The following is a 104116-nucleotide window of genomic DNA, read 5'->3' as shown; positions in this document are numbered from 1 at the left end:
GACTCAATTAGAATAATACACGATAATATTTCACACTCTCATGGTTTTAGGTCACCCGAATCTGCTTCTCCTTTAGAATAATATACACCATTGTGATTGAGTGAGTGAGGATTTAGAAAGACCGAAAACTCCAATCGCGAATCAACTTGCAATGACTGGAGGTTAGTGTTAATCAATCCATTCTTCGCTTTCGCATAACTTTGATAGCTTTTACATTTGGTATCAAAGTCATATACCCCTGCCTTGGTTGTTTTGCATATTCAAAATTTTGTTTTGGACATGGATGTTGTGTGTTTGATCCTTTTTTAATCAAAATCGAATATGAAAAATTATTTTCTATGTTTTCTGCATATAAAAACATCCTTTTTCATGTTTAATGGAGACTGGAAATATTAAAATTTTGAAATTGGGTGCGCGGGTCGTAATTGGGTCAAGCTGACCTGGCTAGAGGTTGAAGACAACAAAAAATGCAAGCTTTTTGTTCTTTTTTGTGTGTTTTCTGAGTTTCTGAATATATGAACATATAGTTTTGTACGTGCAACAATATTGTTCCGAAGATGGCCTAGTGGTAAGCAGCATGTTGCTCTTCGTAGAGGTTACAGGTTTGAAACTCATCTTGACACTTTTGTTCAAATGTTTTTCGTCCCTAATAAATCCAAAACAAATTTAGTCTTGTGAGGGTTCGAACCCAAAACCTTGGAATGGTAAACTAAAGTGACTGCCATTTAACCAAATTCTTATCTCTATTATTTTGAAAACTATATATATCCTTCCTTGTGAATATTTAGCATGATATTATTAGTTTTTATGCCTAATATCTTTGATATTAATGCTAATATCTGCCATTTTAGAGAGAGAGAAACTAATGTTTGGTAATGAATATAATTTTAATAAATTAGAGAGTAGCCACAGCACATTTAATTGATTAAAATTATATATATAGTTTTTAAGTCACATTGAAAAAATATTAATTGTAATTAATTATATGTGATGTGATAAAATCTACCCACAAGAATTTTATTGCATTTGTACAATTAATTAGGATGAAATATTGAATTATATTTCTTAATCTACCCACATGAATTAAGAAAAGGAACATAATTTGATAGTTTTATCATAAAAATGTATAATGAGTCTAATTGAATAAGACTTTAACCCACAGACAAGTTTTATGTCACTAGATTAATGAATTAAAACATATTTACATTAGTAAAACATGATATTTATTTTATCCTCAAATTATGATAAGCATGTGGTATTTTGAACTTTGCAGTTTCTCAATCTGTGAATATTTTTAATATTAAATGTGGTATTCCCGAGTTACGGGGTGACAATTATAAGATCTGGAATGAAAGAATTCTTCTTTATTTGAGCTAGATGGATATTGACTATGCTATTAGGAAGGACGAACCACCGACAATTACTGAGACCAGCACTCTAGATGCACAATTGATCTTTATGAAAAGCGGGAGATGTCTAATCATCTTTCCCTAACTTTTATAAAGACCAACATTTCTACTAGTATTTAGGGTTCTATCGATCAACATAATAAAGTCAAGGATTTATTAAAGGTCATTGATGAGCAATTTACTACTTCTAATAAATCTCTTGCCAGCACCCTTATAATGCAGTTTTCATCCATGAAGTTCACTGGAATTAGAGGAATGCATGATCACATCATGCGCATAAGGGATATAGTGGCTTAGTTGAAAGCTTTGGAGGTTATCATGTCAGATTTCTTCTTGGTACACTACATTTTATGCACCTTGCCTCATGAATATGTCTCCTTTAAGATCTCTTATAACACTCATAAGGATAAGTGGAATTGTTGACCATGTGTGCTCAAGAAGAGGAAAGGTTACTGATGGAAGAAGGGGAGAGGGTGAACTTGCCACTTTTGCGAAAAGCAAAAAGAATCAAGTTAATCACAAGGGTGTTCAGCCGGATATAAAGAAGGAGTCAAAGTGTTTCTTTTGTAAAAAGAAAGGACACATGAAGAAAAACTGCCTAAAATTCAAGACTTGGCTGGACAAGAAGGGTAGTCTCTTTGCTTTTGTTTGTTATGAATATAATATGGTTGATATTAATTATGACACATGGTGGATTAATTTTGGTTCTACAATCCATGTTTGTAATACCTTGCATAACTAGGTTATGCAAAACTCAAGGAGGCTAGTGGGAAGTGAGCGATGCATCTACACAGGGAGTAGGATGAGTTCATATGTGGAGGCTGTTGGGACGTGCAGTTTAACTTTAAGTAGTGACTTTGTTTTAAATTTAGAGAAGACATTTTATGTTCCTAGTTTTTCTAAGAATTTGATTTCAATTTCAAGACTTGCACCTTTGGATTTTTTTCTTTAATTTTTCGGGCTCTGATACCAAATGTAAAAGCTATCAAAGCTATGCAGAAGCGAAGAATGGATTGATTAACACTAACCTCAAACCATTGCAAGTTGATTCGTGATCAGAGTTTTCAGTTTTTTCAAATCCTTACTCACTCAATCACGATGATGTGTATTGTTGTGTATTATTCTAAAGGAGGAGCAGATTTGGGTGACTTAAAATTATGAGAGTGTGAAATATTTATAGAGCTCTTTCTATCATTGATTTAGAATAAAAACCACCTCTGCGTGGAACAAACGGATGCAGATAATGAAGTTATGCGATCACACAATATCCCTACAAAATTGAAACTACGAACAAAAGTTGGTTGCTAACACCTTTGACAAACATTCATCATAAACACTAACAGAAAGAGAATAAAAAAGCTACTAAAACCGACAAAAGCTACTAAAATTAAATAAAAGCAATTCCCATGCCATCAACCAGTAAGTTCCCGCATGCAATGCTTATAGCAGCTTAAACATGGTACAGGAAGTAACTTTCTAAATTGTTATATTGGCATGATTAGTAAATAATATTTAAAATGATAATAAAGTGGTTGGTCGTTAATTTAGTTCTAAAACTATACCTTAATCAAGTGTCACATAATCGGTATTAAATTATAGTTGCACTTCATACTTTTAATTAATTTAACCATTATTTTGCAAATGCTCGCTTTATGGTGCTCCTGTTCTACTTACGGGGTCTGGGTTGGCAGTACCAATCAAGGCACAGAATGTGTCGTTTGCAAACACTGTAGCATGCAACCTAACAGATAAGATATACGAAATGGGTAGACCATTAAAGTGGGCATGTTAATTCGCTATCAGAAGGCGAAAGATCGAAAGTATAATGTTGTGCATTAATTGGGTGTAAGCAAATATTTCTGTGGTGTTGGTGCACATGAAAGAAATTAAAATCCTCCGTAGCAAACCTGATTTAGGCATTGAATAGCTTATGTTTGTCAGTTTGTGTGGCTCTATGTTATATCGATTGGGATATAGATGGGGCACGTGTTTCTGCATCTGTGTCGTTTATTTATATCTCGCAATGTTGAATCTCAGATAGATAGGACAGCAATAATGTCTCCAAGTGCAGGAGAAATTAATTCTTATATACTCCCACTGCATTAAGCCTAACAAGTGTTTACTTTATCCTACTCTGTTATTTAGATTTTTAAATTTTAAATTCAACATATGATAATTCTAGTGAAATGACTCTTGATATTAATTCCAATCAACAGGTAACTTTTTCTCCTACTACAATTATAGGTGGGTATGCACATTAGTTTGCCTCGCTGTGCACATTCCTTGTTATTTGTTGATGAAGTTCTTATTTTTCTCTCTAATTATTAATATGGGAGGCAAATTTCTATTCCAATCAATACAAGAAAGAAAAAAGGAAAAATTACTTTACACGCAGCACTCTACGATCCAATGACGATTTGCTCCATCAGCTTCTAAAGACACAAGGAACTGAAAATTCAAAAGACACTTTATTAAGATTATATAGCTCTTTACACGTACGCCAACAAAAATAGATGAGGGACTTTTTCATGAGCTCAATTATTGGACATCTCTAACAGCAAATTTGGTCATCGTCTATTAGTAGCTTGTGTTTTGGTACAACTTAACCTACGTAAGGGGAGAGTCAGCAAAATTAAGAATGTGAATGATGCCATAATATTGTTTATATGCATGATTGAACGCGATCCAAAAGATGATACACATTCCTAATTATTTCAATTTTTTAAAACTATTTTGTTGGTTTTATATAATTTAAATTTTGTTGGTCCTCTATAACCAATAATTGTCACTTCATGATTAAAATCCAATTCGCACATTAATCAGATGTGGAGAACAATTATCAGATCAATCAACTTTTATCGGTAACAAATTACTCGCATGCATTTGAGGGCTTTAAGCCCCGTTGAATGTTTATATCTATAATACTTGCATTTGAAATTTTGAACTCTTATTTAACGTCCAATAATTCTAAGCGATAGTAATATTATTTTTGAGGATCCAGACATTAGACAACGATAGAAACGATGTTTTAACAAGATCACTTATTCGCTTCGTCCTAATTTTAGGACATTAATTTGCCACTAAAAAATATACATCTTAATTATCCAATGTCTCTGCCACGTCGCACATGATATTAAAAACTTAAATTAAAAAAAAATTGTTTAACTAATAAAAGTAAATTACTTAATTCACCTGTAGGGCTTATTTTAAATTGTAGTTTTACGTGATCAATACTGTATAATAACGCTATAAGCTGCTTCTATAAAAATTTAGGAGAAAACTTAGATATAATAGTAGTTATTTTATATTTTTTTAATTAAAATTATTATTTTTATATTCAATACAATAAATTGATATTAAAGTTTAATGTTGTTCGTCAAGGTGAAGTTTTTATTTTAATTAAAATTAGATATTTGTTTTTCTGTCCTCAATCCATGGCAAATTAGAAATATATAGGCTTCAACATAATGAGCCCAGCTTAATCACAAAGGCCTCGACTGTAGTGGGCTGAGCCTTGTTCAGCAAATACACTAATAAAATCTTTTAGCTTAATTGACTGGAAAACAAAGCATAGTAGTCTGAAGAAACACAAGAACAAGAAAAACAAAAACATTTTCGAATTGAAGGAAATTCGAGATAAAAAGACTAGAAGGAAAAAAAGAATTATTAGGGCTTGTCTTCTCCATTTAAGTAATCTTAAAGGGCAACTTTAGTTAAAGTCATAAATGTATCTGGATTCTGAATAATTATTGAAAAAATATATAAAATTTGAATTTTTTTTTTTTGTTTTATTTGTTTACAATAATGATTTTTGAAGGAAAAAAAAGGTTACCCCCTTTGTTTCCTGAATATATTTTTAAAATGCAAGTATGTAAAAAAGATAAATAAAATAAAAATAGTTATATACATACTACAGAGTATCAACTTTCAATTATTCAAATAATAGAACTGATTTATTTAATTCATGTCTTGTTCCATTGTTCACAATATGCACCTATGGATACCTACAAGGTTATTTGCTAGCTAAGTTGCTAGCAAGCTATATATCTAGCTGGTTTATCATCACTCATCCTCAATCCAAGGACTTTGCTTGGGACTCCCATTATTCCTGAGGGCCTTCCAAACAACACTGTTGCACATGAATCCAGATCCAAAAGCTATTTGGCATATTCGATCACCCCTTTTAATCCTTGAGTTCAACTCAAGGTATGCCAGTTCATACCATATGCTGCTGCTAGATGTGTTACCAAATCTTTTCAATGTCTTCCTTGATGCTTCCATGTACTCCTCTGTGAGCTCCAAATTCTTCTGAATCTCATCCAGCACTTTCTTGCTTGTTGCCAGGAAACACATGTGCTCAAATGCCAGCTTGTAATCAGGAATGTATGGCTTTGTTTTCCTTTTCTTGAAGATCAAATTGGTGAAGAAGTGAAGTTGTTCTGAAACTGGTAGCACTAGTGGGCCTAGTGTGGTAATATTGGCCTTTAGCGCATGGCCTCCAACCTCAATCACATCTTTGCTCACTGCAAGTCCTTTTCTCCCTTCACTATCTTCCTTTTGATGTATGCTTTTGTAGCTTCTATTGTCCATTCCTATGTGAGTTCGGACCAGCTGCAACATGCATTGGTCATAGCTCAATGCAATAAGATATATATCCTAAAATTGATCTCATTGGAAATTAAACAAAAGGGAGGGATGACATAGCTAAATGTCTCAAGTGAGAAAGTGAAGTTCTGTCTAGTTTTTATTTAAATTAAAGTATTTATTAATAAATCAAATAAAAATATATTTTTACTTTCTTAATATACACATTTCATCACTTTAGAAGAGTCCAATTTGATAGAGAAAGATACCTGTTTGATTTCATACTTGGCGCGCCACCTATCTAGGTGGAAATTTGACAGCATGATGGCTGCAGCACCCATTCTGAAGAAGCAATTGGGAAGTAGCAAGTCAATGTCATTGCCACCATACCATGTGTGGCTCACAGCTTCTGTGTTAACTACAAGTGCATAAGTTCTTGGATAGGCATCAAGAAGGTCTTTGGCAAGATCAATGGCTGTGATTCCAGCAGCACAACCCATCCCACCAAGGTTAAAGCTGTGAATGTCATGCCTAAGCTTGAAATGGTTGATTATCATTGATGAGAGTGATGGGGTGGTGTTTAGTATTCCACAGTTTACTATGAGGATTTTGATATCCTTTGGTTTTACTTTTGTGGCAGCAAGAAGGTCCTTAACTGCACCAAACATCACCATTGACACCTCTTCTCTTCCGTCATTCAGTGAGGTTCTTTGACCAGGGCGAAAAACTCCTTTTGGCATGTAAGTCTCATCGCCTATGCCAGATTTCTTGAGAACTCGTGCTTGAAACTCAATGGCAGCATCATTGAAATTCCCAGACTTTTTTGCTAATTCAACGAACTCTGCCTTAGAGATCTGCATTAAATAGTTGCATTAAATATATGCAAAAGCATTGAATATACATAGCCACTAATTGGTGAGTGACTTGAAGAATGAGAACTAGTGAACAAGAAGTTTGTCATTTACCTTATATTCATTTGGAGGGCGAAAACATGAAAAATCAAGCAAATAAATGGACCGTGGTGTCAAATCAATATAAAGATATAACATTAAACTCAAAAGTGCTGTTATAAATAGAGCCTCAATGAGGTTATATTTCTCACAAAGGTCTTCCCAAGTGAACTTTCCAATATGAGTAATCAAGGCTGCAAGTAGAGGTGGGGCCAGCAACAAGTACAACCGATGGCTGATGAGGTAACCATAACCCAATTTCACATATTTTAGATTAACTGAACTAAGGAAATCTGGCAGTCTAGGCCTTACTCTCACAGAGAAAGAAAGAGAACCAGCATTTGGGCCAGAGTTTTCAACACCCCTTTGAACAATCTCTGTAGAAAATTCCTCACTTTCTTTTGACATGGGGGAAGAATTATATGTCACAATAAACTATGTTGATTCAAGAAAGAAATAGGAAAATATAAAAGCAAATATATGGAAGAATTTAGTTAGCTAAATTTGAGAAGTGATAAAGTGAAATAGCATACATTTGGAAAATATTGGAAGGCAAAGAAGCTTGATGGGATATAAATATATAGGGGTTAGTGTTCTGTCTCAGCAACCTTAGTTGGAGAAACATTGGCACTTGGCATGGTAAATGATGCTAAGGATTTTACGGAGAATGCAAACAGAATAGGTACATTGTGCATGAATGCGCTTGAGCAGCAGGTTTACAGCACCATTGAAATTGTATGCAAGAGGAACATGTTTTTTTTTCATCCTCTTGTTTAACAATTAAAATTCAGCTAAACAATTTGGAAGCAATTGAACCGGTTCTCATTATGCAGAAAAAATATAGTCTCATAAAAGGCACTGCTCCATAGTGCACACGTACATTTGTCAAGTACAATAGCTAACAAGTTTTTACAAAAACTTCACAAAAAAAAATGTTATGTAACTGAGTAACGAAAGTTGATTAACATGTAGCTAAAAAACGATTTTTTCTCAAAAAAAAATTTCAGCTCAAAAAATGTCATCCAGTTTCAAGGATCATATTTAAGACCTTGGGTATATGATTATGAGGTAAATGAAGAATTGAATAATTTAAAATGAAAATATTTTAGACATTAAGTTAGTACTATAAAAGTGTGGGACAATTCAAAATAGAGCAAAACATGATTTAGATGTTAAGTTAATAACGTGGCCGCTGGTGAAGGATTTAAATAAATTAATATAGTTTCTTTCTTGTGATGACATGCATAGTTAACTAACTAAAAAGGTTTAGTCTTTTAATTTTAATCTAATCCTCCCTTCAAAAATCTTAAAAAATAATTGAGTATCATCCATGTTAAAGCCACTAAATACATAGTTTTGATAAATAATTAAATACTTAATTTTTATTCTTATCAAAGATACATATATACTCATACTTGTTATAAACATATCAAACAAGAGAAATGTTAATAACATAGTTTTTAATATACTCTTTATTATTAGTTAAAATTTACTAAAATCTATAAAAATTATATTGGTTTTAATTTTTTTTTTTTATTCTTGAATTAATGTTTCTCTTGTATTTTTTGTAGTTTTTAATAAATTTTAAGAAATAATAGATAATGTATTGGAGAAAATGTGTTGCTTGTATGCATCTTCAAATAAATTTAAGCGGTATATAAGGTACATGTGATGTAGGACTGATGATAGAGCTGACGTCTTGATGATATTTCCCTTAGGATTTGTATAATATGACAAGAAAAATGAAAGATGAAATTGGAACTGTGACGTAGATTTCGTGCTGTCGTTGTAAGATATTAGTAATTGAACGTTGTTTTATGACTATTACCATCACTCACTCACTCACAGGAAAAAGAAGGAAGGAGATAGGAAGTATTGAAACTTACTAGGAAAGAATTAGAGTCATTTTTATTTCTTTCTTAAAACAGATTTAATTTTTAAAAATAAAATGTAGTCTTTTTAAAATATTTAATAAAATTAACAAATCAAAATGTAAATGCTTTATTTAATGATAAGATAGGCTGCCCAGGTACAAATACGATACGATATATAATACAAATTTTTTTTAAAATGTTAAAATTGGGGTACAACAATATATATTAACTAAAATATACTTATATTTATGTATGCATATTGAATATTATGTCACATTCATCAAATCTTAGTCAAATAAATTCAATATGACACACATACGTGCATATGGGATGGAGTATGGGGTTATCTGTACTCCGAGGAAGAAAATAAGATGAATTTCTACAGTTTATTTTATTTTTAAAAATTAATAGAAATGAATCAGCGGTGAATTTTGATAGAAAATTTGTGTCGGCGCAAACTTAAAAAACACGTAGTCTTCTAGTTATATAACATTGTGCATAACTAATTTTGCGTAGGTGGATACCAAAGGCAGGGACTGATGATAACAAGGAAATAAAGAGCATTTAAGAAAACCAAGTTAACCCTATTCCTAAGGTCTAGATGCATTGCTTTTCCGCCCTTTGTTTACCTTTTTCTTTCTGCTTTTTGAGTTCCATTTGTCCAAAACCAATACCAATTCAATGAGTTTGGATTGTTATTTACCAAAGCACATGGACCACATCACCTTCATTTATTTTATTCCTCCTGTATTAGTATATGTGTATATCTTTACAAAGCCAATGCTGTACCGTAAGAACAAACAATAATTTACTCATCTTTTTCTATGAACAAAATTAGTGAGCAGTGTTAATCGTACAAATTAATACAATATTTTGTCACAAACACTCAATAAACATTTGATTTGTAAGAGTTTGTAAACGAAATCGTTTAAATTCAGCCACTAGCAGTCTTTTTAAGTATCATAGAAGTATCACCCCATCATACATTACCAAAATAAAAAAAGAATATTAGTTGTGGAAATAAAAAAAGATAGAGATTTATTCTTTTCTGGTACAGGACCACTATGTGTGGAAATTTTGGCCATTCAACACACAAAACTAAGTATGTTGCAGCTGCACTACTTATCCACTTGATTTGGTGGAAACCAAGCTATAACATGAGGCGTGATTTTTGACATCTCATAATTTAAGTCCGTGGTTTCACTATGCTCTTCTGATATAGTGGGCCATGAAAACATTAAACGTGTAATCTTTGATTTTTGATCTAGTGTTTCATTAGAAAAAGGAGAAAATAAAGTAGCAAATTGTTTGTGGGTGGACTGCTGTCTCAGAATTATGCACCAAGAACCAGCTAGCAGGGTACTATACTGTTGTATTGAACCACTAGACCATGGATATTGACGAGTTAATGCACCAAGCACCACCCTGTTGACAGTGACTAATCTCTCCATTCTTGTGATTTGAGTTCTCAGCCTACAAGTGGAAATGCCAAGTTGAATGGTCACTAGGTTTCTTGGTGATGTCATATACCTTTGCTTATTAGGTGCAGACTCCGCATCTGTTGCCAAATTTCCCACCTAACTATAATTATATGGTGGAAAAAATCAATGTGCTAATATTGTTTACTTACGTTAACCAAAAAGCCAAAATGTTTTAATGATGGAAGTTTGAAAATTAACAGGTGGATTCCTTATATAATGGTGTCATGAATTATAAAAGCATGATTTATTTTGGTTTGGCCTAGATCTGTGTCAAAGTAGAGAAACTTACACAATAGAGGCAATCAAGCATATTTTATCAAAAACACTTATGAGTGTTAACATTGAAATTTATCGTTATTACCATTCATGCTAATATGGTAAATGCTGTACAATAAAAAATTCATTACTATGAAATTGGATTTCAAAGTGTAAAAAAATCACATTTACCAAACCAATCGGATAAGATGGTAATGAATTTGCTAGATACTAGATGTGCTTTGGCCTCGCACTCAGCCCCCAGTAGCTCCAAATCTAACTATTTCCAGCAAAAGAATCCAATGTTTGTAACAGCCATGAGCTAACCAATAAATCCCATTTTGTCATTAATGACACGGATTCATTCACCGACCCTCAACAAGAGATGTGGACGAAGTGAGAGACATTGAGGAAGAGTGACGAATATCTTGAAAAGTAGGGTGCGATGCAAAGCTAAAATACTGAGAATACTGAGACAAAAAATCCCTTGATTTCAACTGTTGAAGCAAATATGTATCCATATTCTCAATTTCTGATTCCTTTCCTTCATTGTTCCCCTCTAAAACATTCACCACTTGTCTCATTGTTGGCCTAGCCTTTGGTTCAGGATAAGCACACAACAAACCCAAGTGTAGTACCCTCTCCATTTCTTGCACATTAAACTTTCCTTTAGCCCTTAGTCTTTCATCAAGTGCACACACAAGCTGCCCTTGTACCATTAGGTTCCAAACCCACTCTACCAAAGGTGGCTTACCTTCTACTAAAGGTCTCCTTCCACACATGACCTCTAAAATCAAGATCCCAAACATGTAAACATCTGTTTGAGTGGAAGCTGTTCCAGTCCTAATCACTTCAGGAGCCATGTATCCCACTGTTCCAACCAATTTGGTGGTGCTAGCAACTTGACCGTGGCTTTGCATTCTGGCTAACCCAAAATCTCCAAGCCTTCCATTCATATCCTTATCCAATGAGACATTGCTGGCCTTGATGTCCCTATGCACTACTTTGGCTTCCCACCCCTCGTGCAAATACAAAACCGCAAAAGCCACATCTTTGATAATCTTTATTCTATTTTCATAACTTAACATCTTCCTCTCATCACAATCAAATACCCTCTTGTCTAAGCTCCCATTTTCCATATAGTCATAAACTAACAAGAAATTCCCAACATCTTTTTTGCACCATCCTCTCAACCCCACCAAATTTCTCTGCTTCAATCTTCCAAGACTTGAAATTTCTGCAAGAAATTCTCGCATACCATCATTTTCATGAGAAATGTGCTTCACAGCAATCTCTACACCTCCTCTTAAAACACCCTTGTAAACCTTCCCATTTCCACCAACCCCAATCACATTTTCCTCAGAGAACCTTTTTGTTGCTGCCTCTATTTCTTCATATGCCATTCTGTGTGGCCAATACTCCAATTCCCATTCCTCCTTTTCCTCTCTCTTCCTTGCTCTCCTTCGATTCCTTTGGATAAAAAACAGTGCCAACAAAACCAAGAAACAAACAACCAAAAAAACTCCAATTGTAAATCCTGCAACAAACCCCTTTGAGTGAAAAATTGAATCTTTTGGAAGAACAAAAGAGGGTAACCCAATAGTAACAAGCTCATCACTCAATGAAAAATTCTTATTGCTAAAACTCCAACCCAAAATCTTGTGGCTTTCTACTAATTGACCAGTAGCACTAGTAAACCCAACAAACATTTCATCTTCGAAAACTTGAGACAAGTTAACAGAAACATTCAATAAAGGTCTACTAGGCCTTTTCATACCCACCGGTGCCATGGTAACATTGATCAAGGAATCTTCATAGTCGATCCAAACTTGGTAATTTTCACCACTGTTAAGTGACAACTCCTGAAAAGACTTGTCACCTTGGTTTTTCCAATACCCAGCATCATGGGAAACATAGGACTTGAGAGAGTTTATGTCAATCCCAACATGGTTGGCGTTGATGTCATCAAACTCTTGGTTCATGAACACATCAAACTCAACACCAAACACATGGTTGCTGGCATTTCCATTGTTGGTGAGGTTAAAGAGACCAAGGTGTTGAGCAGAACTTGTGCCATTGATGCCTGTCACTGGAGTGAAGATGAAAACTAAGCCATGCCCTGGAAGAATGTCTTTGAAAGGTGCCATGGAAAAGATGAAAGAGGTGGAAAAAGGGTACACGTAGGAAGATTTTGGTTGCTTTGTGGGAATTTTTTCACGAAACAGGGCACGACCAATAGAGAAAGTTTGGTGATGGGTGAGGGTAAGAATTCGTGAATCGATGGTGGCATTGCCAAAGAGGGACACGTGAGAGGAGTTGAATCCGTTGAAGACAAAATCTATGGCAGATGTTGGGTCGAAAAGGAAGAGAATTGAAAGAAGGAATGGTAGAAGAGGGTAAGTGTGCTTGTGTCTGATCATTTTTGAAACAGAGAAGAAGCAGAGAAGAAACAGAGAGGGGTGTGTCAGAAAAGATGAAAGAATTAAAAGCAAGCAAGTGAAGGATGAAGCCTTGAGACTGTGGGAAAACTTGGTATTTTGGATAAACTATGGGGCCATTTGAAATTTCTTTAGTCAACCATTTGAAGCCATCCCCTGCCATTTTGTAAGGAATTATGATATTTTGTGTTGACAAGAAGAACAAAAAAACTGAACTCTCTGCTGCTAAGATTGAATTATTGATACATACTTAATATATATCAATTTTTGACTGTAATTATCATTGAAAGTAGACAGGATCAATTAAAAGACAACCATATACGATTACTTTATGCCAATGTCATTGTCATGACTCATGAGAAGAGGCTGTTGAAAGAGAGTTTTAATTTAAAATAAATTGAAATTATTTATTTTTAATTAAATGTATTATAAATTAATGATTAGGAATTTACATAGAGGAGGAATTGCTAGTCTTTACTAGATAATTTCATTTCCAAACTTAACCATTAGATCAAACATTATTTCTGTGAATTATATTGTAAAATTTTATATTGGTTTAAAATTATTTAATAAATCATTAATATTTATTAAAATACGTGCATATATATGTGCGTGAAAATTAAAGTATTTTGACTACCTATCATTTCCTTTTTACAAAACATCACACAAATATCTTTAATGATATATAATTATAATTAAATTAATAAAATTAATTTTATATTATCAATTCATCATCATTTATACATAAAGAAAAAGTTAATTTAAAACGTATTTTAGATCAATTTTATTACCTAAATTATATATATTGTCTTTGTACATGTACCCATCTTAAAAATTATCTCAACGCATAAAAAAAAGTACAATTTAAAAAAAAATAGGTGTTAAATGAGTCTTAATATTCATGAAATGGTTATAAATTAAAATTATCTATAAAAATATGATAATTTTACCGCATGGTTCCATAGTTAATCCATCAACTATCAACTTATGATACATGACTCAGCTATGGTAAAAGTAACGAACTATTTTCACACTAAAAATAAAAAAGTCAATAGTGGGGAAGGACAAGCAAAAATATCTGTACTTGTCAATGACTTGTACGGAATGTGAAGGCACGTGGTGTGTTCCCTGTTTCGTTGTCGTTGATACCCTAATCGATCGACATATATATATAAAAGAAAACACTCTAATATATATTGCTTTAAATAAATTATTATTAATTAAAAGTGATGTAAAAGTTATTTTTAATTTAATAAATTTTACTTATATTTATAATTTTTGATAAATTGTAGCAAATAAATAAAAATACGTTAAAAAAAACTATTTTTAATATTCATAATCGTTTGTAAGCACATGGCGGTGGGTTCGCTTTCGTTCATTTTTGGTACACAATCTCATGTGTTGTCTAATTATAATATTTATTTGGGATTAAGATATAATAACATATAGATAACCTGTTTTAGATTGATTTGGAGTAGGAATAACTTGATCTGGGTATTAATTAATTAAAAGAAAAGCAAATTGACAAGACAACTAGCACAACACAATTTGACTGTGTTTTACTCTTTCAAAACCTAATGAATTTAAAAGATTTGGGATATTTTATAAGAATAAATATGTATAAATATTATTTTTTCATGATGAAACTCTTTTTTATATAGATAGGGAAATTTGATTTTGTTTTGTCATTAAGAAATTTCTATGCATAAGGTTTTTTTTTTTTCAAATAATGATAAATGATTAAGGGAGCAATTGTTCTGAATTAAACGTAATCGTACGCGACCAACATCGAACGTCATTTGGTCAAACTTACACACTGCTATTATCAATTTCTTGCATTCATTCTCTTTTGGAGAAAAATAATATATATTTTTCGTCCTCTTTGACCTTCATTGGTAAAAGTTCCTTTTTTCATTCATAGAAATTCAAAATTTCCAAGGAAAATTATTTTATTCATGCCAATTTTGCAGTACCTAGAACGTACTTTTAAAACAATTGTATACTTTTAATTTTTAAAATTTATATTAATATAAGTGGAAATGCTATACTAATTAGGGAAATTATAATATTTTATTATATTCATTATATTTACATTTAATTTATGAAATTGAGATATTTTAACTTAAGTTGTATATTCACATTAATATAATATTACCTTTCATGTTTTTATTTTAAAAGTAATATTATTAACATGTTAACGTTGTGATCATGTTGTGTATTTTACATAAATTTGTATTACCTTAGCAAACAAGTGTCTGTTTGCAAAAATATAAAATTAATTCCTTCTACCGTGATGTATGCTTTAATGTAAATTTTATTTAAATAGACGTTTTAATTTCATTTAATAATTTTAAGTTATTTGTATTGAAATTAAAGATCTTACCAATAAATACCTTAAAATTTTGATTACAAATAACAAATAATTTCCAATTAATATTACATTAAAAATGATTACCAATACTTTTCTATAATTTTATATAACTAACAATCTAAAAATAATAATTAACATTCTTCCTATCATATAATTATGCCTAACTATTAAATAATCAACTCATAAGCCATTGCATTGAACTCCCAAATCATTATATAATAAAATAATCCGTTGACTTTTTTAATTTGTCCAAGAATGTCAATATTTTGCGCTTCTTTTCTACGATTCGTGTTTGACCTAGTTAAAAAACAGGGTATTAAAATTTAAATTTTAATATATGAGTGGTCCAATCTTCATTCAATGACTCCAGCTTGCTAACTATATAAAATGCACCATTTTTATATGCACTAAATGTTGTTATCAATCCAAACTAGAGTTTTATTTTAGTAATTTATACATAAAAGTTAATATCAAAGGTCAAAATATTGCATTGAAATAAATTTTATATTTTAATTACAATAAAAATAATATTTATGGTATTGCTTATAACTTTTATTCTAATTTTCATTCTGGATGTCTCATAAAGTTATACACAGCACATTTCATGAACCGAAAGAAACTATAATTCATATCTGAAAAAAAAGAAACAGGTCCAAACCAAACTAGTGGGCTTCATCTTGAAATCCAGCCTTAAAATTTTAAGGTGGGTCTAGATAGTTCAATACTGGTCCAATACACTAACACAGTATTTACAGAAAAATTACTTCTTGGCAAAAAATAAAATAAAATAAACAGAAAAATTACTTTTGTACCACCCATTTTTATTAGTTATACTATTTTTTTAAAAAAAGAATGTGTTATTATATTTTAAGAATTAAACTTTAAAAGTTATTTATAAATAACTTATAAAATTTAGTTTTTAAAATATATTTTTTAAAATTAAGATTCTAAAAATAATAAAACCGTGTAAATAAGATAGTGATATAAATAAAAATTTCCTATTATTAAAAAAATTGTTCGCCTGAATTTCCTGTTTATCAAGCCTCTCTTCCTCTAATCAGTTCATGCATATGGGGTATCGTGCGAAGTTGATAACCTTATTTTGATAAATTATATTAAAAGATTTATAAAATAAATAAAAAAATTATAACAATCACAATTTTTTTATAAATTATTTATAAATCTTTTAAAACAAGAGTTTTATGTTTCCAGGATCTTTATTTTTTATTTTTTTTTATGTTTTGTAATAATACTTACAATCATTCATTAAAATAGAAAATTATAATAGAAATATTTTATGATAATAAAATTGCTATTACTTTATGCAAAAATCTAATTTTTTATTAGCAGTTCAAATACATTGATATTCAATTTTATAAGATATGAACATTATTAATTGAAAGAAAGTAAAATTTAATTATTGTCAGGTTGAAGATCAAATTACATATATTTACTAAACCATTAAAAGTTGAGTTATTTATAAATTGAAAAAATACTTAAAATGGCACAAGTTTGATTTAAGAGAGACATGATAATTAAATTAAGAGCTATATTTGTAATTATTATAATTAAAATATTAGACTTAGTCAAAGCACAAATAAAAATAATAACTATCAAACTAAAGAGTCTACCATTTATGTTTTTTTTTTACAAATTGATTTTAAAAAATTATTATTATATTTAATTGTAAAGCTTATAAAAGAACAAATTTCAATTATTATTATATTCAATAGGCCGATATCTTCTTTTTTCATCTTAATATTCTTAAACTTTACAATTTTAAAATAAAGTGATAATATATACTAATAAAACATATCCAGAAACTTTAATTAGTTTTAAATTAGTGAGAAAGATTATTAAAAGAAGAAATATAAATAGTTCATAAACTATGACAAGCAGTGTCATATATTTCCTGTGAGTAACCTCTCATAATTTCTTTAGATTAAATACACTTAAACTTGAAGTTCTTATATAACAAGATACTGAAAATTAAATACATTTTATTAATATAAATAATATTAATCAACTCTTTTAAGTTATCATCTACTGTATAGTTCCATACCTATATGTTTATCTTGTTGAAAATCTGTTAAGAGTCATTTCTTGCTTGTGTTTCATTGTATTAACAATCACTTTCTACGCTTATTAGCACACCAGATGTCACAATCTCAATTATAAGGTCCAATTTTATTCATATTTATCAACTATTTCAAGATTTTTTATGTATTATTAAATGTCTCTTATTTGACATGAGAACATGTCCTAACAAAGATATAACATATCAATAAAAATGTTATGTTATCATGATCAAAATAACCAAAAAGTTAACCAAAATGTTATTAGTAAGAGTGATCAGTAGTGAGTGAGTTTCAGCTTGAAACTGGCTAATCACTGTTAATTAAATCACTTAAAAAGAGGCTCAATTTTGTCCAATTTTTTTTTTTAAATAGTTCATATTTGGGCCTAGTGGGTAGTCCAATAAATTAATTGGTTAGTTTGGTTAGGTTCTATGTTGGATCTTACAAAAAAATTCAATAAAAATTGTTGTTGTTAAACAATTGTTTCTTTCACTTAAGCTTTATATTGGGCCTTATTAAAAACTTGAAAACAAAATCTTATTTTGCTAAAAGAAGTATTTATAACAGCCTTTTTAAGATAAAAAAACATAATTAATATTAAGTTAGTTTTAAATTATTTCATATAATTTTTTTTCCAAACCTTAGTAGAGCAAAAAGATAACAAAGAGAAGAGCAATGCACAAATTAAAGAAAAGAGGAAAAGGTTCAAATTTATTATGTATCTCTCAACTAAAACCTAATGACTGAAACTAAGTTTGAGCATAAATTTAACATACACACATTCGGTGAGTGGCAAGTTCTCACGGTTCTACAATTTTCAATCTGCCACCAACAATCCTTAACCATTTTATCGCAAAAGATTCATTTTACTTACTTAAAAGCCGTTCAAATATGATTTGTTTGGGTGAGTTCTTCAGTTTGATACAGCTCGAAACAGTTTGGTCGGATCTTGTACAGTCCTAGTTGTTGGCATTTTTTCATAGGTTTAAAATATTTAGAATAGATTTGACGCCGCAGCAGAGATACCTATCCTTAAAAAAAATGTTATTGGTGTTTTTTCTTCCTGAACCTAGAATGAATTTGACATTGTAGTTGAGATTTTCAGCCCTAAAGAGTTTCATTGACGTTTTTTAAACCTTCTGAGCAGTACTTGATATCGATGGGACCTGGCATTGATGAACGCAGAACAGTTTTTGCAACAAAAATCGTCATTGATGTTTTTTAAGACTTCCTATATACGTGTAAATGTGTAATTTAGCTGAAAACTCTCCATATTTCTGTACTTAATTAACCAAAACACTATATTTAAATCAATAATCCTTAAAAAATGGATCTTTGTAGAGACTTTTTCTCTTTCACAAACGAAACATAATTAATTAAATTTTAAAAAAATTATTAAAGTGTATGACTATCTTTGATTAGAAAAACAAAAAAATATATTTTGGAAAACTGATTATTAGAGTACATGTTTAATATGCATGATTGTTGAAGTATTTGTGGTAAAAAGGAAGTTAAGAAATTCCCTTGAACTCATTCTCTAATAGACCTTTAGATATTTTGATTTTACGATATTCAATTTGATGAAAAAAGATAATGAAATTAATTAATAATTAAAAATATTTATTTTGAAATGATTCTGGTGTAATGAATGTTTTTAAACAGTGTTAATAAAAATAAATTTTAGATATACTTTATAAAGAATAAATTACACTTTGCTTGTTTGACAATTTTTAAATTACTTTTGTTATCCTCTTATTTTAAAACCAACAATATCCTTCTTTTAGATATGAATATAAATTATATTTTAATTTATTTTAAAATAATTATTTTAATAATAAAAGATGATAAATGATTTTTTTAAAGATATTTCTTTTATAATTTTTAGCATTGCTAGCAATAATTTTAAAATATATTATAATTGGTTTCATATTTTAATAGGTGAAATAACATTTTTAAGACTTTCTTATTTGACTTAAAAATGCCATTTTTTACGGTTATAATATTAAGAATAAATAGACTATCATCGAAGTTCCAAGAAAAGATCATAGAAGGTCCAAATTCAGGATCATCAAAATTTCTAGAACTTGAAGACTATCGAGTATTTGAATTGTGGAAAGACCGAACATTACAAAAACTAGTGGCGAAAACAGAGGCAAATGCTACCTTAGAAGGACAAGATGCATTAATATGTTCTTTAGAAAGTAAGGAAGAATCTTGGGAGTTAGATTCTGGAGCATATTTTCAAGCTACTTTGTAAAGAGAATTCTCTGTCTTAGAAAAATTTACCTAGGTAATCAACAATCTTTTGATATTGTTGGCAAAGGCGTGGTGAAGATTAAGTTGAATGGGTCTATTTGGAAACTGAAAAGTGTCAGACATCTTCCTGATTTGAGAAAAATATTAATCTCAATAGGTCAGATAGCCAGTGAAGTCTATACAACAATCTTCCAAAGTAATAACTGAAAGATTTCAAAAGGTGTAATAAGGATTGCTTGCAGTAATAAGAATGGAACTCTTTACATGATAGTTGAGGGATATCATTTGTTTGCAGTTGCAACAAATAATGAAAATCTTAATCTATGGCTTCAAATACTTGGCCATATGAGTGAGAAAGGGATGAAGGTTATGCACTCAAAGGAAAAATTATCAAGACTTCAATTAGTTGAAATTGACATGTGTGAAGATTGTATATTTGAAAAGAAAAAAATAGTTAGCTTTCAAACAAATAGGTGAACCTTAAAGAAGGAAAAACTTGTACTTGTTCACTATGATATTTAGGGACTAACATTTGTGTCCTCCATTGGTGTAAAACAATACTTCGTGACTTTTATAGATAATCACTCTAGGAAGTTACAAGTTTATTTTTTAAAACACAAGTTACAAGTATTCGAGGCTTTTAAGATATGGAAAGCCATGGTTGAAAATGAGATAAGGTTGAAGATAAAAAAAAAAAAAAACTTAGAACTGACAGTAGTGGTGAATATGAAGACACTAGATTTGAGAAATTTTGCTATGAGCATGGAACTAAGATAGAGAGAATCGTGCCTGAAATACAATGCAATGGTGTAACTGAGCATATGAATCAAACATTGATAGAAAGAGCTAGAAGCATGTATGTACAGTCAGGCCTACCAAAGTAGCTTTGGGCAAAAGCTATCAACAAATCAACTTACTTGATCAGCCACGGTCCATCAGTATCATTACAACATAGAATACCAAAAGATGTATGAAGTTGAAAGGATGTAAACTTAAACATCTTAAAAGTTTTTTATTTGTGTAGCTTATGTGCATATTAGTGTTCAAGGTAGAAATAAACTTGATCCCAAATTAAAGAAGTGCATTTTCATTGGTTATGATGAGGATAAGTTTGGCTATCACCTTTGGGATAATGAAAACAAAAAAGATGATTTGAGGTAGATATGTGATCTTTAATGAAAGAATACTGTATAAGGACAAACATAATATAGACACCTAGGGAGATGGTTCCCATATCCTAATTCTTATTGATATGACAACAATGGTTTTTATTAATTTTGTAACGAGGATTACAATTATTATCCTCCATTGAAACTAAGATCGTCAACACCTTCTCCTCCACCAGCACCGCCCTCGTCGTCAAGAGTTGATTTCCTCAACTTCTTTAAGTCCATGGATAATGAGTACTTGGGTTACCTCAACAAGTTTGGGTTGAGAACGAGTGATCTCGTTTTGAAAGAGGTGAGGGAGAGATAAAGGATCTCAGAACTGGAAGACGTAACAAAGCATGAAATAGTGAAAGAAGTTCCTTGAAAGGAGAAGAAAAAAGTGAGAGAAGAGAAAGAATGTCAAACATATGTAATCTTCTAATCATCTCAATTGAGCACGTACCATATCTAGCACTCCATCAACATATTTTAGAGGTTTTCTTGAGTGATTTGTTTAAGTGAATATTTTTTATTAAGTAGAAATAAAATTTAACGTTTAATTTTTGTGTTAAATAAAGAGAATCTGGATCCATTTTCTATAGCTTCAATGACTTAAAGAAATAATAATTAAATTATTTAAAGTATACTAAAAAATGTTTTCAATAATATCTTAATAAATTTTATTTTTTTTTATTTTATTAAATATAATTGTCTTTGATAAAAAATACAAGTGATGTAAATAAAAATATCTTAACAAATTTTATTATTTTTTGGTTGACAATTACAGTCTTACCTTTTTTTAGTGGAAAGTAAAGGGTCTTGGTATGACTTATTGCAGTCAAATTGTCTTAGGCATTAAATTTTTATCCTACTAAATTTTTTTACATCATTTGAATATGATAGATTTCATTAAAACTCTTTCTGTTGTGTGATCATTAAGTTTTAAAAGTATTTTGCTAATATTTTTTAAAATAAAATTAATGCTTGCATGATCCCGAATAAATGATGATGTATAACGCCACCCCATGAATTCTTTAAGCTGCTATTGTTATTGAGTAAAACCAAATTGAATGATTAGCTTGCCCATTCTGTTTTTAAGCCGATTTCACCGTGTAAGTTTTTGTTATACACAAGGGTTAGTAGTGCCTATAAAGATGTTATTTTCGCCTTAAGTTAGTGGAAGAATTGTGGTGCCAATTGTGTCAGCATTTTGTTGCATTTTCTCATTGTGTCTAGGCTGTTAATGAGTGATATATTGAAGGAAAGGGAAAGAAAATGAAACCATTCTGCATAAGGAAGCAACAATATTGACGATTAGTTTTACCAAATGAGAAAATTACTCTGTATATTCTTAGAAATAAATAGGTGCACTTAAATTGGAAAACAAAAATATGGCGCTAACTATCCCTTCGTGTATAGATCTTGAAAATCATGTTTAAAAGACACACATGAAATCATTTTACATTCATGCTTACAAAATTAGAAAGAAACTCCTTCTACACCCCAAAATAAAAAGCTAAAAATAGAAACCAAATATTAAATTTCCATTTCTTTCTAAAAATACCAAATTATAGTAACTAATTGCAACCCTAAAGATTAATCTTGTACTAATTAGACCTTGATAAAAATATTAAAAATATCTTGTTTTTAAAAGGACAAAAATAAACGCCTGGGGAGAGTAATAAAAAATTCGTGTTTTTCAATGGTTTGTTAGTATGAGAAAGTTATGAAAGAAATAAAATACATTGAACTTTGTGTATAATTCTCTCATATCAAGCGCAAAGAAAATATAAGAGTGAGAAAGAAATAACAATGAATAATTTCCAATAAAATAAAATGCCTTTTTTATACAATATATATGTTATATATATAATAATTTTTCATCCAATTAAAGAAGTGAATATAAAGTTTTTTTTTTCTTTATTTCTATTCTCTTCTACTTTTTTTCCTTCTAATTTTATTCCTTATCCAAACTGACTGTTAAAAATAAGCACAAGGGTTGTAATTTAAGTGATACATTTTTTTTCAAAGATTGTGCTTCTTTATCTTTGATAAAGATTTTATATTTCGAAGACTCCTAATCTTAAAAATCAACTAAACTTTTTCTTTACAATACAAAAGGAAAATATAGCAATCTTCAAGACAGGCAGTGCGCGGCATTGTGTTAAGATCTTCAACAAACTGTCTCTGTTATGATATTAATTATTAATGATAAATTATTATTATGAGATGCTTTTAATTTAATAAATGGGATTAAGCTCTACATTTTTATAATAAATATTGAATTAATGGCGATAGATCATATCTTCCAGATGCCAATTGCCAAATACGGAGGATCGAGTTGGGGTTGCACCGTATTTCTATGTCATGCAAAAGACATCACTGTCTGAAGAGGCAAAAAATTGGGCATATTCATAGCCTAGTCCATCACAAATTTTCACATTTTAAAAAATATTTTTTTCCCAACATTTGGTAAATCCCTTCATATAAATATTCCATGTAAAATAATTTCTACTCTGAGATCATCACTTTTCAGAATCAACGTGTGTGTGTGTGTGTATATATATATATATATATATAATACCACTTGAAATTTGTGTTCCCAGATTTCTTCCAACACCCGGATTTTCTCTGCTAAAAACCCTACACCCTCAATGCATCCCTTGTTTGGAAGAAAGGGCGAATTTTCCTTGGAACCCAAATTTTGTTTCAGTGCGGTATAATCGAATTTCACTTGGTTTTTCTAAAAGCACGAGTTCGATTTGATTTTGCCCTGCTTCTGCCACTTTTTTTTTTTGTTCAAAACAGTGATTGATAGAAATTGAAAAATTGAATTTCCTTGGTGAGTTGGAAGTGAGAGTGGCATTGGTGAAGTTGAATTGGATTGCAGGGAGTGTGGTGTGTGTTGAATGGTTAAAATTGATGAGAGGATGTGAAGGGCATTGAGAGGAGCATGTGAGATAAGATGAGTAGTGGGTCATTGGGCATTCGTTCTGCGAGTTATGGGTGTTTGGAGAAGCAGCTACAGAATGGAGTGTCACCTATTCTAACAGCACGCAAGCCTCCTAAGATGCTGAAGGAGAAAGAGAGGTTATTCCTTTGGATCTGCAAGTTTGCTGGCAGAAAGAAGGTTGGAATGCTCTTTCTCTGTATCATCTCAGCTGCTGTTTTCGTCTGGGTTTTGTACGTTGGAAAAGGTTTCTCAATTTCTCTCACTGTCTTTTCTTAATGTGTTTTAACTTTTTAGTTTTAATTATGTAACTGCAATGTGATTGTGGTGGTGCTTTTGGGGGATTCTGTTACTTTATCAAGTTGCATGGGAGACTTAGGTTTGATTGGTTATAGGATTTATTCGGTTAACCATCAATATTAGGAGTGCATGCCATGTGCCTTGTTGAGAGTGGAGGGATAAATCTTGTTTTCTGATTCTCATGATTTGTACTTTCAATTTTCGTGAAATGGTTTGCTTTCAGGTGAAGATTCACAGGAGGGGAACAGTGTGCATAATAACATTAGTGTTAATGAAAGTGTGTCTATAAGTGATTCTCCATCTGTGATCTCTACCGCAAATATGATGGGATTCACTACAAGTTTGGTACTACCTCCTCCTCCCCCTAGCTATTTTCTTGGTTACACTCTTTCTCCTGGTCATCCATGTAATAGTTTCACACTTCCTCCGCCACCAGCAGATAAAAAGCGTACAGGGCCACGGCGTAAGTTCTAGTTTTACTTATTTTGTTTCTACAGATATCTGTCAGTTTTTCAAGTTAGGGTAGTTCATGAGGATATGGAAGGCATATGAATATTTTTGGTTACTTAATGTTAATGGTATTACTCCTGAATATTTTTGCTTGTTTGTGTTTCAGCTTGCCCAGTATGTTACCTTCCTGTGGATGAAGCCATCGCACTCATGCCAAAGTTTCCATCACCTTCTCCAGTACTTAAGAATTTGACATATATCTATGAGGAAACTCTCAGCAGGGATGGAGAATTTGGTGGTTCAGACTTTGGTGGATATCCTACTTTGAGGCAGAGAAATGAATCTTTTGATATACGAGAGTCAATGAGTGTGCACTGTGGGTATGTTTTGGGTTTTGTTGGATGTTTCCCTTCTGCATATCTATAAGTTCTGAAGAATATTCTTTGTGGTTATAATTTGTTTGTCCCACTAATAAAGGGTATTTCTCCTATCCTTTTTACTCGCATCTGTCCATTCTGCATCTACAATGATGCATGTGTACATCATTCAGATTTGTAAGAGGAACTAAACCTGGCCGCAACACAGGATTTAATATGGATGAAGATGACCTTCTCGAAATGGAGCAGTGTCATGGCATAGTTGTTGCATCAGCTATATTTGGTCTGTGTGATTTGGTTTTTGCTTTCATTTTAGATGTTTAATCTGGTATATTGCTGATGAATTAAATCTGTTCAGGGAATTTTGACGTGATAAATGAGCCAACAAATATATGCGAGTATTCAAAGCAGACTGTATGCTTCCTTATGTTTGTAGATGAAGAAACAGAGAAATATTTGAGGAGCTCTGGCAGGTTGGGAACCAGCAAGAAGATTGGTTTGTGGAGAATTATTGTTGCTCGTAATCTTCCTTACACAGATGCAAGACGCACAGGGAAGGTCAGAATTATATTTCAACAAGTACCATCATGACTGTGAACTGAAATTAGCATATTCGTTGTTAGTCATATTTGTTGCTGATGTTTAAAATAATTGTGCTTTTTCTTTTGTGATCTGATTGTTGCTATGGAAAACTACTATTGCTGGTTTTGATTTCATCTTTCTAATCTACGTTCAAGGATTTTGTGCCATACTGAACGACCCTTGTACACAGGAAGGGAAGGGAAGGGAAGGGAAAGGAAAGGAAAATAAAAATATAAATGAAAGCTGTATCAATAGACCCCGAATTAACTGTAGATCCTCTTGTCTGAGCATTATGCTGATTCTTTTTATTATATAATTTGGGTTTTTGGGTATGAATTAGAATAACAAAAATATCTCACTCAAATACTGTTTTATTTTCTGGATCATGAAGTAGCACTTTTAAGTACTTATAATAAGTTAACTGACTTTTCTACAGATTCCAAAGCTTCTGTTGCATAGAATGGTTCCAAATGCTCGCTACTCTATATGGCTTGATGGAAAGCTTGAGCTTGTCGTTGATCCATATCAAATCCTTGAAAGGTATATTTCTGTGTTGCTCTTTGATACTATATAACAATTCATTTTACATATGAAAATCATGTAAATATCTAATCTCAGTCCTACATTTGTGCACCATCTTATACGAGGTTCACTTATCTATTTAATTCTGCTCTATAAAGATGCAATACACTGCTAATGTGGAATTGAATCATAATGTTTTCTAGTTCAGCCTTAATGACACAACTTACTACCACATATACACTAGGGGATGCAAGCCTTGATATATGCTAGTACCTAGTATTATGCCTCTTGGTTTTACCTAGAAGTTTTTGTGTATTGTTCAGTTTCACTATTGCACTATATTGTATTATGTAGTTGTTGCTCCTTAAATATCTTTCTGGTTCTTTGTCATAACATGGCTTTGAAAATTCTGGATGTCCAGCTATGTGATTTCTTTCCCACACAGGGGGCCTCTTAATCTCTAGAGCACAAAATGCTTCTATATTTGTCTTTTGTTGAGGTGGTTGTTATAGCCTGTAGGTATGGGTTTTAATGAAGATAACTATTAACTGGTCTAACAATAGAGTTTGTTTCCTTTAATATGGTTGCCAAAACTCAAGATGTGGATTTGCCTGTTACAGCATAGCAATGGAAACTGAAGATGACTTAAATAAGAAACTTAATGAACCTTATCCTGGTCCTGGTTTCAGTTTATCCCCCATAAAGGAACAGTAACTCAATTGAGCTGCTACCGAACCATGTTTGAGTCATTTGCAGTCTTCCTTAACTTCCAGGCATTAAAACACCATGTAGACTGCTCAATCTAGAAATCCCCTTCTGGGCTGAAAAACTAAGCTCATCGAAAGACTAGAAGGCCAATACTTCTTGCTAGGTCATCAATACATGCTGTTTAAAAGATTGGATAAAAAAAATATTGATATCTTGTTCTTATTATAAAGTGCTATTTCACCAACTTTAGTACTTATCAGGAGCTAGATAAATTGAGTTTTCACCTTGTAAGAACTTACCCTCTAGGACATATTTTTAAGGATTATAGCTTTAATGTTTCGGGTTTGAAGTACTAGGATCTTGGCATCTTGCCAAGTGCCTACCTCAGCATATTAGAACTATTATTTGGAGGCTGTAAAATTTAATAGTCAGCAGCTTCTTCTGTTGCTTTCTTTTTCATATTTTCCCCTTCTGTTGTATGTTCACTGCCATGTATGTTTGTTTTGCTATTGACTTTATAGATCTTTCTCATCCTCCTGCTCTATGTCAAGTTTTGCTTTCCATTTTGGGTGGCTATCCAACTGACTGCTTGATCAAGACTTCACGTATACTGTATCTTACATGAAAATCAAGTTTGAGTTATTATTGGATTTTCATATATTCATACCTATGTTGACTTTGTACTAGCTTTATTTTACTCGCCTTGGTGGAATCCTTTGGCACCTGAATTACTCTGATCCTTGTTTAGGTTTTTGTGGAGGAAGAATGCAACTTTTGCCATATCCAAACATTACAGACGCTTTGACGTATTTGTTGAGGCCGAGGCAAATAAAGTTGCTGGAAAGTATGATAACACCTCCATTGACTTTCAGATTGAGTTTTACAAGAATGAGGGACTGACTCCATATACAGAGGCCAAACTTCCTCTTATAAGTGGTAAGCTAAATATCCTCTTTCCTTGTAGGATGAGATGCACATTCTTCATTCTTTTTCACTATATTTCTCAACCTTGATGGCTTCCTAAATTGCAGATGTTCCTGAAGGATGTGTAATAGTACGAGAACATGTTCCTATTAGCAACCTCTTTACTTGTCTTTGGTTCAACGAAGTTGACCGATTTACCCCTAGGGACCAGATCAGTTTCTCAACTGTCAGGGATAAACTTTTGTCGAGGGTGGATTTTCATTTTCTCATGTTCTTGGATTGTGAAAGACGCAACTTTGTAGTTCAGGTAATTATTTTTATCGGTTTTTTTAACTTTAGGAACTGAGTTTAAGTATCTAGAAATATATATTTTTTAAAACATAATATTTATTACACTTTTTTAATTTTCAATGTGATAAATGCTTTCTTTTTCATTAAAAATTTATCACTTTTAGTTTCTTATTCTTGGCTTTAAGGGTTGAGGATAATATGTCAATTTTTGGCTTCTTACAGATATAATATGATTAATACAACATATGTTATTGTCACTTTTTACTTCACAAAATTTGGAAACCAAAAACAAAATGAAAGCATATTTCTTGAAAATGAAACCAACTTTATACTACATTGGCATTTGGTTTCATGGTTACACACCCTCACTAAACTGTAATTAAAATACTTTTTTTCTTGCTCACAGAAATATCATAGGGATTTATTAGAGCGCATGGCTGCTCCGGTGACTGTTACTCTCAGTTCACCACCGCCACCTTCTCCTCCCACATTGCTTAAACTCGAAACTTTGCTGGAAAAGGTTGTAATTCCAACAATTAGGAAAGGCCCTGGAAGGCGTGGAAGAGACAAGAGACCGGGTTCAAGGCAGCACCGCAAAGTCGTGGCTGGAAGTAGGGACACAAACATTGAAGCAAATTAAAAAATTTTGTTTGGGTGATTATATGATGATTTCTTTTGTTTTGGCATTCCACCTACACAAATCAAATTTCAGAGCAGAGCTGGAGGAAAACGTTGAAGCTGAGTGTTGTATTTTTTCCACATAGAAGCTCTCATTCTTTTTACTTTCTGCAATTTGTTCAACGCTATTAATTTTTTTGTTGTATATAGAGTAAAATCCTCAATAATTATATCGCAAGGGTTGTCACTTGCCACCAAATTCCTCAGATGTGATAACCCACTGTTGTTCCATTATCATAGGAAAGAAGTGTAGTTCCTCTCAATTTTACTCCATCATAGTCTAATAAAGCGACGAGAAATTATTTGTTTCCTCGTTTTGTCAGTGATTTTACTTGGAATTCTGAATAAAATCTGGACTTTTTAGTAAATCTGATACGAATTAAATTCATAAAACATGTAAAAAATCAACCTTTTTAGGTAACTCGTTTGGCTACTTCCAGTATTAAATATAATTTTTAAACTGGGTTCAGTAATTTGTGAAACGGTACATATTAAAATTTTCTGAATAAATTGAGAAATAATTTGAAATGGCATGAAAGAACGTACGTGTGGAGTGAAGGAGAATAGACAGGCATGTCTTTATCTGTTTGCGTGCCGAGTCGAGTTGGCAGAGGTGATATGAGAGAGAATCTGCAATGTCGGCATTGGGAGAATCGTGCCACGTGTGAGGAGGGTTCCACCGGATCCTTATCCTAGAATCTCTCTCACTTACGTCACTAGAGGAGCATTTTCGTTTTCGAATCTTTGGCTTAATTAATTTACTGGTGTAATTAATTAAATATATGAGTTTTCATAATGGGTGAGTGCGAATGGTGTGTTATTTTTCTGGTGTTTTCCCCGAAGGATGAAGTGTGAGGGTTAGGGTTTACAGAGGTATGAAATGGGATCGTCGTCGGCGTTTTTCGTGATCTGCATACTGCACTCGGTGATTGCGATGACGAGTGGAGCACTGATGATGTTCTACATGAAGGAGGTCTACACTTTTGGCCATGGGGTGCAGACGGCCACCAAGCTTCTTGGATCCACGCCGCACGACCAGCTTCTGATCAAGACCTCCGATTCCTTCTCCGGCTTACTCCTCGTTGCTATCGGTTTCCTTCTATTCATGGTTTCCTTCGTCAGAGACCGTGATTTTCAGGCCTTCTTTGCTAAGGGTTGCACCCTCCTCCACGTCTTCATGGCCATGTGGAGGATCTACTTCGAACGGAAAGTTGAAGATCTTGCCTGGGATTGGCTTCGCCAAACCGTCGGTGATCTTCTCTTGGCACTTTCCTGGGTTTTCTTCCTTGTTTACTCTTGGAGAGAGAAGTACGATTAACTTCCCTCTCTTTCTCTCTCTTTAATTTTATTTTATTTTATTTTTTAAAAAAATTTCTTATTTGGCTTTCAATTTACCCTGTAAAAATCGGATCTCAGTGTTCTCTTTTCAAATCGGTATTTTAGAAATACATTCTGTCTACGTGAATTACCTTTCCCTGCGTTCAATTACACAAAAAATGGGGCATCTTCCGTTATTTGTTATTTTGGGAATGGTACCCGATTATTCGTAAGTTCTTAACTATAGCTCACTGCGGTGTTATTCCTGCGATAATCGAACTTTTGATAGTTTTACATGTAGTTTTGAGCTGAAGGGAATGACATTGACTGTGTAGTTGTTAGTGTATCAAGTTTGAAGATTTTTGTAACCTGCAAAATTGATCAGAAGGTATACATTTGTGTCTGTGGGTTTGGGTGAATAACAGTTGGATGTTTTATTTGTTTATAGATTTTGGAATCACATAAACTAATGTTGCAATTGAGTTTGAAGAATCATCTTCTCATTTCAGTATTTAGAATCTACAAATTCTCTGGATTTAGCTTATGCTTTACTTGTAAAGTGCAATTGATATGTAGATCCGGATGAAGCTATTTGGGTATATATGTTAAGAAATTGCATTTTATTTTACTTGTCTGAACAGTAAAAATAATTCTCAAGAGGCAACTGATTGATCAAGTATTTCACTTGTCCTGTTGTGAAACTAAATTTATCCCTGTCAATCCACAAATGTTTCTGATCTTGCGTAAAAATAATTGTGCATATTTTGGAATTATCGTTACATGACCATCAAATGAATATGAACTAAAATTTATAAGGAGTTTGCCTTGTTTTGGGATAATGGTAATTGGTAATTTCTTGGGATTTTTTATTTTACAATCACTTTCAGCCAATGTCGAACCAAGAGCTCAAAATGCAATTTGAAAATGCTAGAAATGTTCTATATCAGTTATCTCAATTATAATAAACATTTCATATAATTGGTGCTCCTAATGAAGATGACTTGATTCAAGTTGAAGACGATGCTAGTGGTTTTGTTGGTGCCCCTCTAGATGCTGTGGATAATGATGGAGATGAGGATCATATGAAGATGATGATCATGGTTTGAATGATTTGCTGTAGATATCTAGAGTTGGGCTGTTTTCTCTTGGTGTGAGTTCTTTGTGCTGTCAGATTATGTCTTTTATATTCGGAGTTAACGAACAACTTGAGCTTAATTTGTGGTTTTGTGACTTGAGAGTTATATGAGACCTTATATACTTTCATTTCTAAGTTTAGTTAAATGTTCGTATTGACTTAAAGGTTATTTTTCATATCTCTGTTGTTGTATATGCACGAATATGCACGTATACGCTTGAATTCATATTTTACGTGGTATCTTACAATCTATGTTGCTAGCACACAATTTATGCATCCTCCAACCCTGTGATCCTTGGTAGGTTTTCAATTTTGACAACCTTGGTTTCTGAAAGACTGTATATGTCCATATTACATCGACTTCAAAATTGTAAATGCACTTACATGTGGACAATGCATTTGTTTCTTCTCCCCTAGTTTTTCTATCATCCTTCAACATTCCTGCTGTATTTTGAGCTAGAATTAGCCATTGATTAATTTGACATACAAGAGTTTAGTTAATTTATAATCAAATGGAATATTTTTAGCACTATTATGTGGTTACTTTTATCGGATGTGTGGGATTATTTTTATCTGGTTCTGTGGAGTGAAAGGGGTCCAGACATACACACTACAAGAAGGGCAGAAATTTTAGGTGACCTTTCTCCTGCAAGAGTGACTGTCAATACCATTCTCAGGCAGTGACTATGCACAGATGTGAACAACTGTGTATATTATCAATCGTGATGTTCAATTCGATGCAATTTTGCCACTGCCACCATCATTGCAACTAGACATTAACTGTCTGCTTCTAATGCTTGTGGTTGGGATGACCCTCTCCTGATTCCCGTGCTGCAAAATGAGAGGTTTCTCAATTTTAAGTAGGATGTCTGTTTTCAGGGTTTGGGTTTTCATTCCCGTAGTTGATTCAACCTTCGGAGGAAATTCCCTAATTTATTTTACCAATTGGAAACGAGGGTGATTTCAAAAGCATTGGGTCTTGGGTGAAAGGTATTTGTCTCTGCTAAACTCAATCCATAAGCTGATTTGGCTCCCTAGTTGAGAGTTTTTTGTGTTCGCCACTGTTTATCATTATTTGATTATTTACTGCATCTAGAGTTAAAATTTCATGGTTGTTTTTTAATTGTTCACAAATATCTCGTCAATTTCTTTGTCTGCACAAGAAATTTTCCATTGCAACATATATAGCATCTCTCTTCTTTACTTTTTATAATTGATTAATAGAAATATTTTTTTAAGCACATAGTTCGGGTTGAAGAATTAAAAATAGATATGTTCTTTGCAGAGCACAAGGACTTATTATAGTTGGTTAGTAGCAATCTTTAGAGTTGCCTTTGTTAACCTGTGGCCATAATTTTATTCTAAAAGATTTTACAAAAGATGAATTTTCCTTTAGCAGTTTTCCATTATATCATATATAACATATATCTATCTCTCTAATATATCATCTAATATAAATTTTATTAATGAGCATATGTAGATTTGAAGAGTTCTAAATGAAAATATGGTCCGTCTTTTGTCATTCTAGAACCCAAAATATCATTTTTGGCGGGTGATGATTAAAGATATCTTATTTTAAACCTCTCATTGAAATGGTCTTGTACTTCAATATATATGAAATTTTTGCAGTTTTGGTGCCAATAGTAGAACTTGGTAGTGCTAGAACCTGTAATGCATTTTTGTTTAAATAAATTCAAATTTGCATGAGCAAAAATGTAGCTTCGCTCTCTTTCTTCTTCCACTTTTCTCAGTCACTTCTCTCCTTTTCTCTTTTTCTAATGAGTTTTAAAAAAAATTTTAAGTGAATTTTTTAAACTTAAACAAAAATTACGGATTTTGCTTAAGTAAATTTAAATTTGCTTTAAAAAAACAAATACGCTGCAGACTGCATCTCGGATTAAAACTGTAGATAATTCAAATCCTGGTATACTAACAAAAGGGCATGATTCCCTTGAGATTTGTATATTTGCCCAATTCTGGCATTCCTCAAATGAACAAGCACAAAACACCGGGGCTGAAACTAGCTTTGGGGCTGAAACTAGCTTTGAACAACGCTAATCATAGAATGAGAAATGCTAGCAAATACATTATTTATATTCACTATTTTAGTATAGGGAGACAATAAGGAGTTATTTGGAAAATAAGGTTTTGAAGGAGAAAGAAAAAGAAAGGAGTATAAAATTTATATTTTAAATAGATATATTTTAAATTAAAAAATATTTCATCTCTTTGTTTTTTCTTTCAAAAACTTCTTAAACATATGTAAATAAGATGAGTCACACTCCTTACCAAGTGGATCTTATTCCCAATTTAGTTGTCTTACATTATTTTCAGCCAATAACGAACACTCTGGGCTCACCTTTTTTTTTTTCTACATCTTGACGGTGATGCAGATGGTGGAAATACTCATTCAATGGAAACTTTTTACTTGAATAATAATTCAGTCTTCGATTATTCCAATATCTCTACTACACAAGCACATATTTCTGCAACTTCACATTGTGTCTACTAACTCCGTAATTCCATGACCATTCTCATAAATGGGTGCCCCCATAGGTTTTGGGGTGATGACTTTGCTATCATCCAAACTTTCACCCGATGGGATCTTGTGACAACCTACTGTTCGGAGTAAATTTTGCTATACTCTTGCAAGTAACTCTAAGACTAGAGAGTTGGCTATGAGCAACTCATATGGTGGAACGCCAGCACCATAACTCTACATGAATGAAAATAATTTATTTATTGTTATGATAGAAATGAAAAAAAAAATAATTAAAAAAAGAAGTGAAAATTAAAACGATTTAGTTAATGAAAATTTACAAACAAATTAAGAAATTTCTATTATAATATATAAATATAAGATATCACCTAGTGCATTAAAGAAAAGTACATTTTAATGATTCATAACTCATAACAACACATAACTTCCCATTATAACTCATTAAAACAATAATAAACAGTAACAAAATCACGTTGTGTAGGCTTCTCAATATTATAATGTGTAATATTACATAATTCCTTGATCAACTAAGTGAATGTAATTTGTCTTTAACTTTGCTAGCACCAAAAATTTTACTCATTGGGTATCTAATGTTAATTTAACACATTGATGAAATTGTGAATAAAGAATTTGGTAACTATACATAATGTCTATCTATATACTTATGCTATTGGGTACCCCTTTACAAGTAATTCCAGGACCAGAGCTAGCTATAAGCAACTCATATGGTGGAATTCCAGCACCACACCTATTTCTTAGTTTTGAATTTTTGTTTCTCTTCTCAATCTCCTTTTCTATTCTCTTTAGATCTATGGAAAACCTGTAAAATGCTTGTGCGATTTCAGGGTCAGTAGCCCAATTGGACAAGTCCTTCCTCTGCCCTAGGTATTCTTCATCCGGTGAATGCTGAGAGAGTATGTTAATTACTGCAAGAAACTTAGTAGTTTGAAACAAATTTGGTAAGCAAGACAAGAAGTACCCTTCTGGGTCTTTAAAAAATTCTTTGTACTCAGGATCCTCTTCCTTGGGTAACAACTTCCTCATATGTGGAGAGCGCATTGGGACATACCCACCTAAAGGGTATTGTCCAAAATTCACTGCTGAATGTTGAACTGAAGCAACCCATATTAGTGTAGTGAGTACTGAAGTAAGGTCACTTGAAGAGGAGAGTGTTGGCCACCAACTTGCATTTGCATGATTAGCATGACCTACATTTATGGCCTCCCTGTACCATGTTTGGAGCTCATTGTCTGAACATATCATGATTTCATCACGATAGTAGTAGTTCACATAAGTCCTAACCAATTTCTCCAAAGCAAACCATATAAGAAGCCCGTCATTTGCATAAGGATAATCTTCAATTAGTAGTTTTAGCCCATGTGGTTGTGTTGGGTCAGGTTCTGCCAATCCCCTACATAATGATTATTATAACAAGATTATGAGATGGAACTTTCATATATATATATATATATATATATATATATATATATATATATATATATATCATAACTTTTGTCAATTAATCTCTAGGAAAACTATTTGTATATGTGTGTGAATTAACCTTCTAATAAGGTCAGCAGGAAGTGCTTCCATGTCAAAACGCCACCAATCTCTATAGGCAGCTGAGACAATCTCAGTACTGTATTTGGCGGGAGAAAAATCAGATTCAATGATGCCTCCTTCGTTGATGAGAGCCTCACGAGCCAAAGCATTTATTTGCAATGTGTGCTTCAAATGAGGCTTCAAAAGTTTGAAAACAGGATGCATGACACTCAGTTGGCGATGAGCTGCTATGATGAATGGCTCCATGCATGCATGGGTCCTCAGCCTGTTAAATAAACATCAAATGGAGGTCAAAAAATATATGATGAATTGGATAATAGCACATGAAGCATCTAGCTCTAACCAAAATTAATGCCTGATATCATCTCCAAACTTGATTAAAATACTAAAGAGAATTAATTAACCAGCACTAAATTTTCCTTCAAACATTTAATGTATACATTGCATACCAATGATGGACAAGCTGGTGAACCCCGGCATCGTTGGAAGAAACGTTTGCTTTGGCAAGTTGCCACAACCAATAAGACGTGGCATCCAATGGAGGGGTAAGAACCTGTTTGGATGGTTCTCCATGTGAAAGACTTAGCTCGATGGCAATGGGCTTCAAAGTACCTAGTGGTGTTAAGTACAAGATAGTACGGGTTGCATAAGCTTTCCGGTCTTCGTAAGCATTGATGCCATTGAGAAATGGGAGATAAGCGTCATGATAATCCAATATGAATAGCTTCTTTTCTGCTATTGCCTAATCAATTACACAGATTTAAAACAATGTGAAACTCTAATCTCCCAACACACAAAGGAAAGAAATCTTAAAAAAAAATTGATGAAGTTGAGTGTAAGTATAGCAACTGACCACAAAATTGTTCAAATAATTATTAATATTAAAAAAAATTAAAATGCATTAACTTGTGCACCTGTTGTACGGACATTCCGTCCAAATGGCTTATTATGTGCTCTTCTTTGAGAGCAGACTCTTGTGCACCATATATCGAGGGATCCAAATCACTCACTGGTGGAAATGTCTGTCGGAAATTTAGAGAAATATAAAAGACAAATCAGTATATGCATTTGCTAAACTTAATTAATTCAGATAGAGTAAGATTGAATGACATTACTTCCGAATCTTGATTTGATTTTAAATGGTGAATTTATTGTTGAAGAATGATTGAATTTGATAACATTTAAATCAAACATAACAACTTCGGGATATGATTATTGAGCTTGATGAAGTCAGTTTTAATCCTTTTTTAAACGTATGTTAAAGGGTATATATATCATCTTATTATGTATCTTAGAACACACATTAAGAAAATCGTTTAAAAAATTGATTCAAATTTTTATTGTCGTTTATTTAATAAACGTGATAATACAAAATAAACATTGAGTTTTCTGCACTTTTTCTTAATTTTTATAATTACCTCAAGTCTTTTTATGCTTAAAGGGTTGATACCAGCCAATGCCTGACGCCCAAGTTCCTCGTCTCGTATGGCAAAATTACTTCCTGAAATTTCAACCAGCATTTAACTTATTAGAAGATTTTCTTCATGAGTCATGAACGAAAACTTCTTTCCCTTGATTTTTATTATGTTCCCATTCTCCTAGAGAGAATTAGGACTCGATCACAATGGAAACAGTGTCACATTTAGATATTTACAACTAAATTTCAAATTTTATTCCAATAAAATGTACTTAGAATAGAGAGAGTTATATTGATAGTTCTAGCTAGCTTACGTACCACCCATGATGTGTGGAATACTAAATTTGAAATATTCTTCCAATGCATTATGGATCTTGCTCACATCCATTGGTTGAGACGATTTTGTTGTGGTTGCATTTTCGGGTTTCATTTCATCAACGTGCTTTTTCTTGTAGATATTTTCAACATCCGAAAGCTGCTTAAAAGCTCCACACTTGGTAACACAAGTTCTTATGTAGGGAATCAAATTCCGAGTTACCCCTTTTAACCTTTCCACGTCGAAAGCTTCCTTTCTTGCACCTTCGAAGATTTCATCTCTTGGAACATAAGTTCCCATGAATGCATTCACAGGGGACTCATATTTCTTGTCTGTCATATTTTAAAGAATGTGAAAATGTTAATGATTAGACTTTAAAGAATGAGAAACTGTTCATGATTAAATAGAGGATATGTTATGAAATTAATAAATAGTTTTTTTTTTAAAATTTATGGTAAAAATACAGAAAAAACTAGATAGAAATACTTTTTAATAAAAAATTTATTTTGAATTTTTAACTAATATTCTTATGACACTTACTAATATTTTTTTCCTTAGATATATAGTTAAAACATAATAGGTTTTTCATATTGTATACCATTAAAAAGTAGGTATATTATTATCAATATATTTTTTTAAATATAAATTTTAAAATTTTAGTTCATTTGCCCAAGAAAAAATAGTTAGAAATTACATTTAGCTTATGACATATATAAAACATGTCAGGAAAAAGGTACAAATAATTAATGAAAAATAATATATGATTATGGTAACTTTTTCATCTTATTTTAATAATTTTTTTAATATAACTCGTTAAATTTATTTTCAGTTTATTTCAATAAATTTTATTATTAAATTTATGACATAATTTATTCTTTTAAAAAATAAAATTATTAAATATATGCTTAAATAATTAAGTAGTTATCCAAACAGACTATAACTATTTTTTTAATAATAAATGTTAGTAATAATTGTCAATATTCATGTGAAAAAGAAGTAAAATAGCTAATGAAAGAAAATAATTTAAAAGGATCTAAATGCTAGTTTGATTTGCTGTTATGTTGTTTATTTGACTAATGCTTAGTGAAATTAGTTTTTGGGAGAAGAATTTTAATATGATCTATATCATGGACTTATTGAGGTTAGTTAATGAAACTATATATTTTTAATAAATTAACTGTTAGCTAGTAGCACCAGCTTCTTGCATTATATGAAAGTCTATTATCATAAATGTTAATTACGTAGACAATTTTGCATACGGTTTGAAGTAATTATAATTGTGATCTGTAAATAAAATTTTAATTTATTATTGAAAAAGCAAGGATATTTTATTAAAATTAGCTAAATTTAAATATCATTTATGCAAACATTTTTTAATGCAGCAGAATAAATTTCATGTGATGAGAAAAGAAAGATTTTGTTTTTGTTTTTGTTTTGTATTGAAATGTCATTGTTGTTAATTAATGTGACAAAACATATGGACCAGTGGAGGAGAATCAGACAAGGGAGTCGAAATAATTCATCTGTGTGGGGGTAATGTTCTGTGGGAAAATAACATGTTCACGCGTACGTTTCTGGGGGATAGCTAAGTCAAGGGATTAGAGAAAAGAAGAAGAAATAAAAAAGTAAAAGATGTGACAAATCATATAAGCGAAAATAAAAATGAATTTAAGAAAAAAATGAACATGAAAAATATAAAAAGTGTACTACGTAGACCAAATTATTAGTAGAGCAAAACAACTAACCAGTTGATGCAGGAGCACGACCAGTTCGGCAACGTCTAGGACTTGGATACTGTTTGGTCCCTAATATAGGCCTCACGTGTTCCCTTCCTTTATCTGGATTTCCCAAATCATTGTACACATCATAATCATATATTCTATCACTTCCCCTTCTTACTCCTTTTCCATTACCTCTAAGCTCCATTAGTTCTTTTTTCCTTAGTTCTTTCAGACCCGCTGGTGTATGACAAGGTAAACATGCCTGCTAAATTGGATCATGAACAGTGTAAGATAACTCAGGTGGTAAATACCCAACATATATAGTGCCCTTCTTCTTTATATAGATATATGTGTACTATTATGACTTGGTAAATTTTTAGAGAGGTATTTATAAGAAAATGAAATAAAAATATACAGATAAATAAAATTCTTTTCAAGTTAAGATTAACTTATATTTAAAAAAAAATACAATAAACATAGCTAAAACATTAAATGTAAAAGTTGATTTTAATTTATAAAAGTTATTTTATTTATTTATTCTTTTATAAGTACTTTTACATAAATTCACCTAACTAATTATTGGACCTATATTATTACCTCGTTGCTGAAGAAAATTCTCTTCTCTGGATGAACCTTCTCAGGTTGAACCCAAGAATTGCATGAAATTTCCACAACACCTTCAATGGAAAAGCCTTCCAAAAATATCTCTTTGTCGTGTTTGTTTATCACGGTAACAGCTCCTGGGAACCCAAAACTTGAATCTATCTCAAATTCTACTTTGTATGTCGACCTCTCAGCCCCAATCCTGAGGTCTTTCAACCAGTCCAACGCAACTGGATGGCTTAGCTTAGGCTCCATCGTTCCTTCAATTTTATAAGACACTCAAAGAAGTCAATACTAATATATAATTCAAAACCTAACATAGACTAATGAAGTTAATATGCACAATACAACATTAATTGCATTGCGATTCCATCAGATAATAACAAGCATGGTTTTCAATTTGTGCTACGTACGACTATAATAATTTGTTACCTTGTTCATTATATAAAATATTAATATTAATATTCATGTGAAGAAGATTTATTAGTGCTTACTGGGGTCAATTTCAGTGCTAACTAGCTGCATGATCAACCCTCTTTCACGAAGGGCATTGTTGAAAGTATCAAACTGTTGAAACATAACGGCTATCATTTCCTCGTTACTCTTACTATACTTGATAGTTACAGTTCCCGTTATGGTCAAACTCATCGGACTCAGAGTAAAGTCTTTCTTCGACGACTCGTCGTTTATAAAGGGTGATAGTGGGCTAGATTGTTGCAGTATTACCATCTTCAGCTCAGAAAAATTGGGGAGCAAAGAAACTGTCTTGTGCCTCTGAATGCCACAACGTTTAGATTGTGAAGAAAATCGTGAAGCGTCAAAATAAAATGCGTCCACCAAACGTTGTCCCATGATTTCTTTTACCATGGCCATTCTGAGATAAGTGTTTTCCTGTGTAGTCCTTTACGATTGCACTCTACACAAACAGTAATTAAGGATATATAGCAGAAATATGTGTATGTGTGAGTGACTTTACATGTGGTAATATTAAGAACCATATTTATAGCAAGAGAAATATATAAACTGCCAAATTATCAATCCCATGAGGCTATATGTGATTCATATTCAAAATTGTCCTATTATGGAACCATTTGAACATTGTGAATCACATGAAGGGCAATTGCAAGTTCCACCTCAATACATGTCAGCTATATATTTCTCTGATTCCTACCTAATCCTTTTTTGGTTTTTTAGGTGACCTTCTATATAATAAGAAAAATGTTTTTTGGTCTGTGGCTTTAAGGTTATATATAGTACATGAATTAAGAAAAATAATTAATTTACTATTTGTATTCAAATTATTTAGATTTTTTTAATATGCCCTTAACTATCTCACCCAGTTATTGAGATATTTTTTCTCTTTATTTTTGTATGTGTATAGTTGAAGAAATAATAACATTTTAAAAGAATTAATAATATAAAAATAAACAAAAACTCTTCAAAAGTAACAAATTAAAGAAAAACACGGGAAAAAACAAAGCAAATAAGCTCTTGGTGAAAGTTTGGAATGTTGGAATTATGCTAGTATTCTATAGTTATCAAGATAAAGGCAAGTTTAGAATTAAATTACTATATCCATTCATTTTTTACTGTTCATTTAATAACATAAAATTATTTTAATTTATCTATATATTTTATTTTTGTTATAGGCTTATGCTACCTATTAACTCAAATAATAATGAATAATTACTAGCTTAAGAGGGAAAAAAAAAAAGTATCACGACACAAAGATAGAAATACAAGGCTCAAAATTATTTCTTTTATTTTTTTTTTTCCAAATAATTTTCTTTAACGTAGCTCCTTGCATTTCCCCACGGCTGTGTGCCCATGCAATGCATGACACATCAGAACACTTAGCGCATATGAATGTCATAATTACTATAATCAATTTTTTTTTAATTATTGGTTAAATTATATGTAGGTTCCTTTAAATAGAATATACCTCTCAAATATCTGGGGCCATCTATCCTAACAAGATATAACAACCGACAGCAACTTGTTACTGATTAATTAGTAACTATGATTGTGATTGATAACTTTTTTTTTTCACTAAAACTATGTTAGGTCATTTAGGAATAGACCTTGCAATCAAACAAGCACTCTTGAGAAAACATGACTTAAAAAAAAAAAACACAAATATTTTTCATTAGAGATATTTTTATTTGACTCGAATACAACTATTATAATTAACAAAGTTTTTCCATTCGTTTAGATTCAAACATCACCTTATATTTAAAAGCCAAAGCTGCATACGTTAGAAGTGGAGATAACATAAAATAACTCCATTCATTACTGAATAATAATTTTAACAAAAGATTACCTAAGTTAGTCTAGGGAAAGTTATAATAAAAAAAAAGAAAAAAGAGAGAACAAATACATTAGAATAAGAGATGATATAAAATAACTCAACTTATTACCTATCTTAGTTTAGGAAAGGGATAAAATTTAAAAATAAAAAATAAAAACTATAGAAGAAATAAACAAAATTATATACAAGACCTTACTAAGATTTGAAATTGAGATAATTATATTAAACATTAAATTTGTCAAAACTAAATATTTAATTTAAAAAATATATTTTTTATTTGGATATAGTTATTTCATAAATCTCATATGTAAGTGTTGAAAAAAACAAATTTGTTCTTGAGTGAGATAGGCTTATAAGTTGGTTAAAGGAGATAGAAGTTTTATAATCGTCATTATTCTTCTGTAGTTAGAATGCTTAGGCTTAGAGTAACAAAGAACAATGAGTTTATTAAGGGGTTAGTGAATCCATTCAATTTATACCTAGTCAAGATATGTAAAATTTATATGTCACCTCCTTTTAGTTGCAAAATTTAACGATAAATCTTCTATTTAACAACCAGTTTTTTTTTCTATTGTTATTTAATTTGTTTTATTCTAACCCATTTAATTATGGACAACGAAAACTAAAGGCTGATAAACTAACGTACTTCTGCGTGTGTCCTAATTTGTGGTTCGTAGATTACGATGATTTATCAGATTTCGACATTTCGTTTGTTTTCCTTTTTAAAAATAGCTTTTTGTTTTTAAAATATAATATAATATAAATTATATTATATTTTATTTTTATAAATATAAAATTGATTTAAAAAATAAAAGATCTTTTTCATAATTTTGATTTAGTATTTTTATGATATTTTTAAATTTAAAAAATATTAAATACTCTTTCTACATTATACTAAAATATTAAAAAATATTTATATTTTTTAAATATATAAAAAAATAATAATTACAATTATTTCATATATATAAAAACATAAAATACTCCCTATTATCCTCATTAGGTCAAGTAGGGTAGACGCGGTTTGGGCGTACGAACTTCTTGTGGTTGTTATAAGCTTTTCCACTTGCGTCGTAGTGTCGTACTCGCTAGGGGTTCGCCTTAATTTGACACGTTTAAAGTTATTCTAAGTTTAATATTTTTTATAAATATTAAATTATGTTATTCTAACTGCTAAATTAAAGTTTTTCTTAAATATATTAAGTCTATAAAAGTTTAGGTAAATAAAAAACTAAGTAGTAATTATTGAACAATATGATTTTAATGTTTAATACATATTTTTAAAATTACGCATGTTTGATTTATTAAAAATTTAATATGCTTATCAACACCAACATGTAATCTTGTTTAACGGTTTAACGTTTATAAAGTGTTATTCGTCAATATTACAATTTTTAAGTTAAAAATAGTGTTATTATTAAATCAATGTATATTGTATTTTTAATATAAATTAAAACGATGCAATATTGTTATAGAGAAAGTATAATTTAAACATGTAATGTATGAGGGCATGGTGATGGATGTGTGAATGACATTTACGTATATACAATTTTGTTAAAAATGAAAGTGTAATGGGTGATGAACAACGCCAAAGTAATTTAATGTATTTATCTCGTGATACACAAGATGAATAGATGATTCCATTCTATTTGTTTTTTCTTGCCACCTAAGCTGTTAGTGATAACTCCGTTTCCTTTTGGGTGATCAAAGTAGAATTGAAGAAACAATAATAATTTAACTATTTATCAATATAGATCGTTTTAAACACATTAATAATTTATTTTATATATATATATATATACTTTTATTGGTTATGATAATTTAGATATTTATTTTTATATAAAAAGGATAACATGGAATAATTAGTAAGCTTCATGTTTATTTCACGCGTATTATGAATTTTTTAAATATATTTAATATTATTAATAATAAGAGTTTTATTAAATAAAATAACATTCAATAATTTTTTAAATGAATAAAAAATTAAATTAAATAGTCAATATAAGAAAAATTATGTGACATAATAAATAAGAGAATAGGGCATAAAAGCTATTGTTTAAAATAACTTATAAAAACACTTTCATTTAATAATGAAAACTTACATTTAATATATAAATAGAAGTTGATCTCAATGATTAAATGAAAAAATAGAAGTTGGAAAAATTAGGTAAGCATATCAAATTCTTTGGGAGTCCATAAAAGTGTGTAGACTCATGACTTGCTAATTGGAGCCTTAAGAACAGCTATGGGCTTCGAGAGAACATATTCCCCCAGCTTCCCCTGATTATAGATTTATTGTTAACTATTGATGTGTCTTGGGTGCCAAAAAGGGAACGAAAAAAGTTCACCTCCATCTCCATGCCCCCTCCTGTTTTTGGACCCAACATCGCCTATGCATAAGGCTCCCACCTACACCCATTACTTTCCATGGTATTAATTTATGTCGGCAATGTTGATTTCTAGTCAACGTTTTGTTAAAAGTGTACGAATTAACCATTTCTATATATAAAATTTTTTAGGGCATCACGATTAGACCTCAACTTTGATTAGAGATAAAAATAAATCAGGTTAAGTCTTACTTTATTGACCTATATTATAATTATTAAGTCTGAATTTAATTTATTATTTATTAAAAAATTTATTTTTAATTTGACTTGACTTATTTAAATGGTTTAACTTAACTTAAAATCAAGTTTACTATAAAAAAATATCTTAATATTAATAAAAATATAATTATTTTATTATCAAATTAGTTTACATATTTTTAAATTTTTATCTGTATTGTTAATAATTATTAAATAATAATTTTATATAATTTTATAAATTTTTAAAATATTATTTAAGTATTAACTATAAATATCTTTATATTATAAAATTTTTATATTTTTTTTCTTCATTTAATTTTATAAAATTATTAAAATCTTAAAAATTTTAATTATTTTTTATGATAATTATATTTTTTTAAAAAGATCTTATATTTAATAAATAAAATTACATTAAACACATAAAATTGATAACAAAATATAACACTCACAAAATTTGTTGAATCAACTAAAAGAAAATTATTCTATTTAAAAAAAATATCATCATTATAAAAATTATAGATAAAAAAATTATTTATATTATAAAATTTATGGATGCAAAAAAATAACATATAAACATAGTAAAAATTAATAAAATTTATATTTAAATTAAAATAACTTATACTTCTAAACTTTTATCTTAATAAAAAAATATGTGATAAAACATAATATAAAAATTTAAACTCAATACACTATATATATATAATATGACAATAATAATAAATATTAAATTAAAAAATATTTAATTTTATTAATTTTTTTATTTTAAATTAATAAATATATATAAAATTAACTTACACTATAACATTAATATAATATAAAAAATATTACTCATAGAATACATTAAAATATATATTTATATATTATATAAATTGATAAATTAATTAATAATATAAATTTTTATTTACAATTTTTTTGTTTATGTAAATATTTATTAATTATTAAATTTCAAATATATGTTAACTATATTTTTTTAAAAAAAAATTTATCTACATCTATGTCAAAATCATTAAAAATAATTATTTAAAATTTGATATATTTATATTTAGGTGTGTGGTTATATGCTATGGACCTAGTGTTTAAATTTTTTTTATAGTTATCTTACTCAAAAAATTTGTACCAGTAAAAATAAAACACGTAATAAGTTACAAAAAGTTTATATTATTATATATAATTTATTTAAAATTATATTATTTATATTATAAATATATGATTATATATATATATATATATTTTGTATATTAATTTTTTATCATTTTTTTATAAATTTTTAGTTTGAATAAAATATAATTCATATTTAGATAATTTTATTTATTATAAAAAATAATTAAACATAATATATTAATATAATAATTAAAAAATTAATAATTAATAATAATAAAATTAAGAATATAAAAAATATATTAATATAATATTATCATTTCATTGTTAAATTTTATTTCGTTTAATTTTGATTGTGTCTTGTTTCTGTTTAAAGACTTAACTATTTTTTAACTTGTTTAAATGTAACAAATATGATAATTTATTATTAAATAAATTTATTATTTAAAAAGTATAATCGTATATAAATATTTTTAATTTTTAATAGAATATAATTTCTATTTATTATAATTATAAATAAAAAAATTATAACATAATATATTAATTTAATAATAATAGAATTAAGAATATAAAAAATATATTATTAAATAATTTTATTATTTAGATATATTTTGACAACTCTATTTTTAAATATATATATATATATATATATATATATATATATATATATAAATACAAAAACTGGTCTATCATTAACAGATTTTGTAAACAGCTCCGGTCAAGCTAAGTCTAAAATAGGCCAAGCTGCAGATTTCTGTCAGGCGGCCGGACCTGTTTCTATCCCTATCTAGGAGCTAAACTAGAGAACACAACAAAAGAACTTGTTGTTTTGTTTATTGGCACACTCATGGAAATTTATGGTTTTATCCTGAAATTTTTTAAATGATTTTATTAGCTTTATATGCAATTATTGAGTAATGCCGATTTTACATGATTGTTTTATGACTTAAGAAAAAATTAAGAAGAAAAAGAAAAGGAAGTATAAATTAAATAAGATAACTGATGCGATAAAAAGAAATAAAAAAATATAAATTTTGAAACTATTGTGAGAATTTGTTGTAAGTATAACACCACTTATAATTATTTGTCCAGTAGTGTGACCTTTTTGTGACTTCCCATAAAAATAGTTAATTAATTGTCTACCACATTGAACTGAATTTACTACATGAAGTGATCGTGAAAAAGTAGCTTGATTCCAATTCTGTCATCATGAATAAATGATTTGTGTAATTGTGTATACGTTGAAACAAGAGATTAATTTTTTGCAATTGCAAATCAAATCAAGATACAGATTTTTTGAAAGCACGCGTGATTTGATGTACAAGTTCTGATCTTCGTATGGTTTATGCAAAATTCCAATTTTATGGTGGTGGATATAGTTCAGACGTGCCTTCTTTCGGTCAGAGAAGAAAACAACCTCTGAAATCAAACTAAAATGCATTCAGAAGCAGTTAATGAATTTGTGGGAAAGGAAGGGAACATTTATTTCCAATTGATGGCCCCCTTTATGCAAATTGAAGATCAATAAAGTCATGTGCAAACTTACTTAAGACTATTCCAAATGCAAACATTAAATGGATAGAGATCGGTGTAGGATTCGGCCTATCCATTGCTAGATTGGCATTTTCTCTTGAACTTGATTATTATATTGGACAGAGTAGTGCAATTGCAAAAGGGAGGGAGCAAACATATATCACAATGGTTGACCTTGAGCTTGATTAGGATAAGCCTTTAATTTCCTTGGAGCCATATATAACACCATTAGTCCTTGTCTTGCCCACCACTTTTTAGTTAGACCCTACAAACCCCCATATTGTCATAAGGTTTTTTGAAAGACATGTTAAACATGGAATCATATTCATGACTATCTGCATGCACATACCCCTCTCTCACAACTCACTGACACGATCATGAGTTTAATATATTGCTTTATGAATCGGCAAGAATGCTATAAATGTGGATATTTAATATGTTGTCGCTGAACATTGTTGTTAATGACTGGACACATTGAATATCCAAACTTAGCTAATATTTAATATCGCAAATGATTGGTCTAAAAGTTGATGTAGTAAGAATTTTACAGAAATATTTTTATTGTTTAACAAAATTTTGCTGTGCGAGAGTGTGCGTGGATGGTTGCAATGCAAGGGTCGAAGTCAAGGAGATTCAAGAATGGAAGAATATCTCCTTTGAAGGAACAAAGTGGCTTTATGTGGACGAGTATCAATCTTCTCTAACTATATACAGCCACTTTGATATACTGTAAAGCACTTCCGCGGCTCCCACTTGGCTTAAATTATGATTATGATAACGAAGTTTTCGCTGCAACAGCTACTCCCACTTCTCTTCATCTAAGTTTGAAGTTATCTGATTTACTGTTACAGATTGAGATTGCGATATGAACTAGCTGATACACTTTCACGTGCCTATTATTTCGTTTATACTGTTTACTAGACACCACTTATGAATGCAATTTTTCGAGTTAAGTATGTAAAAATAATTATTTTTATTAAAAGATATTTATTATATTAAAAATATAATAATATCATTAATATTTTTAAGCAAGGTTAGTGTTGTTTTCCTTCTAACTTAGAGGTTAATTTTAATTTTATTTTTTAACTTTGTTTCATTCTTTTATCTTTTAAAAATATTCTAAATAAGTCAATTTTTTTTTTTAAAAATTATTTTCTTCTTCTTTTTTTCATGTTTTTATATCTATTAATTATCTTCCTTTTATGTCTCATCATCTTCCTATCTTTAGTTTTAACTTTCTTTTCTATTTCTTTCTCTTTCTCTGATTCATCTTCTCTTTTAATCTTTCTTTTTCTTTTTCTTATTTTTTTTCTTTCTCTTTAAAATTTGGCATAGTAGGTTAGAAGTGGTGGTCATCATTCTAAGGCATGTCATAACCTTGAAGAAAGAATGTCATCATTTTACAAGAGGCGTGACTGATGATGACGTTGATTCATGATAGAATTTTTAAAAGTAATTTAACTTTTAAGGTAACGGAGAATGCATAGTATTAATTGCATGACTAGTAGTGTTGACAGTTATTGTTGAGGAAAGGAAAAAAGAAGAGGAAGAAAATAAAAAGGAAGATGTGAATGAGAAAAATGAAAATTGAATATCAAACTAAGAAGAAGAAAATAGAGTTCAAGATTCAAGTAAAAAAATAATGAAAAACATGTTGCAGTAAAAGGTTAAAGGAGAAAATGACATTTTGATTAGAAACGAAAAACACTAATTTTACTTATTTTTTAAATAAAATATTATTAGTTTTAAATGTTTTAACTTTATTAGAAAGGTCAAAGTTAATAAAATTATTTTTTATCAGTCAAAGAATTAAAACATATTGCAAAAAGATGAGCACAATGCATGGTCCTCATCCTTATAGAAAGTATATATAGCCACACAAGAAAAGTGATCCAAAATTACATATGCCCGATGCTGTTCTTAATAAATAAATAAAATCTCCTACAACCATAACCCATTCATTCTTTTATGAATGTTTAACATCATGAAGAACATAAAAGGCAAACACTGGGATATTGAATGATGAAGTGGAATACACATTCAAACTAAAAGTAGACCAATTTATTGAATATCCTACAAGTTCGAAATTTCTGACCAAAATTTACAGTCTCAAGACCATTAGCAAATTAATTATACTTACAGCTTAATTATAGATAAATTAGTTAAAAAATGTGTCACTTATAATAATTTTTAAGTTGATAAGAATGGATAAATCATAGATAGATTTTAATAATAATAGGTCCATCGTTCTGTCATGATCTTTTCTCTTTTCATACATATTTGATTAACGTCATTCTCTCTTCTTCTTTTTGTAAATAATATTCCATCATTATATGGTTATATTTTTTTGTCTTTCTTTTACTTGAGTAATTAAAAAGCTAGCACATTGTTATTTAGGATTAAAAATATGAAATAAAATTGAATACAATAATTTGATAAATAATTTTACATATCAAAATATTTTTAAAAATATTTTTATTAATTTTAAAAACGTTTATTTTAAAGTTTGCTTCAAACCTAAGCCAACTCTGATTAAAATGACCTTCGACCACGGGATAACTTATATAATAAAGTTAAAATCACACCAGTTAAATTAAGTTTTGATTTTAAACCTATTCCCTAAAAAATGGTTGTCTAAAGGTCCACGTTGCTGTGAAACCTATTGTATGCGTTTATATAAGCACTATCTTGCTAGTGGTTGTATAATTCATATGAAATGATTATCTTATTAATAGTGGGAGAACCAATTATAAGGCTACCTTTATTCTGCAATAAACAAAGGATGTGGATTCCTCCCTGCTACCATCTTTCAATATCTTTCCCTTTCTGAATTGCAAGTCAGAGTGGATGCACTAACTCGTAGGTTTAATTTGAGGGGGGGTGCCAAGTAAATATATAGCAAGAGATCAAGTCTTCACTCTTTAACAAAAAGTTTCCATTTCCCCTTTTTCAAATGCAAAGGTTACCCCCAAATTCTAATTGCCTTTTGCCTCTCCGTAATAACAAATCCAAAAGGTGTTGTCAACAAATCACGTTGCTTCATAACTTTTATGAGTAAGTCGATTCTGAAAAGTTTCAAAAAATATATATAAAAGGATAAAATATTCTCATATATTAGTATAAATTTAAAAACTTTTTTACTTAATTTAAATTTTTTATTTAACTTATATCTAACATGTTATAATTAATTACTCATTAATCGTTAAATGTAAATTAAATAAAAGTCTCAGATTGAGTGTAAGGATTTTTAAACTTACGCTAGTATAAAAATATATTTCTTTCTCTATATATATATATTATTAAAATTTATTAAAAAATAATTTTTTTGAGTATTATGTTAATTTGATAAATTTTGTTGATAATTCTGTAGTTCTTAATAAAAGTTAATTAAAAATATGGTAAAAACAATCTTCTACAATTTTTAGGAAAAAAATTGAAATTTTTAATTTAACTCGAGTCTTGAACTTAAAACTTGGTTAAACTAAAAAAGACATACCACTCAACGAATTCGACCAGTAAAGATTGAGTTCATGTTCCACAAGAACGCGACGGATCTTGTTTAAAGGAGTCATAAATATTTTTGTAAGTTTTGAATCATGTCTTAATTCTGAACTTAATTTAAAACCTAACTCACTTAAACTTTTAATTAAAAAAAAACAAAACAGGTCACGTACAGTTGAGAAAAGCATCTCTCCATCTCTCTTTGCTCTCAATATAATGTTTGATTATAGATCTTCTTGAGTGCTCAAAGTATATTCGTAAATAGAATTTCCCCTTTTAACTATAGACAATAAAAAGCCAAACTTGGCACTTTTTGCAGCAGTTGTTGATCTTGACAGTGGCTTTGGTTCTCAACTATTTATTACCGTTCAAGATTTGAACATGTTTTGTGGGCCAGGGACAGACCTTTAGGGGTTGGAAAAGTTCCAGAATCTTATATTATAAATCTGATTTCACTCTAATTGTGTTTTATAGCAGCAAGAGCAAAAAGTTAGCATGCAAGGATGACATCAAAATGGGATTTACTTTGGTAATTTTGATGTTTAGAGAAACCAATAATTTAAGGGGTGCAGTGGTGCTGAACAGATTCAGGATGAGCCTGAATGCATTATTTTGATAAACACTTTTTTAGGTGATGTTTACTCCCACAAGCATTGATGTTATGATTTTGAATTTAAAAACCTATACGAAAGCACTAATGTGAAAAATCCCACTAGTGATATGCAATTTAGTGGTACAATATTGGCAAATAGAATAGTTCCATACCACGCACCTTCATCGGTTAATATCTCACGATAGCCATGACAAGCCCACACAAACACACAAGACAAAACCGACACGTACACACCCATTTCAGGAATATTGAATTATAATGGTGCATAGGTGGCTCAATCTGTGTTGTAAAGTCTACCAGTGTGGACCTTTCACCAGATTCCTTGAAAATTTCTGCAAACTATATTGCATGCCACAATAAAAAATGTTCGAAAAGGTGATGTAAGTCTCTGAACATTCGAGTTGGTGCCCTTTGAGGGATATATGTCTCGTGTTTTTCTCTGTAGACGCGTTAGGAAATATTCTCTTTTAATTAGAAAGCATTATCAACTGGTGGTGCAGATTGGCCTAGCTAGTGATGCAAGGAATACACTATGAAAATACATGCATTTGTAAAACTTTTGTCAAGATAAAAGTTTTGCTGTTTAAGATATTTGGTGTAGATAAGAATTTTGAGAAAACTACACAAGTTGGCCGAAAGATTTATTCTGTGGTTAGGTTATAAAATGATATGATATAATAATTTATTCTGACTTATTTTATTTTTGATATTTGAACAACAAGATATCACAAATTCACAATTTATTATATCATTTATCATATTCTATTAATTTATATCTTTATCTTCAGGGAGTGACGAGTTAGAAAATATTAGGATAAAATAGTTTTTCTTCTGTTACATTTTTACTAATACTTTATATAACTTCTAATATTTCATAAAAAATAATTATTTAAAAATATATAATTTTAAATATTATATATTTAAAAAATATTTCATGAACATTTTTAATAAAAGTATGGTTTCAAAATATTTTACTCATTTTATAAAAATAATTTAAATTTTTATAATTTATTTTTGTTTTAATTATATTTTATTTCCAAAAGATAAATTTTAATTGCAAATTTTTTTAAAAAATTATTATAATTTAATATCAAAATTTTAATATTATATGTACATAAAAATATTTAAAATTTTCAATATATATATATATATATATATATATATATCATTGAAAATTCAAAAAGTTAAATAAAGAATATTTTTTAAAAATAAATTAATTTACTCAAAGAATAATTTTATTATTTAAATATATTTTATATCTTATTTTTTTATTTATTTCAAACATTAAACAAGATGATATTATCTTATTTGTTTTACTGTCCTTATCATGCATATTCTTATTTAATTCACATGTTTTATTATTTTTTATGCTATCATGTTTATCAAAAGAACTAAAAAGTACGAGACTTTATAAAAATTATATTAAAAGCTCATACTTTGAAAGTGACTATGCACTAGTACCTTTACTAGTTTTGAGAAAACACTGCAGTGTTAGTGTTTCATACCACCGATACCTCCTGTTTATACCTGAAAGACAAGATGAAAAACTCGTATATCAATTGATAGTTGTTATAGTTGGAAAGCAAAAGACCTTATAAACTATAGTTAAAATTCTAAACTGTTAGACTCAAGTCCCTTATTTTACCATTGAATCCTGGCAAATGCCCCGCTACAATTACATGTAGAATGATATAATCTGTGAGCTTACTACGAGCAATATCGTGTAAACAAACTAAAATTCAGAGAGAGAAAAAAAAACTTTGATGACACGAGCATAGTTGTTGTTTCCTGAAGAGCAATTATATATAACATTCTCCCCTTATCGTGGGGATCATACTTCATGATAGCATTGATAAAAGAATTAAGCGTATATGCTTCTTGCCTTGGCATGTGACAACTTAAAGCTATATGGGTAAGGATTTGAACCAGTAATAGTGCGCATGCATAACCAAGTAATTAAGTTACTAGGAACATCAGCAGTCCAAGACATTTTCATCAGTGGTCCCAAGCAATCATCAAAACAAAGTACAAAAAGAAGTGTCTATCTGAAATCCACCCAACAAAAAGAGAAAAGAAAAGGTATTAAACTGCAAATGGTCACATAGGAAGTGAGAAAAGTTCTTAGGAATTGGTCATTTTCAATCAATGGTCTGTTTTACCTTTCCATTTAGATAGTGTCTTAGTGCGGTTTGGCCTAGTCACATTCTTTCAACATTTGTAATTAGAAAAGGAAATGCTTCTAATCCTTCGGTTCAATTCATATATACTATAGAACCATTATCTCCTCTCTCTTTTGTTATTAGAAGAATGACTTTTGTTATCAGTTCTACATACATACTAAAGATATTGTCGATATAACGTGTAAAATAGGAAATGAAAAAGGTAGAAAGACTTCTTTTCTACGAACATTCCCAAAGAATTGTCGTCGCCTTTGTTCTTTAATTAGATCATGCTTATGCTACGTACGCACGCTTCTATGCAAAACCATCTCATTCAATGTTGAGCACGCACCAAGATTATCATTGTTTTGGTCATGGAAAAGTCAAATGTTTTCTAGAATATCCAAGAGAATAAACTTGAGATAACCTTGCTTGATGCCTAGAAATTGTTAACTATAATCCTATGATTGAGTGCTTTTATCAGTTTATCATTGTAGTATATATATCATATGATGAGGTTGATACAATAACAACATTACACATGCTTTTTGATCTTAAATACATTTAAACTAAGGGTTTGTATTCAGTACCAAGCTTTTCATATAAATATTGCACGAGCATTTTTAAATTTAAATGAAATTAATAAATAAAATAAAATATTATATAATTTTATTAATAATAAACATTTTATTTTATTATATAAGAATAAATTAAAGAGATATTTAAAACAAATTAAAATTAATTAATTAAATCAAGACATATCATTTTTATTGATATATTTTTTTATCAAAATTTAGTAATTAAATTCGAAAATTTTAAGTCAAAATATATGGACTAAGATTATAATAATTTTAAATTTTAATTTATCTAAAAAATAACTAAAAGCTAACTTTTCAAATTTAACTAATCTTCTGACTTTTAATTAATTTATCAAATAAAATTTTTAAATAGACTAAAGAAGTCTTTGTGGGTTTGTGCTATTCCAAAACGCCATATCATGGTATGATCATATAACATTAAAAGGAAAGTACATTTCCTTGAAAAAATAAAAGAATAAAAGTAGATATCATTGAGACATAGTGGTACCAAATCCTTTCCCAGTTTAGGCAAATGGATTGCATTATTAGGAAAAAGACGAGAGGGACAGAAGGAACAAAAGGGTTTACCATTTGGTTGCTTTGCAGGAAAATTTTTGGAGGTCTCAGCAACTGTGTAATGACGTATCTGCCCTCCTTATTAACCACAATAAGAATAAACCTCAAATGAAGAAATATATTTTATTTATTATGAATATAAATAAAAGAGGAAAACTAGCTATCACTTTTTAACATAATTTTAATTATCAATTACAATTTATTAAAAATTATAAAAATATTAAATTAAATTTAAACTAAAAAAAGTAAGATTCGTATAATTTTTAATAAATTTTAATTACTAGTTAAAATGGATTAAAGGGTGTATTATTAATAATTTTTAATATTTTTTATAATATAAAATAAATTAAATTAATTAATCAGATTTAGTATGTTGTCTCCTAAATTATGTTAAATAAACAAAAATAGTTTGATTGTTGTGTTTGTATATTTAATATAAATTTAGAATAAAATTAAAAATTTATAGTGTATTTTATTATGAATTTATTTTTAAAAAATTAAAATATAAATCACATAACTTAAATTTACTTGTAAATACAAATAATTTTATAAATTCAGTTAATTTAAATTTAAATTTCTAAACGCTAATCTAAACACATACTTAATTGAAGTATATCAAAATTTTAATTTTTTATTTAAAAATATATTTTTTAGAAAAAAAAAATTGGTTTTCAATTGCTCCAATGAAAGACGAAAAAGTGTAGCTTAACTGTCTTATAATGTACCACAACAGAGTCTCTGTCTGATACTAATTGGTATATTCTTTTCCCTTGAGTTCAATTAATAAGCTTCCAAATCTATATCGATTAAAACAAAAAGGCCGCAAGTACCATACAGCTCCAACATCTTCTGAATAAAGCCTTAGCATTTCACAAGAAAAAGTGTATTGTGTGTGTGTCTCTGAAATGGTTCCAAAATTCCGTAGTGGAGTGGAAGATGGTGGGACTGGGCGCGGAACTAGGCCTATCTGAATATCACCCACGCACCTTTTGAAACTGAAACCAACTTCTGGAATTGGAAAAGTTACCTTCTTTCAACTTGTTATGTTCTGGGTCAAGTTCCTTCCTTTTGGAGTTTAGAGTCATGGGGTTTCTTTCTCTTTGTTCTTATATTACTGTGATTTCTCATATGGGTCCAACCTTCTAGGTGGTGCAAATGGTAAGTACAGTTCCTGGTCTCTACAAACTCACCTTTTTATTTTTTTATTGGAGTTACTAATCTATTTCTAATGATAGATTTTTGGTATTTGATTGTGTATACTTCAATTTTGATTTTGTTCATGGAACATGATTAAGTTAGGTAGTTAGAAGTCCTTTCATATGAATTCCAATGTTTTTGTTATTATTTTGTATTATTATTTGACTACAAGAAATTATAATTTGTTTGGTGGACCGTAGATAGTATATATCATTCTCTTCTGTGGATATGTTTGACCCTCTTTATTTCCCCTCTCTCTTCCAAAGACCCACTTGAGGATAGGATATGAACCTTTTTCATTTTTTTCTTTTCAAATTTGATATGCAGAAAATCTATGGGTAGCGTGCAATGGCCGCTTTGATATTTGACTTTTGTGTTGGATGCTAGAATAGATTTTGTGCTTAAGCAATAATACCAACTTGCACGCATCTTTATTTGAATGGAAGGAATCTTCAGAAAGTGTTAGTTATCAATTTTTTAAAATAATTTTCTAGTTTTATTTTATCAAACCACAATGATCCCTTTGGATTTCATTTCTTTTATGTGCAATTAAGGATTTCTTTTATTCTTCAGAAGCAGGTCATTAATTTTTTTAATCAAAGTCCCAGGTTCTTTTTTCTTGTCTCATGAATTAGGATTGTATATTTCAAAATAGTGTTAACTATTATAATTTCTATCTTATTATTATTTTTGTTTTCATTCTGCTTCTATGTTGATAATGATTGAAGGAAGTATTCACCAGTATACTTGTTGCAGGTTAAGAAATGATCTGGTAATGGAAGCTCGTTTGACTTTTGGCAATGGCAAGTGAGTTTCAAATTTGACACAGTTCTTTCAGACAGGTCATAGGATAACTGCCTCTTGTTTTAATCAAGGAGCAGAAAGTATATTTTGGTTTTTTCTGTGGAAAAGCATTCATGATTCTCTGTTGTGTTTAGCTTCATCGTGGGGCAAATCTCCTTTGGCAATATAGCTTCCAAGTTCCAATCTTGGAAGAGGAAAGTTTATTAACTATCTGGAATTTATTTATGTTTGAAGATTCAGCTGTATTGGGCAAATCTCCTTTGGCAAAAGTTACTTAATTTCCTTTGATTGGATTCCTGGTGGTAAATATATATGTGAAAATAATTGTTTGTCATCTTCCATAAAATTATTACCATTCTGAGGTTTATTCCACCAGGAACCCAACTGTTACTAGGGCAAGTCTACTTTGGCATCTTTTGATTAACTTGGTCAGCTTCCTCCAATTTCCATGATTTTTCTTCCAGAAAATCACAAAAAAAAAAGAAAAAGAATCTCTGGTAGTTGTAGCTTCTTGATACTATGGAAACCTCTCTCAAGAGTCTCTTTCTGTAGAAATTCCAGAGTGTTGTGGAAATTCTAGTCCAAATTGGGCAAATCTCCTTTGGCATTTTGGAGTCCTTGATTGACTCCTGTTATTCTATCAGGCAAATCTCCTTTGGCATCAATTTCCAGTTTCATTGGTCAAGATAATATTTTTAAGAAACTGGATCACTATCTGTGACAAGCATCATTATCCGTCAGACACGTTTTGCTTGTACCCAATTCTCCTTTGAAGTCAATATCAACTTACCTATTGTGGATCACAATACGCACTGGATTTTAATGCTTCTATTTGCTTGAGAAGGTAAGCATCCTCTTGAATCCCTATTTATCGTTAATATTGCTTCATGGATATGTTAAAATTTTGTTGTCTAAACAGATCATAGTTGCTCTAGGTTTTCCTCTATAAGGGAATGAGATTACTATTATTATTTTCATTCATATTTCATTCAAAGTAAAATGAAATTGAGAGTTTAAAATTCACATCTTAACTGCTAGGCCTGGGTGGGTGTTTTCTTCTCAAGATATTACTGATTAATTCTGATTACATCTATTTCTCAGTCTGTTGATAATTCCCATCGATTGAGTAACAATTCTATTGTTTCCTATGTTATGTTTTGAAGCTGTTTTCTTGCAATTATTTAATTTATGTTACCATGAACATATCATGACAGGCATCTAGCTGATGGATGCTAACGTTACTGCTCATGTTACTGATTCGGATTGGGAGACTTCCAGTGACAGCAGCAGCAGCGAGGATCAAGAGGATATTGATTTTCTATATGGTGGACAAGCTCAGAACATATTATCAAGTTTAGAGGAAAGCATTGGGAGGATTGATGATTTCCTCTCATTTGAGAGGGCATTTGTACACGGGGATGTGGTCTGCTCCTTGTCTGACCCATCTGGACAGATGGGGAGGATCACAAGTGTTGACATGTTAGTAGACTTGGAAAATGTTCGAGGAAACAAATTAAAAAATGTAAACTCAAAGAAACTTCTTAAGATTCGCTCCATTTCAGAAGGTGACAATGTAATTAAGGGGCCATGGATTGGTCGGGTTCAGAGGGTGGTCGACAGAGTGACTGTATTGTTTGATGATGGAGCTAAATGTGAAATCATTACCTTGGAAAAAGATAAGATTTTACCTCTGGCTCATAATTTTCTTGAAGATTCACAGTATTCGTTCTATCCAGGACAGAGAGTAAAGGTTAAGACCTCCACTGCTTCTAAACCAGCTCGATGGCTATGTGGCACCCGGAAAGACCATCACAATGAAGGAACTGTTTGTGCTGTGGAAGCAGGTTTGGTGTTTGTTGATTGGCTTGCCTCTGTTCCTTTGAGTTCCAATTTGAATGTGAATGTTCCTCCATGCTGGCAAGATTCCAAAACCTTGACATTGTTGTCCTGTTTTTCACATAGAAATTGGCAACTTGGTGACTGGTGTATGCTCCCAGTTGCTGACCAAAAGGAACAGATGATTCAAGATGCATCTGCCAGTGATCTTTCTAATGAGAATAGTATGTCCAGAAGTTATAAGAGAAGAAACCTTGACTCTAACATTGGGGAATTATTTATAATTGAGAAGATAAAGTGCAAAGTTGATATTGTTTGGCAAAATGGTGAACATACATTGGGACTAGATCCTCACAACTTAATCCTAGTGAATGTCATAAACACACATGAATTTTGGCCCCATCAGTTTGTGCTGGAGAAAGGTGCTTCTGATGATCCTCTTAAGCCTAGCAATCAAAGATGGGGTGTTGTTCTTTCCATGGATGCAAAAGAACATACTGTAAAGGTACAATGGAGAACTGCTCTCATATCTGAGCCAGATAACTTGGCTGGAGAAACAATGGTGGAAACTGTGAGTGCCTATGAACTAGTTGAGCACCCAGATTATTGCAGTTGTTTTGGTGATATTGTGTTTAAGGCGGCTCAAAAACAGCTTGGTTACCAAGCTGATAAAGATGATACAAAGTCAGATGCTCCTTCGTTAAACCAAGATCAAATCAGTTATCAAAAGAAGTCCCCGGATAACATTTACCTCTCCTGTATTGGCAATGTTACCGGTTTCAAAGATGGTGATGTGGAAGTGAAATGGGCTACTGGTAGAACAATAAAGGTATGACATCAATTTTTTTTTATATACTCAATAATATAATAGTTAATGATGCTAATGGCTATATAGAGTGATGTAGAACTTGTGAAGTCAATTCTTCCCATATCTGCATTATCTAGATGAACAGTTTAGTAAGCAGATAATGATAGATTTTTTTAGTTTAGTGATCTACTCCTCTCCTCCAATCGTCCTTGTACCTGGAGCTTTGTGTGCCTGAGTGCCTGTGAGGTGTCAGTTCCTTTCTTTGCTGAAACCAGGGTTTGTTTGTAGCAGCTGTTTTGTGTAGTTATGGTTGGTTCAGGATGATCCTTTTCACTCTTTTGGGATACAAAAAGAAAATGATTTCCTTTCATTGTGAAAATCTAGATGTAATGATTATAGGTAAATTACAAGTTACACCACTGAACTTGGACTAAATTATATTTATTCGATGATCCTACTGAACTTAGACTGCAACAATATTAGTCATTTCAGAACAATTATTTCAAATGTTCTATTGTAACTATACACTACTTTATAGCCCTTCATCTACAGGAAATCATTGCAAATTATTTGTGCCACAACAGGTAGCACCTTATGAAATTTTTCGAATCGACAAAAATGAAGGTTCAGCTGCCACCCCTGTTCCTTATGAGAATGTTGAGGAGTTGACTCAAGCAATGATTGAACATGGAACTCTACCTTCGGACCAGAAGGGAAAGGTGAGGATAAGAACTTCTCTGTATGTCCTGAATCTATTTGCATCCATTATAATCTATTTTTTTATGTGAATTATTTAATTGGGACATTGAGATGTAGAGGTCTCATCTTAGAATTTATAGTGAAAAGTCGGGTAGTTATAGCAAGAGAAAATAAAATGGAACTTTTAAACTCTTCTTCATAAGTATGGATCAATTATCATTGTAAAATTAATTTTTCAATGTGATTAATTGTTGAATTTACTGCAGCAATTATCTAATCATAAGCTGAATATCACTTCAATGATCAGGACTTGTTAGACTGTAATGATGATAGAGATAATTGTGAAAAACAACCCGGAGAGAGTAGTTCCTTTTCCCTTCATCAAGCTGCCTTTGAACTTTTCTCCAGCATTAAAGCCAGCATATTCCAAACATTTGGTGTAACATCACTTCCCAGAGCAGTCTCCCCAGTCGCTACATTTGAAGAGAGAAATGAGTCTAATTTTCTTGCTAAGAAAGATTTGGACACTTGTGAACCCGACACTGGACCGCATCCAGGGAGCAGGCTGCAGTCTTCTGAAGACAGAACTACAAATTGTGAAGTTCATAATATTCATGAGACAAATGATTTTGCAGCTTCTTTACACAGCAACATTTCATATCAGTTGAAGCAGTTTGATGTAATTGATAATTGCTCAGACCACCACTTTTTTAATGAGGGGAAAGGATTGTCATTATCTCAGGTTAGAAATTGACAACTCATTACTGCAGTGACGTATAATCATATTGGAAGAACTCGGGCTAATTTTTTTCCTCTCCTTTTGTTTCATTAATAGGTTAAAAATGGTTGGGTGAAAAAGGTACAGCAAGAATGGAGCATCCTGGAGAAAAATCTTCCTGGTGCACACTTCATCTCATTTGTTTCATGCCATGTTATTGTATATGTTTTGCAGTCTATGTTTTTATATTGAATTCAGGCTATGAAATTATATTTGGATCACAACTGTCACAGGTCCCTGTCACAGTGTGGACGAGGACAGATAGTATTTCAATTCCTTTAGCCATTTTAATCTGGAAGGAAAACACAGAAGATTATATTAGAAACAAGTTATTGAGTAGATTACCACAAGATGGGAATTAAATTGGTGGTTGCTGTAAAGATAAACAAAAAATTATCTGAATTTGATCTTTCAGACGTTAGAATTCAAAGTTCAACCAAAAGTAGTACACAACTATGTAGGCTTTGTTGGCCATTAAAATTGAATCAGCAAATTATCTGAAAATAAGTAATTGCTAGAAAGAGAAATCTGAGTATGCTGTGAATATCCATCAGTTTACTGCAAATTCACGTACAATCTTTATTTGGTTAAACAGAAACTATTTATGTCCGTGCTTTTGAAGAAAGAATGGATCTCATGCGAGCAGCCATTGTTGGTGCATCTGGGACACCTTATCACGATGGGTTGTTTTTCTTTGATATACGTTTTCCTCCGGAGTATCCCAGTGAACCCCCAGTAAGCTTCTGAATGTAGTTTTGCTGTGCTTTATGAATTCTTTTCATTTATGATTCATGCATGGAGCCTCCTCCACTTAGAATTTAGCATCTTACAGAGAAAATTGCACATTTGTTTCTAAACAAGCTCTCATCCAGTCATTATGGCCTTTGTAATCTCATGCAGTTGGTGCACTACATTTCTGGTGGGCTAAGATTAAATCCTAACTTGTACGAGTCAGGGAATGTCTGTCTGAGTCTCCTAAATACATGGACTGGTACAGCAAATGAAGTATGGAATCCTGGAGCTTCCACAATTCTTCAGGTTCTTCTGTCTCTGCAGGCCCTTGTCCTTAATGAAAAGCCTTATTTCAATGAGGCTGGATATGATCAACAAATTGGAAGAGCTGAAGGAGAGAGGAACTCAGTGAGTTACAATGAGAATGCTTTCCTTGTCACCTGCAAATCAATGTTGTATCTATTAAGGAAGCCGCCCAAGGTAAAATGACTGCTTCTATACTTTGGTTTGACTCTGTATTATTACAGTGGGCTCAGTGATGACCTAGGAAGCATAGACAATAAATCATTGCATCCTGTGCCCTATTAGTTATGTTGGACACTGATTTATGCACATCATGCCAGAAATACGCATCTCAAGACAAAATAAAACAAGAATTGAACATTACTAGAATATGACCTGGATATCTTAAATATTTGAATAGGATGTTATTTCTGTCAGAAATGGGAGGGTATTGTTGATGATAAAATGGTCAAACATTTGCTACAGTACAAAGGGCACGGATTGAACAAGTTGTTGAGTTTCTCTATGTCTTTTGAGTTGTACATCTTTATTCAATACAAAGCAAGCCGCAGTTGTTATTTAACCAAACAGCTATGCATGGCCCTGATTTCCAATTTTTTATACTCCTAGCATCCTAAAGTTTCTTCAGTTTTCAATTTTCATTATTAAATTTATTTTAGTTGATTACACTGAGGCTTTCATGTGATGTCTGCATGTCATCCGGCTCCCAATTGTTATAAAGAAAATGGTGGCATCTGAATCTTGGATGAAGTTATATGGATAGTAGTATAGAACTGAAACTAATAATGACACTGATTGCAGCATTTTGAGGCATTGGTGGAAGAACACTTTAGACAGCGCTCCAAACATATACTTCTTGCTTGTAAGGCATATCTTGAAAGAGCTCCTATTGGATGTGCTTTTGAAGGTGGAAAAACTGAGCATGAAAACCAGAAGGGAACTTCTACTGGATTTAAAATTATGCTTGCTAAGCTCTTCCCCAAGCTGGTAGAGGCATTTTCTGATAAGGGAATTGATTGCAGCCAGTTTGCTGAAATGCAAAAGTAACTGTTCTTCATTGGGAGTAAATCGTCAAGGATATCCCAACCTTGTGTGTAATATATTAATTTGTTTTCACATATCTGTATGATATGAAAGACATGCTAGCAATACATTTTTTAACACATTCTCTACTATTGGCTGAAATTACTGAGAATTACAAAATTATAGAAGTTTCACACACTCGCTTCTAATTTAATAAACCTCACTGATAATTTTGTAGTTTTTAATAAATTTCAGCTAATAGTAAAGAGTGTATTAAGAAAAGTTCATTGCTAGCACTTTGTTATGGAATGTTAGCTTGATAAAAATATATTGTAAACCCCCACCTCCCAACATAAAGAAGTGTTGAAGGGGTACTGATAACAGATACCTTGTCGTATTTGTGTATATGTATCATAAATAATGGCTTGCAGACGTGAGGATGTGAAATAAGAAACAATGATAGGTGTAATTTGCTTGACATGTCTTGCCATCTGTTTGATAATCATTTGCAAATGTGCTATGACTTGCTAAAGAAAAGGGGATGGGGAGTTTGGAGAAGATATCACTCATCACTAGATGATGGCTATTTCGGTGGCTTTCAGAGGAATGAAAAATGTCCCTCAAGTTCACAATTAATATTATGACCAAGAAATCAATAGCAGTATACATCCACAGCTGAACTGTTAACAAAATGACTGAAGAATAAACTTGGTTCAGACGATGTATAAATATTTGAGAAGTATTAGGATCACGCTTTTGTATATACCCTTATTGATTAAAATTTATTAAAATTACAAAAATGTATAAATACTTTTCTTTTCTCAAATTTTCGTACTTTTAATAAATTTTAATCAATGTGATAAAAATGAATGGTTTTATGACAAGCGGTTTAAGTATATTTAAGCTAAATCTTAAGTTTAAGTCATTTTGTATAAAAAAAATAAAATTCAATGATAAACCCATTAGGACCGGTTCGAGTCTGCTCACGACACTAAACACACTCTCCCATGCTTTTCCTTCTAACGCAAGATTCCACGTCCCATTCTCAACCCCATTTTCTCAAAATTAAATAAATAAAATTATATTTAACAAAAATAAAAATAAAAAAAACAGAGCTTCAAAGATGTGAAAAGCTAGAACTTGCGTGTCCCTACGTGCTGAAGCATTCACAGTTTCCCTTTCTGCGATCCACATTCCTTACGCGTAAATTCCAAAACCATCGAAATCGCCATCCAAATGTGAGGCAATTGCATCAATGGAGTATTATTTTTCTCCTCTTAAGTTGCAGAGATCTCGTCGGTTCCTAGTGAATCCCCACAACACTTCATCTTCAAAGCCCTTATTCATCTTCTTTTTCTTCTTTCTCTGCAACTTGTCTTATGTATTCACTAACCCTTCGGATTCGGCTTTCGAATCTACCTACGTTCGCCTCTGCAACCACGTCGTCCCCGCCTCCGCGGTGCGATCCGATGCCGGAACCGTTCCCGGTGTCGCCGGCGAGCTCCGGTTCCAATCCGGCTACTTCTCCGGCGGCGATCGATTCTTCAACCGATCCGCTGCATCAAAGCACGTGTCGTTTCGCGCAACCTCTGTTAGCGGAAGCGCGAGCGATGGCGTGTACGAATTGGGAGGGCAAATGCTTCTTCAGCAACGAGGAGGAGGGAACACAGTTCAGGGAAGGTTGCTCCGGCGAGTTTTTCCGGGTCGGAGAGTGTCGCATTGGAGGGTTTCGCAGTGGATGCGCGTTTCTCTGAGAGGGTTTTGGTCACAATCTTCTGGTAACCTTTGTATGTTTGGAACAGGATCTTATGGAAATTTAAAAAATGCTAATGTTGTTCTTAACCTTCATTATCCAAAAAATTTGATCCTTTTGGATTGTTTGATTAGTGGGACATTAGAAAGTTTTGATGACAAAAATAGCTTGCAATACTTTGAACCCATTTCAATATTGGCTTTGTCTCAGGGTTCGAATTACAAGTATACACTAGTTGGGAATGAGAAAGAGAATGGTTGTGGAAGTGGATCAGATGTAGAGAGTTTGTCCCTTAGAAACTTAGGTCAAGGTGCCTGCACTGCGTTTCTTGGACGCACCGATAGGTTTGAACTGGATTATGGGAGCCACTGTCATAATGTCAGTTGCAATCCTCTTGGTGGTGATGTTGAACGGTTGCCTGATGTTATGCTTTTTTATGGCACTCGATGCGCCGAGAGGCAGAAGGTTCAGATGCTGTTGGGTTTTCCTGACTCTTCCCACCGGGACGCTTTGTTTCCGTTTTATACAAATGCGACTTTGGTATCTGAGGGGATGTGGGATGAGAAGGAGAATCGGCTTTGTGCGGTTGCTTGCCGGATCTTGAACTTCACTGAGTCTGGGAGTAATCCTCTGGTTGGGGATTGCTCGATTAAGCTCACTTTAAGGTTTCCTGCAGTTTTGTCTTTGAGGAACAGGAGTACTGTTTTGGGCCAGATTTGGAGTAATAAAGTGGTTGGTGAATCTGGTTATTTCGGTAAAGTTGGATTTCAAGGTTCATTGAAGGTATTAAGAGGCCTCCATGGTTTCCAATATAAGTATGCTGAAATTGAGAGAGTAAGAAAATCTTGTGCAGAAAAGATGACTGCAAGAGGCAAGGGAAAGATGTATCCAGATGGACATTCTTCTGATATGACATTTAGCATGTTAGTGACAAACAGTAGAGGACAAATAGCTCAAGGTTACTCATCACCACTGTTTGTTGGGGATCAAATTTATGATGGACGGCAATATGGGGTTCCAATTGTGTCAACAACAGGAAAATTGAAAGCACACGGTATTCAATCAGATAAATACAGCAATTTGTTGAATGTCAGCTATATGATGAGCTTTACTTCCCCTCCTGATTTCAAGTTTGGTAGTCAGGTCTCTTCAACTGAAGTTAAAATTAGTGCTGAAGGAATTTACAATAGGAATACTGGAGTTCTATGTATGATAGGATGTCAGCATTTGAAATCAAGGAACAAAATACTGATAAAGAATGAGTCTCTGGACTGTGAAATCTTGGTTAATGTCCAATTTCCTCCGTTGAATTCAAAAGGAGGTGAATCTCTTAAAGGAACTGTAGAAAGCACACGACCAAAGTCAGACCCTTATTATTTTGGTCCCCTTCAACTGTCTTCATATTCCATTTACACAAGCCAAGCAGATGCTTCCATTTGGAGAATGGATTTTGAGATAATTATGGTATTGATATCAAACACACTTGCTTGTGTGTTTGTAGGATTGCAACTCCTCCATGTGAAAAAGCACCCAGATGTGCTTCCTTACATTTCCATTGTGATGCTTCTTGTTATCACTATAGGTCACATGATTCCCCTGATGTTGAACTTTGAAGCTTTTTTCTTGGTGAACCACAGCGTGCAGAATGTTTTTCTTGGGAGTGGAGGCTGGCTTGAAGTGAATGAGGTAATTGTGAGAATGGTGACAATGATAGCCTTTCTTCTAGAATTGCGTCTTGTACAATTGACATGGTCTTCAAGAAAGGGTGAGGGAGGCCACCCCGGTCTGTGGATTTCTGAAAAAAAGGTTTTTTATATGACTCTACCATTGTACATTGGTGGTGGATTGACTGCTTGGTTGGTGCATATATGGAAGAATTCACACCAAAAAAAATTTAGACCATTCCGACTTTCACGCCACAGGTTTAGGTTTCCTCGTGGGCATTTTTACCGATCTCCTTCCCTCTGGGAGGACTTTAAATCTTATGCTGGTTTGCTCCTGGATGGTTTTCTGCTCCCACAGATTCTGCTTAACATAATATTTAACTCAGAAGGGAAAGCTCTGTCTTCTTCCTTTTATGTTGGGACAACCATTGTTCGCATACTGCCCCATGCATATGATCTTTATAGAGCTCACAGTTCTGCGTGGTACCTTGATTTATCATATATATATGCAAACCATAGAATGGATTTTTATTCCACAGCCTGGGACATCATTATCCCTAGTGTTGGCATTTTATTTGCTCTCCTTGTATACATTCAGCAGAGATTTGGCAGCCGGTGCATTCTTCCAAAGAGGTTCAGAGAAATTTCAGGCTATGAGAAAGTACCTGTTATTGGCAACGACGATTTATGATAGCTTAATATTGATTGCATTTTGTAAATGATTTTTAACCACCGATATTTTTTATTGAGTTTTGGAAGCCATAAATTGCGATGGCAGATATACAGTTCAGGATATAGCAATAGAGGATGATTTTGCCCATATCAAGCAACCCCAGAGAAAAACATGCTGAGTAGATGAGGACTTAGCATTTCTATTTAGAGTTCATAAAATTTTGACCAAAAGATTTTTTTTCTCTCTTTCTCCAAACATGACATTACATTTTATTAGACAATACAAATTCCTTGATAGCTTTGTTAATGCCAATGCAAGGTTCTAAGACCATTGATGAAAAGGAGAAAAAAAAGCAGGATGCTGAAGACACTCCCCATATCACTAGTTAAATTATGAAGCTTCCCATATTAAGCTTTAATTCATCTAAAGTAAAATGAAAATCTCGACTGTTAATTTTTAATTAACGGTCATAATTGTTCTTTGTATTATTAATTTAAGAGTTAAAATGACCAAGCTAAATGCATTTTTGAAGATTTGGTTCATTTAAAGTGAAGTTAAATAAAAGCATGATTAAATTTGCGTTTTCTTTTTTAATTTAGAGTTTGAAATGAAAAATTATTTTGTTTATAATATTATGCTCTCTCTGATTCTTTTTACATGAAATAAATAATTAATTATCAGGATTATAAAAAAAAGTTATATATTATAAATTTATAATATATTTTAAAAATTTATAGTAATAAATGATCAAATTAATAATTCATACATTAGACAAATCTATACATTCATTTATATATGTAATAAATATATATCTTATTAATATAAACAGAATTAGCAATTATTACAAATAAGTATTTATTTCTCATTTTACACTAAAAAGAGTGATACTTATATCTCATAAATAAAAACAGAGATTAAAACTTTCAAATATTTAGGTTATCCCATTACGTAGTCCATTGTTAAATTCAAATTAAAAATCAGGAATCAGGCAAATTTTATATAGTAATACTCATGTGTGCGTGCGGGATTCTTGACAGCTGTTGAACAAAAGATGCGAGATGCTGACGAACAATGTTAAGCCTAAAAAATCGTCGATTCAGTGGCAATGAGGTATTTGGTTAGAATAGGTTGCACTAGATATGAACAAGATGTACAGCAAGCCGATTGTCATCAATGACTGACATAGGTAAAACATCTGATACTCCAATACTAAAGTACAGAGATTCACAACTTGAGTGGCATGAAAATAACAAAGCAGAAATGGGAAGCGTGATAATGTCCTGATGTAGAAGACGATCACAATCTGACTCCTTCCTTGATAGATTGTCTCAATGGGAGCCACACTATGGTGGAAAGAGAGGTAAACCTTTGTGTTTTCGACATTGCATAACCTGAAAATAAATGCCAAATTTGAATTAAAGTGAAAAAAAAATCTATCAAGAATAAATATTTGAATGAATAATAACTACATCCTCTTCCAAATTATTCTTCAGAATCTTTCTACTACTTTATAAAACAAGTATTAAATGGAAAATTAGTTGTGTTAATCTTTTAAAAAATCCAACACTTTCTTCAAGTAGTGATTATTAAGAAGATCTTGTAAGATTTAAAATAATTTGCATATGATATATTTAGAGACCTTACAACCATAAAAATATTTATAGTACTAACTGAGGCACATAGATTCACCATACCTCGGGATTGACCATATAAAAATTAACAGCATAGTTCACTTTAGTTATCAACATATTCCAGCTCACCTTATTTGCTGTAGAAGTACATGAATCAGGTCTAATTATTATAAATAAGAAAATAATTTTTAGTTCAACAGTTGCCAAAGTCGGTTAACAGATATAGTACCCAGACTTTATGTTGATTTATCATGCCATGCTTCTAACAGGAATAACAGAATAATTTAAAGGACTACTGTATTTTATGCTTTGAAGCATAGTATAAGAGGCAAAATATCATCACAGTTTGAACTTTGAAGAAATTACACAAGAGTGTCACATGCTCAAAGAATAAGAGAGATATTAATATATCCAAGATTACACATTAATTAACATTAACATAAGTCAGCACAGACGTGCCTTCAGGTATCGTGAAAAGCGTACATTTAAAATTTTATAAAAAATACTATATCGCTATTAGCAAGGGGAGAATTTGGATGGCCTCCAAACAGACAATTTCTCATATCCTCAATAAAACTTTGACTGTGTTAAAACGATAAACACATGATTCATCAACATCTGAAGATAAGTTATGTAGATTGCTGCTTAACTAAGGCTGCATGGAAAAGGAGTCAAGAAACCAATATTTTCCTTTCGGTACGTACGTACCTGGATTTATTTGTAGGCGTCCATTCATCATGGTAATACAGAGAGCTTTGATTTGCCACTAGCGTCCCTCAACCTTGTATTTTAAACTAGTATCTTGTACTAGTCCACCATCATACAAATACTACAACGGAAAATACAGAAACGCATCTCTCAGCAGCTAGGCATAGCCCTTTTGTTTTGGGCGAGACCTGCACACACATATTACGATTTGAATGTAAATGTAATTTTAATAACCCACGGTATAAGTTTACAATTTAAATAGTAATTTTAAATTGGACCAAGATTCCAGAATTCACAGACCAACTCGATAGCAAAATGTTTCAAGTAGCAACTTCCCAATCTATACACCATGGTAAATTGCAGTTTACCCAATAGCAAGGACAATTATCATGATGTCTACATGTTCAATAAATGACGGATTATACAATGTTAGAAAAAGCCCGATGAAGTTACCTTCAATCACATCTTAAACAGACTTCTTGCCACTAACTATTCGAGATATCTGGAGACCCCTGCTGAAAGCTTCATTAAAGAGAAGCCTAGTTTGCATTGACTGAAATCCAGGTAACCATGAGAGCATTGCCACCGGAGCCATGACAATCACCCCAAAGAGCAAATCATATAGCCGAGCCAAAGAAACTACAGTCTCCCACACTTTAGTTGACTGCAGAAATGGCCTAAGCACCTGGGCTATTAAAATCATCCCCCAGCCTGTGGGAATGAATGCCAACAGGCTTGTTAGAAGATCAATAAATTTGAAACCAGTGAACTCCAGTAAGAGGACAACCACAAGAACTGTGACTATAATCACAAGAAGCTGAACTAATCGATAATATATGTGCTCCTTTGTAGCATATTTATCCTGAGCGTATGCTATAATAATATAAATCCCAACAATCACAACCATGAATATCCAGGACAGCAAGTAAACAACTATACTAGTATCTCCACCTGCAATGCCCAGCTGATAAACAATGCCATATTGAAAGAAGAAGAATCGAAGGTCTAAAATGATTTCCAACAGCTTTCCCCATATGCCAGTTGTTTTTAAATGGTCTTGCTCCTCATACCACCATGTTTCCCAGCTATACTCAGCCTTTTTAAAGGGCCCACCTGGATACCATATCCAATTCATAAAATCATCAAAGTCATATACAGTCTTCAACCAATCAAACCCAGAGGGATTGAAGACAAAAGGAGACATTATCCATGAAACTACAAGAAACCAACTTGAGATTGTCATAGCTATGTACACAAAAGTATCCTTAGCCAAGGGACTATGAGAAGCATACACAATTAAAATAACCCCAAGTTCAATACCCTTTACAAAATGGCTTCGAGCATATAATCGATAGTTCTCAGCAAAACTCTTGTGCTCCACCACAAAACCACGACCAGTAGCTCGATACTTAGCACCACCATGAAGTATAGTCCGGCCAAAGAAATGGGTCCGAGTTCCCAAAGAGAATGTGTAGAATAGTGATGCAAGCTCCAACTGCATTGTCAAGAAGTCCCAAACAGCTGGAAGAAACCCATGCTCAAGAGAGTTTTCGACAACCATTGGGAGTGCAGTGAAGAGGCCAACCTGGATTGCAAACTGCTGATTTAGGACTGCTCCAAGAGCTTTATTGTCAGTAGCATTATTCATAGCTTCATCTTCAATTCCACTGAGAGCCATATAAAGGCGGCCCCAAAGGAAGGCATAGACTGTCAGAACAACCACCATGGAGTTAAAATAAAATCCTATGGTTGTGTAGAACACTGAAAGCATTCGAAAGAAGTCTAATCTATGGCCTAGCCGGTACACATCTCTGCTCAAGACCTGCTCACCATTGCCACTAGAAACCTTGGCCTCAAACATGGATATCTGATTCAAGCCAACATCTCTTCCTTTGCCTACCTGTATATATTCATGATGTGTAACATTGCCACCTCGCAGGGTACAATTGAAACCAGCAAAAATATCTTCACTAATATTGATCACTCTAGAGGCCTTGCTGACTCCACCCCGAGTCACAAACCAGAATCTGTCAAACACATCTGGATGACCGTAGTGCATTCGTACTTTCAAAGGGTTTGCCAAAACACGCTGACCAAGCGTCACAAAACTTGTCTCTTGAGCAGACATGAACCATGCAAGTGAGGAAACAGATCCTGTGAAGACATTCTCTCGGACCCCCAAAATGGTTGGTTTCTTAATACCATAGTAGGCATTAAACTCCTCCAATAGATTTCGCATTTTGAGAGCCTCCTCAAAATAATTGTCTTGATTCATATCAATGGTCTGAACTGCATCACCCCGTGTAAAGATTATGGCATGATTCTGATTCTCTGGTTTCCCTTCTCCGAGTTTTAAAGGACCGGGTAACCTGATCCGATAAATCTCAACCTCATTCTGCGACTGCTGATCAAACTTCACGAGAACAGAGTAATATTCAGTCTCCTCCCTCCCCAAAGAAACCTCATCAACATATGCCACTCGAAGAGCCTCATTGTTTTTCATCAAATATAATATGTCTTCAGCACGGGGGTTCTTTTCTGCCTTGTGGCGTCCATACATCTGGCATGCCACCACATATGAAAACTTCATCAGTGCACTCCCATATTCATCTCCCTTGAATAACAGGGTGACACTGCTATCTGCCCTTCTGAGATTTCTACGTAAAGATGGAGGCCCATCTGAGTGTAGGCCATTCAAACCACTATTTTGATTTGTTGAACCATGTGAAACAATATGTTCTGATTCCTGTCTTATGTCCATCTCAGATGCTGAATCAAGAAAGGCAAGCATCTTAAGTGCCCTGTAATAATACATCATCCCCCTCACTGTGCGAGATAGTGTTTGACCTCTGTAAGATACCCAAAGGCGGAGGTCTCGGGCTTTTGTTGTCCAGAGATCATCCTCATTTTCTAAGCCCTCTCTATGCATCCTTTCCATAAAATTTTTCCATTCATCTTCATAAATCTTCTGCAAATAAAACAAAGTAGTAATACCATCCTCATTCTCCTTTCGGAGAGCCTCTTTGCCGTAAAAAACTTCCTCATCATAATAAGGGGTCAAGACACTGAAAGCCATCATTTTTTCAACAGGGGGGGCGCGAGGCATGTTCATAAACAAAGAATTGGTAAAGAAAGCAATCCGCCGCCGTGCCTCAAGATTCAATGGGACATTGTACATTGAGTCTCTTGAAGTAAGAATTGTATGCAATCGTCTGAGCTGCCTAGTAAAGCCTGCATCTTCAGCATCAGGAAACTCTATAGCTTTCTCAAAGAGCAGTCCTTCATCAGTTCTTGAACTTTGTGGTGCCAGGCCCTCCTCACTCAACTGGCGGGTGGTCTTCTTCATCTTTGGAAAGTATCGAATAAACAGTTCATACAAAGCTTGCAACAAATATACAGCCTTATTCATATCTCTCTCTGGTTGAATCAAAAGCTGAACAAATTCACTCAGTTTAGCATGTATTTGTGGTAGCAGAGACATCTTGAATGCTTCTGCTAACCTCCCCATCTGAATGGAGTCATCTATGACTGTGAATATTTTAGTCACTATGAAGTACTCTTCTTTTTCAGGTTTAAGAACCATAAGAAACAAATATTTAATGCTGTCATATGCTTCAATGACAGCACACCGACGATACTCATTCTTGCATATTTTCAACCAAAGTGACCGGTCAGACTCATTTTCCAGCTCTTTTGCCTGACTGAGAGCAAGCAGTAGCTCGTTACAGAGAAGGGAACATGGCCATCGAATAACCCTAATATTCCAGCAATTTGGTGGCAGTTCCAAGAGCTCAAGTTCTCGATCACTGATGATATCTTCCTCCCTGAAAGTTATCATAATCTCATTCCATATTAAGGCAAACCTGGTAGCATCCACTTGGTTTGATTCAATCTTTTTGAAGGGCTGACCAAGTCCATATCGCAGTTTCAGCCGGTGGATGGCATCACGAAACTTCTTTAGCAGTGTCGCTTGCTGACTTAGTAGCTTCTCCTCTGGCATCAGATTGAACTGCATTGCACTGGCAAAGAACTGAAATCTAAGTCTGAGTTGTAAGACATTCCGAATTTCACCCAAATGCGAGAACAGACCAATTGTCACTCCATAAAAGGCAGAGAAAATTGAATACCATATTTGCAAATCCATGAAGTATACCAGCACAACAGGTAACCATAGCAACAAAACTGCTATTCTGTTGGTATTACTGAAAAACTCGTGCCATTTATAATGAACGCTGTGAGGTTTCAAAAGAGCCTTTGTTGGAGCAACTAGAGGCTTGATCTGAAGAAAATAACTGAACGAAAACTTTGAAGCCAGTACTGCTATCCAGAAAATAGTATACTTTACATTATCTACAAGTGCTTGCCTCACACCGCGCCCCACAAAAATCCGGCTATGGAACCACCATGTTAACAAGTACACTATGCTCCAGTCAGATTCCTCAATGAAATTCCGCAACCATGGCACTACAAATAGAACCACTGCCAACAATTCTGGGATTAAAAAGAAAAAGACCACTTTAAGAAACATAAAAATCCTCTCATTTGCCTTGTGAGACCAGGTCGGGCTAGAACCCTTCTCAATCCAAATCATTCCATAAAAGACGGAAAACAAAACAGTCCACGTTATGGCAACCATGCTCTTCAGCGCCATCCTCACTCCAAGCCAAGTGGTCTCCCTAGTAACCAAGCTATATTGAGTTCCAGCATCAAGCACCGATTGAAGCAACCTCAGAGCACTCCACGTGATAAACAGAGTCAACATTTTGACCTGCGTGTCCCTTCTCTCCAAGGCTTCCCAGGGATAAGTGGTACCCTCCCAGGCAACGATAATTGCAGCCTGGAAGAACAAAATGAGCATGACCCAGAGCCTATCAAAACTCTTATAAACATTCCAAAAAGACCTCTGCTCCACGAACCCGGTCTTCCCTACCCTCTTCTCCTTTGGTGTAGTCCCAAAGAAATTACACTCAAAATTTAGAGGCCATCCCAGTCTCTTCAAACATCTCCTACTCCAAAAGTACTCATTAATGTCATCATAATTCCTCCATGCAGAGTGCGGAGCCTTTCCATTTCTACTACTATCAGCTTCAACCTTAATAGTATTACAAATAGGCATAATCACAGACTTCAAAAACCCACACTCACCCGAAACCGTGGGCATAAAGGGACGACCCGTATCAGGGTCAATGTGCTCATCTACAACAAAATTAAGCTCTCTCGCCATAAAATGATAGATATAGCAAACACACTCGGGAGTGAAACGAAGGTTACCAGCTTCTCCCCAAATCAGAAGGTACAGTGAAACGTACAGCAACTCGCGGCGGAGATCCGTCGGGTCTCGGCGGCTGGAGAGCAACACGTGCGATTTCAGGCCGAGAAACGAGCACCACGCGGTGTAGTTTTGGAGGAGTTTCCGACGGAACCGCCGCAAGACGCCGGCGTCTAGGGCGTCGACGATGAGCGGCGGCGGGTCGAGACGCATCTGCGAGTTCGCGAGGTGGAGAACCAAATGCTCCCTCTGGTTCCGCGCGTTGTCGATTTGGAACCCAAACAGCAACCGGAGCCAATCCAGAAGGTCCATGCCCGGTTCCCACGCCATGAACTGGTGCTTAGGGAGGTCACCAACGGCTCGGAGGGCGGCGGCGGCGGCGCGCACCTCCGGATACCGAAGGGAAGGATGGTCCGTGAGGAGGTCGTGCACCGGTATAATGTTGTAAACGGAGTTCATCGGAGACGGCGGCGGCCGTGGCTGGTTGACGGCACCGCCGCGCGCGGCGAAGGGACGTTGTCTTAAGTTCATGGTGACGGAAACAACGGAATTGAGGGTTAGTTGCTAACGGAAACCGTTTTTGAAGGCATTCTGTTAATTGAGTTAGTTGCGTTTTTTCTCTTCATTTTCTCGTTCATTTGGTTTTTGAGTTTCTCTGCTACGCCGGAAGGTGGAAGAAAGAGTGAGGTGACTGCGAGTGGGGAAGGAGACGTAGACGTGCACGAAAAAGAACTGAAACTTTTAATATCTGTAACTCTGATGCCACGCGCTGGAGAGCAGGGTGCAACGCACGCTCCAATTGTGGGAGTTTTAAGTGGGACTTTAAGCGTGGGACCCGCCAGTCATCATTAAATAGCTGAAACGGTTCAATTTGAAGAAATTATACCGTAATAATAAGGAGTTAATTGCCGATGAAACGACGCCGCGTGGGTTCCGTGGGACCGCAGTGTTTATGGTCCATTGATGATGATGAGTAAGGGACGGCTCTGATACACGCGACGCTGGGAATGTGTTGCGTGGGAATTGATATTTTATTTTGAATTTTTGATCTTGATTGCACTGGGGTCAAGAGCTCAGAGAATCTCTGCCTGCAACTGTATTTATGTGTTTTGCTGTAAGCTGGCACGTGCAGCACGTGGCTGCATCAGCTCTGTCCTCATGTTTTTCCCCAAACCAAATGGGTCGTGTCCGTGAATAAATTAACCACGTACATTATATAATATTCATAGGTCACCACTTCCAGTTTCTTTATGATCATAATAATCAATCATCATTACAAGTCTGGTCCTAATCAGACTAAAAAAGCATACCACAGTAATTTCCTTTTGGGAGTTGAATTTTAGAATAACAAATCTCCATTTTTCCAATTGTCTTTTATGGATTCTCCTTGCTTCTTTAATCGAGGGCCTACCAAACTCATAGCTACTGTGTATTCTATATAGCAGAAAATTTATGTAAGATCTCCTCAGGAATTAATAGTATCTTTGTGTCAAAAAAGGGTAGAAGAATTGATTTGCATGTCATACAATACAATAACACCGTGCGATTCCTCAAACAGACTTTGGCTATGAATATTAACTGAAATTCTTGCGGATTTTGCACACCTCGAGCGGAACAAGCTGAAGCTCCTCCAGACAATGTTATGTGGACTATGATTATTGATATGCTTCGATGAGCAACACAGCCAACCCAAGCATATGCTTATACACCATAGCAGTATGGAGTTCCATTTCTAGGGCCATACACGCTTTTGTCTCATGCTTGTAAATATCTGGCGCACTTGAAGAACTAACCGTATATCCCCACATGCAAATGCAAATAAGACACCAACAACCATTGTTCAGCTGCCCCACATGCTCTACTTCAATGGAAAAGCTATATTAATCATTTAATTGAGTGGAATACCTGCAAGGTGAATTTCATCCTTGCAATGTACATATTTTAAGAAAATAATTAATTATACTAATAATTATTATAAAACGATTAAATTCATTAAAATATTTTTATCAAAACTTTTTACATATATTAACCAACTCTCTACACTTGATTTGCTTTATCATCTACCTATTATATAAAGCATTTTTCTCCTTTTCTTTAAGTGACATAAGAATTACTAGTTGAGAAGAATTACGCTCAAAGGTATTATTTAAAAATAAATAAAAAATTATCAAAGCAATTAATAATAGACAGAAGGAGTTATCAAAATCATAGCTGCATACGCAATATATACAACATTCCGCCACATTCATCGATTAACAAACGGATGTTCTCTGCTTTTATTTATTTATTTATTTATGGGTCGTGACTGGTCTCTGCTTACATCATCTGCTCTCCACACCCCAAGTTTACGTCAGGATTTTAAAATTAAATTAGATTAATAAGTAAGGGTTTTTTTTATATTTAATGATGAAAAGTAGTAGTAAAATTTTATAAAAAATAATAAATTTATTATATTAAATTTATAAGTGTAATAAATATTTTTTTAATATTATTTTGGAATATTTAAATTATAAAATATTGTTTAAAGATATATTTCATTTAGATTGTTTTAAAAAAAATTGGCAAAATATATAAATGATATGAAACTATTTCTAGTAATTAATTATGCATTTAACTTAATTAACTGTTGAAGATAAAAAAAAAATTAAAATAATGAATCATGAACTTTTAATAATAAATTATATTTTTTTGTTTACGATCACTACTTATTTCTTTTATTAAGATTAAAAAAATTTATTATGATCCACATTACCAATCAAACTTCATATATCAATCCCATTTGAACAGTAATACTAACAACTTTTTTGTATCAATCACGTTACATTCTTTACCACTTGAATCTTTTTATTTGCCTACCATTGCCACCCAACCTAGTGGGGTCGGGAATTCTCTGCCTATTGATTGACAAATCCACTAATCAAAACTCATTCTCAATACTCAAAACCTACATCCTACGTTCTGAGGAGTGGTAAGCTTGTTCTATGCCCTTCACGAAAGGGACATTTGTTATTTTGAAGGGGCATACATGAAGAATAGATAAATCTTCCACAGCTCGCACTGTACAAACGTTGCTTCCTGCCTAATTTTGATCCCTTGACAAGTTATTATTAAGCTATATAACATAACATCTCTTCACGTAAATTAAAAGTTTAACTATTCTTTTGGCATGTAGTTCGATTTCTAGTTATGTTCATTTTATTAATTTATCATTTAATTTCTCTGTTAGTTCCATATGATATACACGCATGATATACTTGTACATTTGCGATAACTGTGTTATTTAATTATTATTGTGATTTTTTAAAAAATTTCATGGAGTTTTTTAGGATTTTTTAAATTTTAGAAAATTTCATTTTTATTTTAAAAATTTATTACTTGATTAAGATTTGCTAAGATTATAATAAAATATCTGATATGGCATACATATATAGAAATATATTTTAGTGCCCGATCTTAATATTTTAAATTTTGGTTGTATTTACGTGACGTATCGTACCCAACATTGATTTAATTGTAAACAATATTTTCTGAAATAAAAGAACATGTCAACCAAGACTTCTAAACTATCCATGCACCAATTGAAGAGGGAGACGCTGTAAGCCATAGCAAAGAAGGAGGAGGAGGAAGAGGGAGCCTAAAATAACATATACAACATGAAACAATAATTATCAAAATAAAAGAGAGTTTGCAATATTTGTACGACATAGAACAAACTCTATTGAAAAATGAGTAAAAACTCAGTATATATACTGAGCATTGGAATACACAACTAATTTGTACAAACTATTCTTAAATTAGTCCAAATCTCTATTTATATCAAAGGGAGAGGGGTTGCTGTTTTACTTGTTTTTTTTTTCAATCGGTGCTGTCACTCTCCATGCTACAAAAACATTGACAAACTTGCTTCATGGTTGAATCCACCTGCCATGGATTCGGAATTGCACAAAATTAAAACAAAAAATCTCACACCAAATCCTCAGTGCTGTTTGTTCCATGGTATATTTGAATCTGTGATAAAAAGGACAATGCTTTCTTCCTTGAGTTAGTTTACACTAGCCAGGATAGACATGATCACTGTACATGTGAGCTGTCATATTTAATGCCTCAAGCATTGCCTCTCCTCTGGTGTTGAAGTTGAATACACACATCCCTCCATTGTTTATATCAAGGGAACGAAACCTGAACATTATGATCAATGTCTAAATGTCAACTGCTACATAGGACCATGCTACACAGTACACATGCAAGAGGTTTTGACATTTCAAGCAGGCTATTCAAATTTAAATCACTCAAAAACAAGTGGTAAGTTTAAATCACTAAGACAACATTTAACAAAATCTGACAAGAATATCTTTTGAATTGCAACATTTATTAATATCAACAAAAATACCATAATAAAACTGCCAAGTACTAAATGAAGTTATCCAACCTAAAAAAATATATGAAAGTGTCTATCACATCTATAACTTGCCATTTTTTTTAACTAGAAGATTAGCCAGTAAAATTAAAATCAAAATTAATTACATAACCAACCATTCTTACCTCTCTGGGCCCAAGCCTAAAGCAGTGCAAGTTAATGCTCTCAATATAGATTTGTGGGTCACGACCAGAAAGTTTTCTCCCTGAAGAATAAGATAATTAATAATTACATAAATCTTGCATTTTACTTTCAAACCATTACTGGCAAAAGTAAGCATCATTGACAGAAGTCATACAGGTGAAAACAATATTTCCTTCCAACAATCTCTTGCTGCTTCCCAGAGATCTTGTACAGGATATCTACCATTCATGAAAAAATTGGCTGGATCTTCTCTCCAGGTTCTATACTCCTTGGGATATATTTGCTTAGCATCCACTGCCTCCAAATTAGTAAAATAATGATTTAGTTTAAAAGAATTGTGGGAACAATACAGATTCATCAGTAAACATCTTATCAATATTCAGTAGCATTAACTTTACCAAGTGAAGTTACCTTTCCCATCAAAAAGTACGAAAGCTAACAGTATAAAAAATAACAATAAGATAATGATCAACTTAATCATATCAATATTTACATGACAAATGCATGTATAATATATAAAAAAAATGGCAAAAACAAATTAAAAGAAACTTATTCAGAATTTTCAAGTTGAGCAGAGGCAGTCTCACCATTTCTCATGCCTTCAAGGTGATATAGAGATAACTCTTTAAGCAAATCAAGATAAACCACTGGCTTTCCCCTCCCTTGCCATATAATTTCAGCAGTTTGCTACATCAAACACCCCCAACCATTTCAATAAAAAATTGATCAGCATTGGCATGCATGAAAATTGAATTTTACTAGCCACTAACCTTGGCACGAGATATTGGACTTGCAAAACACTGGTCAAAGTATATATTTTCCAAAGCTTTCTTGCACCTCTCTGCTTGCTCCTCCCCAGTTTTAGTTAGTATAGACAAATCGGAGCTTCCCTGAACACATTTAATCAAATTAATGGCAACAGATGGCAGATGTAATAAAAGAATGTCCAATGTCAAACATGAAAACAACAAACAAAAACGCAGTCGTAGCTTAATGCAATAAATTGAAAACAATTTATTTTGATAAACTATATTAAAAAGCTTATTGAAATAAGTTGAAAACAGATTAAGAGAATCATAAGTTCGTCTGTTCATCCAAACAAGCCCTAGCTCTCGGTACAGTTTAAATTATGAATAAGGCATTTTAGGATGAAAACATAAAGGAGAGAAAAAATTGTCCACACATTCGCAAACCAAGCACATCAATACCCCGACCTCATTACAAAAATGCTAGCAACAAACTATTATTAGTTAAAATTTATTAAAAGTTACAAAAATCACATATCTTACTCCTAATTTAACAATTCTCTCTCGTAATTTTGTATTTTTTAATCAATTTCAACCAATAAATGACATTATATTAAAATGGTGAATTAGAGAATGGATTCGTGGCACTCTAAAAGTAGAATGCAAACCTGAATCCTACTTTCTGCATTCCAAGTGCTAAGACCATGCCTTAAAAGAGTCACTTTCTTTGGTGAAGGGATTAACTCATTGGTTAGTGATGTCGTTGCTTCTGTGAAATCATATGCACCACCAGTTACAGGAAAATGGGTACTGGTCGGAATTTTACCTGCATTAAGGCATCAGAAAATCAACTTAAATCCAAGGCGGAATAAATGCCTACAAAGTATTCAGTGAATATTCTAGAGATACCCTTAATATAAAACAATTAATTCTTGAATCAAAGAAATCAAACTTTTAAACGTGTTAAACCGTCTTGAGTTAGAATTAACAAACTAAGAATACAACCATTTCTTTAAAAGTTAAAAATAGTTGTTCCAAATTCGAACTTGGCAATCACCCACCAACCATCGAAGAGGGAACAAGGTGAAAAGTTGATTCACCTGGAGTAAGCTCTGAAGTTGAAGTTGAGCAGCGAATGCGTGGAGGGGTCCAAAAACATGGGGCATGTGGCCTTAAACAAGAATAGAAGGAAACCGAAGGGGAGCACAGATGGGTGGTCGTGAAGACAACAACCCACGAATTGCTCATTTTCCCTTCACTACTGACACAGTGGTTTGAGGTTGTGGTTTCTGTTTCATTTTCTACTTATCTCATTATCACCAACACATCCATTCTCCACAACTTTCAGTTACTCAAATAAAAATTTAAAAAATAATAATTATGATTCTCCTCCTCCTTATAAATGTAGGAGATGCAGTTACAAAAACACAACTGTGATTGATTCATCTTTGGTTCGAAAATGTTTTATCTTAAATAAATTGGATATATTTCTTAAATGCAAATTTTGAGTTTATTTTTGTAAAGAAAAATCTGGTTTAGAATTAAAATCAAAATGATATATTATAATTTTAATTAATGTAAGTTATTATAACTGTTAATGATAGTAAATTTTATTTTTTATTAATTTTATAATTAAGTAATAAAATAAATTTTTTGGAATTGTTAATTAGTATTTTTTAAAGATTTATTAGAAATTGTATTAAACAACTACTACAAAGTAAATATAACCTTTAGTAAAATAAATAAATATTATAATAAAAAAATAAAAATGTTGATTTTAACTAGGGTTTGTGTTAAATATTTTCTACTTAATAAATAAAAGTTAAATGTATTCATTGGTTTAATTATTAAATTTAGTTTAAATTTAATATTGAGTAATTATAATTAAGTATTATTGTAATTATTAAAATACATGATTTGATAGTAATTATTAAATTAAGTATTATAGTGATTATTAATTTAGTTTAAATTTAATATTGAGTAATTATAATTAAGTATTATAGTAATTATTAAAATACATGATTTGATAGTAATTATTAAATTAAGTATTATAGTGATTATTAAATTAGTTTAAAATATAGAATAAATTATTATTAATTTGTTAACGTTATGATTAACTAAAAATATAATTTTTTAATATTTTAATTAGTGTTTTTAAAAGTTAATATTATGAAATGTATTGAATAATTAATACGTAATAAATAAAACCTTAACTATAAAAAATGTAAATTATAATTCAAAACCTAAGAATGTTGATTATTAAACACTTATTTTTAATTATTAAGTATTATTATAATATAAAACTAAAATGTATATTAATTTTAATTTATGAACGACTGTTGGCATAATTTTTAATTAAGTTTTGTGTTAAATAGTTTTTACTTAACTAATAAAAGTTAAATGTTTTTATTGGTTAAATTATTAAATTAATTTAAAATATAATAAATTATTTATTAATTTGTCTACGTTATAATTAAGTTGAAGATACAATTTTTGAATTTGTTAATTAGTGTTATTAAAAATTAATATAAGCACATGTAGTATTTTACTTTTTACTTAATAAATTAAAGCTTCATTAAAAAATATATATTATAATATAAAAACTAAAAATATTTCAAATTATAAAATAATTTATTTTTATTTATTAACTATTTTTATAATATAAAACTATAATGTAGGTTAGTTTTAATTTATGAATAAGTGTTAGGCATAATTTTTAATTAGGTTTTGTGTTAAATATTTTATATTTGATAAATAAAATTTCAATGTTTTTATTGGTTAAATTAATAAATATAATTTGAACTTAATAAACAGTAATTAAAATTAAGTTTGTAGTAATAATTAAATTAATTAAAAATATATGAATAAATTATTTATTAATTTGTTAACATTATAATTAAGTAAAAAATAGATTTTTTTATTTTTGTTTAATTAGTGCTTTTTAAAATTAATATAAGAAATTGTATTAATTTATTTTGACATAATAAATAAAATCTTTATTAAAAAATTAAGATTATAATATAAGAACTAAAAACATTTAACAAATATAAAAACAATATGTTTTTAGTTATAAACTATTTTATAATATAAAAACTAAGCTGTAGATTAATTTTAATTTCTGAATAAGTGTTGGCATAATTTTTAATTAGGTTTTGTGTTAAATATTTTTTACTTAATAAATAAAAGTAATTTTTTCCCTTAAACATCTAGGTTAACAAGCAAAAAAAAAAATTAACTCAAAAATCTATAAATCCAAATATCAATAGTATCTAAAGTAAAGAAAATTTACTCAGAATAACAAAAAAATATAACATCTTCAAGACCTATTATAGCTAAAATATTAGTACATTAATTAATATATATATATATATATATATATATATATATATATATAAACAAATCTAACAAATTGAATCAAGTTTAAAGAATTTCTAATAGAATTAATCAAATGAAACAAAAGATAAGATTAAACTTGAATATTTAGAATTAAAGTAATAACATTCTTTAAATTACTCTCAATCTAAATATTACAAATGCCTTTGATGATAATTAAATTAACTCCCAATAGAATACCTTAAAGCTCAGCCTCTAAAGGAAAACAAGAAGGCAGATTACTGATAAAACTAAAGAGAAACTATCCTTGAGCATCCTAATCAGACCTCCATAAACACCATTTTGATTGATAGATTGAAAGGACTCATCCACATTTAATTTTAGCTGTCTAGGATTTGAAAGCACCCATTTAACCTGTATAGGCTCATAAATGATCCTAGGGAGGCAGATGTAGTGATTCTTGGAACAATAACCAAAATAATTAGCATCAAGAAGAATTTTTTGAACAAGATTAATGGCCTGAATAGAAGATTGTTGAAATATAAAAGAACTTTTATCCTTTCATAAATGTCAAACAATAAGACCAAACAATTTATTCCAACTAATATGATTAAAAAGAGAATTATTATTAAAATTATAGGACAATCAATTCATAAAACTAGAGCTAAAAATTCAAACCTAGTAGTTAGGTAAAATAAAATAATCTCACACAATTTTAGCATAAAAGCATTCCTTTAAAACATAAATCACAATTTTTAGAGCATCATTACCTCTAGCACAAATATTAGAATTAGTCATACCTCTCATATGCCTCTCATGATTGGTTAAAAGTTTACTATGAGAAATTTTTTCAAAGAAACAATGTAATTCTAGAAGGACTATCCCATTTTCAAACCATATAAAAAATATCATTGATAAGGGATTGCACAACAATAGGAGAAGATATTAATTGATATACATATTGAATTGAGAAAACTCCATTTCTTGTTAAACATAGTCTTGTTCACCGATGTCATAGGGAGAGAGAATCTTAGCAATAACATTACAAATATGCCTAAGCGACAAAACATATATTTTGTCCCAATTTCTATTACGAACAAAAAGAGCCACCCATAAATCCCTATCAATACTAGGAACATGTTGAATAGCTAAAACTACTTAGATTGTTAAATTCAAGAACCCAAAAATCTTCCCAAAACCTAACAATAAGACCATCCCCAATTAACCATCTTTGACCTTGAGAAAATTTAGGCCAAATTAAGACCAAAACTTTCTAAAGATGAGATATTTCTTGATGTTTACCAACTAAAGAAAATTGCCCAAGTTTGAACTTATATTTAGCACAGTGAATGTAGACCCAAAATTCATTATTCAAGGTAATTAGCCTTCAACCCACCTTCATCATATAAGCAAGGTTAAGACTATGAAGGTCCTAAATCCTAAACCCCTTTTCTGATTTTTGTTTTCAAATCTTTTGCCAGCCTATAAGGTGGCATTTTCTAAAGCCAATAGACCTTTAAATAAATTATTTACATATGTTATTAATTTTATTACATATAGAGATGGGAATTAATTGAGTTTACATCATATATGAAGGAATACTTATAAGGCAAGATTAAGTAAGAGTAACTTTACCTGCCAATGATAACGAAATCATTTTTCAAAGGGATAATTTCTTGCTAAACCTATCAATAATGAAAGAAAAATCATGTCTGACTAGTTTCTTATGCTTAAGAGGAATATGAAAATACTTGCCAAAATGCTAAGCATAATTAATTCTAAAGGAATCACATATAGACTTGCTAAGAAGACTATCAATATTTCTAAAGAAAAACAAAGAAGATTTCTCTTTATTAATTATTTGACCAAAGGCTAAATAGAACTTAGACAAAATAGTTTTAATAATCTCAACTTGTTAAATATTAGCTTTTGTCACTAAAATAATACCATCAACAAAAAATAAATGAGAAATTCTAGGACCCTAGCAATCAAAAGAAAAAGGAATCCAATCCCCATCCTAAACCTTATCTTTAATTAAATAAGTTAATCTTTCAATATACATAACAAAAATATAAGGAGAAAGGGAGTTCTCTTACCTAATTCCTATGAAAGGTTTGAAAAGAATAGTAACACTATTATGTCAATTAATACTCATGGAATAGGATGATATGCAATGATGAATAATACTAATAAAATGTGTCCTAAACCTTATTTTATGGAAAGTATCAATAGTAAAATTACATATAAGACTGTCATAGACCTTTTCTAAATCAAGTTTCAAAAACATATACTCAGTTTTACTTTTATGTTTATTAAGAGAATTAAGAAGTTCTTGAAGAATAATAATACTATCAACCCCTCTCTACCAAAGATAAAACTACATTGGTTTTTATATATAAGATAAGATAAATATTCATTTAACCTATTAGCTAAAACTTTAGTAATAATTTTATAGCTAATATTACATAAATAAATTGCCACAGAATTAGAATATAATTTCTCTTTGTCCCTATTCTAAAAGGAGGAAAAAGTGCTTAGTTTCTAATTTAAAAATATTAGGATTATGATCTTGGTACAAATCTTTAAAATAATTTAGAATAATTACTATAATTTTATCAATATCATACTCTTAATTACTATTCTCATTTTTCAAAACTTCAATTAAATTTTTATGTCTACAAAACATTATAGCCCTATAGAAAAATTTTGTATTCTTATCTCCTAAAGTTAACCATTTTATTCTAAATGATGGAACCAATAAACCTTTTCATGATCCAAAATATGTTGGTAATCCTTTCACTAGGACTTTGAAAGTTAATTAAGAAGGGATTATAACCAGCTACAAGTTTATAGGAAATCCTTTCAATCCTATTAAAAATACATTTTTTCTATAGAAAATGTTACCAATTATACTTATATTCTAGTTATAAATATTAGCACTAAATCTAGTTATGTTTAGTGTGTAGGAACTAGTATTTAACTAAGAATTTCTAACCTAATTAGGAGAATCATTATGAGAAATAGAATTTAAAATGTCTATCATATCTGCTAGAATCTATCCTATTTCTAATTCTAAGTCACAACGCATTTTGATCAGATTTCAAAATAAGAATATGAAAAATAAAACTGTATTGGAAAAAAAAAGTTTTTAGTGCTCATTCAAGATACCCTATCAAGTCTCTTCCTAAGATTACCTTTATGCCAAGTAAAAGAGTTACCCTTAAACCTCAAATCTTGCAAGCCACAAATATCTAAACACTCAACAAATTCTCTAATGGATTTATGATTAATAACTCCTTTTTTCACTCTTATAAATGTTTAAATTAAAATCTCCAGCCATGCACTAGAGAATAATTATAGATTTACTGCTCAATTAATTCTTTCCAACAGTCAACTTTAAAACTATTCTAGGAACTAACATATACAAAAGACAAAACTCAATCCTCCTTACCAGCCTCATCAACTTTTAGATAAATAAGAAACTTGATTTTTAACAAAACAAAAACTGTAACATTGTTAGAGTTCAAAAGACACCAAATTCCAGTTAAAAATCCTACCATTGTACTTTCTTGCTTTCATCTAAGTTTATTTTCCTAACTATACTATCATTTCTCTCCCTACTAACCCTTGGTTTATAAAGAGCAAAGAAGTCAAAATTATACAGATAGATCAAGTCATTTGCTAACCTAGCAAAAGATTTACCTTCTATATTCCTATAAATCCAAAAGATATTCGTAAAAATTGTTCATCAATTTGCATCTTTATGATGCATATAAATCTCAACAATATCATGTTTTTGTAGCAAAACATTAGAAATATTATATAACTCCTTAAAAATGTCATTTTTTTCCAATTCTTAAATCAACAATTATCTTAGGATTGTCATTTGGTAGTTTATTAGTGGACTCTTCAATTACATTGACTTAATCTTGTCATTTAGTAACAAATCTCAAATTCAAAAAATCTTGAATAGAGGTTCCCTCGTCTAATTGGTTTTTAAGGTTCTGTTGTAATCTACTTAAAAGAAAAACTAACTCTTTATCGTGTTGTTTATTTCCTCAAAAAAAAAAATCCTACTCAATATTAAGCTTTTGCACATTATCCAATTTAGGAGAATCCTCATTCTTTTTTCAGTTTTTAACATTTTTATCAGGTTTAGATTGAATTTTATCTTTAGGAATTTTCTTATTTTGTGTACCAATTTTTGACCTTACATAAAATTTTCCCATTCCTAGGCTTAGTAAGGACTTTTAAATTAAACACTACCCTTTTTTTAATGTCTAAGGAACATTAGATTCTCCCTATATATCAAACCTAGAGCCTGAGGGAGAGTCCCTCCTTTTATTACTAACTCTACCCAAAAACCGTAGACTTAGGGTAAAAAGATTTTTTCCAATTAGATTTCTTTAACATTCAAGAACCATAAACTTGATGAGCAGAATCATAAGGCATCTTTTCTTGATTAGCCTGATTTCTCTCTTTAGAGGCAATATCAAACAAAGACTCACCTTATACCCCTAAAGAAACATTAATGGTTTTAGATAGAAGATCATTGGAAACCAAATTATTCATACTAATTTCCATACAATGTTATTTCATATGTATATTTTCTACAAGCAAAACAAACAAATTATAAGTGTGAAGACCAATTTTTGTCTCCTAGAAGAGATTACCACCAAACAAAAATAAAATAAAAATAAAATAATTAAGATGCTTAACAGAAAAATAAAAAATATTGAAAAATCAAATGCTAAGAATGGAAATCTTGCATCACTAAACCACAACTCGGCACCAAAGATAATTTCTAACATGAATAAGGAAAAACTCAAACATTTGGCATTTTGTGAAACCGTAAAACGTGATACTGAGGACTAGTATAAAAACACAAGTACAAGATTCAGAAAAGAGGAAAGAAATTTTAAGAGTGACAAAATTTGTTTAGAGGAGAAATTTTTTTTGAGAGATCTAGAAGATGGGAGAACAAGAAAAAATGGATCTTCAGAACAAAATATAGAAAGAGATGAGTAGAAAAAAAGAGGAAAAGGAAGATAGCATATAAAGATTACAAATTGGAGATAAAAAATGAGAGAAACACACAATGAGTCACAATTTACTATCTACCTTTGTAAAACTAAAATCAAAGGTTTTTTTTTTAGTCAGTGCTTGCGTTCATAATTGGCTGAGAAGTTTAATTCATAAAGAAGTTTGAGCCAACCTTTTTAATCCAAACTTTTTTTATTTTGTTATTTATTTGTATTTTTATTTTATTTTGCTTATTTGAATTTCTTTTTATTTATTTCTTTATTATTATTATTATTATTCCATATTTTATACTCTTTAGACCATCTTAAATAAAAATATTTGATTTCCCATGTTTATTTATTTTAATTTAGCTTCTCTTAATTGTATTTATTGATTTTTTCAAGTGATAATAATTAAAATAATAATAATAAATTATTAAAATTGGTTAAAAGCAACACTAATTTTATTTATTTATTTATCATATTATATTTAAGTTTTTTTATTTCTAAAATTTATCTTATTCTAATGTCAATAATAAATCTTTTTCATAATTTTTTTTGGTGTTATTTTATTATTTAGGTCTTAATTATTATGTTAATTATTTGCCCTTACTATCTTTTATTTTATTTATTGTATATTTATAAAATATTAATGTTGTTTAATTTTATATTTATGATTACTTTCTCTTATATGATGAATAATAAATTACTTCCTTTTCATATATTCAATGAATAAATGATAATATAATTGTATCAATTTATAATGCTAACGTATAGTTTCTCTATCGTTATGTGTTATAAATTGATAAAATCTACGTGCACCTATATGTTAACGTATAACTTATGCAAGATGTGTTCCCCTTTCTAATTACTAATTTATTAATCAATCAATTTAAATCTTAGTTGTTTTATTAAAGGAATAATTTATGATGCTAATGTGTAGTGACTCTACCTTTATGTGTTATAAATTGTCAAAACTTATGTATACTAATGTTACCTTAGGTTTTATACATCATCAATATATTAAAAATTTTTATCTGATTTCTAAAATTAATCAATTATGTTTTTTTATTTAATTACAATCTATCATCTAGAATTTTTTTCATCATATTAATGTAACGATTTATAGTGTTATTGTGTAGTGTCTCAACCTTTATACCCTTTAAATCGTTAAGACTCTTCTATAATAATTTTACCTTATGTCTTATGCAACATAATTTTTTTTTTCTATAAACAAGGGTCCTTGCATGAAATTATCTCCAGATTTGTGATTCTGTGTCTGTTCTAAGGAATTTGAAGTAAGTTTCTCAAAGTTTGAAGTTAGATTCACTGTGCATTTCTCTTCTCCTTCTTTTTTTCATAGAAGTTCATGGTGTTCTTAGGAGAGACTTCGTTCTAAAGCCAAATCTTCAGTGAATCTTGCGTTAAAACAAGTAATATTCGGTAGATCTAGTGTAAATCACTGTTCTAAGGTAAGGAGAGTTTACTTTAGCCTATGAACTATGTTTTGAACGGTTGGATATATTATTAAAGAAAGGTTTGAGTTAGTTTTGTTACATCTCTTTGATAAAATTTGAGATATAAATGATTTAATACTTGAAAGTTATTTTTCTATACTCTAACTACTGATAACTAATTTAATAACACTGAGATTTGGCTGATTTATTATAAATTTGTCTTAACTGAGCTGTTGAAATGATTTTAGCCGTGCTGCATCATGCTGATATATATGTCTTGCATTATTATAGAACTGAGTTACACGTTTAGGTAGGTAGACGTGTAACGATAGAGCATGCTGAGTTGTGCTGTGTTATGCTGTCTGGATCCAGATACCGGAATAGGTCGCTCCCGAACCGGCTCGGTTTCTTCTGGATTACTTAGGTTGCGAAACAAGTTGGAAACCATTTTCATATTGTGCATTAGATGGGCTAGAAATGCATGGGGCTGTTGTTGTAACTAATATTTTACTCTATATATATTATTTTATTTTATTTTTGTAAGCTCAACCTTTCATTTTTGTTTATGTTGTTGTGTGCGTATGTACTCCAATGATCGTATGGTGGTACGTGAGCAAATATATCAGGTGTTGTATTTACTTTACATGCTGAGGAGCCAGGGGAGAAATGTTAGAAGCTAGAGTCGAGTAATTTTACATTAAAGTCATTTTTTCTTATATTTTGAGACCTCATATAGAAGGAGTGATGTAGTAAAAACTTTGTGTATTTTGAGTATTATGAATTAAATGTAATATTATGTTGTTTTGTTGGATATTTGTCATTAGGAATACTGTTTATTTTGAATGAAAAGTGAATTTTATACTTATATTCTTCATTATTTATTTATCTCAAATAAGTAAGTAGTGTAAAAATAATGTTCTCGGTTCCTTACAAAAAGAGGGTCATGACAAATGTGATTATTCCAACAATAATCAAATCATCAACTTAAATAAAAATAGAAATATGAACATCACCTTTCTGCAAGGTAATTTGTAAATAATAAGTAATCAAAATAAGATTGTCTAAAACCATACCCCTTCAAACATGCCAACAATTTTGCAAACCAACACCTTAGGGCCTATTTTAATTCATAAAGAGATTTTCGTAGCCTATACACTAATCCTAGACATTGCATGATGAAATTGGGAGGCATTTTCATGTGCACATACTCTTGAAGGTCACCATGAGGAAAAACATATGAACATGCATTTGATGTAACTCTCATTCCTTTGTTGCTACCACAACTTAGAATATTCATAATGTAACCATTTTTGTAACTTGTGCAAATGTTTTTGTATAGTTAACATCTTCTACTTGATGATTCCCAAAGATCACCAACTGAGCTTAAAACCGCTCCATTGAGTCATCAGAAATATATTTTACCTTGTACACTCACTTGTAACTGAGTGCTTTTTTTTCCATGAGGTAAATTTTCCATAACCCATGTCTCATTATCTTTTAATGTTTGAATTTTATTCTGCATTACCTTCCTCCACCTCACAGCCTTTACTATTTTAGAAAAGAACATGGGCTTGCAATGTAGTAATAGCTACAAGAAATTTTTTATGTTGCTAAGAAAATTTATCACAATACATAATGTTTTATTGAGTAAGGCATACCTGAGGCATGTGTTGGAGCAGGTGAACTAGTGGAAGGGCTCAATTTTTGAATCATGTTAGTTTTGTATGCAAACTATAATGAAGTTATGCAAAAGAAAAAATGGATTGAAAGCATTAACCTCTAGCAATTGCAAATTGCTTCACGGTTTTAGTTCTCTAAACCCTCACTCACGTAAAGCATGATAATGTGTTGTATTCTAAATAGAGGAATGGATTAAGTGACCTAAAACAAATGAAATTATAAAATACTAATAAGGTTCTATCCATCATGAAGCCCAATCATGGAGTGCTAATAATATTCCCAAAAATTAGCAAAGTAACCTTCGTATAAAAAAATCGAATGCTGAATAATGGAGATGATATGGATCACGTTATGTTCCTAAAAAATAGGAACTAAAAATTGAAATTGATTGCTAATTCTCTCACTTAATTCATTCATCCCATTATCAACCATAATAAAAAATCAAATATATGAATCATGGTGACAATTCCTTTAATGGTTAGTATTACTTCCCATGTACCACAATATATCAAGCCTTTCAACACTAGCTCTCAACTTAATGAATAAATTACATGTTCATTCAAGGTCAAAATTAAATGATATTTCTCAAATAAATAAACAAATATGTTAATCTTATCAAAATAATAAAAGTACCCACAACAATTGTCACATCATAGAACCAAGTCTTATTTGTACTACATGATCCTTAAAATTCTACAGTGGCATGCCTTCAGTCAAAGGATCGACAATCATCAATTCAGTGCTAATATACTCAATGACCACTTTCTTTTCCTTAACACGTTCTTTTATGACTAAATATTTAATGTCAATATATTTACTTCAACTTCCACTCTTACTATTATTAGTCATAAATAATGCAGCAGAGTTGTCACAATACAACTTCAATGACCCAAAAATAGAGTCCACAACTCTAAGCCTATATATAAAACTCTTTAACCATACACCATGTGAGGTAGTCTCAAAACATGAAATGAACCCAGCCTCCATAATGGAAGTAGCAACCAAGGTCTGCTTCACACTATTCCAAGATACAACTCTACTAACTAGCATAAAAATATAATCAAATGTAGATTTCCTACTATTAATGCAGCTAACAATGTCTGAATCAGAGTAGCATATCACCTCCAAATCATCAGTTTGTCTGTACATAAGCCTATAATCATTTGTTCCTTGTAGATATCTCCCTACCTTCTTTGTAGTTTTCCAATGGTCAACACTTGGATTACTTTGATATCTTCCCAAAACTTCAACTGCAAATGCAATGTCAGGTCTAGTGCAAACCTGAGTATACATAAGACTTCCAACAATTAAAGCGTATGAAATATTTTTCATGTGTTCCTGGTCAAGGTTATTTTCTGGGCATTAACTCAATTCAGGTCTATCACCCTTCACAATGAGAGCTACACTTGGTGAACAATCTTTCATATTAAACTTCTTTAAAACCTTGTTGATATAGGTCTCTTGAGACAAACCTAAAATGTCTTGAGATTTTTCTCTATAGATCTTAATATCTATTACATAAGATGTCTCACCTATATCTTTCATATCAAAGTTTTTTGAGAGAAATTGTTTTACTTCATATAGCATACTCTTATCATTAGTTGTAAGCAAAATTTTATCCATGTTTAAAATAAAAAAACAAATCTTACTCCCACTAACATTATGATATATTATTAATCCATGATGTTTTCTTCAAAACCGAACGAATATATAACTTGATGAAATTTGAAACACCGTTAGCTAGAAGCTTGTTTTAATCCATATATGAACTTATTAAGCTTGTAGACCAAATGCTCACTGTTGCTAGAGAAGAATCATTCAAGTTGTTTCGTGTAAACCTTTTTTTCTATATCATCATTGAGGAATGATGTCTTCCCATCCATTTGATGTAACTCAAGGTCAAAATAAGCTATCAATGTCAATAATTACTTGAAGAGAACCCTTTTTAGACATGTGAGAAAAAGTCTCCTTGTAATCGATTCTTTCCCTTTGAGTGAACCCTTTGGCGACAAGTCTTGATTTATGTCTTTTAACGTTGCCTTGTGTATCTTTCTTTATTTTAAAGACCCACTACATCCAATGACTTTTATACTATCAGGCAACTCAACAAGATTCCAGAATTTGTTAAATTCCATAGAATCTATCTCATCTTTCATGGTATTGTACCATAAATTTCATTCCTTATAACTCATGGCCTGTGAAATCATTTCAAGATCAGTTTTGGCTCCTATGTTATACTTTGATTCCTTTAAATATAGCACATAGTCACTAAAAATTACTAACTTTCTGACTCTAGTAGATCTTCTTAATATTACCTCATTATCTTGATGAGGAACTTGTTGCTCAACAAGTTGATCAACAGGTTGATCCACATTTACTTATTACTCTTCGTCTACAATTGGATCCACAAAATTATCTTCAACAACTTGTAGAACTTGCATAACTGGTTATCTGATATGCTCTTGAACTGGAGGAGCATGAATGACTACTAATTTGTCATTTGATTCAGAGAGTTTAACTTTATAATGATCTATTTTAAGAGCATCTTGAATTAGATCACTCTCACTAATCAAATTTTTTTAAAGAAACTTTGCATTTTTTGATTCCATAATTTTAGTTCTATGAGATGAACAATAGAACCTATACCCTCTGGACTTTTTAGCATATCCAACGAAATATCCACTAATAGTCCTAGGGTCAAGTTTCTTCTCTTGTGGGTTATAAATTCTCACTACAGACGGCATCCCCAAACACATATATATCAGAAACTAGGTTTTCAACCTTTGAACAATTCAAAAGGTGCCTTTAAGACAACTATAGTTGAAACTCTATTTAATATATACACAGCTTTCTTAAGTGCTTCAATTCATAAGAATTGAGGAAGTCTTGCATTGCTCCTTATGCTTTTCATCATGTTCATCAAAATTTAATTCCTTCTTTCTGCCACACCATTCTGATTCAGAGAACCATATATAGTGTACTGGGAAACAATCTCATGTTCTTGAAGGAATTTCGTAAATGAACCAGGTGCTTGTCCATTCTCTGTGTATCTATCATAATACTTTTTACCTCTATCTAATCTCACAATTTTAATTTGCTTTTCGAATTTTAGCTCTACTTTAATCTTAAAAACTTTAAAGCCATCCAAAGCTTTATCTTTAGAATGAAGTAAATAGAGATATATATCATGAGCAATCATATATAAAGGTGATGAAACATCTTGGACTACTCGTATCCACATCTGGACAACAAATATTTATATGAATGATTTCTAATAAGTTTGAACTCCTCGTGGAACTAATTTTAAGCTTGTTAGTTTGCTTACCTTTAATGCAATCCACACAAGTCTCAAAATCAATAAAGTTTAAAGCACTAAGTACTCCTTTATTTTCTAATTATTTAATTCTCTCAGTGGAGATGTATTCAAATTTTTTATGCCACAATATAGAAGATTCCTCATTATTTTGCAAAGTAATGGAATAAAGACTATTACATAGTTCACCAAAGCCAACAATTTAAGATTTATTCAATAAAGTAAAATCAAAGTCCAAAAAATTAAAGGAAAAACCTAAAAGCGCAAGTCTTGAAATTGAAATCATTTTTTAGAAAAACTAAAATCATAAAATATCTTTTTTAAATTCAAAATAAAACCACTACTTAAAGTTAAACTGCACGTCCCAACGATCTCTGCATGTGAACTCATCCTACTCCCTAAGCAGATCCATTGTTCACTTCTCACTAGCCTCCTTAGGTTTTGCATAACCTGCAAAGTATTACAATCATAAATTGTAAAACCAGAATCAATACACCATGTATCATGATTAATACTAACCATATTAGATTCATAACAAGTAAAAAAAAATGAATTACCTTTCTTGTCCAGCCAAGTCTTGAATTTCAAACAGCCTTTCTTCATATGTCATTTCTTTTTACAAAGAAACACTTTGACTCTTTCTTTATGTCTAGCTAAACAGGAATCTTTTCCTCGTGATTAATTTAATTCTTTTTACTCTTTATAAAAGTAGTCAAGTTCACCATCTCCCCTTCTTCCATCGGTAATTTTTCCTCTTCTTAAGTACACATGGTTAACAATTCATTAATAGACCACTTATCTTTATGTGTGTTATAAGAGGTCTTAAAGGGGGCATATTAATGAGACAAGGTGCACAAAATATAGTGCACCAAGAAAGAATCAGACATGTAATCTCTAAGACTTTTAATTGAGCCACTATATCCCTTCTATGCATGATATCATCACATCTTAGTGAGCTTCAGGAATGAAAATTGCATTATAAGGGTGTTGGCAAAAGATTTATCATAAGTAGTAAATTGCTCATCAGTGGCCTTTAATAAATCCTTGACTTTATCATGTTAATCGATAGAACTCCAAATATCAACATAAATGTTGGTCTTTATGAAAATCACAAAAAGACGATTAGACCTCTCCTACTTTTCATAAAAATCAACTGCATTTAGACTGCTGGTCGCAATAATAGCCAGTGGTTCGTTCTTCCTAATAGCATAATCAATATCCATTTAGCCCAAATGAAGAAGAACTTTCTCCTTCCAGATCTTATAGTTGTCACCTTTTAACTCGGGAGTACCACATTTAATATCACAAATCCTCACAGATTGAGAAACTGCAAAGTTTAAAATATCACATGCTTATCATTATAATTTGAGGATAAATAATTGTCATGTTTCACCCGTGCAAACATGCTTTAATTTATGAATCTAGTGACATAAAGCTTGCCTGTGGGCTAAAGTCCTATTCAATCAGACTCATTATATATATTTATGATGAAACTATCAAATTATGTTTCCTTTGTTAATTCTAGTGGATAGATTAAGAAATATTATCTAATATTTCATCCTAATTAATCATATAAATGCAATAAAATTTTTATGGGTAGATCTCATCACATCACATATAATCAATTACAATTAATGTTTTTCAATGTGACTTAAAAAAATTATACATATAATTTTAATCAATTAAAGGTGTTGTGACTTCTCTCTAATTTATTAAAATTATATTCATCACCAAATATTAATTTTTCTCCAAAAGGCCAAATATTAGCATTAATATCAAATAAACCAGATATAAAAATTTGCATAAACTAAGTAATATGTGCAACATATGACCAAAATAACAATATAAATCAACAATGTCATGCTAAACAATTGCAGAGAGAGGATATATAGTTTTCAGAGTCATATATCTGTTAAATATATGGGTTTAGTTAAGTGGCAGTTGCAATGGTTCTTGGTTCAAATTAGTGCAGGACTAGAACTTATTTTTGGCTTGATTCAAGGGTGGAAAACACGTTCACATTTCACAAAAATATCAAAGCAGGCTTCAAACCTGCATCCTCAGGCAAAGGCACCGCTAACCTCTACGTCTTTAATGTTATCATTTTACGTCTAAAACTATATATTCACACATTTGTCAATAATAGAAAACATACAAAACAATGAAAAATCGTGCGTTTAATTATTTTCAACCTCCAACCAGGTTAGTTTGATCCGTTTGTGATCCGCGAACTCGATTTTAAAAATTCAGCATTTTCAGCATGCAGTAAACGCAGAAAAACATATTTTTAGACACAAAAAATATATAGAAACAAGTTTCCATCTCTTTTCCATATTTAGTTTTGCTAAAAGGGTCAAAACGCATAACATCCATATCCAAGAACAAAATTTCAAATTTTTAAATCAAGCAAGGCAAAGACATACAAGCTCTAATACTAGATGAAACAAAAATGTTGCTACGTGGAAGCGAAAATGGATTGAAAGCACTAACCTCCAGCCATTACAAATTGCTTCACAGTTTTAGTTTTCCAAATCCTCACTCACTCAAAGCAAGATGGTGTGTTGTATTTTGAATAGACTAGCGAATTCGGTAACCTAAAACAAATGAGATTGTAACATACTTATAGGATTCTATCCATTATGGAGCCTAAATCATGAAGTGCTAATAATCTTCCAAAAAATCAGCAAAGTAACCTTTATATGAAAAAACTCTAATGTCGAATAATGGGGATGATATGGATCATGTTATGTTCCCAAAAAATAGGAACTAAAAACTAAATGGATCACTAATATTGTAGTCACGTAAACAAACAAAAAGTTATTTTATTCAGTGTCCACAACCCAAATAAGTATCATTAACTTGCTCATTGTCCCTTACAATTTGTATCGCTTCATTAGATGTGCCCCTATTATCAATATTGCTATCTTATTCCTGTTACATCAGTTGCTTCTTGTCTTATATAATTATCATACAAATGCTCAACTCCTTCTATATCACCTTCTACACCTTCATGAATGATGTCTCTCTTGAAACGTTTAATAGAGTTAGGAACCATGTGAGCAAATAGAAATTTTGTCTCAAAGAAATCAACATCTCAAGAAACAAAGTATTCGTTTGTTTTCAAATCATATATTTTTTATCCTTTTTTACCATAAGGACACCCAACAAAAATGTACTGACAACTTTTATTGGCAAATTCATCCTTGTTCTTATTATGTACATAACATAATTACTCTTAAGTGATCATATGAGGGCAATTATCCATGCAAAATTTCATATAGTGTTTTTCCATTTTAAATGAAAGATGGAGTAGGATTAATCAAATATCTTGCAGTCATCACACATTCTTCCTATAATTCAATAGGAAGACACCTTTGAAAATCTAATGCTTGTGCCACATTCAAAATGTGATGATGTTTCCTCTTTACTTTGCCATTTTGTTATGGTGTCTCAGTACATGAGGTTTGAAAAACAATGTCATGTTCAAAAAACCAAATTTTCATACAAGTAAACTTTGTCATGTTATCACTCTGAACAATTTTAACTCACTTATCATATTGTCTTTCCACTATAGCAAAAAAAAAAAAAATCAATAAAGTATGTGACACCTCTTTCTTATCAATCAACAAGAATATCCAAACAACATAAGAATAGTAATTTATTATTGTAAAAAAATATGAAGCACCAAAAGAAGATGAAGTGCTATATGCACCTCATAAATTATAATGGATAAGCTCAATATTACAAAAAGCCTTATGATCACTTAAAGAAAATTTATCTCTAGTTTGTTTTGCTTGTTAACAAACATAAAAAACTTTATTCAATATCAAATTACTTTTATTTAAACTAACTTTGGTAATTAACTTGGTGACTTTTAGAGAAGTGTGCCCTGAACACTTGTGCAACAGGTCAAGTAGACTTATCTCATTAGCCCTCACAGCCTTCAAACGAAGAATCCTTTAGAAATAATAGAGCTTGTTCCTTTATGCACCTGCACCAATCAGTGAATTGGACAATGCAATCTGACTTATCTATCAATTGCAATATAGAAATTAAATTACAATCTAAACGAGAGACATAAAGAACATTTTCAAGTTTTAAATCTTCATTGAATATCACAAATCCTTCCATAGTTGCAGTGATATGTTGTCCATCTGACAATCTAACAAGGCAAATACTTCTTGCAATTCACATAAACTCTACAAACTCTCAATCATATGATTTGATGCTCCTATATCAAAGATCGATTAGTATTTTTTTGATTATTAGTCATCCTTTCCCTTATGCTTGGTTGGTGGTTGTTCAACATCTAAAGTAAAGTTTGTTATTGTTCAACACTCAAACCGATTAGTCCTAATTTTTCTACATCTACAAGAGATGTTGCTGAGGCATTGATACCTCCTCCTTGGTTTGAATAGTGTTAGCACGAATTATATTACCTTTCCCACGACTTGCACCTATTCCAACACATTGTTATCCTTTACCCTAATTACCACCTCTTCCTTGTTATCACCCCACCAGTATGGATACAAGTTGAAAATAATTCGCAACTTCATGACCTATTCATTAGCAATTTGTACAGATCATTGTCTTGTCTTTCGCTTCTCCACGCCTCTTGAATCTTGTGATAGTTTGAACAACAAGTGTGATGACCTCCTCTTGTTCCTCCATAGCCTTAGTGCTTCGTTCTTTCCTCTTTATTTAATGATGACAATGGATCTATAGCCAGTAGGCTTAAGCGAACAATCCCATATGCTATCTCGGCTAACCCTATAAGAAATTAATGCGCCCATTCCTCTTTCTAGCATTTTTCTATTTGTTCTCTAATATTACATTTGCATCCTCCACATGTATAGGTTGGAATTTGCTAACTCATCCTATAGAGGCTTTATATTTCCATAATAAGCCACCATTGTCATGCCATTTTGTTTACATTCAATTAGATCAAATTTAAATTGCTAAACTTGAGTCCATTCACAATAGAAAATTTTTGCTTAATGTCTTCCCATTAGTTTTTTGCATCCTTCATATATGATATGGTCGAACGCAAACATGATTCAATGGTGTTTAGAATCCACGATATCAACATGGATTGAACAGTCCACCAATTCTCTAACTTAGAAGACCCTTCTTCTAGTTGATTGATGGTTCCATCAATGAAATCTCATTTTCTTCGACATCGCATAGAGATTTGCATAGCACGAGACGATTCTTCATAATTTTTGCCTCGTAGCTATAATTAAACAATCATATTCCCTAAATTATCATTTGAATCTAGGTCATAAGGTGACAGCTTTTTGATGTAGTCATGCTTTGATGGGTCTTGTTTTGGTGATTCTTTACCTCCTGACATGGCTTTTGTTTAGATATAAACTCGTGTTAGGATTCCAAACTTATACAGCTCTAATACCATAATAAGTCACAATTGTGAAAATAGTTTCACTTTGTGTCTTTTCTCATAACATTAGAACCAATATACAAGAAAGAGCCATACAATAAATAAAAACAAATCTTTCATCTTCCTAAAATTGCTCCCAAAGATATTCTTAGAATCACTAAAAATCATACAATCTCAAGTATTAATAACTGTCAATTAGCCTAAAAAACTTGATATCTATCAATTATTGTAATTGTTGTATTTACAAATTAAAAATATTTAGTTGCTTATTATTATAAGATAAAACATTAGGGTTAATAAGGTTTAAATACACCTATAGATCACACTACTTAATATTAAGACCAAGATCTTCTTGCATGTCTTTAGACAAGTCCACAAATAACAAATCTTGTCTCATCTTGACCTTGTTTATACTTTTCTTCATTAACTCCTCCTTTTCGTTGAATATCTTTTTTGTCCTCCATCCTTTCCATTCCTCAATTTCATTATATCAACGAGAGATTTCTGAGAAAGAAACATATCTAAAAACATAGAAGCAAGTTGTAGAATAGTAACAACTTAGCTAGGGAAACAAAAACTTTCAAAAGAACTTTTTTCTGTGATGCTCTTAGAGTTTCTCTTTCTATTTAATATCAATGCAAAAACAACACTTTTAAATAAAAAAATTTTTATTGGTAAAATTAATAATTTTAATTTTAATTTCAATTCAATAAATTGCAATTAAAATAAAGTGTTATAGTAGTAATTAAATTAATTAAAAATATAGAATAAATTATTTATTAATTTTTTAATATTATAATTAAGAAAAAAATAATTTTTTGAAATTGTTATTTAGTGTTTTTTAAATAATTATTGTCAATTGTATTAAATAATTATTACCTAATAAATGAAATATTTATTACTAAAAAGTAAATTATAATATAAAAATAATTATTATTAATAAAAAAGTATTTTTAGTTATTAAGTATTTTTGTAATTTAAAAACTAAAATTTATATTCATTTTAATTTATTAATTATTGCTCTTAAAATTTGTAGTTAGGTTTTGTCTTAAATATGACATACTTAATAAATTAAACTCAATGTAGTGTTTTTCAATTAGAGTTTTTCAAATCTTTAATTAGGTTTTTAATTTTTTAATTTTTTCTTCAAATATTTATCTTTGGTTTAATCATTAAAATATTTGAAAATTCAATATATATATATATATATATATATATATAAGTTATAATTAAGTTTTATAGTAAATGTAAAATTAATTGAAAATAGGTATATATATTAAATATTTAATTTATTAACATTATAACTAAGATAAAAATTGAAATATATATTTCTTAAAATTAATTGTATTAAAATATTAGTATTTTATTTTTTTTTGTTGTAATAGGTGATGATACTACTATGACATTATCACTTATTAATAATACTTAGATTTGAAATAAATAACATTGTATGGCATGTTATTACACAAATTTGTCAAATGCATACATTCCATATTTTTACAGTGACATTAGAAGATGTTTTTATCTTGTTTGGATTATGAATCAATGATTTACTAGTAATTAGTTGTAGTAATTCAAATACCATATCAGTATAGAATACGTGTGAATAACTAAGTTGATTATTGAAGGATAAAAAATAAGATTAAAGTAACTCACACAACATTTTGATTAACTCTCTGTAAACTCAAATATTAAAATAGCACAACATGCTTGTGAATATATACTTTCCTTATTGAGACATTTTCTAATGTTAATTCAATATTACATAAAAATTTATGATACTTGTTGAATGTCAATGGAGTTCAACATGCCTTACCTTTTTTTATAGAGGTTTATATTATAGTTTACAACATGATGCTAAAGAAATTTGTAGTTGCCTAATACTGTTGCAAGTATCAAGGCATGACACTTGATATAACGTCACACATTATTGCAACAATGCTTTAAATGAGACTTTTTATTGACCAAATACTTTTTGAATTTCCTTTTATTTTTTTATCCATACTTTCTGATATATTATTGTATATTCATATTGAAACTAAATCTCATCAATCATGAGTTTTATCTAAAAAAAAATGGTCAAATTTTACTATTGGTTTAAAATATGTTATGTCTACATCTAATTTTTTATGATCATGCAAAATTCTTACCTTAGTATAATTGTAACATGTATACTTTTTAATTTAATTTCCTAAAAATATGTGCTATTCCTAAAACTAGCTTGAATATGTCATTCATAATCTACATCATACCTAACACATTTATAATAAAATATTTTTGGTTTTGACTCCAACTCTATGTAGTTAACTGCTTTTGATATATTGTAATACTTAATTGTTCGGATGACAACTTCTCTGTCATTAAATTGTATTTCAACATACAATTTTTCATTTATATCACAATGATCTATTAAATACAAATACAAACACAAACAAAAATTGATTAAAACAACAAAAATAATTATAAGGTGTCACGAACCTAAGTTTTCATACTCTTAAAATGTAAATGCATGCATAACATTAGGATCTAAAACACATATGAATGATGGCTCCTCAAACAGATATTGCCTAAATACTTGTTTGATAGATGCAGGTTCTCATCATTTGTATCATCATTCACATTCTCATTTTCATTATTTTCAACGCTTCTATAATCTCCTTTAAAGTCATTATCATTACTTTCAACGATGTTTTGCTCTTATTCTACCTCTTTAGTTGGAATGATACTTGCATATGAATTTTTCTCCTCACAGTAAGCTTCTTAATAAATGCCAACTAATTTAAAATATATGTATATAAAATTCAATGACAAGAGTCAAGGAATAACACTTGTGATATATTTGAAACATTTGTTAAAGATATCATTGTTGTTTCTTATTGGAATTGTTTGGTATTGCATTAAACTTCAAATAGAGATTGGACACCTGTGGATTATTCTTTCTACTATTTTTGAGTTTCAACTTCAATATATTAACTAAGCTAATACTTTAATTTTTCAAATGATATATTATATAAAATATATATAAAAGTTGGCTTCTTAGATTTAAAGTGTCACACATTTACTCGTATTTGTAATAATCTCAATCTATCCATATTTATATCTATATATCTATATGTAAATTAGAGCTCTTCAACTTTTTAATATTTCTTTCATATTTTAAATATTTCTTTTACAATTATGAAAAAAAATCTACAATCAAATAAAGATATGAATTAAGTTTTAAAATATTATAAAAATATTTTTTTTCGATATTTTTAATATTAAAATTTTAAAGAATATTTATATATTAATATTTTATATTCTAATTATGTAATCATTGAAATTTTTTTGAGATTACAATTAAATTTTTAATACTTTAAAATTTTTTTAAAAATATTTAATCATGTAATGGACTTACAATTCATTCTCTAATTATAAACTAAATTATATGTAAAATATAAAATACGATAAATATATTTTTTTATATTGATATAATTATTTACGATATTATATTCTTAAAATTAATACTAATTTAAAAGTTAAAAAATATTTTAAATTAAAATAATTAGTCATTAATTTATATTTACTTATTATAAGTTAAATTTAAATATATTATTTTAAAATCATAAATTAATAATTTTATACATAATTTATCAAATAAATTTATGTTAATATTCATTTCAATTCTTAAAAAATAAAAATTAAACTTTATTCAAATAGATATTATTTGAGTAGTAGAGTATAATACTAAACTTCATTGTTTATTGAAAAATATTTTTTTTTATATTTCTACTCATTGATATATATTTTTTATGTATTTTTATTTTTATGTTTACTTTAATTTATTTTTAAAAAATTTATTTTTTATGTTTAAATTAACTAAATAATAATAATTTTTATTATTGAAGAGGATAAAAAATATATAAAATATACAAAAAATATTTATATATAAAAATATATTTATCATATTTTTTAATATAATTATATTTAATATTATTTAATATAATAAAATTTTATTATTAGATATTTTTATATTTAAATTATAATTTTTTATTTATTTTGAAATAGACTAATTTAATAAAAATATAAATAAATTTGTATAACACACAAATATATTTATTAATTTATAATTAAATTATTATTATTAAAATTTAGAATATTTAAAATTACATATAAATTAAATTTAACTGTTATAGTTATTTTTTATATATAATATATTTTAAAAATAATCAAAATTTTTATTTTTTATTTTTCTGTCACATTAAAAATAACTATTTTTAAACTAAATTAATTAATAAAAAATATAAATATATCTATATAATTTCGTACAAATATGTTTTTTAGTATTAAAGTATATTATTATATTTCTACTTATATTTTTTTTTAAGCATTAAACTCCTGAAAATAAAAAGAATACAATAATAACATTCACTTATAATCAACTACAAATGAATGCTTATCAATTTAAATTCTAAAAATTATCAAATGACGATTTTTCTTTTATCAAAATGTCAATGACAATTTTTAAATGGACTAGACAATTTTTGTAAGATAAAATTATCCTCTAATCAAATTAAAATGTCTGGTTAAACATACTCAAGTAC

General features: G+C 30.9%; 9 protein-coding genes and 1 non-coding gene across 15 annotated transcripts; 4 read left to right on the top strand and 6 right to left on the bottom strand.

Annotated features, from left to right (window-relative positions):
- Positions 1-5471: 5471 nt before the first annotated feature.
- On the bottom strand, positions 5472-7351 carry LOC113853143 (3-ketoacyl-CoA synthase 15). The gene is made up of 3 exons (XM_027483617.1): positions 6959-7351; positions 6263-6847; positions 5472-6020 (listed from the first exon to the last, which is right to left on the bottom strand). The coding sequence occupies exons 1-3, from the start codon at positions 7349-7351 to the stop codon at positions 5472-5474; spliced, it is 1527 nt and encodes a 508-aa protein (XP_027339418.1).
- A 2350-nt stretch (positions 7352-9701) lies between these two features.
- LOC113852965 (L-type lectin-domain containing receptor kinase VII.1-like) lies at positions 9702-13102 on the bottom strand. Its single transcript, XM_027483388.1, has one exon. The coding sequence runs from the start codon at positions 12971-12973 to the stop codon at positions 10919-10921; it is 2055 nt and encodes a 684-aa protein (XP_027339189.1). The 5' UTR covers positions 12974-13102; the 3' UTR covers positions 9702-10918.
- Positions 13103-23433: 10331 nt separating this feature from the next.
- LOC113874184 lies at positions 23434-28931 on the top strand. 2 transcript variants are annotated; one of them, XM_027512410.1, is made up of 9 exons: positions 23434-24041; positions 24318-24557; positions 24711-24924; positions 25095-25204; positions 25280-25479; positions 25940-26043; positions 27482-27669; positions 27765-27964; positions 28355-28931. In XM_027512410.1, exons 1-9 carry the CDS (start codon positions 23810-23812, stop codon positions 28586-28588), a joined length of 1722 nt encoding a protein of 573 aa, XP_027368211.1. In that variant the 5' UTR covers positions 23434-23809; the 3' UTR covers positions 28589-28931. The 2 variants fall into 2 exon arrangements, with proteins under 2 accessions (XP_027368211.1, XP_027368217.1); XM_027512416.1 differs by having other exon boundaries at positions 23456-24041; positions 27777-27964; positions 28355-28891.
- Positions 28932-29446: 515 nt separating this feature from the next.
- Positions 29447-30682, top strand: LOC113852575. Its single transcript, XM_027482886.1, has 2 exons — positions 29447-29934; positions 30070-30682. The coding sequence occupies exons 1-2, from the start codon at positions 29507-29509 to the stop codon at positions 30182-30184; spliced, it is 543 nt and encodes a 180-aa protein (XP_027338687.1). The 5' UTR covers positions 29447-29506; the 3' UTR covers positions 30185-30682.
- A 3550-nt stretch (positions 30683-34232) lies between these two features.
- On the bottom strand, positions 34233-40071 carry LOC113852072 (linoleate 13S-lipoxygenase 3-1, chloroplastic-like). Its single transcript, XM_027482329.1, has 9 exons — positions 39693-40071; positions 39193-39458; positions 38620-38857; positions 36877-37206; positions 36560-36642; positions 36056-36163; positions 35591-35883; positions 35140-35406; positions 34233-34989 (listed from the first exon to the last, which is right to left on the bottom strand). Exons 1-9 carry the CDS (start codon positions 40069-40071, stop codon positions 34233-34235), a joined length of 2721 nt encoding a protein of 906 aa, XP_027338130.1.
- Positions 40072-54879: 14808 nt separating this feature from the next.
- On the top strand, positions 54880-62802 carry LOC113870948 (probable ubiquitin-conjugating enzyme E2 24). Of its 2 annotated transcripts, none has more exons than XM_027507549.1 (9): positions 54880-55304; positions 56100-56991; positions 57362-58812; positions 59376-59510; positions 59798-60232; positions 60326-60389; positions 60864-61003; positions 61169-61480; positions 62105-62802. In XM_027507549.1, exons 3-9 carry the CDS (start codon positions 57373-57375, stop codon positions 62348-62350), a joined length of 2772 nt encoding a protein of 923 aa, XP_027363350.1. In that variant the 5' UTR covers positions 54880-55304; positions 56100-56991; positions 57362-57372; the 3' UTR covers positions 62351-62802. The 2 variants fall into 2 exon arrangements, with proteins under 2 accessions (XP_027363350.1, XP_027363359.1); XM_027507558.1 differs by lacking the exon at positions 54880-55304 and adding an exon at positions 55915-55951.
- A 660-nt stretch (positions 62803-63462) lies between these two features.
- On the top strand, positions 63463-66822 carry LOC113848765. The gene has a single exon (XM_027478189.1). The coding sequence runs from the start codon at positions 63582-63584 to the stop codon at positions 66432-66434; it is 2853 nt and encodes a 950-aa protein (XP_027333990.1). The 5' UTR covers positions 63463-63581; the 3' UTR covers positions 66435-66822.
- Positions 66823-67334: 512 nt separating this feature from the next.
- LOC113874113 (callose synthase 11-like) lies at positions 67335-74717 on the bottom strand. Of its 2 annotated transcripts, XR_003506088.1 has the most exons (3): positions 69209-74717; positions 68756-68943; positions 67335-67807 (listed from the first exon to the last, which is right to left on the bottom strand). XR_003506088.1 is itself a non-coding variant. In XM_027512341.1 (2 exons), the coding sequence occupies exon 1, from the start codon at positions 74553-74555 to the stop codon at positions 69222-69224; it is 5334 nt and encodes a 1777-aa protein (XP_027368142.1). In that variant the 5' UTR covers positions 74556-74717; the 3' UTR covers positions 68691-68943; positions 69209-69221. The 2 variants fall into 2 exon arrangements, 1 of the variants encoding a protein (XP_027368142.1); XM_027512341.1 differs by lacking the exon at positions 67335-67807 and having other exon boundaries at positions 68691-68943.
- On the bottom strand, positions 71506-71584 carry LOC113853398. The gene has a single exon (XR_003502570.1). It is a non-coding gene; the product is annotated as a small nucleolar RNA J33 (small nucleolar RNA).
- A 3007-nt stretch (positions 74718-77724) lies between the features above and the next one.
- LOC113850245 (probable 2-carboxy-D-arabinitol-1-phosphatase) lies at positions 77725-80726 on the bottom strand. Of its 3 annotated transcripts, XR_003502183.1 has the most exons (8): positions 80432-80654; positions 80000-80157; positions 79356-79475; positions 79173-79272; positions 78740-78879; positions 78567-78646; positions 77994-78203; positions 77743-77904 (listed from the first exon to the last, which is right to left on the bottom strand). XR_003502183.1 is itself a non-coding variant. In XM_027480705.1 (7 exons), exons 1-7 carry the CDS (start codon positions 80577-80579, stop codon positions 78077-78079), a joined length of 873 nt encoding a protein of 290 aa, XP_027336506.1. In that variant the 5' UTR covers positions 80580-80654; the 3' UTR covers positions 77725-78076. The 3 variants fall into 3 exon arrangements, 1 of the variants encoding a protein (XP_027336506.1); XM_027480705.1 differs by having other exon boundaries at positions 77725-78203; XR_003502184.1 differs by having other exon boundaries at positions 77737-78203; positions 78740-78883; positions 79173-79475; positions 80432-80726.
- Between the last annotated feature and the right edge of the window lie 23390 nt (positions 80727-104116).

This window comes from Abrus precatorius, unplaced genomic scaffold, assembly GCF_003935025.1.
Source record: "Abrus precatorius isolate BTA unplaced genomic scaffold, Abrus_2018 Scaffold10, whole genome shotgun sequence".
In the NCBI taxonomy this organism is placed as follows: domain Eukaryota; kingdom Viridiplantae; phylum Streptophyta; class Magnoliopsida; order Fabales; family Fabaceae; genus Abrus; species Abrus precatorius.
The sequence above is the reverse complement of the archived record's forward strand: the minus strand, read 5'-3'. Positions and strand labels throughout refer to the sequence as shown.

Excerpts from the sequence above, each read along its gene's own strand:
- LOC113848765 (XM_027478189.1), top strand. The coding sequence starts at position 63,582 with ATGGAGTATTATTTTTCTCCTCTTAAGTTGCAGAGATCTCGTCGGTTC.
- LOC113852072 (XM_027482329.1), bottom strand. The coding sequence starts at position 40,071 with ATGGCCATGGTAAAAGAAATCATGGGACAACGTTTGGTGGACGCATTT. Across the intron at positions 39,459-39,692 it reads TAGCACTGAAATTGACCCCA|GAACGATGGAGCCTAAGCTA; the intron begins GTAAGCACTAAT and ends ATAAAATTGAAG. Across the intron at positions 36,643-36,876 it reads TATTCCACACATCATGGGTG|GAAGTAATTTTGCCATACGA; the intron begins GTACGTAAGCTA and ends TTGAAATTTCAG.
- LOC113852965 (XM_027483388.1), bottom strand. The coding sequence starts at position 12,973 with ATGATCAGACACAAGCACACTTACCCTCTTCTACCATTCCTTCTTTCA.
- LOC113852575 (XM_027482886.1), top strand. The coding sequence starts at position 29,507 with ATGGGATCGTCGTCGGCGTTTTTCGTGATCTGCATACTGCACTCGGTG. Across the intron at positions 29,935-30,069 it reads GTTTACTCTTGGAGAGAGAA|AAATACATTCTGTCTACGTG; the intron begins GTACGATTAACT and ends TCGGTATTTTAG.
- LOC113874184 (XM_027512410.1), top strand. The coding sequence starts at position 23,810 with ATGAGTAGTGGGTCATTGGGCATTCGTTCTGCGAGTTATGGGTGTTTG. Across the intron at positions 24,558-24,710 it reads AAAGCGTACAGGGCCACGGC|CTTGCCCAGTATGTTACCTT; the intron begins GTAAGTTCTAGT and ends TTTGTGTTTCAG. Across the intron at positions 24,925-25,094 it reads TCAATGAGTGTGCACTGTGG|ATTTGTAAGAGGAACTAAAC; the intron begins GTATGTTTTGGG and ends TACATCATTCAG.
- LOC113853143 (XM_027483617.1), bottom strand. The coding sequence starts at position 7,351 with ATGTCAAAAGAAAGTGAGGAATTTTCTACAGAGATTGTTCAAAGGGGT. Across the intron at positions 6,848-6,958 it reads GCCCTCCAAATGAATATAAG|ATCTCTAAGGCAGAGTTCGT; the intron begins GTAAATGACAAA and ends TATTTAATGCAG. Across the intron at positions 6,021-6,262 it reads CCAAGTATGAAATCAAACAG|CTGGTCCGAACTCACATAGG; the intron begins GTATCTTTCTCT and ends TGCATGTTGCAG.
- LOC113874113 (XM_027512341.1), bottom strand. The coding sequence starts at position 74,555 with ATGAACTTAAGACAACGTCCCTTCGCCGCGCGCGGCGGTGCCGTCAAC.
- LOC113870948 (XM_027507549.1), top strand. The coding sequence starts at position 57,373 with ATGGATGCTAACGTTACTGCTCATGTTACTGATTCGGATTGGGAGACT. Across the intron at positions 60,390-60,863 it reads CCTGGAGAAAAATCTTCCTG|AAACTATTTATGTCCGTGCT; the intron begins GTGCACACTTCA and ends TTGGTTAAACAG. Across the intron at positions 61,481-62,104 it reads TATTAAGGAAGCCGCCCAAG|CATTTTGAGGCATTGGTGGA; the intron begins GTAAAATGACTG and ends CACTGATTGCAG.
- LOC113850245 (XM_027480705.1), bottom strand. The coding sequence starts at position 80,579 with ATGAGCAATTCGTGGGTTGTTGTCTTCACGACCACCCATCTGTGCTCC. Across the intron at positions 80,158-80,431 it reads AACTTCAGAGCTTACTCCAG|GTAAAATTCCGACCAGTACC; the intron begins GTGAATCAACTT and ends GCCTTAATGCAG. Across the intron at positions 78,880-79,172 it reads CCTTGAAGGCATGAGAAATG|TGGATGCTAAGCAAATATAT; the intron begins GTGAGACTGCCT and ends ATTTGGAGGCAG.